Source organism: Vicugna pacos, chromosome 21 (assembly GCF_048564905.1).
Source record: "Vicugna pacos chromosome 21, VicPac4, whole genome shotgun sequence".
NCBI classification, from domain to species: Eukaryota; Metazoa; Chordata; class Mammalia; order Artiodactyla; family Camelidae; genus Vicugna; species Vicugna pacos.
Window position 1 is genome coordinate 11,063,477 of NC_133007.1, and position 144,179 is coordinate 11,207,655.

At 46.0% G+C, this 144,179-nt stretch overlaps 1 protein-coding gene across 1 annotated transcript; it reads left to right on the forward strand.

Annotated features, from left to right (window-relative positions):
- Positions 1-33,015: 33,015 nt before the first annotated feature.
- On the forward strand, positions 33,016-111,573 carry TNR (tenascin R). Its single transcript, XM_006199610.4, has 21 exons — positions 33,016-33,514; positions 36,004-36,480; positions 42,398-42,661; positions 46,000-46,115; positions 48,393-48,543; positions 54,196-54,465; positions 59,897-60,082; positions 69,895-69,984; positions 71,062-71,325; positions 71,938-72,207; positions 73,345-73,464; positions 74,366-74,512; positions 76,999-77,118; positions 79,906-80,049; positions 80,709-80,839; positions 81,738-81,870; positions 100,281-100,432; positions 101,575-101,671; positions 105,567-105,728; positions 110,145-110,308; positions 111,240-111,573. Exons 1-21 carry the CDS (start codon positions 33,016-33,018, stop codon positions 111,357-111,359), a joined length of 4,077 nt encoding a protein of 1,358 aa, XP_006199672.1. The 3' UTR covers positions 111,360-111,573.
- Positions 111,574-144,179: the final 32,606 nt, after the last annotated feature.

Genomic DNA, 144,179 nt, shown 5'->3' on the forward strand with positions numbered 1-144,179 from the left:
ACGCCACCACGACTTCCGGAAGATGAGGGACACCTGGGTGAAGTGTTTCCTGGGTTAATGTCACAGGGAGCAGCAGAGGGAGGCTTTGAGCCTCTGAAACACATCCATGTGCGTGCACACACACACACACACACAGCAAATGTCGGGGGCACCCACACAGCCTGAGTACCTGGTGGGGGCGGGTGGCTGGTCCTGCAGGATGTCCTAGGGGCCATCATTTCTCTCCTATCCCTGGCTCACTGTGACTGCCAGATCTCTTGCACTGGGCAGCACGAATGAGCAAAATTTTTTTCTTCGTTTTTTTTTTTTTATTTTATAAATAAAACAATACATTTTTATGGCAAAAAGTTAGAAAATACAGATAAGCGAAAGGAAAAATAATTAGAATCCTGCCATCCCAGAGATGGCCACTACTAATAATTTGTGTGTATGTGCATGTCTACCTATAGTTCTATACAAATTATGTATTTTTATAGCAATACCATTTCCAATTGGTTTTACAATCAGATCGAGAGGGGCTACAGCCACGGGCTAGACTATGCCACCAATAATTACAAGGCTGCCCTTAATTCAGGAATTGCTATGTAGTCCCAGAAAGATAAAATAAAGGAAAAACCGCAGCTATCTTGTGTCTGGAAGAATGTGCCTCAGGTGAAAGAAGGGATGAAGCCCAGCTTCTGCCCCAAGGATTTGGTTCAGACCAGGCTGGACCCCAAGCTCCAGTCCTGATGCTGCGGTTCCCTGGGTGCCGGTGTCAGGCCCAGGGGGCCGAGATGTCATTTTTTCTCCCTGCTGCGTGCAGACGCAGGCCTTGGTTTTTTCCCCAAGTATGTGCAATGCCCTCTTGCAAAACGCCCCAAGTGAGGAACCCTTCTCTCAAGATCAGAGAGATCTGCCTTGAGGAGCAGGGGGCACCAATTGATCCCTAAGAGCGAGAGCCACAGCTCTTTAGACCCCCACAAGGTTGAGATCCACATCCAATCACAACCGTACTGATCAGTGTGAGAAGATTTAAAAAGCCAGACACACAGGAACTGGGTATTCACCATAATGATTCGGATGAAATTATATTGTTCAGAACATTTGAAAAGCAAGCAGCTTATTTCAAACAGGAACACACAGAGGCTACTGATGTGCGCTGCGAAAACTCAATAAAGGGGAACAGCTAATGAAAACAGATGTAACGGAGAGCAGCAATCACAGGTCGTGCATGAGTTATTAACCTCAGGGAGTTTTCCATCAGTTCTGGGAACTACGGATTAAGTCCCTGGCATACGATTTGGGAGATACTGGTCCTCCATTTCGTAAGAGAGAGCTTGAAGCAGGAAATGTAGTCATTTCTTCTTTAAATATATACTGTAATTACCAGTCCACAATGACTAAATGTGATTATCCATTTGTTGGTTGCTCAGGGGCCTGTACTGAGGAAACCTTAGCAGGTTCATGCCACTTTCTGTAGCTTGGTGGCTGGGGCATGCACAGCCCTATAAAGTGTTGAGAATTTGTTATTGAAAATTTTTGTAGAGACCAAGAAATGAAAAAAAAAAATCCTTGAACAGATTTAAAACCTTGGCTCAAAATCTTCAGATGAATTCTCACTGCAGTCAGAATAGAATGTAAACTCTGTGACATGCCTCTCACTTCCTATGAGTCAACCATTTTGCTCCTCAAGAGCCTTCAAAAGTGCCAAGTCCCCTTCCAACTCAGGGCCTTTGCACATGTTCTCCCTCTCCCTGAGCCGTTCATCTCCACTCCCACACTCTCTGCCTGACTTTTTCTTTCTCATTCTTCAAGTCCCAGTTTAAATATCACCTCCTCAGTGAGTTCTTCCCTAAACCCCTTAAGTAGTTTATGTCCACCTGGCAATATTCTCCATCACAGCATACTGTTGGTTGCTTCCAGGTCACTGATTGCAATTTAGAGTTGTTTAGTTGTGGGTGTACATGCCAAGCCTCTGTCTCCCAGGGGATAGGGTGGTAGAGGCTGTTTCTGTATTATTTACCACTGTAATTCTAGCAACAGTAATACTGCCTGCCATCAATTTATTGAGTGAATGAATTATGGATGGATGAACCATGCTATTTGTTATTTTGGGGATGTGATGTGTGAAGGACAGATCTGAGTCAGGACATTCACAGGGATCAGGGTTCCAGAAGCTCTGTCCATAGACCAACAGGTAGGGTACCCAGGGCTGAGCCAACTGCCTGTCATGCCCCCCCATTGTACATGTTTTTGTGGCCCTCTTGTTTGGCACACACTCAAATTCCCCTCAGCCCATCCAAATCTTTAGATCATCGAAGGTCCCCATGGAGTCTCACTCCCTCCTTTAAAAAGGTCCGAGGTTCCTCGGTCAGAAAATCAAGAGACTCCTTAAAACCATTCTCCATGTGACAGGGCTCCGTCCTCTCTCTCTGACGATCATGCCCCAGACTCCCAATTCACCACTTCATGGTGTTCTGCCTCTGTCAGACACTGTGGCTTTGTGTGCTGCTTGTGATTTTCCTATCAGATTGTAAGTGTTTTGATTAGAGTCCGCTTCTGGTGCCTCCCTAACCTGAGAGATCTAGATTTAGTGGACACAAACCCACCAAGTTCATGGCCAGATGAGCCCTAATGCCCTCCCATGGGCTTGTGTTTTCACGAATCCCTCCGCCTCCAGCTCCTGTTGACAAGAGACTCAGTCCTCTATTGGACTCCTTTGAAGAGGCCCTTTCCCCACAAAATCAACCCCCAAACAGAACATATGTAGGGGCAGTAAAATCTTCTAAAGGTTTTGGAAGCTGCAAGGAAGGAAGTCACATCTCAATTCATGGGGCAATCAATCTCAGAATCCATCTTTTTGCATTCCTTTCTACTCACGTCCTTCCCAACTACTCCATCCAGACACCACCATCCTTTCTTAGGGTCCTTCCTTCTTTCAGTTCCCATCTCTCCTTTTCCTCCTCTTTCTCAGGGCCAAAACAGTTCTCCTTGACTCTAGTAGAAAAATGTAGTGATGATCTGTGGAAGCTGAAACACCCATTAGGGGTGTCTCACCCTCTACTCCAGGCTCAACATAGCAAAGCTCTTTAAAAACGTCTTACCGCAGTTTATAATCTTGCTTCAGTATCTTCCACAGCCTCTACCACAGCGCCAAGTATATAGCAGGTGATCAGTAAACACTTTCTGAGCATTGACTGAAGGACCTAGTTGACCTGGGGGTATATGTAAATATCATGAGAACGTGGTAGTGACAGGATATTCTAGGCCAGCATTCATGTCCCCAGTCCTCCTAGTGTGCGGAATAAGAGTTCCCTTCTCTAAAACTGTAAGGGCAGAGCCATCCAGAGACAGGAAGTCCATAGTTCAAATTAAAATAAGATGGCAATAAAGTGACACACAAATATCACGTTGTAAACGCGGAAGGGACTTAATCAAGCAAAAGGGCACCGCTTTTCTATTGCAGCATAATGTAAAGGCATTTTATTACTCCGGCAATTGGCAAAAAAAGTCAAATGACTTTATGAGGCTTTTTCTAAATTACCTTTATTAATGCATGCAATATTTTTGAAAAATTATGCTACAGAGTAAATGTTTCACTGAGCTACAAGTTGCCTGCAGGAATGTGTTGTAAATATACATGGATGAATATGTTACTATCTTCACAACTCATTTCACACGTAACTCCAGCCTTCAGAAGCCAAACTAGCACTGCGTACCTGGACAGGTCTGGGCGTTTTACAACAAAGGACACAGCACGGGGAAATTAGCAGATCCTGGAAATACACCAGTTGTCAGAGTGGGGGAACCTACTTGGGAGTCGTTTCAGGACTTCTTTTTCCCAGATCCCTTGCATCTTTCTGATATGTTGACATTTACTTTTAGAGACCTGTTATGGCTGACTTGAATAAATAAGGTTCGGCGCAGCTGACAGGGCTTTTCATATTTATTGGACTTTAGTGCTTGGAAACAGAAGAGCTAATGGCTGAGCGGTGCCACGAAGGATGCGGGTGGGAGCTTTCGCCTCTTCCCTCGGGTCGTTCTGTGTGCATCTATCTTGGTAGACAATACAGCTAGTTACGGTCCAGGGATTCTAAACCCAATCTCTCATCACCTCTCAGGTCGGCTCCAAGACCACCCTCTCACTTTGAATGTGCTAATAATCCAGCCAATATAATTTCAGAGCCTAGGATTCAACATCAATGTTTCAACCTCTCTGTCTCCCGTCTCACAGCCGCCCGTCAGGTGGGACCCCAGAGCTACTGTATCTTCATTCACTTTCATCCCGTTTCTGCTTAAGTCTCCTATCATTTTCGCGGCTCTCAGTCAGACTGATGGGAGTCATCTTGTCCTAATTTATGATGCTAGTTTACATGTCCTGCTGCTTGCTAGTCACAGTGAATTCTATAAAGTGGGTTGGAGAAGAGAAGGGGGGGGGGACTAAGAGAAAAATAAGATGTAAAAAAAAAAGGTAGGTCAGTGAGGCAAACCCAGATTTCCTGCACTGCTTTACCTCATGGATGTCTCCAGGGCTCCCACTTCGGGGAGCAAAAACACGCCGCGTCCCTGCAGACTGAAGCCACAGCGTCCCCGCGGAGAAGCCACCGGCAGCCAACAGACGTCAGGCTTTGCCCCTCTGCTCCCACTGCAGCTAGTTCCGGACCGGGAAGACCTCCAAATGCAAAATATGTCACACTTAGACATAACTTTTAAATTCTGTTTTTCAGTAATTCACACTCCGTTTCTTGCTTATCTAACCCCACCTTGGCTTTTCGGTTCTTTTTAAAAGCCCTTCTCCATCTTCTTCTTCAGTAGGATGATAGTGTCTTAAGAGTATTTGGACCACATCACTGAGGAGTAGCTGTTTGTAAAGCATCAGCTAGGCAGGGAGCACGGGTCCTCGCCGGCCAGCATTAGGGCAGGTACATGAGGCGTAGCGACTTCCCTAGTGTAGCTCAAGGAGTGACCTTGGGGGCCCCCCCTCTCCCACCACAGCTCCTCCACTGGTCTCCCACGGACCTGACTTCCCACAATCTTTTGAAAGTCAGTGTATTTCTACCCCTGGTAGAATGTTACCCATGTCTGTTACAGGGAAGAATGATCTGAGATGGTTTATCTAATACATAGTAATGATGTCTATTTAAATTTAATTTTTAAAGTATGTATTTGTAACATATATGTAATATATGTGTGTGTGTATGTAAGTATACAAATGCACATACAGTGTATGAATACGCACAGAAATTTTTGATCAAAAAGCATTTTATTTCTCCCATGGTATCTCATCTTCTCTTCTTGTACTAGTCCAGCAAGTGTTCTGACCACATAAACAGCACAAAACTAGAGTGACATTTCATTTCCCAGACAACCAGAAAGTGCCAAGTCATTGGATAGAGCTTAATTCATCCACCATGCTGTAATAGCAACCCTGGGCCAGGCACCACGGTAACTTCTGGGAACCCAGCGGTGCCTTTCCCTCCATCCCCAGCTGATAACCTGGCTTCTTACTACTTTGAGAAAGGGAAGTAATAAGACGAGGAATTCTATCCACTCACACTTTCCCATTTACCGACCCACTTGCTTTCACTCTCCCTGCCTTCCAGTGACTAGGCTGTTCTCTAAAGCCAACTCTCCCCATTTGAATGCTGGATCCCAGCCTCTCTTGCCCACTAGAGGACACAAGTCCACCAGATAGCCTCTCCATTCTGCATCATCTGTATTCCTCTGCTCTGAAGTCACTTATGACTTCCCCATTGCCAAATCCAATGGTCAATTCTCAGTCCTCATCTTACTGGGTTGATTCACAGCTCTTAGCACAACTGACTCCTCGCTCCCCCTTGATAGACCGTCCTCACTTGGCACTGATGAATCCACTCTCTCTTGGTTCTCCTTGTGCCCCAGGAGGTGCTCCTTCTCATTCATCCACGCTGGTTCCTCACCATCAATTAAGCCTCTAAATGTTGACGCACCATCAGCTTCAGTCCTCGGAATCCTTCTGTCTTTCTCCTACGCTCACTCCATCCATTTCTATAAATATTCACTGGTAACTTTCAGATATGTATCTCTAGCTCAACGTCTTCCTTGAAATACAGACTCATGTCCAACTTCCTCCTCAGGATGACCTCTCAGACGTCTAGTAGTTATCGCAAACTTTGTCCATCCCTAGTCACACCTCCATGCTCTAAACCTGATCCTCCCTGGTCTTGCCCATCCTAGTTAATGGCAATGCCATTCTTCTATTTGCACAGACCAAAGACCTCGGTGCCAGCATTCCCTCTTTCTTTCTCTTACCTACCATATTCAATCCATCAGCAAACCCCATTAGTTCTTCCTCCAAAAGGTCACCTTTAAGTGAAATCATGTCACTCCTCTGCTTATAACCCTCCAGTGGTTCCCCCTCATACTCAGAGAAAAACTGCAGTCCTTACCATGGCTTCCAAGGCCCCACATAGTGGACACTGTTTACAGACACCTCTGTCTTTATCCCGTGTCACTCTCCCTCTCACTCACTAGCCTTCATGCTATTCTTGGGCTATCTCAAATACAGTCCCACCTCAGGGCCTTTGCACTTGCTGGTCTCTCTGACTAGAATGCTTTTTCTCTAGATATCTACATGGCTAATTCCTACCCTTCCTTCAAGTCTCTGCTTAAATATTTCTCATCGGAGTGTCCTTGGACCTCCTGGCACTGCTTTACTATCCCTCTTAACTCTATTTGTACTTTCTTTCTACCATTTATCATACTTGATCTATTTCTATATCTCTTTTCTCTCTTCCATCACTAGAGTGGGAGCCATTTTGTTCATTGCAGTCTCCCAATCACATAAAACACACTAGGTACTCAATAAATATGTATTAGTGAACAAAATTAAAAGCTCAGTCCTTGCCCTTAAGGAGCCCATAGTCTGGCAGAGCAGACAGAAATGTAAAAAGATATTCACAAAGCAATGTAAAAACTGCAATGACAGAAAGCTGTGGAAGTGACAAAGAGACACAATTACTACCCCAAACTGGGGGACAGCACAGAAAACTCCCTGGAAGAGGTGGTCATCAGAGTCTTAAAACTGAGGAGTTAGCTCGGTAAGATGTATGGGTGGGGAGAGAGAGGGAAGCGAGGAATGGGAAAGAATTGTCAAGAGCATTTTAGCAGCGGGTCAGCAGGAGAAAATCCAGAGAACTCAGAAGCGCTATGCTGCACGCCGGGATATGATAGCAACCAAGAATAGGTAGGAACTTGTTTCTGAGCACAAACACCATGTTCCTAAGCACAAATCAAGAGGCGGGGAGTGGTAAGAGATGAAGTTGGAGACCTGAATAGAGTCATATCGTGGAACATCTTCTATGCCAAGTTAGTGAGCTGGGGACGTAGACAACAGGGAGACATTTCAATGTTACATGCAGAGGTATGATGGTGTTACTCACTCAGGAACTCAATAAACTTCTCCTGAATTAATACAGGCCGTGTGCCAACCGTTGGGCAAATGGCACTGTGGTCACAGTTATGGTCCAGCAGGGACGTCAGGGAGCAGCTCCAGTGCAGGGAGGGATGGAGCGCGGGCTGAGGCAGAGCCCCTCCCTGGCGGTGGGGAGGGAGACACACAGGAAGCACTGAAAGATCAGTTGGAGGACTCATATTCCAATTCAGGCAAGAGGTGACAAATCACCAAGCCTGGGGAAGGAACAGTGTTCCCAGAGACAGTCGACACCCCATATGTTGTCATCATAAAAGGCAGAGCTTACCGGGAGTCCTCACTCCCCTCCCAGCGCGTCATCTCACACTTGCTCTCTGGAAAAGGATGTGCGTTACCTTACCGGCTGCCAGAACCTTCCTGGGAAACCAGCATGTGGATGAATCTTGAAAATGCAATCTGGCTGCATCCCGAGAGTTTCACATGCTGGTTCTCCAGGACCACACACTGAGACACTTTGCAAGAAAATTTAACAGAAAACAGATGGCAAATGTCGTGGGGCCTCACACAACAGAGACGGCAGAGGAGTAAACCAAGAAACAAAGCGCGAGGACCGGAGTTCCTAGAGCAGGCAAAGAAGTGGTCACGTCCCCCTGCCCTTTGACTGTGAGGACTGGGAGGGGCACTAACTTCCTGCAGGAGCAACTGTGATCTCTCTGACCCAATGGATGGGCTGGTGCTTAGACTGACGGCTGAACTGTCCCGCATCTCTCCCTTCTGTTCCTTCACTCTGAATAATCTTTGAGCTCATTACAACGGCTCAGAATGAACACTCTAAATTTAGACCCAAACTATTTCATGTTTCCAAGGGAACTGTAAATTACTGTGTGAATGTATATACAACACAGCCAGCAAAATCCGCCCCATGAAGCCCAGTGTCTGAAGGCGCCTCATAACGTGTTGCCTCGTCCGGGCCCCTGGACAGCTGACAGCCTCAGACAGACTGCCTTCGCTTCCCCATATGACACTTCTGTAGGACCCTCTGCTGTGGGTACAAGAGACCCAAACCTTCAGCTGTGAGGGCTCCAAACTCCCCGAAGCCCCGCCCTATGCGTGCGAAGGGTTGGAGGGATGGAGAATGGAGTCAGGGTCGCTCCGTCGCTGATGGCAATCCCTCTAACTTGAGAACACCCAGACTGCCCCCCAGAGCCTCCGTTCCTACCTGAGCGTGAAGGCAGGTCAGTGACCGAGTGGGGAATAATAGAGAATGGGAAACAGTTTTTGGTGAGGTTAGTGGGTCATTTAAGACTGAATTTAGCTGTAGGGACAGAGACTGGAAATAACAATGGCTTAAATAACTTAAAAATGTATTTCACATATAAAAAAATGCAGACATATCCAGTCCAAGGCTGGTGTAGTAGATGTACCGTGTCATCATGAACCCAGACTCCTCCTGTCTTCTCTCTATTCTTCTTATTGGTGTGGTTTCTATTCTCAAATTCACTGCATGGTCCAAGATAGCTTCTAGAGCTCCAGCCATCACGTCCACGTTCCAGTTAACAGAAGGAGGAAGGTGGAAGGGCAAGCAAGCTGCAGTTCTCAGAGGGTCAGGTTCCCATGGGCAACTTTTCCAGAGTCCCACACAGTATTCTGCTTACATCTCACTGGCCCTACCTTCACTACCTGGCTACTTCTAGCAAAAAAGACTGGGAAATATGGTCTTTCAGATGGATGCAATATGGCCCCATATAACATTAGGTGTTGGCCATTAAGAGAGGAGAATGAAAATTGGGCAGAGTCTAGCTGTCCCAGCTGTAGTTAGGCTGTAAATCATATGAAGAGCTGAGGACCCTAACCCGTGAAATAATACCATGGAACCTAAAATAACAGCAAATGCTCTGCACGGGGAATGAGTCCTAGAAGAACGGAAAGATTGAGAGGACAGGAAGGAAGGACAGACCAAGGAGGGAAGGAAAAGGAAATGAAAAGAAGAAATGAAAGGAAGGAAGGAAGGGAGGGAGGGAGTTGGGGAGGGAGGGAGGAGAGACAGTAGACAAGGGAGCTGCAAATAAGAAAAAGAGAAACAAGAGAGGCTAAAAAAAGGAGGGGAAAAAAATGCATCCCAGGTGTTTCGTGGTGCCTCCACGTTCCATTTTTAGGGCGGACTTTGGTTACCAGGGGAAGTTTGGGTTTTCTGCGTCTCAGGCCTAGGGTCTCCTGTGCCCTCCTAGGAGCAGGGCTCCCTGCTTCTACTTGTACCCATGGACATTCCAGCCCCTTCTCCTTCAGTACCTAGCAAATGGAGCCAGCCAGGCCCCTCTAACTCCGGGCTGCCCTTGGCCACGAGTTGTCACCAGACCCAGCACTTCGGCACACGGTACACATCCCCGGGATTCTCCAGGGTAGGATCCGGCCCGTCTCAAGCGCGGGAGTTGCTGCTCACTTAGCCCCTTCCAGACTGGCCTCTGAATCACGGTGTTCTGTGTGATTGCCTCCTTGACCTGGGACAGGCGGCCCCTGCGTCAAGACTCCCAGTCAGCCACCCTTCCCCTCCCCAGCCCTCCACACAGGAAGAGGGCGCATCCACATTCCTCCCTGCGCTTTGCCAACTGGGGCAACAGTGTGCCAAGTTTTGGCAGAAGGTGTTGGTGTTCTCACTTCCATCAGTGGCCCGCAGAGAGAGAGAGAGAGAGAGAGAGAGAGAGAGGGAGGGAGATGATGGTCCATAAACAAGGGGACGTGGATGCCCAGCGAGGGCTGAAAATGGGCTGATGCCCTTACTGGGCTGCCTATGAAGTAATCATCTTTCACAGAGGAAAGCTTTGGATTCCCTCAGCTTTTGACCCTGCCTTTTAGGAGTCAGAAGACCACCGCCCCCGCGGCCTTCACCCCCTCTACAATGGTGCGGAAAGGCGTTGGTTCTTTCCCATTCTGCCCGAGGCCTGGCCCCGTGTAAGAGAAACGTCACAGCCCGCAGAAGCCCTCCTGGCCATCCGGGAGGGAAAGCGCCCGTGTTGACTGAATTATCCTTATTCTGGACCCTCCTGGGACCTAAGCACTGGGGGGTGCTAGGTCATCCCCCAGGGAAGGAAGGGAAGAGGAGAAGGGAGCATGCCGCCTACGGTATTATCTCAGCTAGAACTTAAGTTCTGTAGGATGGAGACTGTGAGCTCACACCTATTTTGCGTCGCCCTCAGTACTAAGCACAGCGCTCTCCACACATGGTAGATACTTGCTAATATTTGTTAAACAGGTATGTGAGAAAATGTCTATTTTTCTTAGCTCTACATAGCTGATATACAAACCTCATTTTTTTTAAATAAGGAATTTATATGAAAAACTTCCAAGAAAAAGGTTCACGTTCTGATTTTTCCCCCAGTTTCTTCATTCCTCCCTCAACGTCATTTGGTACAGTCCCCAAATGGAAAGGCAGCTTTGAGGATGTCCGATGCTGAATGTCATGCAGATGATTATGCAAAAAGCAGGCTGCTCCCCAGGCTCTGTGGGGAGCTGTGAATGAAGCAGTTCCTGGAATAGGTACTCTTATGAGAAAAAAGCAGATGAGGAGGTCAAATATCTCCCCTAGTTCATATCTATACCTGCAAAATAAGGATGCCCAAACCGGGCCCAAGAGGGACTTCAAAATATCTGGAAAACAAAATTTTCCTTCCCCTCATAGAAAATGATGTGTTTTTTTCACTCCAAAAACATGAAAGAATCTATTATTGCAGTAACAATTTCCCTTTAAATGACGATGTTTCACCGAGCCCTCTTCTCCATGCAGTAGATACAACTTTTATCTAATGACTACAAAAGTAGAGAAGAAATTGGAAGGACTCCAATGAAAAATGTGGTTCTCTGATGATATAAAGGCAAAGGACAAGGCAGCCTCGAGGAGGAAAGCTGTACATTGGGAAGTACATGAAGCCAGGAGTCAGGAGACCTGTTTCTAATCTCAGATCCCCCACTAAGAGTCGGGCTGCTTACCCTTCTGTCACTCAGAAAGGTCTAAGGTGAGCTCCAAATTCTCCTGATGCCATCACTTGGTGTCTGTACCCACTGGGAGTGCACGGAGATGGGAGTGAGGAGGATGGGGAACTGTTCTTGAACACGACATCATCTCAGCTACTAGTGTGACCCTTCAAGTCTGAGACAGGCGGGAACAAATGTTCTCACTAAGACTCGACTATTCTTGCTTCAGAAAGTCTGACTTAATCCCTTCTTCAGAAGTTACTTCCTAAAGGAGGTCCAAGTTGCCATTCGGCCACCTTGCCACTAATTTCTTTCTCCCTTTTACCCCTACTGTGATGGCTTTGGCTTCTGTTGTTAGTTACCTCCCCCAGGCTCTATACACAGCCAACGCTAAACAAAGCTGGCTAAAATTTTGGTGTCTGAGTAGAATTAGTTGTCCAACCCACGCACAGAGGTTTTGACAACCAGCTATGTTGAAATCCTGTTACTTCCCTCCCCACCAAATGATGACTGACCCAGGGCTCTACAGTAGGTTTTATTTCACACACAGATTCCACCCTTCTTGCAGAGTTGCATGAAGTGCTGTGTTAAGAAGGTTGACAGGAGAGAGTGTCATGAGCAGTTAGCAATGTCTGTCATGAGGGACGATGGCAGAAGCAATGACACACATGCCACTTATCTGCTGTCCCTGGGCCCCCAGGCTCTTGGACTAGCAACCTGTGCCTTCATGGAAGTGAAACTGCAATGGTGAGGACCCCACTCCTCCAGTGACAACATCCTTTCTCAGCCAGTGATCTCGCACAGCAGTCTCCTCCCATCTTCCAGAGCATAGCTCCCCAGTCCTACCCAGTTTCTCCACCAGTTCCAACCTGTGCTCCATCCAAGTCCTTGAGAAGCATTTTACAAAGAGTATTCCACATAATGTTCATCCCATCAGATGCTATTAAAAGAAGGGCTTTTGCTCTGACATTTGGGAAATGCTGAATGCTAAATATAGCTAACATTTTCATCTAAGAGTTATTGAACATTTATCACGCCACAAGTCCTGTTCTAAGTGCTTTGAATGTATTCACTAATCCTCACAACAACCTCATCATCATGTCCATTTTACAGATGAGGAAACTGAGGCAAGGGAGGACACAAAACTAGCAACAATTGGAGCCGAGTTTCAATCTGGCGACCCAAATCTAGAATCCATTCTTTGAACCATTGCATGATGCTGCCTCCCATTTCTAGATCTACCTACATTTATAATGTGTATCTTCATCTACTATACTCTAAATCTATATTAACATCTACATCTATATTTATCTTGATGATAACACAAATCACATTACTATATTAAAGACTTAAAGTTTCTTCTGTAAAGAAATCGATTTAACTCTGTTTAGTTAGGTGATTTCTAAATATATTTGACACAAGGACTCCCCTGCAGACACTTTTTCCCCTCTCTTCCTTTAGCTTCTACTAACAATTGTATGTCATAGACTGTCCCAGAGCATCATGAAAATAAGCTTTTGAGGATTTTCTGAAGGAAGGGTGAGAAGCTTGAATCCTAGACTCAGCTTTCTGCTTTATTTACCCAGTATCAGTAATATTATAGTAGCAGCACACAATATTAGACCAGTATCAGTACAACCAGATGACTCAAAATCCACACAAGAGGTATCTGATTTCTCAGGCCCTCAATGCATTTAAAGGGAGAACAGAATGGACCTATCTCTGAATACCCAATTAATCATTTAAGTAATTGGTGATCTATGACAGACAGATGAGTCGAGATAATCCATGAAAAAACAAATGTGGAGAAGAGTGTGGGAAGGCATGAATTTTGGACTAAAGAGATTTTCATTTGAACCCCAATACAAGCCATAGCTGGAACTTTATTCCTTGGTATAAGCTCAGCATATAATATTGTTCCTGATAGGTGCTCAAAAAAATTGCATGTTGACTTAAATGAATGTTTGCTCTTGAACGATTTATTTAACCTCCCTGAGCCTTAGTTTCCTCATATATAAAATGGAGATGATAATAATGATTTCAACTTCCAGGGCTGCTGTGGAAATTAAATCAGATGACGCATTCGTAAGCAAGGGTTCATTTCTAAGGCTGATGTCAACGTCAGCTACAAGTGCTGTCATCATTAACAGTGATGAACCTGGATCTGAAGCGCAAGCAGCCTGGTTTACATCAGATCTCTCAGCCAGGTCTCCGCCTGAGCTACACCCTGAGTAGGAGATGCAGGTCAGCAGCAGGCATAGAGGGAGAAGAAAGCCCCCTGGTACAGAAAGAGTTAAAAGAAAGACCCCCCCCCCAACCCACCCCGCCCCCAGACAAAGCAGGAGCAATCCCTAAGCAAATTAGCTTCTGGCTCAGAAGGAAAGAGCCCCCCACCCCCACCCCGCAAAAACACTTAAGATGCTGAATTGGTTTCCAACTGATACACAGCAAGTGCTCAATAACTGCTTGTCCAGTCCAGCTAAAATTTACATGCATCTTCAGGTTTACTTAGGAGGTAGAATGGTGTTCCCCTTGAATGTTCCCCAAAGCTATAGACAAGATAGGACATCTAATAATAAATCCATATACCAACACCAAGTCCACTCTGCTTCAGTGCATTCCTTGGTGCCGGAGCACAGGTGCCTGGGCAATGCAGCTTCAGAACCAAACACGTCACCGGTACGTCACACGCCTGTAAACACCTGGATAAACCCTTGATTCTTCTTCCCGGAAGTACCCTCTAAATCTGGCCGAAGAGGGAGTCACCAGCCCTGGGTGACTACTGGGCGCTACTGTGACTATTGAAATGTGCCTCGTCTAAACTGTGATGTGCGGTGAGCAGAAAACACACACTGGACTTCAAAAACTTCGTATAAAAATAAAAGGAAATTTGCTTTTTCAAGGGCAGCGAATGGGGCTGTGGCGTTGCTCCAGGAGCCGAAGCTGTCACATCCCCTCCACATTAACTTCCCGTTGCAAACAATAAAGGCCATTCGTACCATTAAAAAAAAAGGAAAAAAAAGGAAAATAGCTTATGTATCATTTTTAATACTGATTACAAGTTGAAATAATATTTTAACCATAAAAAACATATTACTAACATTAATTTCAACTGTTTATCTTTGCCTTTTCAATGTGGCTACTTAGAAAATTTTAAACTACATACGTGGTTCGCATTGGTGATTTGCCTTATAATTTTGTTGGCCAGTGCTGCTTTAAAGCAATGATTTCCAAATTGTGGGTTGCGATGCATTAGTGGAGCATAAAACCAGTTTAGTGGGTTACAACCTATGTTTTTCCTTAAGGAAGGAGAAGAGAATAGCCTGGACTGAAACCTAGTCAAAATAGTAAGTATTGTTTTGTGGAATTTTGTTTCAATTTTATACGTATATAGGATTTACACATTATGTATAGAGTTACAAGGTAAGATATATTTTTACTGCCAATCAAGTAAAAAAGTGTTTGAACACCCCTTTTCCAAATTATCCACGATGAGATAGTACTTTCTTGAGTCAGAATGTTCCGGCATAAACAATGAAGGCCATATGATTTGTATCTGACTAGGGAGATTCAGAGATAAGTCGGGTCCACGCTGTAACTCTTAAGTTCTGCCCATGGAAACCTAGCAGCCTCTCCTGATGTACTGAAGCGGGAGAGAAGGGCGCCTGCACTGCCCATTAATCCATCTCTGTGAGTCATGTAAGTACCGAGGCCCGAGGAGAAAGCAGCTAAGCACTGCCCTGAGACTCCCGGAGGGCTCCTGGGTCCCTGGCAGATGAAGGCAGGGGGCAAACAGCATCCAAGTTCCCCGAGGAGCAGGAAGCAATGCAGCAATGCCCCCTCAAAGGCAAATTAGACCCTGTTATTAATTCTATCCACAAAGGTCTGCTTCTTCCTTCAGTCCATCCCTGCATGGCCGGAGAAGTCTCTCCAGACAACTCAGGGTATCCACAGCTCCAAACACCTCCTCCCTCCAGGTAATTAAATTAGAAAATGCAACCCCCCCACCCCCACACTTTCCAGAAGCTCAGCCACAGTGATCTCAGCAGGCTCCCAAGGCGGCACTGTCTGGGGGTCATAGGCTGGCTCCGGGTTGACTTAGGGCCCAGTGATGCGCTGCAGTTTGAGCAGCCTTGAGGGTGGCATAGGCTGAGGCCCACCCGGGGGCCGGTCCTGACCCTTACCCCAGGGATGCAAGGCCACAGAAGCCACGGAAGCCTCAGGCCTCCACACTGTAACCACTGCTTAACCGCGACTCTGCCTGGGAGTCCCAGCCCGGGGAAGGAGGGCCAGAGGGGCCCTGTGTTCCCAGGCCCCAGCCCGTGGAGCTGCTGACGAAAGGCTCGTCTTTGCAAGTTCCAGTGCCGGGGCAGCAGGCAGTGTGTGAGGAGAAAGGATGCAAACACATCCCACTGCTGCCAGCTGCCCTTTTATCCTGCTCGGTGGTTGTCACCATAGGCCATTTTCATTGCCGATCAGGACCCTGCTTGAGAAACTGACATCCCAGGTTTCAACATAGTACCTGAAACTCTTTCTGAGCGCACCTACATCTTGGCCAGTGGCTTCTGTCTTCCACTCAGACTTGGCCACTGGTCCTTCCTAACTCCCTCTGAGGGCACTAGCGGTGCAGCCTGGCGCGTAGGAACCCAGGGACTTCCTCCCCACCCATCAGTCCACTCCTTCTCTTGCTCCAGGCATGCCCACCTCTGCTGAAACACCTATTCTCAAGACCTTCAGGTCCACCTGCCCCAGGGCCCTGCTGCTCAAGCTGGTCAGAAATCACAGAATTGGGATGGGGCAGACCCTGCTCTCTCTCAGGGCTTTCTCTAACAGATCTGGTTCATTATTCTGATCAGGACAGAAACAGAATGTTCCCCACAACAGCCATGCATTCAGACACAATTCCACACACACGTGCATGAGCAAAACTGTGCAGAGGAAGCCAGTCACCCTGTCTATGCTTGCCCAGGCCCCCAGCTGACAGAGAAATGTGCCTGGTGCCAGAGGGTGGGGTTGGGAGGGAAAAACACAGAAACTGCTTCCTTCATAAACTCTGCCCAGCTCCCCCCACTGCCGGACCAGGCCTGGCATCAGCCTTACCTGCACGACTTAGCAGCCTGGCACCAATGTGGACCTGGGTCAGCCCTTAGACCTGCCTTCTGGGCCTGCCTGAACTGTCCCTGGCTGGTGCTTCTCCGAAGACAGCAAGGAATTTGTTGGTTTAAAGTGTCTATTCAAATAGTGCACAATCCTAGTGACTTCCGCTGGGTCAAGTTATTAAAAATTCAGCCTTACTGCATGTTCTGAATCATTTATATTGAATATATACTTTTCTTCTGATCAGAAAAAAATTTTTTTAAATAGGGACTTGCTGGTTTAGCTGTAGGCCATTGGTGTGAGTGTTCTGAGTCCCGAGGCTTACGGTGGTTGGCTGGCACACGCCCCGCTGTCCTCGCGTGACACGTGGGATTTGCATCCTGGTTCCGCTGATGTGTCTCCTCTCCTTTAGTTTCTGACTCTGGTGGCTTTCATCCAGCTCTGTGACTTTCAGCTGACCCTGGCTGTGCCCTGGGTGCACTGTCCACCTCGGTCTTGGCCAGCTCAGTACAGCCCCACCTTGGCCTTAGATTCTGAAGCTGGCCACCTAGGCCTCGTGTCCAGCTACTGTAGCTGGGTGAATAGCTTTGACTTCTGGTCCCTGCCCCTCTGGTTTCTTAAAGTCCAGTTTCCGGGATCAAATTGAGCCCAGGAATAACCGTGGAATAATTCAGGACTCCTTGTGGTTCCCAGGGATTAAGTTCTCTTTTTACATTCTAATCACCCCCACTCTGGAAAGAAGACCATTCCCTGGGGGTTGCTGATCATCTACACGGAGTGATGGTCCCTCTTTATGCTTGTGGGTCAAGAAGACACACCACAAATGCCCCCATGGGATTTGTCACTCATCGCCACTGAGCATTCTCAGTTCCACTAGATGCAACAATTACTAACTGAGGGGGGAGGGTATAGCTCAGCGGTAGAGTGCACGCTTAGCATGCACAAAGTCCTGGCTTCAATCCCCAGTACCTCCGCTAAAATAGGGAAATAAGTAATTACCTCCCCCCACAAAAAAAACAAACAAAAAGAATACTGATTATCCGGGGATGACTCGCCTGCATGCTTGTGCCCGTCTAAATGCTGGGGCTGAGGGAAGACAGGAGGAAATACAGTCCCATGGCTGGATGCCAAATAATGAATCTCTGATCCAGGCAGAAACGGAGACCAGGTGTTCTTTACCCGTCATACGTTAGCAATGCTGAGACCTTCCCACTGGTTATAAGCCACTTCTTAGCTGATACAGTAGTTTCACGTAGGCTTGATTCGCACTAGAAATAATTCCCATTTCACAGAGAAGGAAACTGAGGCTCAGAGCGGTCACATGACTTGCCCAGGCTCATAAAGCCAGTAAGTGGCAGGAGGCCCAGAGAGATGTTGTCTTCAAGACAGGACCCTGTCCCCTTGGCAATGACCCCTCTCTAAAATCTAAAATCAGTGATCCCTGAGGTGGGCCTCTGGAGAGGACCATCTATGACCCGGCTCACAGCCAACAAACCTCCATCAAGTCCAAGGGCAACGCAGGCCACAAAGCACTCCTTCACTTGCGAGTAGAATCAAGTGAATCCACAGGAAACTGACAGGGCCTGAGTAATCTGAGAACAAGCCTTTCAGTGAAGAGGGACCTGTGGCAGGTAAAGACAATTGGGGGTGTGAGAGGTCTGACAGGCACCAAGGTCAATAATAAACAATGTGGCAGGCAGCAGTCATCAACATAAGCTTGTGTGTGGGGGAGACCGACAATCCTGAAGCTCGCAGCGAAAGAGGCTGGAAAGGGGGCAGGCAGGACACTTATTACCCTAACAATAAACTGTGCTGATGGCCAGCAGCATGGTGTGTCCTCGGTCCCCTCAGGGTCACCTCACACACTCCCAGCAGCAGCTCTCCCAGCTAACACTGCAGAGAAGAACATTTCAGAAACTTGGGCAGCGGAAAAAACCAATTTGTGGGAACCTGCAGATACCTGAGTGGATACGGAAGGCTGAACCACATCACATGTTTGTGTACGTATGTATTTAGAGAGAGAGAAACTGTTAGACGCCAGGGTCCGTGCTAGGTGCTGGGACAAAAGCTAACTAGATTATAGACCTGCGCTCTAGGCGCCCTCTGTTGGGGGGGCTGGGGGGGACAAGTCTGCAGATAACTATAATGATAAGTGTAATAGCAAACTGCGCTTGAGCCCAGAGACGGAGATTATTGTCACAAATTCCTTCTCATATGAAGGCTTTCCAACCCACTGGATACATCCCTTGACAAAAAAGTTTGAATCTTGGTGCCCTTGCTTAAATATTTTGTGATTTTCGACAAGTCACTTAACCTCTCTGCGACTCAATTTCCTCACCTGTAAAGTGGGAACAATCATAGTAGCTTGCATGGTTGCTGTGAAGATTAAACCAGTTAATATGTAATGTCCTTGGGTGAGTGCCTGGCATGTTGAGTGGAACATGTAGGTGTTAGTCGGAGAAAGCCCTTCCTTTCCTTCATAGTACAGTCTTGCACATGTGTTGCAATGCAGCCGAATGCACAAATCCTGGGCCGTGCAATTATATGTCACCAACTTAGTTGAAGGTGGTGGGGAGCTTCCCTTCCTAATCACACGCAGCTGGTTTGGACAAACTCGGCCACTAGTCCCACATTTTCAGTCTTTTAAGAAAAGCCCAGAGATCTTGCTGTTTTGGAGAAAGGCAATAAACATTCATTGTTGATTTAAATACTGTGGACTTCATCTTGTAGATCAAAAGCTTGGATCATTCTAGATGCATTCTAGATGCATCTTGTAGATCAAAAGCTTGGATCATTCTAGATGCATTCTAGACTAATGAAGGGATAATAGTCCAGAACAGTAGAAAGGCACGTCGCTGCCTGCTTCATAATGACTTCAAACACAGGATAAAGCATGGAAAATTCTCAAGAGCCGGCTTGGGAAACAGTTCACCTGGGCTGAGCTTCCCAATCCGGGAATCAGGCTGGGGTCTTGCTCAGCACAGAGAACTCGTTCATAATGATTTCCCTGCAGGAATCCTGTTTGATAATGCAGACTAGGATCAAAGGGATAGGTTTCCCCACTACAAAAGCCAAAGAAAGCTGTTATTAGGGGAACCTGAGAGCCTCTTGGGGTATAGTCTTCCAAACCTCAAGGAGGACAGTTGTTGAGTAAATCCAGGGAAACAGAAAGCTCCTCTCTGCCCTGACCTGCATGGGCTCCCCCCTCACTCTCCTCCCACCCTGGGCTGCCAGGCCTCACCCCACCCCCAGCCCTGCCGCAGAGAGTCAGTGGCTGCTCCCCACCCGCCACAGACCCCTACCCCAGCCAACTGCTCGTTAAAGCACCTGTAAAAGGCCAGTGAGTTGGAAAAGTATAAGGCTGAAACTGTTTTTTTAACTTAGAGAACACATTCTTGCTGAGAAATAAATAAACCTGTGCCTTTATTATTTTTTAAAAATGTCACTGTACTTTTCCAGTTTCCCCATGAGGAAAACCAACTCAAGAGTGTTGGGGGAGAATAGATTCTTGCCTCGTTCAGGAAAGAATTCAAGAGCAAGGCATGGTAAAGTGAAAGCAAATTAATTTAGGGAGATACACACTCCATGGGCAGAGGGCGGTCTGTCTCACTCAGCAAGGAAAACAGCCTAGGAGATACACACTCCGCAGGCAGAATGTGGGCCATCTCAGCAAAGGTGAGAGGGAGGGAAGCCAAGAGGTGTTGGGTGTGTAGTTTAAAGTAAAAGTAGATACACACTCCATAGACAGAGTGCGGGCCGTCTCAGAAGGTGAGCACGACAGAGCGAGAGCGGCCACGAGGTGCGAGGTGCGGAGTGGTTAGGTTTTATGTGCAGGGCAATTTCACATGCTAATGAGTAGGAGGATTATCCCCACTACTCTGGGGAAAGGGCAACGATTTCCAGGAAATGCCTCTCCGCCCCTTTTGGACCTTTTGCGGTCAGCCTAGGAACCATCATGGTGTTTGTGGATGCGCCATGAGGCTCAAGGTCTACTGGAGGTCGAATCTTCCGTCATCTTGGTTCTAACTAGTTGGTCCTGTCCTCAGCTGCTGTGACACTCCTTCAGCAGTTGTGTCCTGCCCTCTTTCCTCCCACTTTAAGAAGATGTGCGCCAGATTCCTTTTTATACTGTCAATGTCTCAGCAGTAGCATAGATCACCCTCAGAAAACTTGATTTCCTTAATACCAGACTTATGGCATGTTATTCATAGGAATGAGTCTCAGTTTACTCATCTGTAAAGTGGGGCAACATCCCCACATACTTCACAAAATTCATAGAAGGATTCACTGAGTACGTTTATAAAAGCATCTTGAAAACTGTAGTGAGCTCGCAGATGCCAGGCGTTCTGTTACTCTGACTCATGCTAGTGCTTTTCTGCAGGGGAAAGGGGGAAAGGTAGAAAGACCAGTGTGGGGGAGAATGTTGAAACCTTTTACAGGCAGTGAATATTAATCTCTGTGACAGCCTGAAACCACACTGAACCATGTCCACTGTTAGGTTAGTTGAAGGCTGTTGTTAAAATGAAAATGTCACTGTTATTTATGGCTTAAGGCCTACTCGTTTCCCAGTCGGTTTTCAGAAGGTGTAAATTTATTGCCAACACTGTATCTTATATTAGTTTGGCATGTGACTACTGAGGGAATGAGGCACCAAGGACAGCAGAGTTGGGGACAGGAGGAAACGCCTGGGGGAAACAGCCCTTCCCCAGAAGCCAGGTCCCGGTGGGCACCCACAGGGACGAGCACTGGATGGCACGGGTCAGTTAGGGAGGACACGAGCCCAGCCCATCCGGGGTTCGTAGGAGCTGACTGTGACCATCCTTAAGCCCCAGAGAAGGTGAGGGGAGTTCGCAGAGAGGTTACCAGAACCTGGGAAGAGAGTCAGTCATGTAGGGAAGGTCCCCCTGAGAGAAACGATGCCTCTGTGTTGAGGGACACAGCCAGCCGGGTGACCTTCCGGGAAGGAAGCCAGGACCCCACTCCCCTCTGGCTGGAGCTGCAGCTCCCCTGCTGGGATCTCCTTTAGCTGATTAGAGAGGTCTGGGAGGAGAAGGGGAGAGAACGGGTCTGGACGAGCAAGTGACAGAGCCCTAGAAGTGTGTGCGCAGGAGAGGGCTGCCGGCCGGGCAGCGCGTGCCAAGGCCGGGGAGGGAGGAAGGAGAACTCCCGTCGAAGAGACAGGACACCACGCACAAGTCATTTCAGGTGTCAACCCCAGCCCACCGGAGACATCCTGCATCCTCTTGTGGGCGTTTCTGTACCCTAAATGGATCATACACGGACTTTGGGAACCCTCAAAGTGTGCTTTGCTTACCAAAGCCTGGCTGCACTCAGCGCCACCTCAGGGCCATCTGCAGTCTTAGTTTGTCAAAAAGGCAGCTGCTTGTAGCTAAATGGTCAATCCTTGTCCTGATTCAGATTGAAAACATTTAAAAGGCCAATATTTTACAATACATATCCTGGATTTAGCAGTTAATAAAACAGCGTTTGAATTCCACTGGAGCCCCCTTTCAACAATAATGAACAAAGATGATGTAGTATAATTTAATGGAGAGCAAAATGCGTTTTGTCAAGAAGAGAGTGAGAGAAAAGGAATTTAAGAAATTATGTACCCTGAAAAACCACTCTCTAAAGTAATGAGCAAGGCTAATCTGGGCCTTACTGACTGAATAACTACAAAATAAGATAAATGACAAGCAAAAAATATCTTTTGAGTTTTTCAGATTAGAGTTCATCTTTGGGGCCAATTAGAACCGCCGATGTTAAAGGATTTCTTTAATCATATCATGCCCTGCTTAAAAAACACTGAGGCTCAGCCAGCCCACAGAATCCAGAGCCAGTTTCTAAAGATGCCAACCAAGGCTCTCTGACATCTTAGGACCCTCAACCCTGAACACACACAAACAGCCCTCTGCCAGCACCCCAGGAACTGTGCCCTTCCTCCGCTTCTCACTCACTTCACTGCCTTTCTCCCTGCCTCCACTTTTCAAAATCTTTTGATTTCAAGATCTAGCTCAAAGGCCACCTTTTCCATCAAACTTTTTCTAGTGAGTCTTGCAGTTGAAATGCTTCCGTCTGCCGGGCTCCCAGGAGAATTCCTCCAGACCTCGGATATGGTCCTTGTCATGGTTTGCTATTTATCCTTGTTATGTAAATATCTTCCTCCCAGTTACACAGGGAGTTACCTGGGATTTCTCTAGCTCAGCCCTGACGTCTCGAATGGAACCTAGCCCAGTTCCTGGCATGCAATCGGTGTGTAACTGAATTTAATTAAGCAAGTTGTGCTCCATATACCAGTACCCTCAGAGCTTCCTCAAATTTCAGCTCAAAAATGTTATTTCATGCACCAGAAAATATAATTTACCTGTGTGTAGCCTTTGGGTCAGGGTGGTGCCATTTGATGCTCTAAAACATATAATTTGCACAATAAAGTGAATAACTCTTTAGACCTCTGGAGGTGAACTTTCACAAGTTGCCAACTCAACATATATGTCATCTGAAAAAAGTACTGGATATCCAACATCAAAGCAATTATTCAGTTCCTTGAAGGATCAATTGATTGGAAACAGCATGAATTTGATATTTGACTCTGTCATTAGGTATTTTTAGAGCAGGTGAATTATCCAGTCTTCTGGATGTGGGTGAGTATAATTTCCACAGGTAACTACTCCTAAGGTTTGATTGTTTCTAAAGGGTTTCAATGGCCAAGTAATCAAGTAAACAATTCCTCCACCTATAGTTACAATTAATTAGAAGTTCTGAGCTCACATTTATGGCCCCGAGGTGGCCTCCTGGACGTCAAGTCCTGGAAACCCTTGTAAGACATGCCCAGCTGCCTTATTTCATAGGCACACACAAGGCATGCAGGGGTTATTTTTACACATTTTCATAACACAGTTTTAATAGATTTTAAGCCTTTGTGAAGGCTGAAGATGGTCCCTTCAGAGGCAGAACTTCCTTGCATTCGGCCTTGAGTCAGTCAACTCAGCTCATGCTGTGCCCTTTGCCCCTCTTCCCACCTGCTCTGCACGGCTCTTACCCACCTTCCCAACACCGCCCCTCCATCAGGACTGGGAGCCTGCCTCTTCAGGAAGCCTTCCCCAGTCATTCCTCCCACGCTGTTAGGAGCCTCTGTTAACCTTTACGTGACCTTCCGTTTAACACCACAAATGAACTGCCTTGCCTTGTCCTTCAGTTCTACATGTGAGTCTCATCTCCTCATCTAGACTATAAGCCCCAGGAGGGCAGAGGTCACTTTTAATATTCTAACCCAATTTCTCAGCCTGTCCTGAGAAGTATCTCGGGCGAGGAATAGAAATCATCGATTTGGGTTGCAGTCTGAGTGGCAAGCTTTCTTAAGAGAGACTTTGCTCTCCAGTTTTGTTAAACATAAAGAAGAGAAAGATGAAAAGCTGTGTGATGACTGTGCAGGTAGAACCACTGGACAGGAAAGCATGGTGTGCTCTTCTCCCAGCTCGAGAAACACGGATGGAAAGCAGATATTAATGACAGCAAAAGGTCAGACTCTTGGAAGAATTTTTGACCAAAATGGTGGAGACTAATTAGGAATTCATTATTTATACCCTACCTACCTCCAAAGGACAAAGGTGGCTGACGGAGGGAGGCTGTGGCCTCTACGACTGAACTGAGTCTGGAAATATGACTCAGGATTTAATTTGGCTCTAACTTACTGTGTGTAACTGGAAAACTCACTCCCACACTTTGAGCCTATCTATAAAATTGGAATAATCCCATTGCCTGTTATGAGGATTCAATAGGGCTGTATATTTTTAAAATTTATATATATATATGAGTATATATATATATATATATATATATATATATATATATACACACACACACAGATATGACTATATATATACATGCTGTATATATATATATATATATATATATATGAATATAGTCAAATGCTCTACAGATGTTAAGAATTCTCTGGGATCTATAAAAATTGGATAAATTCTCACCTAAATGAGATCCCTATTTACCAAAAATCATGGGGAAAACTTAGCTGCCCCAAAAGGAAATAGTCGCCTCTCAGCAGTAAAACTTGCCCAGTCTTGCCACGTGGTAAGCAGAAATTCAAACCAGGAATTCAAACCAGGAAGACTTCACCCTCACCTCCAGTCATGAGATTTTATTACTCCCTAGAGATTGTTCCCTTGATTGATATTCAGGACCCCATTTTTCAGACGAAGAAGGAATTGCTCTCAGAGGCCAGGTCAATTAGAATTCTCACAGCTAGTTCAAGACAGAGCCAGAGGACAGGACCAGAAGCCAGATTCCACGTCCCAGCCACTGTGGTTTCTCTAATCTGCACGGACATACACAAAAAATTAACTGGGCTGACCACTGGTGTTGAAAAATGAACGTGGCTCCGTCACGTCTGAACCAAAGACCCGTTCCTGCAGACCCCACGGTGGGGTTCAGGAGTGGTGGGCAGCCAGGCCGGGTGGGAGGCGATGCCCCAGCCCGGCCTCGCATCTCCCCCGACTCGAGCCCTTCCTGACAGCTCTGGGCCAGCCACGGAGTCTTGTCTGCGGGGAGTGTTCTGCCCTCAGGTTCTTTTCAGAAACCTGACAGGCCCAATAAAGGCCCAGTGCTGATGGGGCCTGGCGGCCCCGAGTCCTCGCGGCAGCCCTGACGCTGCCTCCGCTGACACAATGGGGCCGGCGGTAATCACATTACACCCTCGTCTTTCATAATTACCCTCTTTCTCCAAGTGACAGAGCATCCCAGCGGCAGGGAGGGAACTATTTTTAAACTAATTCTAACTAAAAAAAAAAAAAAAAAAAAAAAAGGCACAAAAAAAGAGTGTCATTTTTTTCACAGATACGGTTCTGGTTTATAATCACCCCCAGGGACAGTGTGGGGACTAAGGTTGGCAGAAGCTAGAAAATCCAAACAGAGCACTGGCCGCCCACCCCCATGGAGATCACCTCTCCTTACCTGCCCAACAACCTACACACATTTCTTTTTCTTTTTCTTTTTTTTTTTCTGAGGTTCCTCTGTGTCTCTTGCACCCCCTCTCTAACTTTAGGAGAAAAAAAAAAAGGAAAAACACAAAGACATAGGTTCAACAGGGGTGACTTCTGAGTCTTTCTCTCCTTCTCCATCACCTCTCTGACCTTCCTCCCACCCCACACCCCCACCTTCTTGAGATCAGTTCTCCTCTCCTCCTCTGAGTCTGTGTAAAGGTGATGGCTCTCAGAGTATCTTTCTGGAATAGCAGCAAAGCTCTTCAACATGAAGAAATAAAGCCAGGAGAAGGAATGTGGATGAGGGCAAGGGAAAGAAAAGCCACTTAAGAACAACTTTAGCCGGGGCGAGACTTGGCTGAGCTGGGGTGGCCCCCGCCCTCCCTGCAGGCCACTGGGAGAAGAGCGTGCATCTCAGTAACACGGCACCACCTGGGCCTAGAGGACTGTCCAGCTGTCTGCTCGCCTCTTACAAATGACCCGGAGACCCCTCTGGTGCTGCCCATGATGATTATATTGATAAGGAAGCTGGAGTGGAGGAAATGAATCAATGGCATGGCACGGATTTCTTGAGTATCAATCTATCAAATTACTGCAACTTGCTTGCAGCCTCGTCTGGAGGGTCACAAGCTATCTGTCTTGTTCATGACTGTTAGAGTATCCTCGAGCCCTGAGTGTATGACCTGTCCCTCGGGTTTACATTTTCTCCCTCTACCTGTAGAAGTTTTGTCTGTTCCTCTCACCAGCCTGACACGCTGCCATTTTTTCCTTCTCCATCTTCTCGACCCCCTCCCCCAACAATCCGCCCCCTCCCACCACCACTTCATTGCTCTGACTGGTCCGTTTGGGTTCTATCTGGAGTCCTATAGCTCTAGTCTGTCATCTGAGAGATAGGAGGAGAGTAGGGGAGGACTGAGGCTCTGCTGGTCCCCTCCAACCTCCTAAGTTGCTTTTGGTGACAGAGATTTTGCATCTAGCTAAGAGGTGCAGCCACTGCCTCACACCGAAGTCAGATGACGGTCTCAGGGCAGGCGAGGTCCCTCTCAGGGAGACAAACACATCGAATGAGGCACTCTTGAGTGTGCCACGGGATTAGACCAGACCTTCCTTGCAGGAAGTTGCAAAAATCTGCCCCCAGTATTGTCACAGAGCTGGCCTGCCTTACAGTCAGTGTTCTTTGTGGAACGGAGGTGGAGGTAGAGAATGAAGCCAGAAAGGGAAGCTTTCAGGGACAAAAGGAAGAAAAGCAACTTTGAAGTAATTCTTACGCGACATGAGCTTAGCAAAACTAAGGGCGCACTTATTAAGTAGACATGAAATAAACATTAGTTTCATTCCCCATCCCTCTCCAGCAGGCTTCAGATGAAATGAGAAAAACGAAGCCATGCCATCCATGCCATCCATCCTGCCCTCTCCCTCGGCCTGCCCTCTGAAAGCAACCTCAGCCAAACGCAAATGGAGACACAAGACAGAAGCAGAGTCCATGGTGTGGTCCACAATGGCTTGTCACTGAGCCGGCTGGGGACCCGCCAGAGGGAGCTCAGAGAAGTGAATGAAGCTGGAGGGGGCCACGGCAGGCCCTGGTTTTCTGTAACTGCTGGCTGGCGGGGAATTGTCCTGGGGAAGGGCGAGTGTAAAAAATGTTTTCTGACCCCTCTAGGATCAAGGTTTACTGGGTGAGCATCGCTCTTGATATTTGGGGGACACAGTGGAGGCTGGGTGCTTTTAAATAAAGAGCCATCTGACAAGCCTTCTCTCCAGAATGAGAGGCTAAAGCAATTTCTGGGGTAGTAACCTGGATTGGTGGAGAAAACATTAAGCTAAAAGTCATCGCTGTCAGGAAGTCTTAAATCTGATCCCGGGAGAGGAGAGTGTTGATTTGTAAGAACTCTTGAAGACTTTTCATGAGAGTCCTTGGTGGCCGCTAATTAAAGCTGGCTGGAAAAGAGCAGTTAAGAGTACAGACTATGGTCAGCAGGTTCTGGGTTCAGTCTTGGCTCCTGTGCTCATTAGCTGTGCAATCTTGGTCACATTCCTTGGCCTTTCCTGAGGTTCATTTCCTTCGTCTCCCACCATGGAAACTTCAAGAGGACCTACCATCGTGGTGAAATCACCCCCCTGGTTGCTTACAGCAGGTCTGATTGATGGATGCCCCTTTCTGGTTGGTTGCTGCCCGACCAGACCAGCTCCTAAGTATCTTGAGTCCTAAATACCACCCCTCCCTAGCTTATAGGATTGTTGTCAGAAATGAATAAAATAATATAAGGAAAATGCTTAGCTTAGTGCCTGGTAAATGCTCAGTTAGCTCTTGGTAAGTGTTAAGGATTGAATTGGGTCCCACAAAGAAGACACGTTGAAATTCTAACCTCCTGGTACCTCAGACTGTGACCTTATTTGGAAACAGGGTCACTGCATAGATAATCATTTAAGATGAGGTCATACTGCAGTGATACGCCCCTCACCCAAGAGGACTGATGTCCCTGGAAGAAGACGGCCACGTGAAGACACAGAGACACAGGAAGAGTGCAGTGTGAGGATGGAGGCAGAGATTGGAGGGATGAACCTACAAGCCGTGGGGCACCAAGGGTGGCCGCCAGCGCCAGGAGCAAGGAGAGAGGCACATAACAGATTTTCCCTGAGCGCCTCGGAGGGAACCAATCCTGGTGTCTTCCTGATTTTGACCGTCTAGCCTCCAGCACTGTGAGAGAATAAAATTCTATAGTTTTAAGCTACCCAGTTTGGTGATTTCTTCTGGCAGGCTCGGGCTACTACTACAATATTATAGTGGGTGGACTCCTCAATTGACATGGAAGAACATGAATTCCTAAAGCATCAGGAAGGGAAGACCTTAAGGTTCATTTTAGTCTAATCGCTCATGCAATGCTTAAAAGCTCATCTTCAGCATTCTCACTGAGTAGTCTTTTGGCTTGTGCCTGCAGTGACTCGACCTCCAGTGACCAGGAACTCACTATCTAGCAAGACAACCCAAGCTCTGACCATTGGAAAAGCTGTTCTTTACATGGAGCTAAAATCTGTTTCCCTGTAGATTCTCCCATTTGGTGGAAATTACCTCCCTTGGGCTTTTTGCCGTATGAAAGTCCAGTCCCATAGTATGTAACGGCCCTTCAAATACTTGCATTCATTGAACAAGCCATATTTGTGCACATATCAGAGCTTGAGCAAATGCAATTTCTTCCATCTATAATGAACTTCTGTTTTCTCTACCTAAAGAGTCATCTGTTAAAATCCAATTCGGTAGTATCTTCTGATAGACTGTGCGAAAAAGCAGTACCAAAATCTGTGCTTCAAAAACCGAAGGTTTATTTCTCTCTCATGCACTACGCACCCACTGTACACAGCCAGGGCACTTTTTGTTGTAGTCATTCAGGGACCCAGACTGAGAAAGCAGCCACCATCTTGAACATTGCCGGTCACCATGGGAGGGAGAAAGCTCTGCAGGGTCTCCCGTCAGCAATTAACACGCCGCCCAGAAATGACTCCCATCACTTTCTCTCACTACTCATTGGCCAGTACTAGTGATACGGCCTCACCTAACCAACGGGGGTGCCGGAAAATACAGTCCTGGAAACTGCAGTCCTACCATGTGTTTGGAAAGCCAGGCCAGAAATACTTGGCAAACAGCGCAGACAACTACCCCACTGCTTCCGTATAACTTTCCCTGCTGCCCCAGGCAAAGCTGCTTATATCACCTGCAGCCGTCCCAGGGCATTTTGTGTTTTTGGTCATGGTAATGATCACATTGCATTGTCATTATATTTACTCGTGTTTCCATCTCTTTCATGAGACTGGGAGTTTCTCAAGGACAGGGACTAAGTCATCATAAATATTTGGTATGTGCATATGATCCAGCAATTCCCCCTTCTGGGCATTTGTCTGGAAAAAACGCTAATTCGAAAAGATACATGCAGCCTAATGTTCATAGCAGCACTATTTACAATAGCCAAGACATGGAAGCAACTTAAATGTCTATTGACAGATGACTGGATAAAGAGGTTGTGGGGTGTGTGTGTGTGTGTGTGTATATATATATATATATATATATATATATATATATATGCACACAATGAAATAATACTCAGCCATAAAAAAGAATGAAATAATGCCATTTGCAGCAAAATGGATGGACCTAGAGATTATCGTATTAGATGAAATAAGTCAGAGAGAGAAAGACAAATATTATATGATGTCGCTTATATGTGGAATCTAAAATGTGACATTAATGAACTTATTTACTAAATAGAAACAGATTCACAGACATAGAAGACAAACTTATGGTTACCAGCAGGGAGGGAGAAATTGGGAGTTTGGGATTAGCAGACACAAACTATTCTATATAAAATAGATAAACAGCAAAGTCCTCCTGAATAGCACAGGAAACTATATCCAATGTCTTGTAATAACCTGTAATGAGAAAGAATATGAAAAAGAATATATGTATATACATAGAAATAACAGAATCACTATGCTGTACACCAGAAACTAACACAACAATGTAAATCAATTATACTTCAATATAAATAGATAGAGAGATAGATACTTGGTATGTGGATGCACTTGAGAACAGTGATCATATACCGTGGGTATTTATCTATTGTCTGCCCTCCCCCTCCCGCCCACCTCCACACACTTAAATATAAGTTCCATGAATAAAGGAACCAGCATATATTAGATACTCAATAAATGTTTGTCAAAGGAATGAATGATAAAGGAACAACACCTCTGGAGTCTTCACATCTCTGGACCAAAACGCTAAATTCCCTCAACTATGACAAGATTTTGAGCAGCTTCAGCATCCTAGGCACCCGGAAGTAATCAATGATGGGTGCAGTACAGAGCAAACACCCCCTGCTCATCCTAGTCTGTATTTTAATTAATAAAGTCTGAGTCTAAATAAGATATTGGAGTTACAACTATCACACTGTTGACTAATCATAGGAAGTTTGGTTATTGACTAAAATCTTGTGTTTTTCACACTTAATGCTATACTTTTACCTCCATATGTAATTTTGCAATTCTTGCTTTGGATTTAAGTGTAGAACCTAATTTCTTTTCCTTTTAATTTTCCTATCACTTGTCTTCCTTTTCATTTATAATGCCGTGTATTCTTTCACTTATTTATTGACTGCCTGCTCTGTGACAAAAGCTATGTTAAACGTTATGGGTGTTACATGATAATTTTACAATCCCCAGGGGGAAAAAAAAATCTATTCAGCGATATTAACATGGATCAGACATACCAACTTTAGTTGGAAAGTGAGACAGTTAAGGCTCCTTGGCCTTAAATGTAAATTGAAGTATAAATAACTGATATCGGAGCCATTCCTAGGAAGTTTTCAATGATACAAAAATGCCACTCCAAGGACACAATGCCTAGAGCACCTGAAAACGGGAAGGCAAGTAATGCCTCAGATAGAGGGGCTTGGAAAAGGCTTACAGTCATGAGGGCAGTTGGGTTCAAACCTGTCACTCCCTCTATCCTCAAGGTTGATTTACCTTATCTGGATGTGACCAGTGGATCGCCACCTCCCGTGTCACTCCAAGAACCTCACCCTTCTTTGAACAAGGGTGTTCAAAATGTCACTCCTATCCACCAATGGATGAGATTTCTCACATGTTCCAGTGACTTCTGGGTAGTCCTTGGATAGGGGAAGAACCAGGCAGTCTGGCTCCAGATTCCAGGATCTTACCATCTCTACTCTGTTCTGCTTCCTCTTCATATTGGAAACAGGGATAGATTTTAGTCCAACATAAAAAAACTGAGTAATAAGACATGATTTTTATACTAGTCAGTAATACAGATTACTCCTAATAAAATCAACCCTCAGATATTGTTCAGTTGAACTGAAACTGAAGAGAACAGCAAATAACTTGAGGATAATGGAAAGAGATTAAATGAGTTGGAGAATGATTCAAACTTTGCTCACTGCACATTTACTCATTAATTCATCTGTTTATTCATCCTTCTGTATATCTACCCACCTACTCATTCAACAACCACGGTGCTGAGCAATTTTGCTGTCCTAGACACACATCAAACGCTGTGGATAAGATGTGGTCTGACCTAAACTGACTTAGCAGTCTGGGGTAGGTGTGGGAGGTGAGGGGGTTGGGGGGCAGAAGCGGACAAAGGAAACCTATGGTCTAGTGGGGCAAATGCTGTCAGAAGGGGGTAATAGAGGAGTAGGGGAATGAACTTAGCCTGAAACAGGAGGGAAAAGGTGAGAGCAGAAGGCTTCATGGCAGAAGGAACACTGGATCTGGCCCTAGCAAAACTTTCTAATCTCAATATTCCTGGGAAGATCCTAGAACTAATACAATTTCCAAAACAGACAACAGAAAATTGAACATACTTTTCAAGAAAAGCCCCGGAGCATAGTAGTTAAGGACACAGGTTTTAGAGTCAGACCCACATTCAAATCTTAAGCTTTCTAGGCAGAATTCACTCCACTGTAAGATGGAGATCATCATGACATCCCATCATAAGGTTGTTCTGAGGGTCCAGTAAGATCAAATGTGAGGTGCACGGTGCAGTCTGTACACAATGCACATTCGGTTAATGTTGTCATCCATCACCTTCTTCTCCAACTCATATTCACTCTCACTCCATTCCCTCGTCTTTAATCTTCTTAGTAGCTCTAACATTACCATTAGAACCAAAGTTTGTAAGCCTCTTTTCTCTTTCACAGAGGGAATACAAAAGAAATATAATTTCTGTAAAAACTGATTTGCATTACAGTAAATTTATCGTTCTTCATGTTTCTTGGTGACTAGGTAACCAGCAGAGGAGCTAATTCACTATTTTAGCAATTTAAACAGGACCTCAGAAGAAAGGCACCCCATGGTCACAAAGCACTGGGACAATACTAATGAGAAGATTAAAAGAAAGTTCAGCTCACATAGTCCCAGATAATCACAAATGTACCCAAGGATTATTGACAACAACAATTACCTCGAACTGTATTATCTGCCTGGTTGGTTATTCTAAAGTCAACTTGTGTTGAACAGATGAGCTTAGAGGCGTTAATAAGTTATTTTGAAGTAGCTGGCGGGGCTCCTTCATAATAAATATCTGGGGAAATGTGAGGATACGCCTAAGGCTCCGTGGTGCCCTTCATCCTAATTCTCACCTGCAAGTGAAGGATGCTCTGAGATCTCCCTGGAGGAATAGCCTATCCACAGAGCTCCTACCCCCAGTCCTCGCATGTCCTCTTTACTGGAACCACTTGCCCAGCAGGGAGGCCAGACTCATGCATTCTAAGCAAGCCTTTTGGGAAATCAAAATGCCCTTCTGCAGAGCAGTACCTATTTTCAGGGATCTGCTCCGCTAGGAGACAAAGCTCTAGGCTTGGATGACTCTCCCTTCCCTAACCTTCCCCTTGCAATCTGTAACTGCCCATCCTTTAGCTTTGTGGGAATGTGCACAGCATGGTGCCCAGGCACAGCTCTCAGAGGGCATCTCGCTCCTTGGTTTCTATTACAGATCCTCACAACTCCATGCTTTCTACTGCAGGCTGGTCCTGAACCTGGAGATCTGCTGAGAGGATGGGGGCAGATGGGGAAACCGTGGTCTTAAAGAACATGCTCATTGGTGTCAACCTGATCCTTCTGGGCTCCATGCTCAAGCCCTCGGAGTGTCAGCTCGAAGTCACCACGGAAAGGGTCCAGAGACAGGCCGTGGAGGAGGAAGGCGGCACTGCCAGCTATAACACATCCGGCAAAGAGCAGCCGGTGGTCTTCAACCACGTGTACAACATCAACGTGCCCCTGGACAGCCTCTGCTCCTCGGGGCTGGAGGCCTCGGCCGAGCAGGAGGTGAGTGCCGAAGATGATGTGCTGGCGGAGTACACGGGGCAGACCTCGGACCACGAGAGCCACGTCACCTTCACCCACAGGATCAACCTCCCTAAAAAGGCCTGCCCGTGTGCCAGCTCAGCCCAGGTGCTGCAGGAGCTGCTGAGCCGAATCGAGATGCTGGAGAGGGAGGTGTCAGTGCTGCGGGACCAGTGCAGCAGCAGCTGCTGCCAACAAAGCGCTGCTACAGGTAGAGGCTGGGAGCTTGCACCTCAGGGGGGAGGGCGGGTGCCACCGCGGGGAGAGGGAGAGTGCATGAGCGTGGGCAACCACTCCCCAGGAACCTCTTCACACAGAGGGGAAAAGCGTGCTCTAGTCTGCAGCTCTCTGTTAACACACCTCTAAGAGCTAAACGTGGTCCTTCCCGGGGGATTCGGCGCCGGGCTTCTCTCCAGCACTCAGGCAGTTTGCAATACATTAACCTGATTTTGGGGGGGGTGAGTCAGGTAATGGTACATCGGTTCAGCAGAGCAACTTCTGTGGCGAGCAGGGAATTTGATGTCTGTCTTCATTCATCTTTGGTTTTCACAGGCTGTTGAATTGATATCTATCCATGTTAACCTGAGGGACTAGAGAAAGCAGGCTCTCTGTTCACTCAGTCCCAGCCTGTCTCCCGTCTGAGTAAATGAAAGTCATTAAGGTCTCAGAGGGCCTTTGCCCATCTTCTCCGCAGGATGCCGGTTTCAGCCCCCGCCCCCTCCATGAACACACGTGGGTGTGCGTACACGCACGCACATGCCCGCTCACTGAGCTTATTACAACCCCCACCCCTTGACAAAAAAGCTGAGAATCCAGGAGACGTACCCTTAGCCTAGCCCGCCCCCTGACTATTAACACTCATGAACAACTATTTTGACGTCTCTGGAAGAAGTCCTTTCATCTTCAGAGCCAGACTTTCTGACTTCAAATCCTGCCTCTGCTATTTACTAGATCATGCCTTAAGCAAGTTACATAACCCATGCCTTCCTTTCCCCACTGACAAATGGTGACTGACTAGAATGACAAGGAGTTATTAAACAGAAGAGCCTCCATTCAGATGACAGCCTGGCTTCTAGGAAGCACCTACGCACCATAGCTGTTATCAGCTGACCCTCAATGAGCAGAAAGTGTGTCTGTCCCCTTTTGTGCCCAGCTTCTCTCACCCATGCAATTCATTTCTTTAATGAGAAGAGGAAGGTGTCTCACTATCTTGGGTTTAAACTTATACCTGCATAGGGTCCAATAGCTCAAGGCTTGTAGAAGGATAAAGGAGGTGGCAGGAGTGACATTTTAACAGGGCCTGGATGGCCCAAGTGTCCAGGGGGCTATGGACACATTCACCCTGAGACACTAAGACGGGCAGCAGTCTTTGAGTGGTGAAGTATTTCTTAGGTTTTCTCACGTCCTCCTCCCCCTTGTAACCAAAACTACAAATAAGCTATCTGAGGCTGAGAAGAGAAAGTCCACTTGTTCAATGTCTCCCTCCTCAGTGAGGACTGTCAGGGCAGTTCACGTTTTCAGTGGAGCTGGTGAGACTATGGGGAAGTCACAGGTGTCCGCAGACGTGGGCTCTCTGCTGCCCAGGATGCTGGTGGCTTCTGTAAGTGGGCTTTTTGCCAGCTTCCCCCCAGGCTCCCTGGCAGACGTGAAAAAATCTACAAGGAAGAGCTACGCTAACCCACGGCAGTGTAGCATCCCTTCTTCAGGCTGTGGGCACTGGCGGAGTGGCAGAATTAAACAAGGACAGAAGTTATTTGACTTCATATTCCCAGGGCCAAGTGCAGAGAAGGATGCCAAGCAGGTACTGGTTTTCTGTTTGTTTAATAAGATCGTTTGATTCATGCCAGACAGATAAATTAACCACCGTGGTTATAGCGTGGTAAGGGCTAGGACAGGAGATATGCATAGAATCCTAAAAAGATCACAGCAAATAGTCACTAAATGATACTGAAGTTCCGGGAAGCCTTCGAAGTGACCCTGGCGCTGAGCTGTGGTGAATGAGCAGAGTCAGAGTGTGGGACGGAGAGGGAGTGGGAAGGGTCTGCAGCACACGTGAACTTGCCCTGCATAACAGGATCCAGGCTGAGCCTCTCTCCCCTCGGATCGGCTTCAGTCCCCACAGCCAGCACCTGGGCATCTTGGTCAGGGGCTGTCCTTGGGCTGTGAGAAGCCCCTTGGCCTGCCCCAGGGGACAGCAGAAGAGTCCGAGCATTTACACCCCCCAGGGACAGCCCTTCATTCCCGGTGAGGTATGGCCTGCACTGTGGCCAGAACAGCCTGCAGGACTGAACCCAAGCGACCCTCCCTGGAACTCTGCCTGATGATGTGCTTGGCTTGGGCTCCTTCCTCCCCAGTCTTCCCTTCTCCTTGACCAGTTTTTCTTGGGAGCACTTCCCAGTAAGTCATCTTACCTGCATCCAAATCTCAGGTCTGCTTCTAGGGGACCCAAGGTAAGACACATGGAAGGCGAGCTCCTGAAGGACAAGGGACCCCAGCTCCCTCATCCCTGCCCCCAGCACGGGCCAGGCACGGACAACCCAGACTAGAGAAAAACATTTATGAAGTCGATGATGTACCAAACTAGTTCTCAGCAACACAGATCTGATCAGAGAGTGAGCAGAGGTCTCTGGCCGCCACCCCCATACACCATTTACCGGAAGTTCCACTGCCCCTCTCTGACCTTCTCCTTGGCCGTTTCAGGACAACTGGACTATATCCCTCACTGCAGTGGCCACGGCAACTTTAGCCTCGAGTCCTGTGGCTGCATCTGCCACGAAGGCTGGTTTGGCAAGAACTGCTCGGAGCCCTTCTGCCCGCTGGGCTGCTCCGGCCGGGGCGTGTGCGTGGACGGCCAGTGCATCTGCGACAGCGAGTACAGCGGGGACGACTGCTCGGAGCCCCGGTGCCCCACAGACTGCAGCTCCCGGGGGCTGTGTGTGGACGGGGAGTGCGTCTGCGAGGAGGCCTACGCGGGCGAGGACTGCAGCGAGCTGAGGTGCCCTGGGGACTGCTCGGGGAAGGGGATATGTGCCAACGGCACCTGCTTATGCCAGGAGGGCTACGCCGGTGAGGACTGCAGCCAGCGGCGGTGTCTGAACGCCTGCAGCGGGCGAGGACACTGCCAGGAGGGCCTGTGCTTCTGTGAAGAGGGCTACCAGGGCCCTGACTGCTCGGCAGGTAGGAAGGGGAGCTCCGCGGGGCCTGTGGCCGGGGTGGTCCAGCAAACTAACTGGAGGTGGGAAGAGAGATGGGAGGGGAGGGGAATTTCAGGCAAAAGAATTCCCAGTTCGGTCATGCACATTTGCTTTCCAAGAGAGCTGGTTTCTTGAGTCAATCACAATTGACGAGGCAGGTCTAAGACAGGAAGGGTGGAAACCAGAAAAGGTCAAGTTCAGGCTGAAAGTGGGATCTGACCCCAAGACTGGAACAAAGGCAATGATTATAATGGTGACAGCATCTCACTGTCCTTGGGATGGAGGAAAGCGGAGAGCCAGGCCATGGGACCCCCTAGGCAAGGCAACTAACTCAGCGGGCTTCCAAGAGGTCCGCCTGCTCCAAAGTACCCCCTTGCCTGTTGTCATGTTCCAGGGACGCGTCCTTTTACGATGCAGTGCGTGAGAAGGCCGTTAGTCTGGGATAACCAGACTAACCAGGCACTCCGATTATTCTGGAGCTTACACATCACAGAGTGTTATTAATTTATGAAATGATCTAGTGGCCACATGGATAAAAACATTTACGGGCAAGGAATTACATGCAAACAGGAACAAAGTACCAAAGGCGTGGAGCAACAGCTCACATTCTAACATTAGTACAAACATTAAAAGCACAGAACATTAAAAGGCTATGACTCACTTGCTCCAGATGGCATAGAGCAAATCGAAACCAATCCCATCCGTGTCTACACCATGGAAACCAACACAAAGGTGTTGTCCCGAAATGAAGACCTAAATCCATCAGTGGGAAAATATCAATATCTCATTGGAGATCGCTTTCTTTTCCCTAAAATCAGATTATGTCCATCATCTCACTATTATTGCTCGTCCTCTTCTGGCTGAATCAGTGACTCTTGCTGATACATTTGTGTTTCACACAGTACACAGGAGTCATTGATCCTGACACTTCCGTTTATAGTTCAATCTTGTAACAAGTGGGCTCAGAGTGCCCAGGGGGAAGATTTAAAGTAAACAACAACAACAAACAAACATTTTTAAAGTGGATGATTGATTCTAGGAATGTTCTCATCAGCCTTCTGACATCAGTTTAAGCGGGACATCCTGGGAGACCAGCTTCACCAGCCTTTTACTCTTAAGCATCATCAGTGACTCCCATCTAGATAGCAGACCAACAGACAAGACTCCTGCACCTGTGACTCCAAGTTCTTTTACAAGGTCCATGGCAATAACCGAAAGAAAAACAACTTTTAACTCACTGCTTAGCAAAAACAAATATTTCCGTGTTCCTCCATTTTTTCTGTATTCAATTATTTCATTTAGCCTTCTAATTTTGTTCTTAAAATTATAAAATAATTCCTAAAATTATAAATAGTTATACCAATTGTTCCGAGGGAAATTTCTGGCAGAAGTTGAGCTTTGTCATTTTCGAATCCAAAGTCACTAGGGAATTGCTGGGAAGGGGAGGCTGAAGCAGGATCCTAGTTCCCACCCATGGGATGAGGCTGCACGAGGCACCCTTGGAGGATGCTAAGGGTCAGCTGGGGCCCTCGCTATGTATGGCTACTCTACAGTTCATGTGCTTCTTAATAAAATTGACCCCTGGTGGGTGGTATGTACCTGCCATGTTCTTGACCCTGCTCTTCCATAGCGATGGGCTCATTTGCAAACAGAATCTTAATCTGATCCAGGGTCCAAACTGAACTGGAGCTAAACCCTCCTGGTCACTCAGGGAAGACCCAACAGCTGCCAGCGTAACTACCACTGGGTTGAGTCCAAACCACGAGCACATGTTACCTCCAACAAGTTACCTCTGTGCCGTCTGAGGAAGACTCCTGGATGCCCCGATGAAGCACAGGTTCCCAAAGCATGTGAGGAGGGACAGTTGCATAATCGCCATCCGTTTCTATAGCAACCATGGAGCCACAATGAGTATTGCAGGAGGTGCTGCTCTTAGTGCTTGTCTTTTAAACCAAATGCCGTGGGTCTTTTCCAGGGAAATATCTAGGTCATTATCTAAAGTGCTGCTTTGCTGGCTCTTTGTGAAATGGCTCTAGGAGAGGGGCTGTTTATCCACTGTTTGACATTTCTGGCCAGGTGCACACACTCCAGCGTTACCATTCCCCGTGCCAACAGGAGTGAGGGGAGAGAATGAGGAAGGTGAAAACATGGAGAGCCACAGAGCACACTTCCTCGGAGGTCATTCTTTTCTCTTCAGCAAGGGCGTGGGTGAGGGCTGCCCACCGTGTGGTCTTCCTTCCCAAACCCCTCAAGCCACCAGGGTTTGAATGCAATTGAATGGCACAAGGCTGCTCTGCTTGACTCTGAGCCTTGATCTTTCTCATGGTGGTCCCCGGGGCCAGATCTCAACCCTTCCGCCTCTGTTCTCTGGCCACTCTAAGACAACAGAACAAAAAAATTCATGAATATGGGCACTTAAAACAGGCCTTAGAAAGAAGCGACTCTGGGCTTCTCATTTTACAAATTGAAAAAGCGGCAGCCCAGGGAGATGGAAAGATTTTTTCCAGAGCCAGACGGCTAATTAATGGCAGAGCAAGAATGAGCACCCTGGTCTCCTACCAACTTCTAGCGCTCTTTAATCCTCCCCGGGACGCTAAGTAGAGTGGAATCGGAAAATAAAATTTTTGGAAGCCACATACACAAAGGAATAGTCTCTTAATATGAAAGCTGAGCTCTGTCAAATGATAAAAAATGAGGTGTTGGAGACAGGGTTAGGGAAGCACGTTAAACCATTTGTCCACATCGGCCCCCAGTGAAGGAGGTTAGTGCCGGAGCTGGCCAGTAGGCTGGCCACAACTCCCCATGAATCAGCAGGATAAAAGAACCACCAGAGCCGGGCCTCGAAAGACTCCAGAGAGCCATTCCCTGGACTTCAGTCAGACCTGCAGAGATCCATCAGCTCCAGCCTGTGTCTCTGCCAGCGCCGCAGCCAGCCCGACCTTTGGCACCTGAAATCACTGGCTCCTCCGCGCGAGACACTTCCTGGAACTAATTCAACCGTTCTCACCACATATGTGCAAAACTGATGCAAGAGCCCAAAGTAAACAGCATGGCGTCTCTGCAGATAAGCAAACTGCAATTCCTCAAGCCACAGTTTATTCCTTTTTAACTGCCTGCTCTTCCCCAAGTTTCCACGTTGGAACCCCGAAGAAAGTAAGACTAAGAATATTTTGCACCCATCCTAAATTCCTTGCATCGAGGCATACGGCTCTTGTAGAGTCCACTTTATGGCTCGATATCATTTCATTTTGTAAGAATTACTGGCACCCGATGTACACAGCTGCTGCTCAGTCATACAGCCAGGGGGGCTGGCCTCCTCCACCGAGCCACAGCTCTCAGGAGTGCTTCCTCCACGAGCGACACCATCGCTCCTTTCTCATCAGAAGCGAAGGCAGCGTTTGCCATCACCAGGCTCAGGTCTCAAGACAAAAAAAAACTGCCAAGTTGTCCAGATGAAAAAAAACCCTTCTGCACCTCTTTTTCACTTTAAAATCCCCAAATGCTCTGCTTGGATCATTTGGATCTCCATTGTCATTATTAGTTTTATTTTCCAGAGGAAGGAACTAAAAAGGAACACACTGACTTGGCCCAAAGGCCCTGAGAGTTGTTGGTGACTTGAAATTTGGAATGGCCGTTTCTGTCACCACGACAGAAGGAGTCCCACAGGAAATTTGGAATCAGTGCACTGAATCACAAAAGGCAGGCACTAGAGAATCTCTTTCAAAAGGAGCTTCTTACCTCTAGGATAAGCACCAGTCTGGAATTCCCATCCTAAAACATAGTCTGAATTATTCGCTGGTGCCGCTTTTCTTTGAGGGCTCTGTATAAATGAGAGAAGGCATCTGGCACAATCCATAACCTGTCCTACAAGCTGTAGGGGGACGAACATACTAAGTGTAGAAGATCTGGGTTTGAGAATCAGTTCTGCTATGACCGAACTCCCTGACTCATGGCAAGTTCCTTACCCTGGGCCTCAGTTTTTCATTTGTCAGGTTGGGATAATTATAGCTGCCCAATCTACTTCATAGGGCTCCTATTAAAGGATTTTTTTAAATGCTAGTTAGACGGTGTATCTAAACAAGTTTTATAGACTGAAATGCTATGCGAAGTCGTCTTGTGTACTGGCTAAAAGACTCTAGAGTCATTGTGCCTGGGTTCAAACCCCAGCTTCTGCGTTTGCTGGCTGTGTGATCCAGTTTTCCTTCCTGTAAACAGGGGTTAAAATAGTACCTATCCCATACTGTTGGTGAGAGAATGAAATGAGAATATCCATGTAAGAATGTTTAGTGTTGTGCTCAGTACATAATAAATGCTCGATAGAAACATGCAAGATACTAACTCTTCTTTCTTTGGTCCAAGGGTCATTCTGTATGCATTATACAGGCTATGCCAAAGATCTGAGTGCAATTCAAAGCTTTAATCATGTCAGACTTGGATATGATCTAAGTTCATAAATTCTCATCCGAAAGTTGATTTCAATTGCATTTATATTTGTTTAGTTTTATAAACTTAAAAAATAAATTTTTAATTTTCTGTTTCGGTTAACATTTGCCATCTTCAGTCGCAGGAAGCTCTGCTATCTAGACTGTGTTATATCATGAATAGTTTGGGGCAAAAGCAATCAAAGCAAATGCCCAACACTGCAAATACATGTTCCCAATTTCCATCTTGAGTCCTCATTTCTGCCTCTGCTAAGGATCTGAGGGCTCACCTGTGAGCACAAGACAGCAGGCATGCACCTTCCACACACATGGCCCCAAGAAGAGCAGCTGGATCAGTCCTACGCTCTTGTAAAGGTGAAAGAATGAGAATTCTCAGGGGAGATATTCAACACCAATGACAACTCTTGAACTAATCGAAGCCTCCACTACATATAAACTTATGAGTTAATTATGACCATTTAAATGTTGGCCTGATCTCTGATTTAATCTATGGACAGTTCCAATTACGGGCACACTGGAGTTAGCTTCCTAATTGGTCTTAAAGGTTCAATTATTTAATACCCCCCACTACTGGTGAATCTTCACTTCCCAAGGGAACCATACATGAAAGGCTATTTCAGTGAGGTTTAATCTTTGGGGGTTCTTTGAATAGCATTTGAGAAGTAGGACAAGAGAGAGAAGCAAAGCCCCCAAGAATAAATTTAATATTTACTTAAAATTATTTAAACTGAAATAAAATAATATTTGTTTTAAAATTTAAAATTTTAATTTTATTTATATTAAAAATTTAGTAAATTATTGTCACCAGATAACCCTGATGACAACTGGCTACTAAAAATATAAGCCAATGGTATGCTGTTAAATATCTAACTAGCTCTCTGAGGGAAAAAATAAAAAGCCCTGCTTTGTAGCATTTGCTGACTTTCATGGCGTAAATACTCCCTCCACGGCCAATTTCAAACAACCTACATGACGTCACTAAAAGCTGTGTCATAGAACACAATTACGCAGTATTTCCACCAGAGAGATACAGCACACATAAACTGAATTAAGGGTATAGATAATAGTAAAATGTAGTGAGGTAATTTGCCAGTGATAAGTTTGGACTATTCATTACTTTTGTTTTTAATATAATTTACTGAATTGTAAGCTTATAAATTTTCATCTTTAGTCATGACTATTTAAAACTGTCTTGCAAAATTTGCCAATCAACTTTCACGAGCCAGTAGGAGCCGGCTCCAGCACACCACTAACTCATGACCCTGGAGAGATGGGAGTGCTAAGCACGGAAAAGACAAGAACCTGCCCGCTAAGGGAATTACCAATCGCTCAAAGCCGATGAGCTGAGCAGAACATACAGACAGGGCATGTGGGGTGAGATGTGAGGAAGAAAGTTGAGTCCAGGATGGGGAAGGCAATCCTCTGAGCTCATGCTATCTGTGTATTGCCTCCTGGTAGTTGCCCCTCCAGAGGACTTGCGAGTGGCTGGTATCAGCGACAGGTCCATTGAGCTGGAATGGGACGGGCCGATGGCAGTGACGGAATATGTGATCTCTTACCAGCCGACGGCCCTGGGGGGCCTCCAGCTCCAGCAGCGGGTGCCTGGAGATTGGAGTGGTGTCACCATCTCGGAGCTGGAGCCAGGTCTCACCTACAACATCAGCGTCTACGCTGTCATTAGCAACATCCTCAGCCTTCCCATCACTGCCAAGGTGGCCACCCGTACGTACCATTTCCCCGTCCTGCTTCATTTTTCTTTTCTCCTACATAAGATCATGGGCATTCATGATAGTAGTGTCTTTTCTTAATTCTTCAGGGATGCCTGCAATAATCATCACTCTTGAGGGGAAGGGCTTCCAACATGATCCACTTAGGAAATGGTACATCATTAAAAAGTCACTTCCAAATAAGAGAGTTTCCAAATTCAGGCAGCCCCTATCAATTATAGAACCAAAAGAACAAAAAGCACTTTAATGATGGAGCTCTGACTTGTAAGCTAGAGTCCGATTAGGAGTCAAAGAAAGTATGACTTACACAGACTTGGAATCTAGTTAGAGATTCAAAACCAGGAGAAATGAAATAGGACGTATAATAAGCAAGTGTTAAATGGTATGTCACAGATGGTAAGTGTATGGTAGAGTGAGAAAAAAAAAATCTTATTTAAAACCACAACTGAAAACACCCACTTCTCCTCATAAAGAGGTGGCATTATTTCTTCATGATCTTCTGTTTCACAAAATACCCTGATGGTCCATTTTGATTATAAACGTTGAGGCTCCAGAGCATGGTTTAGAAAGATTTCATGGGGAGAAAGGAGAGACAGAGAGCAAGCTAACCTGTTCTCCATGAGCAACGGAAGATTTTCTTGTTTATTTAAAACAGGGAGAAACACTGATAGGTATGTATCTATATTTTGTATGTTCATTTAAGCCCAGAACAATTTCAAATGATTGCATACCGACCATTGACATGGACTACACCAGAGAGCAGAGTAAGAAACACAGGGGAAGGCGCTGTTACTTCGTTTTCTTTATACACCTCTGAATTTTTGGACTGTCTTTTCCAACCCCATTTCTCCAACTCTCAGACGCCAGCTGGGTGTCCTACAATTCAGTTCTGACACTGCCTGTCCACCTGCGGTGAGCGAGCGTCACATCCCGCAAGCTAAGGCCTCAGTCTCACAGGACTGCCTCCACGTCAGTGCCGGGCACAAGTCCCAGATTGTTCCCCAGACTTTTGACCGACCAGATATGAATTTAACGGGCTCCCACAATCGCTTCTTACTTTTGATAATTCATTAGAACAACTCAGAACTCCAGAAAGCTCTTTACTTTCCATTACCAGTTTATTATAAGAGATACAACGCAGGGGCAGCCGCATGGAAGACGCGCATAAGGTGCAGTGCGGGGGGCGGAGCTTCCGCGTTTTCTCTGGGCACGCCCCCTCTGGGCACGCCCCCTCTGGGCACGCCCCCTCTCAGGACCTCCCTGCTTTCACCAGCCTGGAAGCTCTCTGAACCCTGTTGTTTACGGGTTTTTTAAAATGGAGATTTCATTATGCAGGCACGACTGATTAAATCACTAGCCATTGGTAACTAATTCATATCAGCCCCTTTCCCCTCCTCACAGGTTGGGAGGTGGTGCTGAAAGTCCCAATCCTCTCTCTAAATCATGCCTGCGTTTTTCTGCAGACCAGCTATCCTCGAGGCCCCGGCTACCAGTTAACGCGTAGTCATACAAAAGATAACTCATATCACTCTGGGGAGTCCTAGGTCTTTAGGAGCTCTGTGCTAAGACAAAGTCCAAATAGTTATTTTTTATCTTCTCACACAGAGATTTTAGCAGTGGCAGGAAACTGGAACAAGAGGTGACCATGAAACACCAGCTCCTGGGCTGGAAAATGAGACTCCTCACCAAATACGGGATGAGAGATTTGAGCCCATTTTAGGGAGGTCTCAAATGACAAGCTGGTATTTGGGTAACAAATGCCATGAAAGTTCAAAATAATGAGAGGTTGGAGAGGTCGGAGTAGGAAAAGTTGGCCTTGAAGGCTTCACGGAGGCCCAAGGACTTGAAGTGCACTTTGATGCAGGCCCAGGGACGGGCAGAGGGGACAGGATGTAGGAAGTCATCTTGTCCCCTTGCTTGGCAGGTAACAAAGATCCGGTTAAAATACTGCACTCCCCCTATGAATGCTGACTCCTAATACGCCTATAATTATCTCTGTTTGTATTTGACCTTTTTTTTTCAATTCCTCTGGTGCCTGAGAACCAGTTTTAAATATCTGCGAGGATTGTGCAGAGAGGCAGGTCACCATCTGCCGCTTTTCCCACCTTGCTCCGGGATGAGTCACCACAGCAAGAGCCTGGCCCGACTCCCAAGCGTCTCCTCTCTGATCCACGTGCACATGCCATGATGAGGTTTCCATCTCCTGTGGCGCTGACTGTGCCAATTCAGGGCATCCCCTCAGGCCAGCTCCCTGGTGGCAAGGACAAAATCACGTAAACCCACTGGACATGCCTTCCATTGGGTTTCAGAGCCAGCCCTGCCTCTCACCAAGAAGCATAAGGAAGCTTCCAAATGGGAAGGATGAGGCTGTGTCAGTTTTCCAGTGGGAACATCCCACGAGAGGCACAGCTGAAATGGGAGCAGGCTCCCTGGAGAAGTGAGAAAAGTCGTGCTGTCCTATTTCAGGGCTGGTGATTGGAACTCCACTAGGACAAGCATACTTCCACCTATGTGTGCATGTGTGTGCGTGTCTGGGGGGATAGGGGGGCGTGGGGGATAGAAAAAGAGGGAGATGAGAAGGAACTGAAAACAAGATAAGGGAGGCAAAGGTGAGTGAGGGAGAGAAAGGGGAGATAATGAAGGAATTACTGGAGAATAGGAGCTGGTGGAGTGAGAGCAAGAATCACTGCATCTGCTGTTGTCCCTTGTGTATGCCCTTGCTCTGCTCCTGTGCATGAGATGGGAATTTCAGACCATCCTTGACATGGTGATTTGAGCCAAACAAAATACTCTTAATGCACATCAGGTGATCAAGAAAAGCATTCCAGCCTTTATTCTGAATTTGGCTTGACCCATATCTTTCGCTAACTCTCCGAGCCTCCCTTTTCCTGGTTGTGAGAGGGGGACAGTGATGTCAGCTGCTATATTGCCTCTCGGGAACCCCTAAAGCCTCTGAAGACAGTGTTCAATTTCTCTGAAAAAGACATTATGTAAATGCCAAGATTCACCACCTTAGGAAAGGCAAGTGTGAATTCTGTATTTTAATATTAATATATTATGTATTTTAATATTAATATATTATGAAACAGAAAGCATTTTTAAAAGTATCTATTAGGTTTTGGTTGTTAAGTTTACTCATACATTCACCCACACTGAGCACCAGGCCCACAAGGGCGTGGGCCGATCCCTCACGGAGAAGCCACTGCGTGTGTAATAAGACGGGGCTGACCCAGCACATGCCGCCACAGCCACACCCAGACAAAGCCCCAGGTAATGCTCCGTGCCCCCGCTGGGGGTCGCTGTGACACGGGTTCCCACATTGCTGTGTTCCAGATCTCTCCACGCCTCAAGGGCTACGATTCAAGACGATCACAGAGACCACGGTGGAGGTGCAGTGGGAGCCCTTCTCCTTCTCCTTCGATGGGTGGGAGATCAGCTTCATTCCAAAGGTAACGCCCACCTGTCGGGCTGCTGCAGCCTTATTTTGAGTGTTTATACCTTCACCTTGGAATCAGGGCAGCAAAAAAGGCACTACCCAGTCTCTCTGTGTCATTAAGGACACAAAGTGGCATTTTGCGGGTGTCTGGGCTACAGAACATTTCTTTCACAAAGGCATGGTAAGGACTGACTCACAAAAATGCCTCCAGCCTAGGGCCCTGGCCTTGGATGACAAGAGGAGCCACAAGCAGCCTCCAGCCCCAACTTTCTGCTCAGAAAGCTCTAGAGTTTGGCAAGCTGTGAATTTAGTGAGTCAGAAAACTTAGACCTTCAAAACATTGGGGCTTCGTTTTAGGACATAAGAAAACCCAAACTGAATCAGCCTCATCGTCACCCTGCAGCTTCATTCTGTGTAGACAGAGGTACCAAACCTCAGCTTGCAGGACCCCAGTCTCCAGAGGTCAGAGACTAACACAGAAACACCTTTCACAGCCTATTAATTGAGAAAATTTTTCCTAAAACAAATTATCTTATTAGTCTTTGAGTTAAAAAGTATCCTCAGATTCCTTTCCATTCATCAAAGTAGCATTTAATTTTATGAATCCTAGAACTAACTTTTCTAAGTCGGCAGAGGTGGCTGACGAGCTCTCGTCTTCTCAGATTTATTAACGCCACTGATGTTCCCCCTAAGATACCACTCATGAGGGTGTAATGTTTAATCATACTCCTTCCCTCTGTCTCCATCCTTCAATATCAAAGAGCGTTTTTTCAGTCATTCATCAGACTTAATGACAGATGACACCTTTCTGGCTAACAAGACTGTGATCTCACCATTCTCTTACTTCAGAATTCTTAGAGGCATGGACGGTCTGAGCTACATGAGACCTTCACACTCACAGAGGACGACCCTTCATTCTACGTCTAGTTTGTTTAGTTTATAGAGACGAAGACTCAGTGAACAGAAATGATATCAGACAGCTAGTTGGGGGCAGGCTCAAAACAAGAATGGGGTCTCCACTTCCTAATCCAGGGCTCTGTCCACTGGAATGAACGGGCCACCCCTTTCTCTTGTGTGGCTACAGTCATGTCTTGGCAAGCCGAATACATCTAAGCAGACATTCTATACGCGGAGTTTCCTTTATGTCTTATCGGCATTAAAATGGCCAGTAAAGTATGGTGGGCAATTGGATTTATAACAGAGCAGAGAGAATCATGTCACTCTGCTGCTCAGGCAGAGGGGAAAAAAACAATGCCAGGTCTGCCTGCTTTGCATCCAATATGCAAAACTCTAAATAAGCGTGGAGCTAGCCAGGGCCAAGGTCAAATATATGGCTACATAGAGTAACTGTGTGATCTGGGGGTGGAGGCCAGTGGGAGGCATTTTTCACATTGATTTATAAGACTATGGCTATAAATTACATATAGGGCACTCCAGGTGACATGAGCAGAGACCAAAGAATAGGGCAGAATGGTAGTGCCACAGAGAGAGTTCTCTTGTCACCTCTATTTCCAGAGACACACACAGAAAAGTTTTAACAAGAGGAAGACAGACAGACACGTGGGTGGATAGATGATAAATCCTGGACCCAATATCAGCAAGTTGATCTTTTCCATCTCCTCCTCCACCTGTTTCTCTTTCTTCTCTCCTTTGGATTGTTCTTTGTTCCATCCTTCTCTGAAATTTCTCTTCTTTGTACTTTGTACTTGTTTGTGTCACTGATTCCTAACTCAGTTGGGCGAAGGGGAAATGAGACAATGACAGATCTGCAGCCGGTGTAACACCATGAGAAACTCCAGACACAGCAAAATAATAGCTCTGGCTCACTGAAAACCGGGCAATATCTTAGTGTGGAATCTGTTGTGGTGTACATAAAGATGTTTACACACACAACTGTAATCTTCTAAATAGCCAAAGGCAGGCTCATCACAATAAATGCCAAAAACAAAAAATCTGATGGATGTTAACCATAACCATCAAACATTTCATCTTTGGCAAGAGCTAATCTACATCACCTCATGACTAATTTTTATTGGCAAACAGTAGACTCAGGAGAGGCCAAAGAAATGTTCTTGATAATTGGTTTTCCGTTTGCCAAATCCTCATAGACTGGTGGCGTTTTTGAGCCTGCTGGGAGTCCTGCCTGGTCCCAGACACTCAGCAGTCAGCATGGAGGGAAGAGAAGCTGTCCCCATCTTTAATTCACAGTTCACAATCAGCATCCCACACCTTTCCTTCCCCTGATTTTCTCTTTTGCTTTCTCTGCTTCGCCCTTTCTCCTACCCTCCAGAACAATGAAGGAGGGGTGATTGCCCAGCTCCCCAGTGACGTTACATCCTTCAACCAGACGGGACTAAAGCCTGGGGAGGAATATATTGTCAATGTGGTGGCTCTGAAGGAGCAAGCCCGGAGCCGCCCTACCTCGGCCAGCGTCTCTACTGGTGAGTGCCTCCAGCCCTTCTCCCTATGGCGACACATTGGGTCACTCGGGAAATAAACCGCAGACTCACCCAAGAAGTAGAGAGACCAAGGGATGCTAGGCTGACCCCCCACAACTGAAATTACTTTTGGTACCTGGAGATGGAGCTACTCTACCAGAGGCTTCGTTGAATGTCTTCCTTATCCTTGCAAGCACAGAAATCTGGGAGAGGATTCTATGGGGAAAATTCTTTAAGATAGCCAGTATGTTTCTTCTGCTCTTGCTCATTAAAAGGCCTCTTTGTCAGCCCCTGACAAAGCTTGAGCTTTGGAACCAGCAGCAGCTAACTCACTCTTACTTATCATGAGATCTGCAGAAAGTCATCTAACCCTTCCCAAACCTTGATTCATTTGACAATGTTGAACAATAATACGGCCTTCATTGAGACAACATGAGGCTTAAATCAGATAAAGCACACACAGTGATTAGCACTGTGCTGATGACAGTGAGTGTTCAATGCCTTGTTTTTGCACATGCACTCAGAAAACACAGTGAGAAGTGACAGCAGGAGGAAACCAGTCATTCAAAACCAGGAAGTGTAGGTTGGGTCACTGTTCAAGGTGACAACTTAGGTTGATTATTATTCCGTCCCCACAGTTCATCTCATGCAAGATCATTATTCCCAGGTTTGATTCATTAACTCTACCCCATTTGGCTTCATTGTCTCCTTAGCTAACAAAGGATGTTCAACCTCAATGCTGTAAATTAACAACTACGTATGATGCGTGTGTGAGTGTGCCCTCACCAAGAATTTCTCAAACATTATAAATAGCTTCTGGTAGCATTTTTAGTTCTCATTTTATTGATGGGAGAGTTCAGACTCAAAGGTTAAGCGATTTTCCCTGCTCGTAACAGAAACAGAGGTAGGCGAATATCAGGACATCTTTATTTTTCACAAACAGAAACTGACACCTAAGAACACCAGCCATGAGTCTAGAACAAAGGCCAATTTGGCCAGAAAAGGGAACCAACAGCACTATATAATGAGCACATGTTTATGGATGACTCGTGATTCATTCTTTGCTAATTGGATCCAAACTAAACAGCACTGGTGCTGACGCTTATGCTCAGTCTAGAAAACATTGGTCTAAAGCTACAGTGGTATTACATGATGTCCCGTTAGAGCACGAGGGTGTCAGGGCAGCGCCTCAAGGCAAGGACAAAGTGGAAATCTGGGCCTTTAATTATTCCCATTCCCATGGCCCTCATACCCTCCAACCGAGGCAGCTCCACTTCTGTTTTATATTTTGTACCATCATTTAAGTTTTTGTTCTTTATTTTTAAAAAAGAGTATTTTTAAAATCTATAGTTACTATAAAAAGCCCACCTCCCCAGAAAAAGGGCTTTAAAACCACTGTACTCATCCAGGTATGTTTTACAAGAAACCCTATAACCATAAAGCCAAGAAGTCAGAATCTCTCCAGACACCTGGGGCCGGGGTGTTTCCACAGCTCTGCTTCCCAAGGTTACGCTGGACCCTGAAGAGTTGATTTGGTAACATGTGAAGATTCTCCTTGTCTGGTACGGAATGCTTCGGGGTCCCCAGATCATTTCTGTGACTCGATATATAGAAAATACTGGTAGAAAAAAGCACAAGACTGGAAGGAGATGGTTCGTAAGAGGGCAGAGAACACTCCAGGGGGACGGCGCTCTGCTTCCAACGTCCTGAGAGCACTTGGAGAAGACTGTCCAACTCTGCTTTAGTCTTCTCCTCAAACCGCCTTTTTACAAAATTGGCAGTATTTTTTGGTTTGGAATTTCCTTAAAATTAAAATGAAAAGTTCCAGATCTAGTCATTTGTGGTAAAGCCAGGCAGAATTTTTTTTTTTCCAATTAAGAAAAAAGTCCTAGTTCATCGTTTGGGATTGTGTACAGAATCATGAAGAAATGGAAAGAAAAATATTTATTCCACTTGACTTTTTGAGCAGGATCTGTGTTTGTTTAAAAATTAGGGCCGAGGTTCAAGTAAGCGGATACGTCCTTGACTGGAATTGGGCATGGCTACCCAATGGCCAACTGAAGGGCCAAATCCAAGGGTGGCTGCAGAAAAGATGGCTGGCTCCCATCCCTGCCTGCTGCTTTTAGGAAACGATTGTTTAATTATTTCCTTCTGCTGAGGTCTGACCTCCTCCCTCCTGCGAAGCTCTGAGTCCTCATCAGGCACACAGACTGGTTCTTTCTGGGCAGGCCATTCTGGGAATTCAAATGACAGGACCTCCTGCAGCCAGAGCCCTAGGTGCTACACAGTCACATTCTAACAGGAGCAATCATTATGATTAGGGTGTGGGGGCGTTAAAGAGCCGAAGGACTAAAGCCTTCCATGGTCATTTGAGCCTCTGTGGCATCATTTTTTTTCCCCCTAAGAAGCTCCAGTTCACTGAAATGCCTCCCTTTCTTTCTCATGGATAGAGAGAATCATCCATCTATTTCATTTACTCCACATCCATTTACTTAGCGTCTACTATGTTTCAGGCATTATGCTTATACAGCAGCTAGGAGACCTTTCCCCCAGTTCATTATTAAAATAAGTGAAATTTAAAAGGCCCAAGTTATCTAAAGCCACTAAATACAGCAGGATGAACAGAACATCTGGGATGTGTTCTGTTAAATCGCATTACCCCAAATACGAAAAACAGAACTTCATTTTAACTCCAAACCAGGTGGCACCAAAATCAAAATGGTCTGGTGACTTTCATTTTGGCTGGTGCCAGACCAAAACTCCTAAGCTAGACCCAGAAAGGGGGGGGTGTTCCCCAGAAAGGCCCGACTCTGAAAGACCGAGCAGCTTAATCTCAGCCTGAGACAGTACTGAGGGAGGCACTCCGTTCTGGACAGACGAGGAGGTGGTCCAGTGCACACTGGTTTGAAAACAACAACAAAAAAACAGTCTTAGTGAAGACTTTCTGATAACAAGGAAGAAAAACTTTCTTAAACTAGTTGAGGCATAAGAAAGAGCATTGGCTGGAAGGACACAGAGAGTGTCTCATGGAACCCCAGGGCCAGAAATTCATCTGAGTCTCACAAAAGACTTGAACCAGAAAATGGAAAGTCAAGAATTGAGTTAGTCTCTGTATCTTCCTAGAAGCTCCACATGGTCACTCATTTCTGCTTATCTCTAAATTTGCTCCTAAAATTCTGCACCCAATTTCAGTATGTGTGTGTTCAGGGGATGGGGTCCCCACACCAAGCAATTCTCTGCAACACCAGCTGCGAGTCTTACTGTCCAATTCAATTCTGACACTGTTTACCCAGAGATATCGTCAGATTCCACAGGTTGAGGGCTCAGTCCCATTACCCTTCACTTCACATGCCAGTCCCAAGTCCAGGTGGTCACCTGCGCTTCTGTCCAACCGGCTAGACATTGGAGGTCCCTTCAACTCTCTCCTAGGGTTTGATTAATTTGCTAGAGTAGCTCACAGAACTCTGGAAACCCATTTACTCACTGGATTACTGGTGTATTACAAGGGATATTAAAGGATGTGAATGACGAGCCAGATGAGGTCCCAAACAAAGGCGCTCCCACCCCTGTGGAGTTTGGAACCTGGCACGGTGACACATGGAAGTGTCAACTGAAATAAATGCACGGCCTAAAAGTTTAGAGTTATGTTTTTATTTGGTGGGAGGACTTGAGCCGGGATGACAGCCTCTCAGATCACTGTGAAGGACTGCTCCAAAGAGGTAGGGGAGGAGCTATGATATATAGGCCTTTATACCAAAGACCAGGTAGCTGGAACAATAAAAGATTACTCGTTATCTAGAGAAAACAAAGCATCTCAGGAATTTAGTGCTTTTCTATGCATGGGAGGAAGCAAACATTTGGGCTCATTGAATTCATTCCTTTGACAAGCACCTGGCTCTCTAGGGCCAGTATCCTGTCCTTTCTCATTCTGAGTCCCCTCAGGGTGCGCTACTGTGAGTGGCTGCAGAGGCTGGGCTGCAGGCTGGTCTTCACTGGGGGGTGGCAGCAGCCACTGATGACCTGATGGTTTCAGCATTCTTTGTTTACTGATATGGTTTGCAGTATTTTTCATTCACAGAAGCATTCCAGTCCCCCAATCTGGGAGCTCTCCAAACCCAGTTTTTTGGGGGTTTTTTATGGAGGCTTCATTACATATGCACGATTGATGGACAGACCAGATGTCAGGGGCGGGACTGAAAGTTCCCGCCCTCTAATCACAGGGTTGGGTCCCTTGGCAACCGGCTTCCTCCTTTGCCTCATTAACATAATTAAAGACATCTTTATCACTCTCTTCACTTAGAAAATTCCTAGGGTTGTAGGAGGACTGTGCTAAGAAGGGGAGGAAGACCAAATATGTCTTTATTATAAATCACCCTCTCCCCTTCCCTCCAGTCCCTCTTGCCTCCATCTCAGACCTTTTCTATTTATATGTTAATATGCTAGAGAATGGTCACACCAACCACAGCTCTATTCATGGTCCCAAACCAGCTAACCAGACAGCCAGAGTCTCTAGTTCCAGTTCCAGATCCTCGAAGAATATTATTAATCAGCCCCGCTAGAGGGATATAATCACATAATAAATGCAAACATGAAATTTCGGTCAATTTTTGGAAGGTGATGAGAAATTCAAAGGCAGCCATGTTGGCCATGTAGACATACCGTGAGGAGCTGAGAACACCATTTTCTATTCCCCTCACTAAGCCCTTTCTTTTTCTATTTCCCTTCCACATTCTCATATCTTCCCCCTACCCCTACCCCCATCTAATTCAATATGAACAGGACCCCACGTGGGTACTGGAGCCATGGGTGGTAGGTTTCCTAGGAAACCAGCCAGCTTTTCTAGGTAACGTCATCCCACAGTGGTGTTCCCCTCAGCTGCTCAGTGCCAGGGGCCAGGACTCATGAGGGGCATATGCTGAACAGCTTTGAGGCACCGCGTGTGACTGCAGTGCCCTTTCTGGCTCAGGAATACGCAAGAACCAGTGGGGGGTAAAAAATAGCCCACAAGACGCTGTTTCAAAACTGAGATCCTTTTTTTCAGAAAAGCAAGTTTCCCCAGAAGGCATGTTTCATATCCACAAGGACAAACGTCTGTTGGGTTTTTGATCTGTCTTAGCAGTTGACTGACTGAGTTGCTGGTACGGTTGAGCAGGGACGTCTTTCGGATACTCACGATGTCCTCCTTGGCAAACAAGTTGGAAGTCTTGGATGTTTAGACAGAGCTGATAATCTGCAGCTCTTTTCCTCAGGGCTCAAAGAAGGTGAGCCCTGGGCAGCCAGGCACACGCCAGGAGCACAGTTCTCTGTCCTCTGTCCCATAAACTCCAGACAGAAGCAGTGCTGGCCCACTTGAGCCAGTAAGTGCTCTTCCCCTGCCCAAACTGGGAAGTGTCAGCCCTGAAAAACCACAGCCCCGTGAGAGCAAGATTCAGGCGACCCACATTCTAGTGTCCATTCCCTCTCTGACCAACCATGTGTCCTCAGGAAAGAGATTTTATCTCACTGTGTCTCATTTTCTCCATCTGTAAAATGGGATGATAATAAGTGTCCTCTCCCCGACCAACGAGGCCAATGTCAGGAGGAAAGAAGAGGGCTGATGTCAAGTGTCATTTCTCAGACTTGTTTTTTTTTTCCTATTGGATTCTTCTCATTCAGTCATTGATGGGCCTACACAGATCCTGGTTCGAGATGTCTCCGACACGGTGGCCTTTGTGGAGTGGACGCCACCTCGAGCCAAAGTTGATTTCATTCTCCTGAAGTACGGCTTGGTGGGCGGGGAAGGCGGGAAGACCGCCTTCCGGCTGCAGCCTCCTCTGAGCCAGTACTCGGTGCAGGCCCTGCGGCCCGGCTCCCTGTACCAGGTGTGGGTCAGCGCCGTCCGCGGAGCCAACGAGAGCGAGTCCAGCACCACCCAGTTCACAACAGGTGAGGCTGCGGTGGGGAAGGGAGCCTGAGGAGGGGGAGGGGGAGGGCGCCGGGCCAGCTGTGGTACCCCCCACGGCAAGAGGGTGTACCAGGGAGAGAGGTGACGTGTGCTTGGGCATCCCTGTGCCACAGACACTGCGGGAGGGAAGCAAGAGGTTTGGGGACCTCCCAGTGAGGTCACATCGGGGCACAGAGGAGCGAGCGCGGTGCACAGTAGATGTGAGAGCTTGGGTCCTGTCTTCCCTCTGCTCCCAGCCAGACCCGGGACCTATGTCTCTTCCCCATGAGTGTGAGGTTTCCCCTTTATCAAATGAAAAGTTTGTCTTGAAGTCACTTAAACATCCACGTGGCTAGCCCAAATGGCAATTTTGAGACAGTTCAGTGCCCCTTCCTGGAGACACCTTAATGCTATTTGCTGGAAATCACTGTAGTGATTCCATAAATGCACAGTGACAATACTGGCATGGTGGTGCCCCTTGGAGTTGTGCAAAGCACAGAAGCAGGCCTTCCGCCTGAGAGTCTGTGACTCATCCTGCCCTTTGTAAGCACCGGCAAGAAGCTAATGTGGGGTCTGGCTCCCACAGATTGCAGGCTGAACGAAGCCCATGTCAGTGCCGCCTGCCTGACTGGGATGGCCACCCACCCGCCTTCCCAAGGCTGTCAGGATTCTTAAAGAGCTTCACTGATAGTTGAGAAAGGCCAGACCTCACCGTGACCTGCTCCCTGACCCTCTCGGAGCCTATCAGGCCAGCCAGCAAGCAGACACGGAGGACAGGCACCATCCAAAGACAGGCACCCCCGTGCTCTCACTGGGTCAAAGGGGGTCTCTGTCTAAGCCAGATTCCCAATCTCAGACTCTCTGCACTGGGGAGGTCATAAATCAAGGAATGTCACTGCCAACAAGTTGTTACAGGGATGAAAGGAAACTGCAGGCATCTGCGAGACCTAAGAACCGGCATCTTCTGATGGGATAAAGGAGAATCACTCATTCAAGCATCCTACATTGAGCTGTGGCCTAAGAGCCGGTTAAGGGATGGGGTAAGCCAGCCAAGGGGCTGCAGGGAGGTCTGGTAAATAGCACCATTATCCTCCACCTGTGTTTAAAATCAGCTGATAAATAAGGCAAAGAGTAAGACAGATGCAGGCCAACACAGCTCCTAGCCTCGAGCACGTAGCTTTTTGAGTCAGATGCCAACTGATGGCCCTGTGGACCTGGGCAAGACCTCCACGTGGGAGAAGTTGTGGGGCTCCTCAGGTTAGGACTTACCGCACAGCACGGAGGAACAGGCAGAGGCTGTCCCTAGGGGCAGAGGGCTCCCGTGAGAGAGGGGAGCAGAGGGGCCGTGCCCACATCCTGCTACAAAACTCACCACTGAATTAAGTCCATTTTCCCCAGCGTAAGAAAGAGAGAGGCCGGGAATCTCAGAATGGGTTTCCCTCTGCACAGAAGGAAACATCAGGAGGAGGAGAAGTCCCTGTTAGAAGGAAGTGCGGACACTGACGAAACAGAGGAGGCAGTTTGATTCTGAAGGAGACCCTCTCAGGTTTTCCCTCCAGCCGCTGTGCTTGACTCCACCCCACTCAGGGGGTCACTTGACTCCACCCCACTCAGGGGGTTGCTGGTCACACTTTCTGTACTGAACACATCTTGGGATCCCCAGTGACTGAGCATGCACCTTTAAAGAAAGGAGCTGCATTTTGCCCACTTCTCTTCCCCTCTTCCCTCACTGAACCAAAACTGCTCTCAGGGCTGACCCTTCCTGGTGAATTCAAGGTCAGCCCTTCCTCCGCCAGCCCTTCCTCCCCCAGCCCTTGCACTGCTCAGGCCATGAGATCTCCTGAGGGCCTCGAGTCCTGCATTTTTCTTTTTTTAATTTCTAGAGAGTTTTTGTTTAAAAAGTGGTTTCTTTGTGCTTTGCTCAGATAAGGAGTTTGAAGAGGCAAGAAAGGAGGAGAGGGCTCTCTTGAGCGGCAGGATGAAAAGCGAATTCTTGATGTGTAGGTCGACGAGATGGAAGCAGGATTGGCTGGTGGCCCAGGAAAATTCCAATCAAGACAATTACCCTCTGCCTCCCAGAAGCTCCCCCTGAGTTTCTGCGCATCGCGTGACTCTCTGTTTCCGGTTGCCTGGCGGGCGGATTGGCAGCTGTTAGGTGGCTGCCTCCCCGGGCAGCCGCAGCCTGTGCCTCCAACCTGTCCCCCTCTGCTCTGAGGGGGTGAGGGGGCTGGGGAGCTTCGGACAGCTTTGCAGATCAGTTCTCAAGGCCCTGGGGTTGGCTGGTGCTGGTTGAGTGATGAGAGGGTGTCTGGCCCCCCACAGTCGGGCCGTCAGTCATTTCAGAATTCTGCTTAAATTCAAATTAGCCAAAGTGCTTTTCCAGGTGATGGCTTCAACTCTAGGAGCGCGCTAATCGCACAGGCAATTAAAACAGAGATTTGCTTCCCGCGTGGAGAGGGGGATATTTGCCTGGGTCTTAGAGCCGCTCAGAAAAAGGAGAGAACTGATGGAAGCCCACCAGGGCCAGTGGTTAGAGAGAAGCCAGCCCAGGGCAACCCACAGCCAGCCCCCCAGCCTCCCCGCCCTCCAGAGCTCTGGTTGCAGATGCCCTCGTCGGGGAGTTGCTGAGGCTCCTCCGGTAGATTCTTCTGCAAACTACTGAAGAGAAGCCTGGAACAGATTCTCCCTTGCAGCCCTCAGAAGGGAGCCAACACCTTAATCTTAGACTCTGAGTTCGAGAGATAGCATGTGTCTGTCATTTAAGCCTCCCAGTCTGTGGCACTTGGCCACAGGAAACTCACACAAAGGCTCAAGTCACAACAGAGCTCCAACCGGCGCAGCAGGGACTGGACTCCAGGATTCCCCGACAAAAGCCTTCCCAGGTTCAACCTGGATGGCCCTTGTCAGCCAGCCAAGACCAGCTGCCCTCTCGCCTGCACTGCGGCACTCCCCAGCTGGAACAGTCAACTAGACTCTTCCAAAGGCTTTGAGGGAGCAGATGAGACAGAGAACTGACAGTGTTCACTCAGTCACTTCGCATGTGCTTCACGAACACCGAGTAGGTGCCAAGCACCGCCCTAGGCAGTGAGGCTGCAGAATAAGTAAGACAGACAAGATCCCAGTTCACGTGAGTTACAGCCGTACATCCAAAACACGGGGCACCATTTCAATCACCAGGGCTAGGCTGAGAAGTGGGATGGACACTGCAGAGGGAGTCAGACAGGCCTCTCGGAGGAGGTGAACTTTTAAGCGAGACCTAAGTGACCTCAGCCGTGTGAGGAAGAGCATTCCAGGCTAAAACAGCACCAGTGCAAAAGCCCCGAGGTGGGAATAAGCTTGATGCGATTTAAGAATAGAAAAAAGCAGTGTGGCTGGAGCACAGGGAGTGGGACAGAATGTTCCAGGGTGCCTCCTGAGAAGCGGGCAGGGCCAGATCATGCAGAGCCCTGTGGGCCACGGTTAGGAGGTTGTAATAGGAAGCAGCAGAAAGTATTCAGCGGGGAAACTGCTTGATCTAATTTCTGTTTTAGAGACGAGAGCCCACAGCCCCAGCCCCTCCACGGGGCTCCCCGCTGGACGTCTGTCTTTGCCTTGTGCCCGGCTTGCTGGTGTGTTGCAGGGACCAGCCCAGCTCCCACTTGCCAAGGTGCCTTTCGGCTGCCCCTCCCAGGGGTCAGGCTTTAAGATCCAGGGGGAGCAAACCATTTCACGCCACCCCAGTCCTAAGACCCACGCCCCCTTCCCAAGCCCTCATTCCCAGGATTGATCTCTTTTGGGATCATTGACATTGGAAGCGTCTAGTCCCTTCAGAGAAAACACTGCCCCCTACCGACAGGGCGCAGACCCTGAGGCCAAAAAAGCAGAAAACAAAACCACAGTCTGACATTTCCGAGGGCTGTGATTTTTAGGTGTGAAGAGCAGTAGGTAAGTCCAAGATTCAACCTGAGCCCCAAACGAACTTCTTTTTGCTCCAGTTCCATTCAGGCCACTCCCGCAACTCCCGCCCAGTCCAGGCCTCGCCCAGGCTTTCCCCTGGGTGAGATTTAGGGGCCTACAGTTCCGAGCATTTCTCCCTCGAGCCCCTCTACCCAAGCTCCTCTCTCCAGCCGCCTGCTCCAGAAATCACACGCACAGCACGTGGAGAATGCACGGTTTCCAGCATGCTAAACCCACACTGAGTAAGGAGACATTTCTCAGAAAAATAAGCTGCAGAGGCATAAATCTGCTAAGAGATTCACCCAATTTACATCACTAAACAGAACACTTCTCACTCTGCAGCAGCTGCACCAGATTGATTCACAGCATTCCCCGCTTCCCAAAGAACCATCGGTGGAGACTTGCCTGGCGTTTGCAAATTAAACCAGTCCACTCGAGGGTTTCCCAGAACAAATGGCTGGTCCACTCCAAAGTTAAATTCAAGTCTCAAAGTCAAGACCTATTTAGAACTTTTGAAGTAGAAGTTTGTCAAGATGGCACCTTCTTCCCCTACAAGTGGTTTATGGTGCTTCTGCCTAAGTAAGCCTGAGATGACCAGTCCTGGGAGAGAGAGCACCCCCCCAAACACACACACACACAACTGCGGGAGAGATCCCAATGCCAGGGGTCTTTTCAGTGCTGTGGAATCCTTGGAACCCCAGAGAGCAAGCACTGGGGGTGCCATATTGTTGGAACTCAGGAAGAGCTTTGGAGGCATCAGGAAGCCAGCCCAGTGCTTAGGCACCTAATTTTGTACCAGGCACCATGCCATGCACTTTGACATGCATTGCCTGATCTGTACAACTCCCTGAAATGGCAGTATCATTAGCCCATTTTACAGATGTGGCCATCAAGGCCCAGTGAGATGAAGATTTGCCTAGGGTTCTGTTACAATAAGAGTCAGTGGTGGGGAATCAAACAGACTGGATCCGAAGATGACTGATTTCTACTACATCATGTCCCCTCTCTTTATACAAACCTTTCAGCAGTGTCTATGCAAGTAAATCTGGGGGAGGCATCTTATACTCCAAAGTCTTGCAGTCAGTCCTCTTCTTTTGCTTGGTGATCAAAACTGTCACTACTCTGATTCATCTTAATCACTTGGATGCCATCTCCGATTTTCTCCATCCAGGGCTTCCCTTGCTTAGTCTCAAGCTTTTGATACTACCTGGTTGACTCTTCGATTTCTAGAACACCACTAGAACTCCTAAACGGAAACAGGGAAAGTGTAAAGCATGGGATATCTAACTCCCAGGTAAAACTCTCCAACCTGCCCACAGAATCCGTCTTGGCCAACCTGGCAGACCAAAAGCTGACGGGCAGTACTGGGGTTCACTTAAACGTGAGGCAGAGGGTCAGGAGATGTGGGGTCTCTTCCCGAAGCCGAAGCCTGTTAAAGTTCAAGATGCAGGACAAATGCACATCCTGTGTTATGTTGGTGATGTCTGGCTTTTTTAGAGATTGACGCCCCCAAGAACCTGCGGGTTGGCTCCCGCACAGCAAGCAGCCTTGACCTGGAGTGGGACAACAGTGAAGCGGAGGTTCAGGAGTACAAGGTTGTGTACAGCACCCTGGCGGGTGAGCAGTACCATGAGCTGCTGGTCCCCAAGAGCATCGGTCCAACTACCAGGACCACACTCACAAGTGAGTAAGCCCTGGCTCCTGGGGGCATGGGGGTTTCTGAGTCCATCCCCTCACAACTCTCTCCCCAACCCTCCCACCCCACATCCAGCCATCGCAGGAGTCCCACTGATTTAATCCCTTGGGTGCTTGCCACATATGTGTACTGTCCTCCACTGCACTGCCATCACCTGGTCCAAGCTACCATCACATCTCATCTTCAGCACTGCCGTAACCTCCCCTTGTTCTCTCCTGACCCCTCTAATCTCCTCTTCAGACCGTCAGTGATCCTTTCAAAGTACATTTCTGATTACTCCATCCCATTGTGCATCCATCTCAGGGACTTCGGTTGCTCTTGGGATAAACTCCAAACCCTTAGCTTGGCCCACGTGCCCTGCCTTGGTTTCCCTACCATCTTCTCCAGGTCTACTTTTTTTAGTTCCTCAAACGCTTTCTCCCACCTGCCACAGGGCTTGGCCCGTGCGGTTCCCTCTGCCAGCAAGGCTCTCCCACCACCCTCTTCACCTCGCTGTGTCTGCTTCCCTTCTAGCTCTCCGCCCACGTGTCACTTCTCTGGGACCCTTCCTGGTTCCCAGGCGAGGTCAGGTCATCCTGCCTGGCAGCCTCATCCTGTTGCTTACCGCTCACCTCACAGCATCCTCAGGCTACCACTGTGCACTTTAGAGCGTGATTATTGGATCGTTGGTCTCCATCTTAGACCTAGAGTGCTGTGAAAGGGGGACCGTATTTGTTTTTGCTCATTGTGACACCCCAGCATCCAGCACAGTGTCTAGCTCTTACTAGGTCCTGGATAAGTGATGAACGAGTGAATGAGTGAGGAACTGCAAATGTTCACTATGACGGGGGCATAGGCTTCAAGAGGCCACTGATAAGGTGAGTCCTGGTCATGCCCTAGAAAGAATGTAAGTGGGGCATTATCGAGAGGTCTTGAATCAGGTGATGTAATGACTAGACTGGTCCAGCGACAGCGTGGAGAGTGGACAGGAGGAGGGCAAGGCCGGAAGCAGACAGTGGTCCAGAGAGTGTGCCGGAGGCAGAGGGAGAGATAGCGGCAGTATGAACTAAGACGACACCCCGGGTCACTGGGATGCTTAGCTAGGGAGCCTTCCCTGTCCCTGTGGGGGTGTGGGGCCCAACCAGGACTCCTCCTGGGGCCCCAGACACACCCATCCGGGAAGGACTACCTGCTGGGCTTCACTGAGAGCTAGGTGCCTGGAGACGTGATTTTCAGATGGAGACTTGCAAAGCAGCCATGGACCAGAGGCCCCAGTGTGCTCACATTCAGAAACTTTGTTTACCCTGTGTCTTGGCTTCTTGCAAAAGCATTTGTCATCTTAGTAGACGAGAGATACACCACAAAGAGTGCGTACAGTAAACAAGGGCAGTATAATCAAAGCTGTTTCTCTCCTGAACCGAAATCCCAGACTGCCTTGCCAAATTAGGCCAGTTAAAGCAAATATAATAAATGCTTCTTCCAGACAGACGCACTCCTGAAAACACAGCAAGGAGATGGAAAGATATGCTGACCAAGCAGGTTAATGGGGGTGAATTAAACACTGCAGGAACAGACCAGCTGGCATAGGGTCTTTACGGAGAGCTAGAGACATTCACAAAAATTAAGCTAAACAAAAAAAACCTGAAATGATACAGGAGGGAACCGGTTCTAGGCGCAGCCCATCCCTGCCTAGCGCCTCAGGCTGATTTGGCAATTAGCAGTTTTACAAAGACGATGGCATACTGTTCAGATGGAGGAAATACCACAAAATCCTGAGAGATACAGGGAAGAACCCAGTCACATCTGAGTTATTAGTTCCCATCACCAGGGGGAAAAATAAAGAAGATTCTAGATTCATCGATCATCACTGTTATTCCAGGCACCTTCATGTTAATATATTTTTAGCTTATTTAATCTTCACAGCAACAACTCGCAAGGGACGTTAGCACCCCCATTTTATGGATAAGGAAACTGAGGCTCAGGGAGTTTGGAAATTTGCCCAAGTTCACAAAGGTAGCAGGGGGGCCATGACTCAAACGCAGTTCTGAATCCTCTTCAAAAGCCCACTCTGCCCCATTTCATGGCTGTTCCTACTAAAGAAATAACATGGAAGGAGAGGTCACACTTAAACACTGCAGACTTCCAAGGATGGAAAGAGCATTACTGAAGAGCAAGCTCAGATAGGTTGATTTTTTTTTATTTGAGTTGGGCTTATGAAATAAAACTATAAATATATATTACACATAATTATCCCAGGGAGCTCACTGCTGGGAAGATTTATAAAGGCAAATAGCCTTATGTGATTTAAAAAGGGATTATAGGCGTGTAAGGAGATCGGGTATATTGGTACTCGCCGAGATGCAGATTACAAGGATGCTGGCGCTCTTGCTGTGGCATCTGGGGAAAGAGAAGGAAGGACCCAGAAGGAGGCAAAGCAAAGAGAGGGAGAAGTTTGATCTTGGCTCTAAACAGTTGTGTTTCCTCCTTCGCTCCCCAACATGGGTACTAAAAAGGAGAGTTTTTCAGCCTCCAAGACCTGTTTTTGTTTTTTGGCTTTTGTGTGTGTGTGTGTTGGTTTTGGTTTTGGTTTTGGTTTTGGTTTTGGTTTTGGTTTTGGTTTTGGGTTCCAAACAAATTGTTTGCTTGCATATGTAAAACAAGACCCTGGTCACAGTGGGAGGGCGCTCCAGCCTCACCTGAAGCGATTCCTCCCTGGCCAGAAAAAGCGTGGAAGACTCGAAACTTCACCTCTGCCCGTCGCCACCATCCCCATCCCCTGGTCAGAAGTAACTGGGACCTGTAGGAGGTCCTCTTCTCTCTTGCCCTAGTATTATCTTGGTTCTGTGGAACATGTTAAGAGCTGGGACTCTGAACTCTGTATCTAGGCTCAGCTACTTCCAGTGTGGTTTTGGGTCATTGACTCAACCTTTCTAAGCCTCTGTATCATCATCTGTAAAAAGGGAACAGTCCCACTTACCTCGTAGTGCTGTGACGGGGCTTTAACAAGATCTCATACTTGAGGAGTTTAAGGCAGTGCTTCTAACACAGCAAACTACTCAATGCTTGGAGATGATGCTGATGAATAAGGAGGGGAGGAGGAGGTCTGAGAGCTAGCAGATGGGTTAGGACGACCTCCTCGAATAGGGGTGGCACAGAGCAGAGACCCTCCTTCTCAAAGTGGGACATGGGGACCACGGGTAAGGGCATCACCTCAGCTGTCAGAGCCCTTCCCCTCTCCCCACCCCCAGATCTACAGAATCAGAGCCCGCATTTTAGAAGCCTCTCCGGAGATTTGTGTGTATGTTAATGGGCGAGAAGCCCTCACTCAGAGCATGGCCTCTGAAGTCACCCACTCAGGCTGGAGACCAACTTATCCATGTGCATCCTCGGGCAAATGTCTTCAATTTCTATGCTTCCGTTTTGTGGTCTGAAGGACATCATGTCTACCTCCTAGGCTGTTGTGAGGATTAAATGAAATCATATATCTCTCTCTCTATAAGCACTGAGGGTAGGGACTAGTGCAGAGCAAACATTCAGTAGCCATTTGACCTTCTATTGTTTTTAATTCCCTCAAAGCTCAGCCTGGATCCCAGGCAACCTGGCCTCCCCCTGGTACAAATTCAAACCCCCTTTATTCTCACAGCCAACTCCAAGTCCTAAAAGCCTATGGCATCTGTACTTGACACCCCCTGCAGAAGCCCTTGTCTCCGCAGCCTACACTGCAGAAGGCAAGCCCTTCCTGACTCCACGTCTCTGAGTTACACAGAGGGCACCCCCCACCCCCAGGCTCCCCCTTCACATAGCTCACCCTTTGTAACACGGAGACCAGGCTGGAACACAGAATACCAAACATTTCTTTTCCATTATTCTCCCTAGGCAAAGCCCAGCAAATTCCCTCCGGAGTATGAATCTGTTTCTGAACAACAGACTCAGTGTCTACAATGATATTTTTTTTTCCTCTGCTCTGGTGGTTTCTGTGTCCTTAATGATAAGTCCTTTTTTGGGTTCAGCCTCTCAGCCTGCATGAAGTCTGCTTGGCCAGTGTACCACACCTGGATTCCCAAAGGGGCCCCGCCCGGAGTGTTACATACTTTCCAGGCTCACCAAGGTCCCCCTGGGTTAGAACTGGCAGCATGTAGCAGGGACTGGCACCACCACTGTTTTCTGAGTAGCAATGAAAAGCCACAAACCATGCAGAAAATTCTTAGTGGAGGGAGAGAGAGAGGAAGGGAAGGGAGGCAGTAAGAAAAGGAAGCAGATTTTCATTCTTTGACTGGAATTTGGTTAAGAAAAAAAAAAAGCAACCCTCCATGGGACCGGTGCTCTGGCCTCTGTGTCTGAGGTGACTGTACCCACCTGTCACCAGAAAGGCCTCTGTGGCTGCAGTGTTTTACGAACAGGGAAAGGGGCTCGTCTTCAGCCATCTGCAGTCTCTTGCCTGGCCCGTCTCAGGAATAGGAGCCCACACTTGAGGACCCCTGTGGTCAGGAGGCCAAAAGGAGCTGGCCCGCCTGGCCACGCGAGCACCGGGCTCTAAGCCAGCTCCGGCGCCGGGTCCTTAATCCCGTGGCCCCCTCCGTGGGGCGCCCACCTGCGCACCTGCTGCTGCTGCCGCTTCCCAGCTGGCCACCTCTCTCCGCATCTCTGCTACCTGGCTCTCCAGGCAGCAAGCCACTAACGGGAAAAGTCATCAACAGGGCTGAGGAAGCCCAGGGACTTGAAGGTTCCTACAGACCTCATGGTGCAGCGTTGGATGGGAAGAAAACAAAGACCTGCAGCCAGCCAGACACGACACACACACACATGCGTGCACGCGCACACACGCACATGCTCACCCAAGGCTGATGTGTGCAAACATGCCCCGCTCAGGCCCCGCGAGTTGCTGCCTTTCAGGCCTCTGGTTGCTGGGAAACCGAGGTCTCTACCAAATCCCGCACTGTCTCCTCGGGGCTCAGAGGGAGGTCTAGTGGTCAGAGGTGGGCTCCTCGAGGAGCTTGCCCACAAGAGGCTTTTCCATGAAGAAATCCAAGACCCCCCAGAGGTGTCCAGCTGGCAAAGCAGCGCTGGCCGAGGCCCCCAGTGTTCACTTCACCCTGTCTGCACTCCCTGACGTGCCAGGGCACAAGCCCCAGACCCAGTGCCAGACCTTCCACGCCCTGCAGGCTCTTCTGAGGAGGAGGAGCCCAGCCCTGGGTCTGGGCCCGGGCCAGACTGCGCTGCGCCTGCTTTGGGCGAAGTCACAGTGACCCCAAGTGGTCGCTTTGGTGAGGAACCCTCTGAACACAGCGCCACCTTCCAGGGGCTGCAGAGAACCCGAGCAGAAGAGAAGACAAGACAGAGGCTTCCACCCGCCACCTCCACACAGAGCTGGCACATAAGGGCATCTGTCCTCTTATTTGCATTAAAAGGCTGGTGTAAGGGAAACAGCTGGGAATTTTTCCATCCTTGCCATGGCTTCTTCAGCAGGGAATGTTTGTTCAAAGACCCACAGATGGGACGTTCCTGTAGGACAAGGGGTGATAACACGTATTCCTCATAAGCCCACTGGCAGCAAGAAAGCTGCATTTGACCACATTCCTTGGTATTATGGTTTTCTTTTTAAATATAAGTTTGTAGGGCCAGTCCCTTCCTTAAAGTCAACATGGAATCAGCTGCTTCTCTTGATGCTTGAATATCACCTGCACTCAAACAGCAGGGAGATGTCTTCCACAGCCTGACTCACTCAGGGAACCCTGGAGAAGCATCTACCGTTACCCAGGAAGACGAGGATGGGGAGCCTGGGAGCTCAGGCCTCGTTATATTAAAAAGTAGATTGTTGCCTATCTGGCTTGGTTTCAGGGGTTCTGAAGATCCTCTCTCTTCAAATATGTCCACATCTATGAGACCTCTGGTACCCAAGTTCCCTGCTGGAAATTCACCTGTGACGGGCCTTGCATTACGTTCCTGGTTTTCATGAATTGTCTTACCAGAGCTTTGTATATGTGATTCCCTCAGCCTGCAATGACCCTTCCCCAGCCGAATGTTCCCTGATCCTTCAAAACCCAGCTCAGATACTCTCATATAGAAGTCCTCCCAACACCCTGATACCACCATTGCTCCCACCACGCTGCTTCTATGCAGCATGTATTTTTTCCACTATACTATATACTGAATTAAAATGTAAAAATCAAGTCTCTAGCCCCCAAAACCTAAGAGTCTAGCGAGGAACCTGACAAATAAATTAACAATGACAGCATAATAACATCATGCTCTAAAGTCTACGAGATTAACTACGAACTCCTTGGGGACAGGGTCCCTGGCTTTCCCCTCCCTTTGAAGGCAGAAGTCCTTCAAATGCACTAGAGCCAACCAAGTCCCTAATTCCAGTTTGGTAGACTGGAGCTTCACAGAAATTCTGGAGATGAGCCCAGAAATTTCGAGATGGAAATGGTCCACATTTCTGCATGTCCACCTGAACCCAACCGAGCCTGCAGACTCCAGGTGTCGTATTCGTGTTTTTGCTGGCGGGACGCAGCAGTCTCAGTCTCTCGGGCCTCCTCCTCCCACTGCCTGCCTGCTGCAGCAGGAAGCAGGGAGAATAGGTCGTCTGAATGGGGGAAGTGAGTCTTTCGGCCTTTATCACGCACCCACGGGCCTTGCCAGGCAGGTGAGGATTTGCTAGCTCCTCCTGCTCGCCAGCTCTAATTATTCCCTCCCTGTTCACCGTGCCCCATCCCGCCCACCGGAGAATTCCGTGTCTCTGTGCCTCAACCTTTCCTAATCTTGGCTAGCTTGCAAGGTTCAAGTCCCTTCTCTAGAAAGCCTCCTCTGGCTACTCCAGGCATGCTGATCGCATCCCCACTCTGAAATGGTTTTCTTAGTTAGCAGACCATGGTGTAGTGCCAAACCGCTCTCAGATTCCAATTTGCTTACTCCAGTCCCCTCTACCAGCCTGTAAGACTCTTAGGGACAGGGACCATGCTGTGACGTGTCAGGAAGAAGAATGGGCTTGGATTCCAAACCCAGTTTTCTTGACTATTAGCTTTGTGACTTTGGTCAAGAAATAGACTTCTCTGATCCTCTGTTTGCTCATGAGTAATGCCCTCCTGGCAGAGCTGCAGAGGTACATGAGATGAAACATTTGAGTTTCTAAGAAACTACAGTTAAGAATACCACTTTGGGCCATCAGACACTCAGAAATTTTCCTTTGATTTTCATCCCTCCTATTCCCCCACCTCTTCTTCAGTATTCTTCTAGACTGCCTATTGCCTGCAGCTCAGTGGTATATTACAGGTGCTCAGTAAGTAGTTCATTTTCTTCTTCAGTACAGATTTCTTTGTATTGCATGAAGGGCAAGGGTGATTCCATCCAGTTCACCCTGGTACCCCTGGTACACAGCCTCGTGCCTGGCACAGAGGAGGCCCCCGATCACGTTCATGGAGTGAATCAACTGTGTGCTTTGGGAGTTCAAAGAAGAATGGGTATGCAGTGAAAGAGTCGGGAAGAGCGTCACCTCCAAGCTGAACAAAGGAAGTCCTGTGAAGGATGCAGAGTGCTGGTTTCCTATGGGACAGATTTTCTGAGCTATTGTGCAGGAAGGGAACAGAGCCATTCATATACTACCACTGGCCGGAGTTGGATGGAAAGATAAAGGGAGCATTGGTAGAGAGCAATGGGGTCTTTAAAAGTGAGGAACCCCTCAGAGCCCTCTGAGTGTTGATACATAAGTGGACTGGGTCTGCCTCGGATATCGTTTCCTTTTCCAGCAGAAGTGTATTTTACCTGCTGGCAAAGAGCAACAATTCACTCGTAACACAGGAAGAAAGCTGCTGGAAATCAAAGCAAAGCGGCAGGCAGGAGCCTCTAAGCAAGTCCCACTTCCCCATCCCCTAGACAGAAAGCCTGGGAGGAGAGTACTTTAAATTCTGCTCTGCCATTTTCTGGGAGAAGATGATTCCGTCCGTTGTAAATTATTGAACATTTCATTTAAGCTTCATAAATAAGAAACTCGGATGAAAGCGTTACATGTTAGATCTGTTTGGCAACATATAATTTCTGTCTTCCTCCCTCGATCTGTCACCCTTCATCGACGTCGGAGAATTTCTACTTCATTATAGGCAATTGAAGGTCTCAATCAGTTGTCTGAGAAAAATAGTTTATGTCCCAAAGGTAATCTAATTTCTCCAACCAAGGATGTACCTGGGACTCGCTGTACATACTGACGGAGATAAATGTGTGCTTCCAACGGAACTGGGGACGTTGCAATCATCCGCTCGATCTAGTGACAGGTACTCCGCCCGGCCAGGGGCCAGCTCCTCACTGACACCTGCACTCCTGGAGTCACTGGTTTCACCAGAGCCAACAGGCACAGCCGCAGCAAACCGATCCCAGGTGTGCCGAGAACCAGCCTGCCTGGGGCTCACAAAAAAAGGACCCAAAATCCTGGAATAGTTCTCTGAGCAAGGTAACGGCACTGGCTGCCATTCCAATGGTCATAATAACACTGGATGCTATCACGATGGGCCAGGCGCTGTACTTCCTACACACTGGTTCATTTAATCCTCACAATGACCCTCTGAGACAGATAATGGTTATTTTTCTCATTCTATGGACACTGAAGTTCAAAGATGTTAACACTAATGTAAGCATGGCAGATCTCAAAGCCAAAATTTGCCTCCACCCGTGTTGACATGGTTAGAGAAAGAAAGAACTGAGGTTTAGGGAAGGAATGGAGCTGGTCTGAGAAGGGAAAAAGACGGCTGATTCTAACACATTCCTTCAGGAGAGCCTGCTCAGGAAGGCCCGGGAGGTTCTGCCGGCCTCGGTCCCGGGGGCTTCATCGCACCAGCTGCCCTAAAGCCATACGAGGAGAGGGTGCAGAACCCTCTGGCCACCACGCAGCGTTCCCCTTTGTTAAACCAAGCCGTTCATTAAAGAAAGGTTGCTCGGTGCATCTTCTATCAACATCATTTCCATTCCCCCAGGGATCCTGGGGAAGTCACAGCTGCTCTGGGCAGGGGATAAAATGAAGAGAGAGTTCGGCATTCAGTCCTAAAAGCCCTGAACCCTGAGGCCAGAAGCCCAAGTGTCATCTTCAGCAGGTCACAGACTTACACGTTGCCTCCGTTTCTTTTTATAAAAAGATAATGCTCTGGTTTGAATAGTGTCCTCTTCAAAATGCAGATCCACCTGGAACTTGTGAATGTGACCTTCTTTGGAAATAGTCTTTACAGATGAAATCAAGATAAGATGAGGTTACAATGGATTAGGGTGGGCCCTCAATGCAATGTGACCAGTGTGTCTTTATAAGAAGAGGAAGAGACATGGACACACAGGGAAATGGCATGTGTTATGGACTAAATGTTTGTGTCCCTCCAAAATTCATATGTTGGAATTCTCATTCCCAATTTGACGATACTAGGAGATGGGGCCTTTAGAGGATGATTAGGTCATGAGGGTGGAGCCCTCCCAAATGAGATTCATGCCTCTATAAAAGAGTCCTCGCAGGGTTTTCTCACTGCTTCTGCTGTGTGTTCCTCGGGGAGACCTTCCACAGGAGAACACACTTGCTCAGGGTCACTGACAAGGGCAGCCTCACTGTCCTCCCGAGGAGACAAGCAGCAAGAAGGAAGCTCTGCACTGACCAGTTCGTCCAGCTGACTTGGTGTGGATTTCCTGAGTTGTGAAACTGAGATTTCCTCATAAGTGAAATTAGGAGGGGATTCAGGATGGATTAGACGTAAGATCTGAACAGGAGCCTAAGGTCCCTTGCTTCCCTCTGTTCAGCCTTCCCCGCCCCTGACACACATGGAATAATGTTTGTTTCTACATCTGTCAACAGATCTGGTGCCTGGCACTGAGTATGGAGTTGGAATATCCGCTGTCATGAACTCACAGCAAAGTGTGCCGGCCACCATGAACGCCAGGACCGGTGAGTAGCAGGACTGGTGTTGAAGGAGACCAGGATACTCTGTAAGCCTGAGGGGCCGCGGAGGCTTGTCCTGGCAAGGATTGGTCAGAAGGCAATGTCCCCTAGTGACAGGTCCCTGGGTGACAACTATCTGCATAGAAACTACATCTCCCTGCAGCTCTTCGATCCCCTGTGCCTAGCCTCTGACTCTGACACGCAGGATGGGGTCCCACCTTCCTCCCCATAGATCTGCACGTGGTCCCCTGTGGTCTGATGCTGCCCACAGCTGTGCAGAGCAGAGGTGGAAAGTCCCAAATAGGTTGGTGTTGTAGCAAGTCATATGTCTTTCTAGGCCACCCCAAAGCAGGCAGAATGTGGCACTCCTCACTGCATATGACAGAAGCCCTCAGAAAGGCCACAGGGTGAAGATCTAGACTTGGAAACAGCCCATTCAATCTAGGGCCATGGGGAACTCCACTGAGATCCTTGCTACTCTGAATCTAGCAGTTTTGCTTCCAAATCCTAAGCAAATTGCAAAGCCACTTTAGTACCTTAGGTATAAGCAGTCTGGGCTGGGCTGGGGATTTTGAACCAAATTCTGTCCCAAGGCTGCCCAGCATAGACACCCTCTCTAGAGAACCACATGGACATGGGTCTCCAGGAGTCCTCAGATCTTGTTGCCTGCACACCCATGGCCAGGTCAGCTCAAATGGCATTAGGAACAGAGGTAGCTACGGTTTCCAGGAATGGCATATCCCTACTGGATGGTGGACCCTGTTTCCCCCTGGTTGGCTTGCTGAGAAAGGCTGAGAGAAAATGAATACGGAGAGCTTGGAAATCAGCAGCCAGCTTTGTCCTAGAGGTGAGTAGATTCCAGTGGTGTTGGAGTTACTGATGGCTTTCTGCAGATTGTTTGTCTATAAGCCAAGCTCTGGTCATCTTTCGAAGGGAAGGTGAGATAAGTGTCAGCGATGACAAGTTAATTCGCATGGTCACAGGCCCTCTGGTAGCTTAGAAACCCACAGAGGGTCCAATTCCAATACATGCTGGCCCTGCTGTGGAACTTATGTAAAGTCGGCCATTTACGTTGATCCATAGAACTAGACAGTCCGCGAGACCTCATGGTCACAGCCTCCTCGGAGACCTCCATCTCCCTCATCTGGACCAAGGCCAGCGGCCCCATTGACCACTACCGAATTACCTTTACCCCATCTTCTGGGATCGCCTCGGAAGTCACTGTGCCCAAGGACAGGACCTCGTACACACTGACAGACCTAGAGCCTGGGGCAGAATACATCATTTCAATCACTGCTGAGAGGGGTCGGCAGCAGAGCCTGGAGTCCACTGTGGATGCCTTCACAGGTACCAGAAATCTCAGCTGGGTTCAGGGATCAACAGATCTGAGTGTGAGAAAGTCATCTAGGCAACCTATTCTTCCAATGCCCCATTTCCTTTAGAGAAAAGAAGAATGTGGGTAGAGAAAGAAGAGACAGAGAGGAAACTAATAAATACCTCAAGAAGGAATGGTTGGAGGTAACGGGGAGGGATGAACAAGGCTACCTGCCTGCCTGAAATTTCATGTCTGGCTTCCTATAGGCTGGACATAGTAGTTGATTCTGTCCATCTTTCCCTGCCTTTGCTAAATCAGTGGGCATTCAGAGGATCCACAGGATCATGTTAAGTTCCTTCTAGGACTGAGGTTTTAAATCCTAGCTAAGTATTATGAATAGCTCACAGAGGTACTGCTGGTTTTATCCTGCTACTGGCATCCATTTTTCAGTGAATGGCTTGGGGAAAAGGAGGGTGGACAGAAGAGGAGAGTGAGGATGTGGAGGCTCTGGGCCAACAGGTGAAGTGAAGGTGTAGCCCTCACCAGCAAGGAAAGCAGATCTCTTCAGTCAGACATCTGTTCTATCCCAGTGGCCCCACTACCCCACATGTATGTCAGAACCATCCATCTCCTCTGCTTTGCAGGCTTCCGCCCCATCTCCCATTTGCACTTTTCCCACGTGACCTCCTCCAGTGTGAACATCACTTGGAGTGACCCATCCCCTCCAGCAGACAGACTCATTCTGAACTACAGCCCCCGGGATGAAGAGGAAGAGATGATGGAGGTCTCCCTGGATGCCACCAAGAGGCATGCTGTACTAATGGGCCTGCAGCCAGCCACCGAGTACATCGTGAACCTGGTGGCAGTCCATGGCACAGTGACCTCTGAGCCCATCGTGGGCTCCATCACCACAGGTGAGGCTGGGGGACTTTGACAGCAGGTGGTGAAGGGGGTTCCCACGGTAGCCTTTGACAAGTCAATGAAACTTACAAAGAGAAACACCCAAGGAATAGGAGACTGCTTCATTAGACTAGAGAGGGTCTATGAGTTGTTCTGAAACAGCCACCTCTTCCAGGGCTGCACAGAAAGTATAAGACGGGAAACTTCCATTTAGAAGGTAGGATGGACTCAATGTCTGGAGGAGGCCAGGGCTTGAATGCATTTGTTGAGAGGCCCTCCCACTACCAACTGAGGGAAAGCCTTGGAGAAAGCTAGCCTCCAAGAGGAAACCCTTCTACAGTGAGGAGACATCTGTTCCTGTTCTGGAGAGCCATGGCTTGGCTACCCAGAAATGCTGCTTCCTCAGACTCGTATGGGACTAGCATGTAACCATATAGGGACCTTGTACTCAGAGAATGGAGTTGATCTACCTGTGGTCTGGAAAGCACAGTTACTCTGAAATCAACTGGATCGCTCTGATCTCATCCTTCTCAAATACAATCACCAATATGAATGTGCACGTGGGTGAGGACATGTGTGTTTGGGTGGTTTCCTACATAAAGAACTCACAAACTGAATAAGTGGATTAAACACCCAGCTAGTTTCAACCTGCAATCTTCCTGGAGTCAAAAAAAACAAAAAGGCATACAGGATAAATGAAATACAATTTAGGAAAGTGGATTTGTTCTGGACTTGTGCTCTGAAATCTCTCTACAGTCAATAGCAATTTTTCCAAATTGAACCAAAGGTGATTGCTAAAAAAAAAAGAGATAGAGACAGAGTTCGTTTGTACAAGAGAAGCTGCCCCAGAGAAAATGACTGTTACTCCCAGTTCAAAACAAAACACACGCACTTAAAGGAAAGTTCCCATCTGGCCTTCAGATAGGTAATTGTTGCTGCACAATCTTCCAATAGCATGGCTCTGGCCATAACTACAAGGTTTCAGCTGAGACTCCAGCCTGAACGTAGGTTTAAGGATGCCCTTGCACAAAGTAAAGTCTTGTCTGTCTCCAGGGTACCATTAGCTCTTGGTTCACATAACACTAAAAATAGGAATGCCTTTTTCACACTGTGCTTTCTGTCTTTTTCCCACAACCCCCGGGTCCTTGTAGGAATTGATCCCCCCAAAGACATCACAATTAGCAATGTGACCAAGGACTCAGTTGTGGTCTCCTGGAGCCCTCCTGTTGCTTCTTTCGATTACTACCGAGTATCGTATCGGCCAACACAAGGTAATAAAGTTACTTGATTTCTCAAAGATGAATGGGATTTGGAGCTAGATGAAGATTGTTATGGGAGGATTAGCAGATCCCAGAGGATATCGCCCCCAGCCCCGCCTGCATTTTCCCTCCTCTCTGTAGTGTACTCCATCAGAATGACAGTGGGTTGATGGGGAGTGGCCAAGGAACCCTGAACTCACCAACTCCTCTCACAAAAGGCTTGATTACTTTCACTCAGAAAGCAGGGCCTTCAACAGTAGAGTGAACCATGATAATCAGTCACCATTATCCAGACAGTGTAGTCAGAAACAAAGGACCCTAAAAGAATCTGCCAAGAATCTCACATGTGCTTTTCTGAGAGAATTAAAGTCCAAGGCTAAACCCCTCGGGGGATGCCTAAAGACACCACAGAGCCAGTTGGAGCCTTGGAGGGGATCCCAGTGATGGTGGTCCTACTACTGCCACTCCAGCCAAGCTATGAGTCAGAAGAAGTTGGCCCAGACCTCACCTGCATCCTGCCAGTTCTTGCAGGTGCATGTAGAATTGTTAATGAAGTGGAGGGTACATTCCCTTCCAGTGAAGTGGTGGGATCATTTTTCAGACTATCTTGTCTCTGGGCTGCGTGGACCACTCTTTGCAGTCATGCCCTCCATACTGCTTTAAGAAGACCAGCTTGTTAGAAAACCATCTAATAAATAGTGCTTTTTTTCTTTGTTCCTGGGAGCCTATAAAATGAGGGGATGGAACCAGCAGACAGGGTCTCTTCAAGCTCCAACATCCCTAGTCCCCCCCCTGCCCCCAACTTGCACCCATGACCAAGTACCACTGGGAGCGGCTACAAAGACTGTGCCATGAGCTGCGTTCATGATGCAGGATCCACTGAACTTTAACTCTGGCTTCTGCTCTCCCTTAGTGGGACGACTAGACAGCTCGGTGGTGCCCAACACGGTGACAGAATTCACCATCGCCAAGCTGTCCCCAGCTACCGAGTACGAAATCAGCCTCAACAGCGTGCGGGGCAGGGAGGAGAGTGAGCGGATCTGCACTCTCGTGCACACAGGTAGGCTTGTGTCCCTGTCGCGGGTCAGGTCGAGCCCCTGGCTGGGAACCTGTGACACACAGAAAAGTTTACCTGGCTAACGGTGGGGACACTGGTTCTGGGGTCCCAGGCTCCACTCCTCGTCCTCCTCTGACTCACACTGTTATGCAAAACAGTTTCCAATTTTCTCCCCTTTGACGTTCCTCTGCAATCCTAGGACTTTGGAATCACCCTCTAAGAGTCTTAAGGGTTTAGGTCAGAAAATTTCGTGGAATTTCCAAAATGAAAAGTGACCTTCCGAAAACTCATGACAGAAGTGAATTTCAGAACAGACACCTGATTCATCCCATCTAATTTTTTAAAGAACTCAAACAAGGAAATTTTACCTTAGGGGGGTTAAAAAAAAAAGGTTATTATTCCAGTAACGACCCTTGGGGTCATGAAACTCCCCATCCTATACAGCCCGAAACCACCAAGTAGCTGCATTTGCTCTTCATGCTCCAGGGGAGGAAGAACGGGGTGGCTTCCTCTGAAAAATGAGCCCGAGGACAGGGCTTCTGCAGCAGCTCCACTGCCCCTCCCCCCCGACCCCTCAGCCAGCCCGTCCTGCAGAACTGAGAAAGATCTGCTGTAGATGTCACGAGAGGGGACAGCCAAAGTTTTCTGTCTCCAACCCCTAGACCCAACCTCTCAGTGAAGCTAGTGTTCCTACAGCACATAGGAAAACACCCAGCTTGCCTCATCAGGGGAACGCCTGGACTTCCTGAGGCTGCCTACTTTCCTCAGAGAATGGTATTTCCTGAATAAGGAAAATGTAACAGGGAATTCCTCATTGCTGTTGTAGGTGATCCCACAAGCCCAGAAAGAGCATTTCTAAGGCCAAGGCCAAAGAAACATTCCTTCAGAAACTCAAAAAATTACTCATCTAAAAGACAGCCCAGGATGTTCTCATCTTCCCTAATCTCCTTCCACGCCTCCATGTACAGATAGCCCAGCCATGTGTTTTGGTTCAGTCTTACCCTTTCTATCAAGTTATCTATGACCCTTAAAGTTTCAACAGATATTGACCTGAAGTGATGAACCCCCTCATACTTTCCTCAAAATGTTAGATATTCATGTTACAGAAAATAGGCTTTCTCTCAGTGAGGACAATAAAATGGATTTCAAGAAATTCCTAAAAGAACAGCAGCCCAGGTTACAAACGCATTCCTTGGGTTCTCGGTCATAAGCAGCAAGGATCTCTAAAGGAGATATTCAAGAGTGCACCGACCCAAACTGCACCTCCTCAAGTTCAGACAGAGCTACTTCGGCAACTCCCAATAACCAGACTGCTCTCAGAAATGTCTTATTTTGTTGTTGGTTTTTTCTGGCTGCTTTAATGTGGGGTCTATGATTTTATAACATTTGGAAATGAATACTACTCAGGGTCTCATGGTGAACTGCAAAGAGGTCAAGCTAATCGTAGTCTCGTAAGACTTTTCGTCTTTGTTCCTTTTCATAAGGTTGCATTTGAAGAACTCGTTCAAGGCATAGGTTATGGATACATTAAAACTGTAAACACATTTTATGGTGGTTGTTTCTTTGACATGAAGGACACAGGCAAATGATAAAATCTTTCAGTTAGAGAAGAGGGCCAGATTAACAGCACATCTTGGTCCCCAAAGCAAAGTACATGACACGCAGGTTGAGCAGATGTCTAAACTATTATAATAACATCCATTTCTAAAATAAACTCCCAACTTTACAGAAGGGAGGTGTGGTAAGGAAACAGAGGCAGGGAGCATTGGCAAGTGAGCATGGGAACATGGTGCAAACTCCTTTCCTCAACAGGCATTCTTGGCTTTAAGCCTGAAAGAATTCCCTTGACTCTCTGTGAAACTAAAAGGACCCCCGGGACTCAATACAGAGTCAGTATTAGCAAAGCAAGAATTCAATAATCAGATATGACTTGAAAGGCAACCTGACTCCCGTTTGTCATTCCACAAATATTTACTGAGTAACTTGTAAGTTCCAGATGCTGGGGTGACTCCCTGACTTCACGGAACACACACCATAATTCCTGAAGTTCAACAGAGATGGTTCCACAAGGCATGTCCCTTATATTCATGGAAGTACAAATAGCCTGGGAAGCACATGATCTCATTACCTAAAGAACAATAACAATTTCTATATGTTCTTAGCTTCTCCATCTAGGTTTAAATGTCTAAAACACAACAGCCATACTTGGACTCCCCCATGACACCTGACAGTGCCCTGTACATATGAAGTTAATGATTGAATTAAAAGGAAGATCTGGGGGCAACCAGGGGAGAACTGGGTACTTGAGATGGAGGAGGAATGGGAGACGAGGAAGGGGCCGATGGAATCAGAAAGGGGAGAAAGGAACGAGGTCTTCACTCGCTTCATTATTTCGGCACAGCAGCAGACACGCATCATGGGTGGAACCAGAGGACCCAGTTCACCGCACTTCCTCTTACTTCACCTGCCTTTTTCCTATACCGTTTCAGCCATGGACAATCCTGTGGATCTGACTGCTGCCAACATCACTCCCACAGAAGCCCTGCTGCAGTGGAAGGCGCCCGTGGGCAACGTGGAGAACTACGTCCTCGTTCTCACACACTTTGCAGGTGGGTGTCGGCAGGTCTGTGCATCGGGCAGGTGGGGGTGGTGGGGACTGGGACTGAAGATGGGTACGAAAGTTAAAAAACAAAACATTTTATCAATCTGAGAGAAAATTAGACACTTTCCTGCTTTAATTTCACCATAAAGCCCTCACCATATCCCCCAAACTCAGAATTGTACCAACTGTGGGAATTGAGAAGGCTGAATCTAAAAGGTATAAGAAGGGCATGTGACCAAGGGCAGATACAAAAACAGAGATAGCATTTGAAAGACAAAACTCATAACTGAGCTAAGCCTTGCCCCAAAGTGCCACAGGCAAGAAAGCTGACTTTTCTAGACATGTTTACAGAGCAAGGAAAACACTAAAGGACCATGTGTGAAATAGATAATATGTGATAACAGGAGACAAAGGTGTCAGGACTGCTCAGCTCCTCTGTCGCTTTGGTCTTCTCTACCCATATCCGACCCGAAAGGTTCAGCCAATGTGAAATCTTGAGTTTCAGTGTCATTCCCACCATACTTGTTCCCCTTAACACTACTTGAAGCTGAAGAGAGAAGCCCAAAGCAAAATACTGTTGAGTAGCTAAGTGTCTAGGTCTAGGAAAATTATTTCCCTTCCTAAACTATACATGTGCTCACAGAATATTGTGGGTTATATTCAGGAATCCAGAGAACAAAAGATACCAGAAGACGGAAGGCAGGCAGATGTCTCAGTTTCCAAAAATGACAGATTAAGCCAGTTCTGTAAGCTGCAAAGTAAACTGATTGTCAAAGCCTGGAGACGTGAAAACCAAAATAGATTGTTAAATAAGTTGGAAAGGAATTAGTGATTACTATACACCAGCATCGGTTCACTAGGAATGGGTTTTACCAAAGCCACTTGACATCCTTTTCTTTAATTAGCAAATCTGCTAGCACCTTAGTATATCAGCAAAGCATTAGAAAAACCCACTTATCACTGAGATGGAAAAATACACGGCGGATCACATTTGGAGTCACACAGCTGATTGACTGACCCTCCTCAAAGAATGAGTATCATTACCATGGAGATATCCTAACCCCGCTGTGTGCACACACAAGCCACCTCAACCCCTCCCACCCTTCCCTGCACATTGTGATCTGCATTTCTTAACTTTCATCTGCCTTCACAAACCACTGGGCATTTGCACAGGCTCTTTCCTTTATCAGGAAACACTCTCCCTACTTGTCTGCCTAGAAACTCCATCCTTCAGGTCTTCGTTGCAACCCGATCTCCTCTGTCAAAGCTTCCGTTATTCTCTTAAGGCAGTCAGATGCAACTGCTCAAGCCCCGACATAGCGATTAACCTCCATTTATTCAACAGAGACTTTCACTGCTCTCCCACGTGCCATGTACTCTCTAAGGCTATAATGATTCAGAGCCAAAACATGAGTTCTTGTCTTCACAGAACTCATTTCTGGTGATGATGCAGACAACTGAATAGTCACCACCCCATGTGACCAGTGTCATGATATGGGCATGCACAAGACATCTCAGGTCACATCTGATGGGCCATTATGATTCAGGGTGAGGTGTTTAGAGGAAGAAAGAAGGCAGATCTTACACAAAGTTAAAGAAAAAGAGAATAGAAGAAGAAAGGGAATTCCAAGAAAAAGAGTAGCCTGTTTGCCTGTGGAGAGAGAGCATGGGGAGTTTAAGGAACCTGCATAGTTGATGTGGTGGAGCACGGACAGTTGGCAGCGTGTTGCAAAGGACAATATTAAAAAGATAGAGCCATTAGGTGAGCTGGTTGAGGTTTTAACTTGCTTGCATGCCTCTCTATGCCTATAGATCACAAAAAACTTGAAACCTCACCCCCTCCATTGTTTGGAGAATTGCCTAGTGAACTCTGTTAAATGCTGAATGACTCTGGAGTATTCTCAAGGCACAATAAGAGGCTTGGCCTTGATCTAATGAACAGTTTTACCAACAGCTTGAATGAATACAGAGAAGACACGCATACCAAATTTGTGTATAAAACAAAACTGTGATCAATAGAATGCAAACTCAGATACATTTTAATAAACTGAAACAGTGGCCCCAAACTCAGTCAACATGGCAAAATGCAGTAGAAATGAATGCGGAACTCTTCCCATGGATGCAAAAAATCAACTAAAATTAACTATACAAGGTAAGGTTGAGTAGGGGGGTTATAAACAAGATCTCTGATTAGTGATAATCTCAGCATGTGACAATACCCCATGATTGTCTCAAAACCTAATGGATTAATATACATAATTGGCACAAATAGAAGCAGAGATCAACCCTGTTTCTTTCATTGTCAGTAAGCCTCAATTATTGTTCTCTATTTTCTTCTGAGTTTTGCATTTTAGCAGGGACATTGATAAACTCTTAATTGTTTTGAGAGAGGCAGTCAGCATTGTGACAGCTTTAGAATCATCATAGACGTGTAATGGGGGCTGGGGGCTGAATTTTCTCAGCCTGGAGGAGAGAAGATTTGATTAGGAGGCATGAGGGGCAGGAAGGGGTCATGTAGACAAAGGATTCGGTTTCTTCTTTGTAACCCCAGACATCTAAGTAAAAGTCTTGCATAAGACAATTTGGCCTCCAAATAAGGAATATTTTTCTCAAGTTGCAAAACGAGACGAGAGGGGATCTCTGTATGGAATGAAATGCTAAGCTAAATAATCTCTAAAAGATTTTTTCCAAAATTCTCTAATACTGAATATTTATGAAATGCCTTTGGAATTGATGAGTCTTTCCTAAGTGGAATAGCCTTATTCAGTCCTTAGCCATATCCATCTGATTTCAGTTGCTGGAGAGACCATCCTGGTTGACGGAGACAGTGAGGAATTCCATCTGGTTGACCTGCTTCCCAGGACCCACTATACTGTCACTATGTATGCCACCAGCGGGCCTCTCACCAGTGCCACCATCAGCACCAACTTCTCTACCCGTGAGTACATGGCCAGCTACATACCCAGTATCCTGTGATGCTTTTGTGGATACCGAAAATGATCAGTTTCCACATGCTGGACTACATTATATGCTACAGGCTTTGGACCGGGCAGCCATGAGCTAGTCTCGTTTTAGTTAACTGCGGCCCAAATGCCAATGAAAGTGAGTTGACGCTCTCTTCCTGGGTCAGGCTGACGGCCATAGAATCAGGCCAAGAGAGGCCAGTCCTGGGCGTGCATCTGGCCCAGAAAAGTCTGATGGATAATAAAGGGCTTGATATCAGGGAGAGAGCTACTGGCTGCCGTCACGGCTGGGAGAACAGTACACAAAGATGTAGTTAGGGGAATGGTATGAGTTCAAGACTCACAGACATGCAGGTTTACCAAGGTCAGGATTTCAGACCTAGAGGATCAGATTGGACCATGTCACATGCAGGCCCAGGGGGCCAGGTGAGGGAAGAGGGGAATGGCTGTAAGAATGATCATGATCCTGAACAATTCTCTTCTGGCTCAGGAGTGCCTTTTATGCTTGTGTCCAAGCTAGACCTGGGGTCAGCCTGTGCACCGCCCGGAGACCACATAGGTGGGCAAATTAGTCGATGTACCTCGAATGAAACAGGGAGAGGTGAGCATTCCCAGCATTTTCTCCTCTTTGCAGTCCTGGACGCTCCTGCAAATCTGACAGCCAGTGAAGTCACCAGACAAAGTGCCCTGATCTCCTGGCAGCCTCCCAGGGCAGAGATTGAAAACTACGTCTTGACCTACAAATCCACTGATGGAAGCCGCAAGGTGAGATCTTTCTGGAAAGGGGAAAGACCATTTCTATCAAGCAGTCCGCAGGAAACAAGTGAGGTTTGCCATCGAGGATACAAGAAAATGCTATGGAGGACAGAGCCCTTGTCTGCAAGCCAGGGATTTGGGTGCGAGTCCAGCCTCCACTCCTACTCTCCATATAAGCTGAGGCAAAACACTAAACCTCGCTGAGCCTCAGTAGCTTCTCCAGGTAACAGGGGGCATCCACCCCTGCAGCTTCACCTGGTGGTGCTGGTGCTTCCAACATGAAGAGGCAAAGCACATTGGAAACTTCCAAGCCAATATATGTACATGGTATTGGAACGATTTTTTTGTAACAGGGCCAAGCAAACATGAGCTGGATTACCAAATGTGACAGTCTTGTATGCCTCTTAATAAGCATTACAAAGGCTACACTCATCTAGCCCACCATAAAGAGATGACAAATTTCAGTTTTAGGTGATCAGAATTGTTCAGTCAACCTAGAGCACTGGTTATCAAACTTCTGTTAGCAGTGGAATCCTTTTTCTTTTTTTTTTAAGTACATTCTGAAGCCGCATACACAGAACAGATTTTGGTAGAGCTAGTCTGTTGGATTTAGAAGAGGGAGGCCTAGGATCCAGGCCTAGTTTCCTCAGGCCTCCAGGAGGCCTCCTGCAATCCTAAAACCACCGGGTTCGATAATCCAGAGCCTAAATTTAATCCAGTGTGCCTCCTGGCCTCAACCTCACATAGGATCTGTTCCCCCTGCTTATTGGAAAGGTTGTCTCCTTACATAGTGTGGGATGGAGTGGATGAAAATGGCCACAGCAGTACTGATCGTGGGGGTCTGGACTTCCCTTCCCCACTCCCCTCCACGGCGAGCTAGTCACTCCCTTCCATCTCTCTCCCGCAGGAGCTGATTGTGGATGCGGAGGACACATGGATCCGACTGGAGGGCCTGTCCGAGAGCACAGACTACACAGTGCTCCTGCAGGCGGCCCAGGACACCGAGCGGAGCAGCATCACCTCCACCACCTTCATCACAGGTGAGAGAGTTACTGCCACTTTGATGCCTTCTTCCCTGCAGGGCGTTTGGAAGGAGCCCATCAGAGAAACTCAGTTGCCTTCTCTTGCAAAGGAAAATAACATTTCCTCCACTCCTGCCTTCCCCCCATTGCCAACGCCCTGCCAGGAAGCCTCTCAGTACCAAGGCAACCATAGGAACCAGCCGCGCAAATTCCTGGTCCGCCCGGACCAACTAAATGCGCCAAGTAAGACAGCAGGCTCCTGTTCAGATTTTCTGCAAGTATTTTTTCCAGCACAGTTTGTCCTTCCCTCCCTCCTTCCTCTGCTGCCTGTAATCAGATCCACCTAGTCAGAGCTGCAGAAGTAAAGCCCCGATATTGAATCTACGGCTCTTCTCCACGCACAGAGCACTTCTGCGTTCCTGTGTTCTCAACCCATCCTTGTAACAACTGATGAGAAGGGCCTCACTGTGCCCATTTCATCTCAGAAGGTGAAACTCAGGTGCATGGAAATCAAATCATTAGATGGTAGTAAGTGGCTGGGTCAAAACCTGAACCAAAATCTACTTTGAAATCTAGTGCTCCTGCTGCCTTCCTTCATTTCAGCGTCAGTGGTAGATGCTGGAAAGGCCCTTACGGGATAAGGGTGTCCTAACGTCTATAACAGAGATAAACTAATGTCTGGCCCTTCAGGACTGTTTGACAGGCACTGTTCTCACTGCACTACGCGCACTTCCTTATTTAAGCCTCATGGCGGCCTACGAGGGCTGTTCTAGCATTCCTATTTACAGGTGAGGAAATGGGGCCACAGAGAGTTGCCGTAACTCATCCAAGATCCCATAGCTCGTAAGTAGGTCAGCTAAGATCTGACCCCCGTTGTTCTGGCCCTGGGGTCTGAGCTGTGAACAGTCCTTTCTGCCCCTTTGCATGGTGCCTCTGTACAGTCTGTAAGGTGGGACAGCTCAGCTCAGACTTTGAATTCTCCCTCTGCCCTACAGTCTGGGGCTGTGACCGTGCACAATGTGGGGCAAGTATAGGCGTGTTCCTTATCCCCAGACGCACATCTGCCTGCATCTCGGAGCACCAGGATGACTGCATTCCTGTCCACACCCCAGCGTCCATCCTCCCATCACCAGAGAGAGGTGGCAGAAAGTCCCCCGTTCCTACCCAGGTGCCTCCCCCATTAGACTTGTTCTAAATGACAAACAGGACACCGGATTAAATGCACCAAAATGTCACCAGTAGTTCTTTAGGGCAGTGAGATTATGAACTGGTCTTCTTTTTTTACACTTTTCTATATCTTGCAAAGTATCTACGATGAGCACATTAATCAGAAAAACAATTTTTAATTAAAAATTAAAAATTAACCTTGGTCACACAACCAAGGTGTTAATCCATGGTGGGTCCTTACCAAGTGGAATTCGGAGGATGCTTGATGAGTTTTATAGGGTTGAAGTCAATTACGCTCACCCGCCATGACCTTTCATAGGGTGTCATCTCAAAACCAAGGTGTCACTCTCTTCTTGTTCAAGCCCTTCTCTACATACTCACAGGTTAATTAAAAGGTCCTCTAGTGTTTCCTTTTCCAAGCTACCACCCCAAGACCCAAGGATTGGAGCTTTTCACTGAGTTAACATTTTCCTTCCCTTAAAAAGGACACAGATGACAGAAACATAAACAGAGCTCCCAATCTGCATATTTATTGGATCTAAACTGATCATTTCATTCCCCAAATGCATGGGTTCCAATGCTTGCTCAGTACAGTATGAGATTTCAGCTCCCATCCCGGCAGTGCCACAGCCAGTGGTTGTGAGCAGTATGAGGACACGCCTGAGGCTTCCACAGCATCTGGCAGCTGTGCCTTGCTCCAGATCCACCTGGGTTGTAAAAGCATGCCAGCTTCTGGGCCCACCACTGGCCCCGCTGAGATGAAGCTGCCCCCAGCAGGTGTGCAACAGTTCTGCGTCTAGAATCCTAAATCCAGCTGGAGGCTCAGCAAGACCCAATGAACCGAGGGTTGACAATTCGTGCCCATCTGGAGAGGAGCCCAGGGTAGGGGCTTTGTTCAGCGGATAGTACAGAGGGACATCAGGATGTATTTGGGTACTTGTTTATTTTTATGAGGCTTCAATTGACACTGGGCACCTGCAGCATGACCAATACCACTTCAGAAAAGAGAACGCAGAACTCAGGAGCCCACTTGACCGTTTAATCAGTGTAGTTACTGCCCCACCTGCTCGATGCAACTTGAGGAACCAGAGAAAGACTTGCCACAACAACTACAGTGGTCCATGGCAAAGATGGGTCCATGTCCAAAAGCTTTACAGAGTTTTACTGGAATGCTCAGATTCCTACCAAACCCTGCTGGCTTTGTCTTGGAGATTTATCAGAACCTGCTGAAGTGACCCGTTGCAGAATGAAAAGTTCGTGGACTGAAGTAATGCATGTGAAATTACCTTGCACAAAGCCTGGCACACAGCAGACATGGTAAACGGCGGCTGAATGGAATGGTTAAATCCCAGCTGCAGCGTATCTCCAGAGGTCCCCTGAGCGTGGGCTTCCTCTGGGAAGAGTCGTTGGGGCAACAGGGCCTCCAGTCTGATTCTGCCATTCTCTGAGCCTCCCCTGACTCTCATTACATCACAGCCCCTCCTCTCCCCATTCCTCCGTCAGGACCGGCATTTACTCCCCTCACACACCCAGAGCCACATGGTGCACCCTGCAAACTCCATCTTTGGGCTCCTGTTATTTGCCTAAAAAAAAAAAAAGAAGAAGGAAAGAAAAAGAAAGATAAGAAGGAAAAGAAACAAAAAACAAAGAGAAGAGTCTCTTCACTCATTCAAAAGATTGGAGCCTGAACCCCATGAATCACTCCTGCTGAGCAAGAGGTCTGAGGAACACCAGAGCATCCTATGTGATGGCAAACTAGGGTTAATGGACTTAGAGGCTAATTTCATTCATTCATTTCATTTCATTTCAGTAACTGGCATCCTTTCCAACTTCACTGACAATGCCAGAACTTTCCATTTACCAGCATCCTATTCTTAGGCTGGGCTGATCTCAGCTGATCATTATAAGCATTTTTTATGCCATATCTGTTGGAGCAAAAGAGCTTAAAGCTGGGCCCCAAAGTGGCCTCCATCCACTGACAACCCCTCATCTTGTCCAAGCAGAAAGACTCATTTCAAGCAGATGGCTATTTGATGGTCTGGGAAAAAAGTTGAGATGTTAAAAATAAAATAAAATAAAAATAAAAGAGAGAGAGAGAAAAGAAAAGAACTGGCTCCTACAAAAACCTCAAAAATAAAAACAAACCTCCTTTATCAAGATGTCTTCCCTCCTTGCATCCCTGCCATATAACAGAAGCCCATTTCATTCTTTCCATCATGTTAATAGCTTCCTGTCCTCTTGTCTCTGGTGTTTGCACAAGACTCTGGGGGGAATTAAATACAAGTAGTATGGAAGAGAAAAAATATGGATACATTATTTATAATTTACTGTCGCCTGAAATTTCATCCAAGGTCTACTTGTCTTTTAGAGACATGAATATAAATGAGGAAACAAATATTCCCCACAGAGCAACAGGGACTTGGTGAAATGATCTTCTGAGAAGCAGATTTCATTGTCTATTTTAATACTATAGGAAGCAAACAAGGCGCTCGCTAAAGCTTGTCTTCAGAGACAGTGAACACTATAAAGTAGGTTCTCTTGACCTTGAGGTTAAGCGAAGACAGTCATTTTCAGAGGTACCCAGAGATGGATAATGAGAAGTCTTCTTTATTGCCTTTGCTCCTGTCCCTGCTCTCCCACGGCCAGGCTGAGCTGCTCTCTGAGGCTTTTCAGTTTTTGAGGTTGTGAAAGTTAATGAGGATTGGCAAACCCTGGGTGGGACAAGAGATGCAAGTCCACAGTTACCGGTGGGAAAGGAAGGCCTAAGGACCGCTATCCATTGCTGTCCACTCCTACACATGCCACACTTCCCCACACCAGAGTAGGGAACTGCAGGGGCTTCTGTCTGCTCCACTACTTAGAAACAGCTTGAGTTCTTGCTTCACTGAGACAAGCAAACCACTAAAAGGAAAGGCCCCCTTCTTTCTTTGGGACCTGGCGGTGGGGAAGGAGGCAAGGAACTAAGCATCCCATTTGAACAAACCATTCCCATCCATGTCCAACATGGATAGATGGATGGGTGTCAGATGAAAGGTTTGAATTAATCATACCACTCAGTTCATTACGTATCACCAGTGTCAGTCTCCAGCCAGGTCCCTCTGTGTCTTCCGGCTCACTGATCTGTTCCTCTGTATCATCTAATCTACTGTGGATTCCTTCTAGCATATTTTTTATTTCAGTGATTCTATTCTTCAGCTCTGTTTGGTTCTTCTTTATATTTTCTGCTGTGTTCATCCATTCTTCTCCCAAATTCATTAAGCATCTTTATGATCATTACCTTGAACTCAATCAGGTAGATGGTGTATCTCTTCTTTGTTTAGTTTTTCTGAGGTTTTGTTGTGATCTTTCATTTGGAACATATCCCTCTGTCTTCTCTGTGTTTATTTCTATGTATTAGCAGGTCAGTTACATTCCCCAGTCTCAGAGAAGTGGCCCTTATGTAGGAGATGTCCTATGGGGCCCGGCGGCACGCTCCCCTCTTGCCACCAGAGCTATATGCTCTAGGAATACCCCCCCTGCGGGCTGTGCGGGCCCTTCTGTTGTGGCTGGCTGACTACTGCAGGCGTGCTGGTAGGTGGGGCTGGCCTCTGGCCTGGCTGGCTACCAGGCACTGACCCATGTGGTGGCCACGGGGTCCACTGGTGAGCAGGGCCAGGTCCTGGCAAGGCTAGCTGTGTGGCCCAGGGGGTCCAGGGCTGTAAGCCCCTGGTGCTATCCGGCTGGAGGGAGGATTCCAAAGTGGTGCGTTCCAGCACCAACGACCTTGTGGTAGGACAAGCTCCCCAAAATAGCTGCTGCTAGCGCCCATATCCCCAGGGGACATTCCAGTTGCTGCCTTCCTCTCTGGGAGGCTCTCCAAGATCAGAAAGTGGGTCTGACCCAAGCTCCTTTCAAATTACTGCTTCTGCCCTGGGTCTTGGAGCAGGTGAGATTTAGTGTATACCCTTTAAGAGTGAAGTCTTTGTTTCTTACAGTGCTCTGGCTCTCCCAAAAGTAAGCCCTGCTGGTTTTTAAAGCCAGACATTCTGGAGGCAAGAACCCTAGGCTGGGGAGCCCAGTGTGGGACTCAGACCCCTCCGTCCTCGGGTCTCCTGTTTGTTCTCCTATTTTCTCCTACACATTCTCCTACTTTCTCCTGTTTGTGGGTAGCCCAGCCGGCGGGGTGGATCTGGACTACACTGCATCTCCACTCCTCCCACTCGTCTCCTGGTTCCCTCTTTACAGCTTTAGTTGCAGAAAATCTTTTCGATAATCCTCAGTTTGTTCTCATAGGGAGTTGTAATAGTTGTAACTTTGTAATCGTTGTACTTCTGGTGTGCCCATGGGAGGAAGTAAGCTCAGGGTCTTCCTACTCCACCATCTTGGCCACATCTCACTACATTGTGTTTTCATATCTACAGTTTAATACCTCAATATTAACACCTTAATAGCTGGTAGCACAAGTTTTCTTATTTTTCTTTGTCAAAGTTGACTTAGCTATTTTGTGACCTTTATTTTTCCATAGGCATCTCAGAACAAGTTTATCCAGTTCTCTCAAAGGATATTTCAACCTGAATTTAGATTGGAATTGCAATAAATTTATAAATTAATTTGGGGAGAACTGACATCTTTATAATACTAAGTCATCTTTATCAAAAGCATATGTTGTGTCTTCATTTGTTCAAATCACCATTATGTTTTTAAATAGAATTTTACATTTTTCTCTATAACTCTTTTTATTCTTGGCTAATTTCTGAACACTTTATAAATTTTATTGCTTGATGACTTTTATCTAATTTTTGAAATGTTTTGCAGTTGGTTATTGCTGATGTGGAAAAAATGCTGTGAATTTTTGTGTATTGATCCCGTATCTAGCAATCCTGCAGAACTCTGTTATTAATTCTAATTATCTATTGTTTCTGTTAAAATTTTTAGGTAAATGTTTTATATCATTTACAAATAATGACAGTTTTATGCCTTATATCTCTTATTTATTTTTCTTCTTTTATCACATTAGCCAGTACTTTCAGACTATGTTAAATAGTAATAGTGATATTAGGTAACTTTGACTTGCTTCCATTCTTAAAGGGAATGCCCTTAAAACTTCATGTGGCACAATGTTTGCTAAGTCTTCATTTTTAAGCTCTTTTAGATGGAAAAAAAAAGCTATTTAACTTTTTCAAAAATAAAATAAATATATAATTGGCTAACCTTAAATAAACAAGAATATTATTTACTTAAATTAAGTTTTTATTAAGTTATGGAATTTTCTTCTGTTCCAAATTAAGAATTTTCATCATAAACTTTGCTGTTAAACTTTATCAGTTTTTTTCCTGCACCAACTTATAATTAATTATCCGCTTCTTATCCTTTAGCTTACTAATGAGATAAATTACATTGATAGATTTTTAAAATGCATCTATTTATATTCCTAGGAGAAACTAATGCACTGTTGGAATTGGTTAGCTAATATTTTGTTTAGGTTTTTCACATCTTCAATCACAAATGAAATTGACTTACACACTTTTTTTTTATATAGACCTCCTTATTGGGTTTTGAAATCCATGTTCTACTAACATCATTTAAAAGGAAAAAAAAGCTGAACAGTTTTCATTCTTTTTTCTACTTTTCTTGGAATAATTCATGTAAGATAGAACTCATCACTGAAACCACCTGGGCACATTTTATTGTTGCTGTTTTGTTTGTTTCTTTTTTGGTTTGGGAATGTGAGATGTTTGACTAGAGCCTCTAAGTTTTTTAAATTAATTATCGATCCAAGTTCTTGCTTTCTTCTTGTATCCATTTTGACCCTTTATAACTTTCTAGGAATTTATTCATTTCATCTGAGTTTTACATTTTAGTAGCATAAAATTCTTCAAAAGACTTTATTCATCTCTGCTATATCTGCAGCTCTTTCCCCTTTTCCATTTTATTTTTCTCAACTTTATTTTTTAATCATTCTTGCCAGTGGCTTATTTCTCCTATTAATATTTCAAAAGAACCAGCTTTTAGATTTAAGAAGTATATTCATATTTATTGATCCCTTTTGATTCCTTAACGTATCAATATAGTATCTTCTCTCTAAAAATCCAAGGACTTGAGCATGTTTTCAAATCCCTCTGCACTCCTCCTCGCTCCTCATTCCTTTCACCTCCACCCCAGAAAATCCTGTTTAGATTTTTAGCTCTGGGTTGTTATAAACAGGCTTTCTTTTTTTTCTCTTCTTTTATTTAAGACAAAAATAAGAAATTTTACTCAAGTAATCACCCTTACTTCTCATATCTCTAGGATTTGTCATTCTTCTCAATTGTGTGCTTACTCTAAATTTTCAATAGATTTTGTAAAGGCAAACCTCCTGAAATCTCATATACTTGAGGAAGTTATTTTTTTATCCTATCCTCACATTTGAGTTACAATTTAATCAGAGACATAAAATAAATCCTCAAATATTTATTTCCTTCCTATTTTAAAATATTATTCCATTGTCTTCTCATATGCAGTGTTGCCGTTAACAAGTCTGATGTCAATCTGATCCTTGCTCCTCTGTAGGTAGTCTACTTTTTCTTTCTAGAAGCTTTTAGAATGTTTTCCTTTTTGACAGTCTTACTATATGTCTTGGAGTTCATTTGTCTTTTTATCTCCAGTGTAACACTCTTTGATCACTTTAAATCTGAAATGTTTTATCTTTAATTCTGAGACATCTATCTTCATTATTTCTTTAAACATTTCCTCCTGTTTTTATTTTCCCTTTTTAGGATTTATATTAGCTAGATGTTTAAATATAGATTCTACCCTGTAAATCTTTTAGCTTTTTCTTATGTTTTCTTTCTCTTCATCTTTACCTTTAATTTTTTCAGAGAGTTCCTTAATCTGATCATCTAATTCATTTATTTTCAGCTGGATGTAAATCCCTTATTCATCCCATCTATTGTATTCTTACTTTCAACTATATTGTTCATTCCTAGTGTCCCTATTAATCCTCTACAATTTCCTCTTCTTTTTCATATTAATATCTTTCCTTACATCCTTATATAAAGTTATCATGCTTAATTTAAACTTGGTCCATCTGTACTGATAATTCTGCTTCAGATGATTGATGTCATACTGCCTGCGGTCTTTCTTTCAAGGTAGTCTTACTCTTTAATGAATGGATAATCTGGCCTGTGGGCTCATGTTCCTTTGAGGTTCTCAGCTGCTCTGTCTCATAATCCAAGTACATGTGAAGGAGGTAGGTACTGATTACTCCATGACAATATGGGGAGGGGGGAAGCAAGAACAGAACTTCAGAACTTTCTTGGAACCTATCCTCTCTCTTTTTTGCACTGTTCATCTGGTTTTTGTATCAGATAATGCTGGCCTCATTGAATGAGTTGGAAAATGTTCCCTCTTATTCTATTTTCTGGAAGAGACTGCATAAAATTGGTGATATTTCTTCTTTAAATGTTTGGTATAATTACCAGTGAAGCCACCTGGGCCTGGTGATTCTTTTTCTAAAAGTTTTACCCATAGAGCCAGTTTCTTTAATAGTTATAGTACTATTCAAGTTACTCATTTCATCTTGGATGACTTTTGGTAGATGGTGAGTTTCAAGAAATTAGTCCATTTCATCTAAGCCGTTGAATTTATTTACCTAGAGTTATTCATGCTATTCAGTAGTACAGGGATGTGTAATCCCTCTAAAGGAAGGGCAGTAACTTTTGTCAGACAGTATTACAGCCTGCCATAGGTTGTAAGACAGCATTGTGAGCTTTATAGAAGGACCTTATGTTACTTTATACAGGATTTGAACTGACCTATTTTTAATCAAGTTGTCCCAAGTGTTTTCAGAAAATCTAATTTTAATTTCCCTTTGCATAATCATAGGGGGATATAGTGCTCACATGACATCATATATTTAACAAATATTGATTGAGTACCTACTTGGGTCAGACAGTGTTCTAAGTGCTGAGGATGGAGTGATGAACAAGATAAGCCAGCGACTCCCCTCATGAAGCTTACAATCAAGAGGATGAGGCTGTGGGGAATAGACAAAAAGAAGGAAATACGGTAATTTCAAGTAGTGATAATACTATTAAAGAATACAGAGTAATGGAATAGGGACAGATATGACATCCCTATCATAGGAAGCCTTTCCTAATTGTCACTTACCACTTTTTCTCCTCATTCCAGACCCTGGCCTCCACGAGGGTGGTCAGGAAAGGCCTCTGTCTGAGCTGAGATGTTTGAGCCAGCACTTGAATGATAAGAGTGAGTCACACAAGACGAGCATTCCAAGCCTAGGGAAGAGAAATTCCTACACCCTGAGGGAGGGAGGGATAAGTGTAGCATGGTCAACAAATAAAAAAAAAAAGCCAGTGAGGAAGAGGGAGGAGTACAAGGCAGAGTCAGAGCATGCAGGGATTTGTAGGATGTGATAAAGATTTTAGATTTTATATTAATTGCAAGAAGCCATTACAGTTGGAGCCACTGCATTGAAGAAGCTATTGAAGGGCTTACAGCAAGTGAGAAAAAGGATGAGACAGTATCATATTTATACCATAAAAAATTACTCTGGTTAAAATATGGAGAATGGATGCAAGTCGGGCCAGAATGGCTGGAACAGACCAGGTAGGAGGCATTACCACGACCCGACCCTCTCCTTGCCATATTAAATCAAGAGCCACAGAGAGGGCCAAGCTGTCATGGAATCTGGTCTCCTGTTACAAGTGAATCCAAGGAGTGTAAGGCAAATTCTGTCATAACATTTCTCTACTATTAGGGTGCCTTTAGCTATCATTGAAGGGAAGATCTGGAAGCCTGCTGCATTTGCCTTTGTGGGGTGGAAGGCACAGGTGGTCTGCAGAGGTTAAGGACATTCCTTAGCAGCTCTGCTTGAGATAAAGACACCCAGGCTGTCTATTGCTTGGTTAATTCTGTGTTCCCATTGGCTCCTTAAAGGCTACTGTCACCTCTCCACCTACATTCCCACTACTACCTCCTGAATGGGGTCTTACTTCTACTCTCACCCCCATCTAATTCATTCTCTGTGCTACAGTAAGAATAACCTTCTTAAAAACTTGAGCTTAAAGTCTATCAGTGGACTTTTTGTCCTATTTTCTTCAGGAGAAGGTCCAGCTCCTTAAAAGGTATGATCCAGTCCCTCTTATCTCCCCAAAGCTCTCCCTCATCCATCCAACCCAGCTCTTCCTCTTGTTGGCTGGTTAAAACCTGCAGTTTCCCATATAGGCCATGTTTTACACAGACCTAGACCCTCTTCCACCAATTTGTGGCTAACTGCTACATCAGTTCCTAAAATAAGAAGCACTTTCTGATTAGCACTTGCTAATGCCTGCCCCATACCAGGCTCCACCGCCCCCCATGCCCTTACCAGCCCCAGGGTCACTGCATGCCCACTTCCCTGTTTTGATAGCTCCCTATGTTTAATCCCTTTTCCAGAGCTCTTAGAACTTGGGGTTGTATCTGTCCGTTTCTCCCACCAAAGTGTGAGCAACTTGAAAGACGGGACTGTGTTTCTTTCTTCCTTATAGTCCAATCTCTTAGCCCAGCATTTAGAACCCAACAGACCCTTCCTATATGTTTGTTGAATGAATACACAAAAGAATAAACAGGTAAATGAATTGGAAGATGCTGTGGAGGAGGATACGGTGGTAGGTTTGACAGCCCATGTGTGCTAAACAGTTAACTTCTCCCTGTCCACAGCCTCAGAGTGACTCCCCAAACCCTGCTAACCACGAACCCACTTCTGGGGAAAAAAATCTAAGTGCACATGGCCAGAGATGGTTCCACCTGTGCTTCTATGGAGCTACACATTTTTCTCTGCAACCTGCTGAGGTTGTTTTCAGAGAGAAACACTGATATGATGGCTTCAGCCTGGATGCTAAGGCCATTAAGAATGGGCAGTAGGGAGACACTCTCCAAAGCCATTAAGTCTGACCATTTGAAAGACCGCATCCAAGAACACAAAGCAAGTAAGGGACAGGGCAGGAACTGAAAGTCTCTTCCTTCACTCCCAGCTGGCTGGGGACTGTCTGTTAGCGCTATGTGTCACGTGGCTCACTTCCCTCTACTCAGCATTCAGCCTCCAATGTACAACACAGACCAGTCTCTGAGAAATTCTTCTGGTGAGTGCCCTGGTCCTGTTGATCTCCTAATCTCATCTAGAGACACTTAACCATGAGATATTTCAGTGTGCCGATCGCTTAGCATTGCTGTCCTCTTAACTTGGTAAACACCATAGCCTGCGCCAAAAAAAAAAAAAAGAAAGAAAGAAAGAAAGAAAAGCCTCTTTGTCATGCCAGGCCAGTAATTGTATCAAAGGGAAAGGGAAGAAAAACCTTCCAGTTTTGCTCTTCATCCTAAAATTTCTGCCTTGGGAAAAATTACTGGGATGATCCATGTTAGGGTTAAAGGTGCATTTCTGATGATATTGGACAATTTCACATCCAGGGAGCTAGGGACCCCTGAAATCGGCCCTGACCACCTCCCAAAAGTGTATGAAGCCACAGTATACATGCAGTGAACAAAGAAGATTGGGAATCAGTGTGCTCTTTATTGTTAGCTAAGCCAGAGTCCAGTAACCCCAGAGCAGAACTTAATGGTAAAAACTGGAATCCAAGGCTTAAACTCAAGGATAATTAGAGTCTTTTATCCCCTCTTGCTCAATCTAAATGTTGAGACCACCCACTCAAGACATACCTACTGGGAAAGAGAGAGGAAAGGGAGACAGAAGGAAAGGGAGAAAGGGGCAGAAGAGAAGGAAACAGAGGAAGGAGAGGGAGAGAGAGAAACTGAGACACTCGCTCTATTTATCCAACCAGTCACGTGGATCTTGGCAGGGAAAGCAGACATCAGGTTCCTTGGGGCACAGTCAAGCTAACCAATTCCACCTCCAGACCTCTCTGAGAAGAGGGAAATACACCAGAGAAAGAGCAGAGTCCAAATCCAACTCATCTGAGGAGCTTTGGTAAAACACTGAGTCCTGACACCCACCCACGACCCCCACCCCCACGTATTCTGACTCAGCAGACCTGCTGCAGAACCCAGGAAGCTGAATTTTAATAGTCCCCGGTTTGAGAACAATTAGTGGGCCTCCACTTCCTTTCATCTGGTGAACAGGAACGATAATTTGATCAGGGACTGGTGGTGTGGGGCAAAACTTTGGCAGTCTCGAGGGCTGGAGGCTGGTGGAGAGGAGTGGTTTCATGGTAAATGTTTTCTCCAAGTTCCCAGGATGTGAAAATGGCAGGTTTCCCTCTCGGATATTCTGCACAATCAGAATGCTTTCGAGTGTCTTTCCCTTCATGCCATAGACTAAATTACGAAAAATGGAATCTCTCACCCACCAGGTGGCCTTGCCCTTCACCGGAGGTAAGGCAAGTGCAGCCAGCAGCTGAGCATCAGCCCCACACACCTTTGGTGAGCGCCTCCACCAACCTGTCCGATGTGGGGGCCCAGAAGGAAGAAAACCGGACCCTTCCTCTCTGGGAGGCAGTCTGGGACCGTCCCCCCATCCGAACTTTTGACTCTTCTTCAGTCACAAGTTTCTTAAATTGACTTTAGTCCCAATTTCTGAGTTTATAAAAATGAATCCCTCTTTTATATGACAGCCCTTCAGATGTTTAAAAACTTCTCCCCTCCAGAACAAGTCATCCCGGTTTACCCTATTTGTTTTGGTAGTTCTACCTTTAAAGCAACTAATAGGTGTGAGCCTTTTGAAAATATCTGTAATAGAAATATTGAGTAATCTACATTATCAGTGTGAAGAAGCCCGTATAAGATCATTTATTGGTCTGGTCTGATTTTTTTTTAATTCCTTTTCCTTGATTTTGAGACGAAGTTGGAGGCCTGAATTAGGGTGCTTTGTGGTTTTCTTGGGAGATCTATGGCCGAGTCAGAGTCAGAGCTCAGTTGGTTACGGTTTCACCTGCCACGTCCTGCAAAAACTATGTGTGTCAGTTTGGCTGAATTTTCTTTGCAAGGCCATCATTTAAATCAAATGTTGGGATTTTCCTCTGGGCGTGAACTTTCTGGGGTTGTCTTACCCTGTTTGCTGTTTACTATCAGGATGCTAAGAGGACGTTCTTAAAAAGATCCAAAAGGAAGTGGCAGAGTGCTCTTCTTCAGGTGTTTTGCTGATTTTTCAGAATGCCTACCAATAGGAAAATCTCCACAAAACTCTAATGTGTGAGTTTATCGTGTAAAATCCGAGGGAAAGCATGGTCATGTTTCCTTTACTCAAATGAGTGAGATCTCCTTTTGCTCTGAACTGTTGCTTCTCCAAATGGTTAGATTTATTTTATGCCAGAGTTATTCCTTCTTTCATTAGCTGCTGCCACCTCTGGTTAGCTCTCTATCAGTGGGTGATATTACGGTTATTTTGCTGGACACCTACATTGAGTACATGTTGTCTGCATACTTGACTATTAAAGCCTGTATTCTAAATACTCACTGCTCACAGATGAGTTTTTATTTGCTTTTTTTATATTTCATTTAAAAACAAGACAGATTTCCTGGTACTATACAGTATAATCTTGTCTCTATTCCACATGTTGAAATCCCAGTAATATACAAGATCCCATGGTAGCTCACAGAGAAAAAAATGTGACAATGAATACATGCATGCCCATGCACAACCGAAAAACTGTGCTCCACACTGGAATCCGACACAACATTGCAAAATGACCACAACTCAACAAAAAAAAAAAAAAAAGAGAAAAGAAAAATTGCATATAAACTTAAAAAAAAATAAGATAGAGAGGATGTGGCTTTCATGGGGTCTTGATACTAAGATACTGTGGGTCTTGCTGTATTATCTTACCCTTGTATTTCCTGCTGTCTATCTGGGAAGCCCAAAGTGTTTCCAGGGTGTTAGGTCAGTGATTCTCATGGCTTCCTATGAAGAAGGTGGGAAGGAGAGTTCAATTGAATGTACTTTGTCTTGAAGGCATGAAAGACATGTATTTAAAGGGGACCTAGGTCAAAACTGATGGATCTGGAGACAGATTGTGTGTCCAGCTTTCTAATTTTCTTCTCTTTCTTTTTTTTTTAACATTTTTTATTGATTTATAATCACTCTACAATGCTGTGTCAAACTCCAGTGCAGAGCACAATCCTCCAGCTACACATGAACATACATATATTCACTGCCACACCCTCCTCTCTGTGAGCCACCACAAGATCCCGTGTATATTTCACTGTGCTATACAGTATAATCTTGTTTATCTATTCTACAATTTTGAAATCCCATCTATCCCTTCCCACCCTCCACCCCTTTGGCAACCACAAGTTTGTATTCTATTGTCTATGAGTCTATTTCTGTTTTGTATTTATGCTTTGGGTTTTTTTGTTTTTGTTTTTGTTTTTTAGATTCCACATATGAGTGATCTCATATGGTATTTTTCTTTCTCTTTCTGGCTTACTTCACTTAGAATGACATTCTCCAGGAACATCCATGTTGCTGCAAATGGCATTATGTTGTCAGTTTTTATGGCTGAGTAGTATTCCATTGTATAAATATACCACATCTTCTTAATCCAGTCATCTGTTGATGGACATTTAGGCTCTTTCCATGTCTTGGCTATTGTAAATAATGCTGCTATGAACACTGGGGTGCAGGTGTCCTCCTGAAGTAGGGTTCCTTCTGGATATAAGCCCAGGAGCAGGATTCCTGGGTCATACGGTAAGTCTATTCCTAGTCTTTTGAGGAATCTCCATACTGTTTTCCATAGTGGCTGCACCAAACTGCATTCCCACCAGCAGTGAAGGAGGGTTCCTTTTCTCCACAGCCTCTCTAGCATTTGTCAGTTTGTCATTTGTGGACTTTTGAATGATGGCCATTCTGACTGGTGTGAGGTGATACCTCATTGTAGTTTTGATTTACATTTCTCTGATAATTAGTGATATGGAGCATTTTTTCATGTGCCTTTTGATCATTTGTATGTCTTCCTTGGAGAGTTGCTTGTTCAGGTCTTTTGCCCATTTTTGGATTGGGTTGTTTGGTTGTTTCTTATTAAGTCGTATGAGCTGCTTATATATTCTGGAGATCAAGCCTTTGTCGGTTTTATTTGCAAAAATGTTCTCCCATTCCGTAGGTTGTCTTTTTGTTTTCCTTATGGTTTCCTTTGCTGTGCAGAAGCTTGTAAGTTTCATTAGGTCCCATTTGTTTATTCTTGCTTTTATTTCTTCTAGGAGAACATTTTTGAGATGTATGTCAGATAATGTTTCGCCTATATTTTCCTCTAGGAGGTTTATTGTATCCTGTCTTATGTTTAAGTCTTTGATCCATCTTGAGTTGATTTTTGTGTATGGTGTAAGGAAGTGTTCTAGCTTCACTGTTTTACATGCTGCTGTCCAGTTTTCCCAACACCATTTGCTGAAGAGACTATCTTTATTCCATTGTATATTCTTGCCTCCTTTGTCAAAGATTAGTTGACCAAAAGTTTGTGGGTTCATTTCTGGACTCTCTATTCTACTCCATTGGTCTACATCTCTGTTTTTGTACCAATACCTACAAAGACAACCTACAGTTGTCTTGATGACTGTAGCTCTATTGTATTGCCTGAAGTCTGGGAGAGTTATTCCTCCAGCCTCTTTCTTTCTCTTCAGTAATGCTTTGGCAATTCTAGGTCTTTGATGGTTCCATATAAATTTTATTATGATTTGTTCTAGTTCTGTGAAATATGTCCTGGGTAATTTGATCGGGATTGCATTAAGTCTGTAGATTGCCTTGGGCAGTGTGACCATTTTAACAATATTGATTCTTCCAATCCAGGAGCATGGGATATCTTTCCATTTTTTTAAAGTCTTCTTTAATTTCCTTCATCAATGGCTTATAGTTTTCTGTGTATAATTCTTTCACCTCCGTGGTTAGATTTATTCCTAGGTATTTTATTACTTTGGGTGCTATTTTAAAGGGGATTGTTTCTTTACTTTCTTTTTCTGTTGATTCATCATTAGTGTAAAGAAATGCCACTGATTTTTGAACATTAATCTTGTAACCTGCTACCTTGCTGAATTCTTCAATCAGCTCTAGTAGTTTTTGTATGGACCTTTTAGGGTCTTCTATATATAGTAACATGTCATCAGCATATAGTGACACTTTTACCTCTTTTCCAATTTGGATCCCTTTTATTTCTCTCTCTTGCCTGATTGCTGTGGCTAGGGCTTCCAAGACTATGTTGAATAGGAGTGGTGATAGTGGGCATCCTTGTCTTGTCCCAGATTCATTTATTGGTCTGTTCTAAAGTTTGGTTTGGTTTTTTTAATGTGGATCTGAATGAGAGTGTTGTTTTGAGGTTAGGGGGAAGATGTTCTGCTGGAGACACGTTGGGTATCGGAAAGAATTGTGGGGTTCTGGCCACTTTGAGGAGCGGAGTTGATTCAGGAGAAAGGGCTATTAGTGCATAAGACAGGAGTGAGCTAAAGACCAAGCGTGTTCTGTGTTGATCTAAAATGAGAAACTCAGGCAGTGAGAGAAGAGGGGAGAAAGGGAGGTGGACAGGCTGGTTGCTCCAAAGACCAGCTAGAGCATGGCCTGGAAGCCTGGAAATCATCACTGCGCTCCCCAAGCAGCAGGGAGAGGGGAAGGCCCTCCCTGGCACCTGTCCCCAGAAACTTTAACCTTTGGGGCTTTATATGCTTCTAAGATAAATATAGACATTAATCATTTGCTGTCTGGATAGATGTAGACTGTATCACATGTTATGGTCCCTGTTTTAATGGAGTGCAAGGACCACTTGACTTGGGGTCTGAATACTGGAGCTCAGATGAACAGAGGAAGTCATGTGGCCTTTCTGAGCACCGTTTCCTCCTCTGTAAGATAAGACTTTGACCTATAACAGTCTGCTTTCCTCTCAAGTTTCTTGCAAGAATTAACTGGAAATACAAGCCTACTTTATGAAGGACAAGTTCTATAGAAATAGACTGTTACTCCCTGGTATAACCATGCCTGAAGTAGGCAATGCCTTGTTCTAAACTACCTTAAGTGGGAGAGACCTTTTACCAACTGTGGTGTGGCAGCAAGCTGGACAGTCCTCGTGCCAGAGGAGGAGTTAGCACATCTCCAAGAGGGGCCTTGCATAAAGTCTACAGAAGCCCAGCGACCTCTTCCTAATACAGGATGCTTCACTGATGATCTGTGACCAGGGCAGTGAGGTTGCAATGTTGCCTTCCTTGTGAGGCAGTATGCTGTCTGTCCCTTGCTCTGGCCCACTGGCTGACTCTCCACGTGGCCCTCTGTCACGCCTGCAGTGCACTGGTTCTGCCGCCAGGGGACACGGCAGTGACTGACCCCTGAGATCCCTACGCAGCCTCTCTTCATAATTCTGCTACAGTTCAAGGATGCAGAACCACATCAACCACACCACACTTTTCATTGACCCAGAAGATCATATATTTACACAGCACCCAAACCACTTCTCCTCATGTGGCAAGCTCTGCCTTTAATGTGCTCTATCAGCCCCTGCAGTCCAGAAAAAGCTTCTCCGTCCCATGGGACCTCTGCTTCTTGGCCTGCCTGTTAAGCATTCAAATTTGCCCTGAAGCTAAACTCTTCAAGACACATGATTTAAGCTTCTCTTTCAGCTAATTAGATATTGTTCTACAAATTGGGCTGTTCTCTCTGAAAGATGAGCAGCAATTTATTTCCTCTGCCCTCTCCTTAAACTTAAACTGAACTGTAAAACATGGCCATTTGATTGTTTAGTCCAATCAGGAGATGATTTTGCAGGAGGAATGGATATCCATCTTCCTGCTAACGCTAAGCTTGTTTGGGCATAATGGCTTAATGGCTGCCGTGAAGATGGTAGAGGCTTTGCTTAGCGCCTCTCATCCTTTTGAAAGGTGGGCTCTACAGTGTTTTATTGTGGTCCATGCATCGATAAGCATCACCTGAATAACCAGTCACTAGCTGCACTAACATACCTTCACCCTTGGGGGAAGACTATTTTTATTATCCCCCTCTTACTGATGAGAAAACTGAGGCCCAGGAAGTCAGGCTATTTTTCCTAAGCTAATCAAATAGGTAAGTGGAGGAGCCAGGCAGTGAACCCAGCTCTTTGGTCCTCAGATCCCACAGGACTGTATGTTGTCTGGTAAACCCAACATCAGTTGAAGAGAGGGAATACAGGATGATACAGGGTTCACACACCGAGATCCACTGAGGATTCTTTTTACAGCTCTTGATGAAGGAACAGAGGCCCTCTAAAATGTTCTCTGATGCAAAAGGCTCTTACTCAGAGTGGGAAGAAAGACCCTTCCTTGAAATCGTCTCTTTCCCTATACAGGGGGCCGCATCTTCCCTCATCCCCAAGACTGTGCCCAGCACTGGATGAACGGAGACACTCTGAGTGGGGTTTACACCATCTTCCTCAACGGAGAGCTAAGCCAGAAGCTACAGGTGTACTGCGACATGACCACCGACGGGGGTGGCTGGATCGTAAGTACCCACGCTGCTCTCCGTGATGCCAGCATCCTTGGTGCGTCAGTCCACCTGGCGCAGCACCTACTGATCCACACTTCACCATCCTCTGGCCGTCCTTTCATCCACCCCCAACGTGTCTAACCTGGGGCTCTCCCTTGTCCACAGTGCCCCTTTCTCCACAGCCTGATCATCGGTTTGACCAGGCAGAGGAGGGAATAAGCATATGGAGGCTGCAGTGGCCTGGCCCAGTGAGGGGGCCCCAGGAAAACTGCTCCTTCTGTAGGACAGTTCAGACAGGAGGGTGCCATTTCCTGTCACCACCCTCCTCCCACGTCGAATAGGGCAGTACAGAGAAGAAGAAGGACAGCCTTGTCGATAGCGCCACGTATCAGCGCGGGCCTCCATGCAGATGGCAGAGTTCTGGCAGCCTGGCTCTAAAGCATCAGCTGAGTCAGTGCAGATGGAAACCCAGCCCCTCCACCACCCTCCTGTGGATCCCCACCCACCCCGCCCCCAGCACTAACGTACAGCACTGGATTATTCACGGTACAAAATGGATAGCTGTTGAATGGAGTTAAATGGTGGCTGTGCTCATAACAGTCACTCTTGGGAGACGTTTTCTTTTATGTTTCTGACATATTTGTGCCTCTTTCTTAAAGCATAATTGGAAATTGAAGCCGAGGCTGACGTATTGGAGGTTAAATGAAATTAGCACTTAAGCAGTTCAGAGAGTGAATGCTACGTGCTTGCTTTGCCTGAGATAAGCTGATGACAGTTGCTAGCTGATCTGAAGTTGGTTCCTTTCTTTTGGTGAGAAATGCTCTCTGCTGCACTCCGTGGTGCGAAAAGATTAATTTGAGAGCCAAGCCTATTTCCCTGGACTATCTGGGGGCTTGATATGCATCCTGAATCCTTTCTACATTGCAGGGGTGCAAATTAGTGTCAACATCGCACCCCGGCCTATTCATCAAGAGCCCCCGCGCTTCGGAGAAGGGCTCTGAGCACCTCCTGCAGCTGCTGCGCAAGTGCTGAGCTCTGTGCTGCGGTGGTCCTGAGCACCTCTGTCATCGCAGATAGAAAACTCAGTCATAGCAATTTTACTTGTTAGAGTTTATTTTCCTCAGCATTTTTTATTTCTCCCCACTTCCTCTTCACAGGTATTCCAGAGGCGGCAGAATGGCCAAACGGATTTTTTCCGGAAATGGGCTGAGTACCGTGTTGGCTTCGGGAACCTGGAGGACGAGTTTTGGCTGGGTAATGCCTCCTTTTTGTTTCCTTTGGGATGCTGCTCCGGGTTTTTGTCCATCTCTCTCCTCTCTGGGTCCATCTGGGATTATCAGAAACCCTGTGTCTGTTGAGAAGTTGACAGCTCGTGAATTGCTTTCGGTACCTCTTGCTCTGTTTGGCTCCACTATTGATCTGTTTTTTTTTATCTTATTGTGGTGTTTTCCTCTTTGCTCTGTCTCTTCCCATCCTCATTAATAGTCTCTTATGCTGATGGGTCTTGACAGAGGCAACTTTTACAAAGGGAGTGAGCTGCCTGGTGGCGGGGGATGGGGCGTGGGGAGGAACAGGCTGGCTGGCCTCTCTCTGAAGCCAGGCAACAGCCAGCCAGCCAGCCTGCGGGTCAGGAGAGAAATGAGGCAGTCACCTGGCCCTAGCTCCTTGGAGAAATGTCATTACTTGACGTGGGAAGGGAAAGGGGAAAATGAAAACGGCATTGAGGTGACTGGCAATTTCCTAGAGGTCTGACGCAAGCGAGAGGTGTAGACTGAGAACCGAACTGGTGTGAGAAGGTACACACACACCTGACCCAGGCAGACAGCAGTGGAGCCAATCCCAGGAAGCAGTACGTTTATTAGTACCTGCATCTCCCTCTTGGCTAGATTTCCACAGTGATTATAAAGGGAGGCAGGGGAAAGGCGAATACTTGTGTTCTGTCTCTGGGGTCCCCCCTCTCTCTCTCCCCTGTCACTATCTCAGCCAGCCTCACCATCTTTCTCCTGGATGCTCAGCCCACTAACCAGCCTCCCTGCCTCCAGGACCACCCATTGTCCACATGGCCACTAGAATCACCTCCCCCACATCCAGAATCTGAGCAATGGCTAACCCCACTTGTAAAACTTTTCAATGATTCCTCATCACCAGCAGGTGAAGGCCAAACACCTTAGCTGTGGTACAAGGCCATCTCTAATACACCTGTTGAGCCTGCTCCCCGCTACCAGGTACCTCACTCCTCTTCCCTACATCCCCCAACCAACACCACACTCCAAACACTTAGAACCACTAATGTTCCTTCTGCCAGCCAGCTACCCCCACCCCCGTACACCCTGCTGTGTTTCTGTGCATATTCAAAGGCCCAGCTAAGTGCCTCTTGCCCAGAGAACTTCTCCTACCCTTTTTTCTCACCCTTTGTCTATGGGAGAATTGGCTACTCTCTCTTTTGCGGCCCAAATCAATGTCCCTTCTCCTTTCTGTCTCTCTTGACTATACAGTGTAAACTTCTTTCAGGGCTGGGACCAAACTCTATTCACTCTTAACCTCATGACCTATTACAGTGCTTGGAGATATCAATCAACTGATAAGAATTTACTGAGTACCTATTAGATGCCCAGACCTGTATTTGCTGATGTATATAATAAAAATATAAGATAAAAATCATGTAAAAACATCGAAAGAGAAGTCAGGTGGATTAGGAAATTGTCCTTACTTTCTAAGCATTTGCTGGGGAGACAAGTGGGATGCACAGGAATTCAATGCACCCAGACAATGCCCATGTCTTCTGGACCTCGGCCACTGCAGCCACGTTCCCAGTTTTTGTCCTGTCTGGGAAATAGCTGAACTGTTCTGGACTTGAATTTTCTATATATCACTTGTTTTTTTAATTACATCTATTGTTTTGTGAAACAAACTTTGTAGCATCGCCAAAAATGGAAAGCTAGTTATCATGTGCTGTAAATAAAACGGAGTCTCAAAAAATAAATCCAACAGAAAGAAAACAATACAAATATTTTTAAATGACAGCTGTGGTTACTGGTGGTGGTGGTGTTAAAAATGAAGATTAGAAGGCGTTGGGTGTCAAATCAAAAGTACTAGATCTAAACTGAGACTGAGAGTTAAAGTTAAGATCAGGGTTAAGGTTTCCCCTTAATCTATTGAGAAAGAGGGAGAATTTGGGAATACCTTTTCCTCCACGTGTTCAAAGTTATTTAGTCCTTATTCCCAAAATACTTCTCATGTCACCAGAGATGCCATTCCATACTGGGAAACACTGCAATGATCTGTGAGCTACTGACAAGAAAGCCACAGATATTCAGAGCAGAAAGAGTCAGCTTCCTGGAGAAGGCACCAAGGGATGAGCAAGAAGAACACAAGGGAAGGGGACAAGAAAGGAGGGAAGGCAGGGATCCTTTCGGCATGTGCAAATGGGACAATGAAGAAACAATCCAACCAGGGCAAAGATGCAGCTCAGGGAAAGAAGAACATGAGGTTAGGTGGGTTGAATGAAGGCATGCTATGGTATCTGAAGTGGGGAAGAGACATTTTGACTTAATGCTACAGGTTAAAGGAAGCCAGGGAGGGCTCTTAAATAGTGATGTGTAGTTTGGTGGCAATACTCAAGTGAGGAATAACACTCCGACCCATGGTTTATAGTCTAAGTTGGGGTCCCCAGAAGCAGAACCTGAGACAGGGATTCTTGTTCAAGTGATTTATCAGGGGGTGTGCTCTCAGAAGGGGAATCGGGGGACAGGATAGAGCAGGGGGAAAAGTACAACAATGTGATCTTGGTGAGAGATTAGCTTCGGTGTGATCCTCAGGGAAGGACTGCATGAATTGCTCCCCAGGGTTGGTCCCCAGTGGGTCTAGGGGGCCAGGCTTTTGTACCCCCCACGTCAGACATTGATGGAGGTCTGCCCCGAGCCATGGGGGAGGGGGAGGGTAGCTTCCAGAGTGAAGCAACTCCTGTTTGGTCAAGGGCAACGATCCAAGAAGGAGGCAGCTGTGAGTTCTTGGCTGCTGCAGAATAGTCCACTGGGGCATCCGGGCAAGGCAGCACCAGGACCCACCACATCCACACAAGCACAAGTCTAGGGTGCCATCCACTTGGCAAACAGCAAATAGCAAGCAGCTTTTGACTTCGTGAGGCTTTAACTCTCAAAAAGGATAGGGAAACAGATCCAGGAGACCCTCAGCCAATCATCTCGCCTCTCTGGACTTCAGCCTCCTTTTCTGCAGAACCAAGAGACTAGCCTGAGTAGTCTCTAAATCCCCTTCCATCTCTGCAGTTTTTAGAATTCTAAATCACGGCATACACCAATAGACAGCAGATGTCACAGCAAAGCAAGAAGACCCCAGTTCAGTAGGCAGGTAGAAATCAGGACTCAAAGATCACCAGCAATGATCTGGGCTCTGCCTACCTCTGGACTCACAGGGTTTGCACCTTACAAGAATACATCAGACCAAGAGCCTGGGAAGCTTAGAGGTCAAGGAGAGAGTGGGTGAGCGAGGGTAACTGCTGGGGAAGACCAGTGCAAGATACTGCAGGTAGATTAGAGAGAAAGGAACTGAAGTCAGGAGGCAGGTGACAGTATTCTCTGACCTGGCTATGGGAGCCTCAGGAGGGGAGGAGGGGCAGAGTCATGAAAGGTGGATGGAACCCCCTCCGCAGGCTGCGAGGAGATGGTAGGATGTCCACATAGCCCTGACCCCTAGGGCCCACTCTGCATTCGTCTGATCAATGTTCCTACCTCTTGCTTCCTATTGCTCACACCAAAGGATTCACACCCATGTGATATCTCTTATCATTTTCAACCAACACCTTGGTTTGGAGTGGGAAACTGTGGGGTCAGGGCCAGGAATCCAGAGGCTCAGGGCTGGTCAGGCACTGGGTCGAGGCTGGATGTCAGGACCCCTGAACTGACCTGTGGTGGGAACTCAGCAGCAGAACTGGGCTGGCTTTTCTGCAGGAGGAAATGCAGAGTCTGGTAGGGGCTGTCTGATAACAACCTGGGAAGAGCCAAAGGCAGCAGCAATCCCTGTACCCCTCCTCTTTCCCAGAACATCTGTTCTGAGGCCACAGTCCCATTTTGCTTCCCATTGCCAAAGCCACTAAGGCTGGGCTTGCTGCATTCTCTGCTCGTCTCCACAGGGCTGGACAACATACATAGGATCACGTCCCAGGGCCGCTACGAGCTGCGCGTGGACATGCGGGACGGCCAGGAGGCCGCCTTCGCCTACTACGACAAGTTCTCTGTCGAGGACGGAAGAAGCCTGTACAAACTCCGCATAGGAGGCTACAACGGCACGGCAGGTACCTTGGCCCCGCAGCAGCCCCCGCGGGCGACAGGCGTGCAGCAGGACCAGGACCCCACACTCTCCGCCTGAGCCGCCCCGGGCGGCCGCAGCGCCCACAGATGAGGCAAATTCCCTGCAAGCCCACGAGGAGGGCGGAGGGCTGGGAGCCACTGGCTCTGATCCAGACCGTCCTTAACCGCTCAGGTGACCCGAAATCAATTTCTCAGGACTTCAGTTTCCTCATCTGGAAAATCTTAATAATGATGCCTGCCCTACTTCACAGAGTAGTCAGGGAAAAACTGTGATTAATGGAGTGAAAGTGCATTTAAAGTTGAAAAAAAAAGGTACAATGTAAGGGCAAAGGATTGGTTTTCTTGTCTAGATTAATCAATATGGACTCTTATCCAGTGAGAGCATAATCATCCATTGTCTGGATAGAAATCTCCCTTGCAGTGACATCTAGGAAAGCCATCTTTGAACTAATGAGAATAAGACAGATTCCCTGCCCCCCACCATTGAAAATAAGAGATTCCCTGCCCCCCACCATTCTGAGATGTTCCCCCCCTCCATCAGCAGTCATCATAACATCACCAAGGAACAAACAATAGCTCTAAAGGTTCCCCACCAGCCACACTTCTTTTCATTCCTCCACAAGAACCCCGAATGTGGTCACGTTTTCTGTATAGATTTTTATGACATTTCCACTAAGTAGAACAACCACCTCCATGAGCTGTTGCACGGACAGTTTTATCAGGACATAACATCCACTCTGCTTCTTAGGCTCTGCCAATCTGTTTCCTGGGTTCTCTTATGGCACATTTCATAAAACCTGTTTTTGCCAAGTATTCTGCTCTTTGGAACATGGAGTTATTGGTCCTTTCATTAACTCCAATTATAGGGCTAAATGCTAGAGTATAAATTTAGCAACATTTGTATGACTCTTGGAATTAAGAAGATCATCAAAGTGTTGCCTTGGCAATGACTGCATCTGCTCAGTTACTTCTCTTCCCAGCCAGGTACTGTTACTCCAACGAGAAGACACTCTTTGCTTTGTTGTTGTTCATATGGGAAATCATTCCCAGTGGCAATTGGACCTGCCTGACGTGCCCCAACGAAACACTCTGGGCCTAAAGTAGCCATTGAAATGAAGGATAGAAAACAAAATGTCAGGCTGAGTCGTGTCAAAAATAACCTGGTGCCACCACTCCCTAAGATGAGGATCGTGCCAGTAGAAAAGCAGTTCTTATTTCTCCCACAGAAGGAGAAGCAAGCCCTCCCACTTCCTGACGTGTCCCACCCCTCCCCCCACCTGCCCCAGGCCCGTGCGCTCACCCGTCTGACCTGGGCCCAGCCGCTGCCCCTGCAGCAGCTCTGCCTCTCTATCCGGCCTCCTGGAGGTCAGAGCTGCTGGACTGCGTTCCATTCCATGTCTCAGAGGCAAGTTCCACCAACGGTTTGACTAATCATCATAAATTAATTGCAGTCTAACCTCTTATGTCAAATATCCAGTTCATTATCAAAAAGATGAAAAACTAGGCTCCTGTAGGCTACCCCTTTCTCTGGGCAACTTCACACAATGGTTGTTCTTTCCAGACCCGAAGGTCTCCAAGGAGGAAGAGCCCATCGTCTCTCTGGCGTCTACTATTGCCCAAGTCCCCGGGCCTTTTTCTTACTTGTCGCTCATTTTCAGTGGCCCTATTGACAACAGTCCACCCTCATGGCTTCCAATTCCAAGTTCAGCCCCTTCTCCGATCTCTGTTATGCTCAAGGCCTCAAAAATCTAAGTCTCTAACCAGGACTCTAATTGGATTAGAACCAAAAATTCCAAATCAAGTTACCAATAAAAGGCTGTTGAGCGAGCAACACCTAAAAGTTCACTGTATGAATTATGAGGACTCAGAATAAGTATAAGACTTGACTTCTGCAAGAACGAAACGCCTATTTAAAAAACAATCAATCAGGAAGCAACTTACCACCAAATAAATGGTCCTCACCTCTGGTTTAACAGGCATTCAGAGAAGAGGGAGGTGGATGGTTGAAGAGGTCTTCATGAAGGCAGTAGGGTTTGACTGGGATCCCCGTGATAAGGAAACATTCCAGGGAAGGAAACTCCTGGGGGAGAAGTCACAGAAGGAGCCGTTACGTGGAGGGAGGGAAAGTGCAAAGGACCTGGCTTCCCAGAACAAGGGGTGAAGTCAGAAGGAACAGAAAGAGGACGAGGGAGGAGAGCGGCGCCAGACCCTTAAGGGCCTTAAAACTGAGATGGCAGAGGAGTTCAGTCTTAATATGGTGGGCAGTGGGGAGCCATGGTGGGTCTTGAGTGGCATAATGGAAGTAGGGCTTTAGGAAAATCAAAGTGACAGCCATAAACAGGATAAAGTAAATCCGAGTGAAGAACAGGGACCGGCTGAAGCTGCTGTACCAATCCTGGTAGGAGATAACAGGGGCCGTGACTGATGTTAGGAATTAAGAGAAAAGTACAAATTTAAACAGCAGTTTGAGAGAGAAAAGCCAAGACTTAGACAGTGTACTGAATATATGAGGTGGATACATGAAGCAGAAATGGGAAGGGAAGCCAGATTTGGGGAGGAGATAAAGACCAACATCATGACCCTATCAAAGACAGCTGTAAGCAACATCAGAGTGGGAGCTGGAGAGAGTTGTTCCAAGGGAGTAAAGAGGGGAACATCCAGATTACAGAGAGATAAGCAGGAGAAAATGGGAATGTGAGTAGAGACAATATAGTCAAGGAACTGATGGTAAAGAAGGGGTCACTAGACAGTAGGATTAATTCAAGTTTTTTTTAGGACAAAGGATATGAGTATGGCTTAGGGTGAGAGGAGGTGAAAATGCTAAAAAATATATATATAAAAAAAGGAAAAAATAAGAAATCCTTTCTGCCTTTTCAGGGAACTGGCAGAAATGGGAAAATGACGTTTTTGGAGACTGGAAGGGGGAAGACGAAAAAGATGGGACAGAAATAATGACATGTTGACTTAGGGCCCAACTGGCCTGAGGGGATCAGCTTCCCCCTAAGATAAAGACCATCCTCCTAAGAGCTAAGTTGGTTTTTCTCATAGTGAAAATTTTTATATTTAGAATTAGCCAGCTGGACTGAGTTTAGATGATTCCAATTTTGTTGGCAACATTCAAAGCATCATAGTCAGGAGCCAGTCGTACATATGCCTTCTTCTCTCCATCAGGCCTGATCAGGGTGTTGACCTTAGCCACGTCAATGTCAGAGCTTCTTCACAGCCTGTTTGATCTGGTGCTTGTTGGCCTTGACATCCACAATGAACACAAGTGTGTTGTTGTCTTCTGTCTTATTCATAGCTGACTCGGTGGTCAAAGGGAACTGAGGCACTGTGTGGCCACTGTGAGTGTGGACTCAGAAGCCACAGGATCAGAAATATGACCTCTCCGAGCTTAAGGTGACCTCAGAAGCATCTAAGATGACGTTCATTCAACAGCATGCGTCCCTTCACACCATCTCTAACCACAAATCCTTCCTGAAGTTTGGCCAATAGTTATAAACTAATTAGTTTGATCCCTCACCTCAAATACTCAATTCTTTGAGTCCCCTGCACAACATCCCAACAAGACAATACCCAGCCTCTAAGAAGAGAGCTCTCACCATATCTCCAAGTAGTCGAGCCCATTTGTAAACAGCTCTAATATTACATCATTTCTCTTCATATATTTAGCCAAAATATGCCTCCTTAAAGTCTCTATCTACAGATCCTCACACTTCCCCAAAGAACTTTCAGTTTTTAGTTTGTTCTTGTTGTTGTTTTGCTCAATAGCCCATCAGATATTTGAAGTCAGTGATCATGGGCTTCACCTCCCCCTTCAAGCCTCTTCTTTCCCAAGACACAGCCCCGGTTTTCCCAACTACTTCTCCTCTGATGTGGTTAGGATTTTCTTATCATCCTGTTTCCCATGGATAGGAACTCTAGTTAGCTAATGCCCCCTTTCATCTGTGGCCCCAAGTCTCGAATGTGGGGTATTGGATATGAGTTGACCAGGCCTGATGAGCCATGGAGAAAACCAGTCTGCACGGTGGTGACCCGATTGGCCCAAGTCGCCATGGCCCATCCCTATCTTCTCTGAGACAAAAGGAACCATGACTGTCTGTGTCCTAGTGCTGGCCTGGAGGAAATAGAGGGGGATGGTGAGGTGGAGCTGAGTGGACAGAGCTCTGAGCGGAAGGTCAGGGGAATGAGGCAATGAGCTGGAGAGAGTACCACGGAAGTAGTGGACCCAGGAGGCAGGGGGAGTGAGAGTTCAGTATCTGAGGAGCCAGATGAAACAGAGGTGAGTGGAAAGTCTCTTAAGCAGAGGCCAGATTTGTTGGGAATGAGTCAAAAGTTCAGAAAGTCCTGAAAAAAGAATGACCAATTGGACAGCCTCACGATTGTGTCTTTTTTTCCAGGGGACTCCCTCAGCTATCATCAGGGCCGCCCTTTCTCCACCGAGGACAGAGACAATGATGTTGCAGTTACCAACTGTGCCATGTCATACAAGGGGGCCTGGTGGTACAAGAACTGCCACCGGACCAACCTCAACGGGAAATACGGGGAGTCCAGGCACAGTCAGGTGGGTGGGGCGCGGATGCCGTGTGGCTGACCCAGAGCCAGGCACCCCACCGTCCCTTAGCTTTATGTTTTACATGCACACGTGGGTCTCACACTTCCCTTTTAAAAAGATACACTCAGAGTATTGAGTAAGCGCTATCATAAAGACGACAGTAATGCAGACACTGGGATAAGGGCAGGACAGAGTTGAAGCCAGAGGGAGAGAAGGGGAGCATCTGGACTCAGGAGCTAGAACTCACCCAGAGAGGCCCTGGACCACCAGCCAAGACCCATCTCATTTCCTCATCTAGAGAATCCCATGAACAGCTTATCTGTTCTAGAGGCAGTCTTCACAGGCTCAGCTTCATCCAAAGAAGTGTTCCAGGAAGGGAGAAGTAGCGGTATAAACTGGACTGTCTTTCCCCATTAGAGACAAGCCCATAAGCTGGGCTGGTTGATAGCGTGACCAACTGGACCAAATGGGACCTCCTCAGTTTTAGCTCTGAATGGCCAGCAGCCAGGGACACCCCACAGTCCTGGGCAAACCAAGATGGCTGGTCACCTGAGAGGTGGAACCCACCTGCCTCTCCCTTCAGGAGCGAGCAAACAGTCATGCTCTTCGAAATGCTTCTATACTGTTGGGTATTTGAAATCCATCACTAGTTACTGATGCTTGCGAATCCCAAAAGCCAAAACCAGAAAGCCAGCAACAAGGAATGACCTGAAACACATTCCTATTAGAGACCCAGGCCACGGACGTGTCCAGAGAGAAAAGCTAGAAAGCCACTCTGCTCTTTTGCCCTTACTGAGAACTCAACCACAACGCTTCATGTTAATGGAAAATGGCTAAATCCGCAACTTGGATTCCCTGATTTCATCATTCCCCTTCTTTTCAAGCTGGTAGTTCCGTTGATGGGGGAAGGGTGATCTGACATCTCATCTTTCTCCTTCAGGGGATCAACTGGTACCATTGGAAAGGCCATGAGTTCTCCATCCCCTTCGTGGAAATGAAGACGCGCCCCTACAACCACCGTCTCACGGCGGGGAGGAAACGGCGGTCCTTGCAGCTCTAAGCAGTGGGCGGCGGCGAGCCAGCTGACCTTTTCTGTCATTTGTTTGTATTTTATAATATGAAACAAGGGGCGGGGGAAATAGTGATGTGCTTTGCAACATATTAAGAGTGTTTGAAGGAAGCAGGAAGTAGCAGGAACCGGTTGAGAATCAGCAGCTCATGGTTTCTGCTGCCCCCGGGACTGACCCTCCGCCTCCATGCTCCCTCCTACCCAGTCATCTTTAACCTTCCCCTCTTTTCCTACCAAGGAGGAAAAGTGAGACATTTTCTTAAAAGACCAACTCAAAAGCAAATCCTGGAGTCAGGTTGTCATGGTGACAGGCACGTGCCTTCTTTCCTGCCCTTCTTCCGAGATGCCCTTCACTTTCAGGTATTGTCCTCTGGTCACTGCCTTGGATGGCCGTGTTCTCACCCCGGCTCAGAGAAGAAGCCTCAGCAAGAGAGCTTTGCCAAGAAGCCCCCGCAAAAGGAAACAGATTAACCTCACCCCACCTCAACAACCCAAGTCCTTCGTAATGGGCCAAAGATTCTCATCTGACACTCTTACTAGTCAAGTATCCTCTGTCACCTGTCAAGAGTAGTGACCTCTTTTCCAGCCAGTCCACCTTTGCCCATTTCCATCCTACCCTTCGACCCCCGTGGCCCCACACGCCTAACCACCGTTTTGGATTCTAGTTCCCAAGGCGTTGCCTGGCCCTGGCCCTGGGCTGCACGGTAGCTGTGTGCCTGTGGGTTCTAAGTTACTGCCCCTCCCTCGGGTCACATAGACAGCAGCTTTCTTTGGCGATAGGAGGGGGAGATCGTTGTGGTCTGTACCACTTTAGGGCCAGGCACTGAGGAAGGCACAGAAGAAGTAGAAATCAGGGCACCTTCCACCAAGATTATACATTCCACCGGGGACACAGATCTTACCAAGCTCTGTTTTCTGTTTCTCGTCCCATTTGTCATGGATTCTTTTTTCCTTTAATTGCAAACTAAAGGCCTCATTTCTGTCTTCACTAAAGGCCCTCCTTAATGTGGGCAGCGTGATAAGAGTCAGAATAAGTCATATGACCGGCCCGCCATTCCCCTGACTGACAGCCCTGGGAAGAGGTGGAATTTTAGGGTTTTGGTTTTGAGTTTTCTCCTCTTTTTCGGTCCTGTGAGAAACAGGAGTGACCTCCTTAATGAGGTGAGATCATGAGAAGCCTTTTTCCATCTTCTTTTATTATTCTGCCTTTGAGAGGAAAAATGAAAAGTGCCAGAGGAAATTACATCTAGAAATCCAAAGGTGAACAGGGGAGGAGTGTGGGCCTACCTCCCGTTTTACGAGACGTGTTCTCTTTGCTAGCTTGATTTGATTTTTAAACCCAAGGAAGCTGGAGGCTCTAGGAGCCATGACCCATCCACTTCTCCAAATCAAATGTCAGCTGCAGCCATCCCTACAGCGTGCCCAAATTCCCTGTCCAGGCTCCCCAGCTGCCTCCTCCCTTTCCTCTCCCCTTCCTTAAGGCTCTGGTTCTGTTTTCCGTCATGCCCACATTTAGTCAAACTGGGGCATCTCGGGCCTTTCCCAACCAATCACTGGCTGAGACTGAGAGCTGGCCATTTTCTAATGGAAACCTCCATAGTCTAACCGAGCTCTGCTAACCAGGAAAGGACAATCCATGGGGCTGACGGTCACACCTCTGACGTTAGGGTGGAGTCAGCTGCCGCTGGCCTTGTTCACGGTCGTGGAGTGGGTGTGACTGGCAAACTGGGGCTGGAAATGGAGGTGGCATTTCCGTTTCTCAATTCACCATGGACTTCAAGAAAGCTAGGAGAAGGAAGAAGAGGCAGAAACAATCCTTTCAAGAAACCTGTTAACTAAGGCAGATTTAGCTAGAGAGCAGGGCACCAATGAAGCAAGTTGAATGAGGAACCTATGAGGCACCTGGGGATCAAGGCCTAGGCCCACCTCTGCCGTTTTGTTGGCTCTGTGACATCGGGAAGTTTGGTTCACCTCTCTGGGCCTCAGCTTCCTCACCTGTTGAATGTTGGCTTCTAACATCCCTTTTAGTTTTGGGAGTCAGTAATGCTAGTCTCTGATCTGAAAACCTCAGTAGAGATTGGCATTGGTGAGAGAGCACAATTAAGTAGGAAAAATTCACCAGAAGCCTTGCTTTATGAAAAAGAGAGAGAGAATGAGAGAAGGAAGGAAGGAAGGAAGGAAGGAAGGAAGGAAGGAAGGAAGGAAGGAAGGAAGGAGAAAGAAAGAAAGAAAGAAAGAAAGAAAGAAAGAAAGAAAGAAAGAAAGAAAGAAAGAAAGAAAGAAAGAAAGAAAGAAAGAAAGGAGAGAGGAAGGGAAGGAAGGAAGGAAGGAAGGAAGGAAGGAAAGACTGATTGAGATAGAAGCCATCAGTAAAACACTCTCTCTCTCACACACACACACACACACGAGAAAACATTGCCGAAAAGACTGTGCCAAGTAAGAAGATGAACTCATCTTGTCCATAAAAGCAGAACCCAGGGACCTGGGTGGTGCCAGGACAGCCCACCTCATCAAGGGAACTGAAATGGAAAAAGATTATGAGTCCTCATGTTGTCAATTCAAGTGAAAGCCACAAAACATCACTGGAAACCAAAACCTGCCTTTTATTGGAAAACCATTTTACCCTATGGAACATTTTTATAAATAGTAGCAGCAGCATTGCCTAGAGTCATTTTAAAGAATTTTTAAAGCAAGAAAGGAACTTCAAAGATTAGCTCACCCAACCTTCTATAAAAGGACCTCTAGATTCCTTTTATTAAATAGAGTGATTTTTCTCACAAGCTGTCACCATTTTTTGAGAGACCTGGTGCCCCATTATCTCCCCAAGGCCCATGGTCAGCTTGACTTAAAGCTTCGTAACTGGACTCACTGATTCCTGCTCATCCTGTTCCTCTGAGCACATGTGCTCTTCTCAACAGTGCAGCTAGGAAGCAATACTCGCAAAGCACTCACCCTCAGCACACCAAAGGTGGTGTGGACCCAACTCAGAGGCAGTTTGACTGCAGACATACTAGGATGTGTACTTACAAAAACAAAAAGACAAAAAACCCTACCAGTGTCAACAGAAGACTCACTGCCGAGACCCAAGATCCAGATAGTTTATTGTTATTGCATTTCCCCATCAGACGAAGATCATTTTGAACACAGTAAACTCACATTCTCTAGAGTTATCTTCTGGAAGGTGAAGGGAATAGACATAAAGGGGCAGGAGAAGGGATGATAGATCTGTGAAAAACTCCTGTGAGCCTTTAGGCAGATTTAACTGGAGGAGGGAGACTTGCTAAGTGTGACCACAAGGTGGCGTTTACAACCCCCAGTCACCTCCTGATGGTGGGGCTGAGGACAGTGAGTGGTGCCTCCAGGTTTTCAGAACTCGCACCAAACCAGGACCCAGGAAAACTGGCCAGCTGACTTGCACAGGAGGTTGATTTGCAAGAGAAACAACAACAACAAAAATGGCAGCAAGAAAATGCAAAGCAAACTTGTACAAATAGTTGAATCCACCCTACCCTTCACCTGCCAGCTCCCCTCACTCCACCATTCATAAAGTGCTCAGACACCCAACACCTGTTCCCTCCCATCTGGGAGCCAACCAGCTCTCTGCACAGGGAAACTGTTATTTCAAAGACAAACCTGAAGAACCACGGTTGCCAATGAGCTCAATGCCAAACCAAGCAATCCTTAACCACATTTTATACTTTAAAAATCCAGTCCCAGAACAGAGCTGTAGGTTAAGGGACAAAAGGTCATTATGAAATCGTTTCAAAGAGCTCTTTTAAAAGCCTCTGTTGAGAAAGGGTTTGTGAGTTTCTCTTTGTCCCCTCCCCTAGCAGATAAATGGAAGCTGTGAGAACAGTGGATGCACTGAGCTGAGAGGGTTGAAGTCGACTAGCTGGTGGCCTGGATTGGCAAATACTCCTGGGGCGTGAAAATATTTTTCCTTCTCTTTTTTAATCTCCACCCAGAATTTCAGGAAAGCTGGAGCCACTTACTCAGGATAAGTGTTTTTCTGCGGCTTGCTTTCTTAACACCAGACTCCTCTTCAATCTAATCCCTTATTTTCATTTTTTCCCTCCAAGGGGGGCCCTCTACTTGCTTCTCACTGTCCACTCTTAAAACTTGGATAAGGAATTTCAGGAAGATGCACACTTCGGTTCAGCTTTAATACTCCCCAGAGGGTGGGGTAATATGTTTTCACTTGCCTCCAACTTGCCAAGGCTGGAAGGAGGGCCTTGGGATCTCGGGGGCCTGGAGTGAATCTGTGACGTTTGGGAGGCTGCCTCCAGTACAAGGCTCCAGGTACCAGGAGCAGCTGACTCGGCCCTGCCCAGCCACCCCCCCCCCGGGGGGGAGGGGTCTGCTTTCCTCCTGGGAACAGCAGAGAGGTTCTCTGCTCAGAGGAAAGGTGAGTCACAGGGCTGGCTTCTAGATTGTGCCTGTGGCCTCTCTCTGGCTGTACCTCAGGGTCCCTTGGCCAAGACTGACTAAATGCTTCCCCAAACTTCTGTTTCTTCCATAACCCAACCCCACACAGATGGGACAAGGTTTCCCTCAACAATACTGGAACATTTTGACACCACCAGGCCAAATGAGCACTCGTAGACCAAATGAAAACCTCTAAAATCAAGGAAGGGAAAAACTCTAGGATGCTTAAGAGGCTGTGCTGGTGTAGATTTGGGTCCAATTTTGAGAGAATGGCTCTGGTTCCTCCTAATTGTAGCCACACTGGATTTACTTTTATCCGTTCTGGGTTCTTCAAGCCTTGAGAAACAGCTGGGAAGAAAAATAAAATATACAATACAAAATAATATTAAAAAGAAGCTAATAAATCACTGGAGACTAAAAGCAAGCCTTCTCCCGATGGCCTCATAGTTAGAAAAAAAAAAAAGGCAGAGACCAGGTGAGAGGGGCCATGGTAAAAGGACCAGCATCAGCTTCTTGAGTTCTGGCCCCTAGCCCCCACCTGAGCTCCTGTGAGCTCACCCGCTTCACCCGAGGAGAAATGAAGGCACCCGGGGCCTTCCCTGCACTGAAACTGAGAAGCAGCAGGGCTTGCTCTGCTCCTCCAATCTGCCTGGACTTCTCTTTTTCTTCACCTCGGCCACAAGCCTGGTTTGTCATCTCCAGCACTTCTGATTAATTTTTCAAGGTCACCCTTTGCCTGAAGCATGACTTCACCGCACCTGCAGCGCTTCATTGTCCAAATGTCCTCGGCAGACCTCGCCATCTTTGGACAGTGTTGCATTTTCTCCAAACCGGAAATCCTCCCTCCTTCCTCACACTTAATAAGGCTGTTGCAGAGCATCCAAATAGCACAGCTCTCGTTCCTTAGAAAAACCCGGCCCGCTGTTAACTTAATAAAACAGCTCCACATTGTCGGCTGTGAGGCTGGGCTGATGCTAAATTTCCAGTTCATTTAACCCTTTTGGTTTCAGGGGCTCAGCTCTCCCACGTACTGGCATTGGGCTCACTGGCACCAGGGGTTCATGGGAGGCAATGCAAATACCCCAGGAGGCCTGGGACACCAAAGCCACAAGAGAGGGTTTGGGTCCAGATGCGTGGCCAGGAGGCAAATGGGTAGATGAGAACTACTGTTTTCTTTTCATCACCAGTTTGGCAGCCCCTAGAGAGACCCTGTGTTGCTTTTCAGCATCCTGTCCTGAACACTAGTGTGCTCACCACTGCCTCCAAAATGCAAACGTTGGGAACCTTCAGAGCTGGAAGGGACTCAAGCTCATCGGACCCATCCCTCTCACTTCCTACTCCAGCAGACGGAGGCCCAGAGAGGTCAGGCAACTTGCCCACGTTCGCACAGCTAATTAGTAACAGAGCTGAGATCAGACCTGGCATAGGCTTTTTAATTTTCCTCTCCTCAAGTGAAGACTAAGAGAAGTGGTATTCACTGCACACCTACTTTCCAGATACTGTGCTAGGAGCTTGACATCTATTACTTTGCTAAATTCTCACCACACTCTGGCTCAAGTTTAACCATTTTACAGATGATAGGATGGAGGCACAGGAAGGTTAAGTAACATGCCCAACGTCACACAGCACTAAGCAGAGCTGTGATTGGAAGCTGTTTGTCTAATTCTAAGCTCTCGCTTTTGCTGCTTCATAAGCTGCCACCCTTTCTCTTTACTCAGCCGAGTGGCCACCAGCTTGGATTTAATCATGTTCTCACCAAGGGGCTTCTCATACCACTTCCTCTCTCCTCTCTGTCTTTTAAAGAAATGGAGTTCTTGCATTGTTTGGGCCACATACTCCAGGGGACCTTCAACCTCACCAACAGGAGTCAGAAACATCCTGGCAACCTTTCCCTTTTTTTTTTTTTCCCCTAATTTGGGAGGTGAAGGAGAGGGTCACAGAGGGTTGGGAGGGGAAGATAAAGACCAGAATGCAAACACCATATCCAGCACCCGACTCCTTGGAGAATATGCAGCCTTTTTCCTACCCAATGTTAGAAGCGTGGGCGATTCCAGAGTCATTCTCCTCCAACTGAGGCAGACGAGGTAGCCAGGATTGGGGAGGGAGCAGGGAGGTCACAGAGTATGCATGGTACATGTCCCTGGCATGTCAGTTTACTCCTGAATTTGGGAGGAAAAGGATTATATTATTTTCAGACCAATGCAGATGGCATCAAATGCAGAAAGCCCATGACTTTTTTAGGCTAAAATCTGCAGGTCATATAGACTGATTTGGGCTCCCACCTTCCAGACTTTCAGGGGTACAAAGACAGCCCTGGTCCCCTGCAGGGGCATATCAGTGGACATCTTTGAGGAATGCAGCTAGAAGAAGGCAGGAGACCAATTAATTTTGTTTATTCCCTGGTATCTTTTCCCCTCTCCTGACCTGCTCCCATCTCCCATGGGCACGGGGACTCAAAGGACAGTGGCTCTAATCTCAGCTCTGTTTGCTCCTTTGGGGGATTCAGAAGGACATCAGCACTTGGTCACTTGTATTTTTCCCTGCCAGGCCCAAACTCCAGAAATAAACCCCATTTCCATATTTGAACAACATTTATATGTAAAGGAATAGATCTCCCGGGAGAGAATTCTGCACTTTATGGCCCTCTTCCATGTGGGGGCTGCTTGGGCAGAAGTGACACCTCTGTGTTAGATGCAGCAGACACCAAAAATGTCAGCCCAGAAGGAGGTCCCCTACCAGCTCCCTGTCCCCACTCACACCCTTTCTGGTGCCTGGACTCCGCCACAGTCCCACAGACTCAACGTTCAGAATCTACACGAGTTACTGCTGACACACAGACCGCCTTCCTATTATTCACACATATCCGTCTGATCCTTCCAACCACAGATACACTCCAGGCCCACAGGCATTCCCAGGTACCCCACGCAAGTCACCGTGACTTTGAGGGAGCCGTTATCAGGGGCTCGGCAGCTGGGACCCACCCTGGTGGACTCTAGGCGGTTGTTCTGAGAAATCCTACACAACAAATCCTCCCGTCCCTCCGAATTTGAGTTTGTTGTTTTAACCTTTAACAGCCTTTTCAGGTAAAAATAACAAAGACCAATTTACTGACTTTGTAGCTACCATGTGCTTGGAAAAGCATTTACTTAAAAGAAAGACTGGAAGGAAGGGAAAAAATGAGAAGAAATGGAGTACACACTCCTCAGGCGATGTACACTTCAATGAACTAAATGAAAAATAGAAATAGACAGAGGAAGGGAGAGGACAGACCAGCTTTCCCCCTCCCTCTCCGGCACTGTAGCTCAAAGACTGGAATCTCCGCTTGTTAACCATTGTTAACTAGTATTTTTAGTCCCAGTTGCTTTTAGCCTCTGTATAGTTCCTTTTTTAAACACATTTTCTATACGTTAATAAAAGATCCTGATGGAATGATGTGCCTCTTCTAGTCCCTGGGGGATCCTGGGGGCACGCCTTTCTCCCTGACTGGACGGCTTTCTCCTCTGCTCCTCCCCTCAGCGTTTACCCATCACTCCTGCCAACATGTCTTCCCTGAATCACCTTTTTTGGGTAATCAAAGGGTTGCTGGACCCAATTCCACTGTGCGTGTGTGTTTGTGTGTGTGTGGTGTGTAGGCTTCCCCACATCAACAAACAATCCTCGGACACTATCAACCCCAAGACAGAGTCAGGTAAAGGGCTCAGTCCCACAAGAACCCCTCCACTGCAGACTCCAGTCACAAGCCCAGGTTGTCACTTCTGCCTCTGAACCACCGGCTACAAACTGGAGATTCCAGCAACCCCCTCCTTGGGTTTGATTCATTTGCTAGAACGTCTCACAGAACCCAAAGAAACATCTTACTTACTAGCCCGTTGGTTTGTTATATCGGGATGTAACTCAGGAACAGCCAGATGGCAGAGACGCGTAGGGCAAGGTGTGGGGAAAGGGGCACGGAGCTTTCATGCCCTCTCCAGGTGCGCCGCTCTCCCCAACTCTCCATCTGTTCACCAACCTGGAAGCTCTCCAAACTCTGTCCTTCTAGGTTTTTATCACCTAGTTATGACTGATTAAATCACTGGCCATTGGTGATTGTTCCAGCCTCCAGCCCCTCTCCCTTCCCTAGAGGTCAGGGGGTGGGACTGAAAGTTCCAACCCTCTAATCCCGGGGTTGGTTCTCTCGGCAGCCAGCCCCCATCCCTAAGTGCTTTCAAAAGTCACTTCATTCACATAACAAAGACACCTTTATCACTTCTCAACATTTAGGGAATTCCAAGGGTTTGGGGAGCTGTGAGCCAGGACCAGTAGATAAAGACAAAGACATATTTACTATAAATCAAAACAGCACAGGCAGGCTGTTTTCATTCTCAGTGTCAGAGACTCCATCTCTGTCCCTTGCCTCCCCATTGTCTCATTATATCCTTGCTATCTCTACCCACCCCCAACCCTTCTTCTCCCAATCTCCTCCTCTCCTTTTTTTTCTGGCTCTCTCTTCCTTCCCTAGCTCCCACTCACTTTGAATTCTCCATCTCACCCTTTCATCATCAGAAAAGGTCACTGATGGGTGGCAGCCCCTGCCGGATGCTTCAGTATCACCTGGACTGGTCCTGTCTGTGGTTTTGAGCCCTTGATTAGCCACAAAGACTGACCCATGCCCTGTGCGTCTCCGTCAACCCTGGAGTGCCCAGTGGTAGGCAGATCTCCAAGGCTCTAGTGCCATCTATGGGCACTACTGGAGATATTTAACAGGCCCCACTCGCTGAGCCTACCGACCACGGCTCAGTCAGTCTCCAGCTCCCAGGACCACCTGCCTCTCAGACTTGGTCACCTGGGATAACACTCTCCCTTTCTCTCCCTTGAAAATGGACCCAGTGTACATTGTAAGATCAACTCTAAACTCCAGGTGACATTAGGTGAGACCCAGCCAGGTAACAGCCCCAAGAGGAGGGTCATGAGGGAAACTTCCATCCAGCTCCGTTCCACAGGCACACAGAGCCAGGAAGTACAGAGATAACCGCGACAGGGCAGTAGGTACCACAGACCCAGACGGGCGCCTTCCCAGCTGGACTGGGCAGGGGGGTCAACCTGGCTGGGCCTTAGGACAACAGGAATTATCCAAGGGGGAAAGCAGAGTGGGGAACAGCATGAATAAGGGTCAGGCGGCACAAAACAACATCACCTGTAGGAGCAGGGCCAGGAGTGGCGGAGCATTCATGTTTGCCTGGCTGTCTGGGGCCCTGAGCGGGAATCTGATGACAGAGCTTCCCACAGGGACAGGCGGAGCACTGTGAAATCCCATGGCCAACAGGGAGAAACTTTCCCCCACATCCCCATATTAAAAGGGAGACAGAGTGAGTACTTTAAAAGAGGGACAGAATCCCAGCCTTGGAAATCTTTTTTTTTTTTTTTTTTTTTTAAGATTCCTTTCTCCTAGTCCTTCCTGGGCACCAGCAGGCCTCAACTCTGGGACCATGTGAGAAACAGGGACAAAATCCCAGCCTCTATTCACATGACAATCTTCCATGGAAGGTGCCCTACATGTACAGGGGGCAGAACACATTTCTTAGCCTTTCTTTGTGTCTTATTCCCTAAAAAAAAAAAAAAATTCCATAATATCAGACAGGAAAGGCCCTTAAAAAGAAAGCCACATTTCCTGGACCTATTTTTAATAAGCCACCCTGGAAACCCATACCTCAGAATTACGACACCAGAGGAGTGACCATCCCCCCCACCCCGTCCCCTGAATCTCATCCTGCATGGTGTCTAGGAAAAGCAAACGAAAAGGATATGATGGAACTTATAGAAACCTCAGTAATTTGTATTTATCCCTGAGGTGGCTGAATGCTAACATTATGTTCTAACTTAAATGAGTATAATTCACCCATTGCTTAAGACCTCTGGGTGCATTTACAACCATTTGAACACAGATTTAATCATCTCTGTGCTGTGGGAACGAAGAACTGCCACGGGTAAAATTAAAAGTGGATTATTAAGCAAGAGAAATGTTCGCAGCACTAGTAATCAGGGCCATTACCAAGGACCCGACCTAAACACAGCAGCGTCTTTTCTCCGTAACAACCCCAGTGGCCCAAGGTCACACGCCTCAGGAGGGACCTCTTTACCAGTCAGTCAGCAGTAAGACATCATCGTGGAATAAGGGCCCAAGGGGCCTGCATCTCTCCTCTCAGGTGAGATCTGTACAATCTTCTCCATTGCCCAGGCTTTCAAGGAACATGCGTTTGATGCGTAGATCCACACAGAACTGCATCTCTTATCCCTCTTTCTTCATCCCACCATCTGCGTTCGGGGAGCACCGCTCATGGACCAGACCCAACGCTGGCCCAGAGTGTGCCGAGATGAAAGGGCTGGCTCCCCCTCGAAGAGATTTAGTCTCCTTTTTGCCTCTTCCCATCCGCTTGTACCAAACTCCCTACTCCCCCAACCGATACTCCACACGTATGTGAGTGAAGCCCCTCACTTCAAAGGGTTTTAAAATGAAATAGAGTCAGTTTTCCAAATTTATGTTTTTGTGTTCATGAGGGACTGGAAGGTGGTATACAGTAAAAGAATTCAGCTAATTAGGATGAGGGCTGTCATTTCAATATTGACTATATATATACATATGTGTGTGTGTGTGTGTGTGTATGTGTGTGTGTGTGTGTGTGTGTATATATATATATATATACATATATATATATATATTAATTCAGACACATTTCAAATGCTTCAAACACTAAGAAAAATAGCAATTAAGGAACTTCTTAGATCCAAAAAGCTAACAGAAGCTTCTCAAAGGATTGATTACTACAGAGTCTTCCTTGGGAGGGTGGAGGGGGAAAAGGGCAGCAGACAAGGTTCTGGTACTTTCAGATGAGGATGGCCTTTGGTGCCTTCAGTAAGAATTGCCGAGATCAGAGATGACTCCTGAATACTCATTCATAGCTTGTGTAAAAGCTTTGGGTCTGCTCTTTATGACAAACCATAAGCCCGTTAGAGGTTTCTGGGAAATGAGTATAAATTACAAGAAATGCAGTGGCAATTATGAAAATTCAATACGCTAGCTGTACAGGAAATTTAAAGATCCAAGGAAAACAGAGAGAACTCTGAGGGAATGTGTACCTTATGTCTGGGTGCAGGCAATACCCAGCGTGATTTGTGACCCACACTCACTTTTTATGACTTTTTCCCCCACATAAATAAAACCCAGAGTAATAACCAAGACTTGTATTCACAATCAAAGCCCCACTGAAACAATGGGCAGCAGTGATGACCTGCACTGCTATTAAAGGCAGCTCGGCTGGCTTGCTGGCATGGAGGAGCGAGGGAACACTGGAGAGGTCCAGGTGGAACCTCCTGACCGCCCACACTTCCCCCAACCCCATCAGGTACCATTCAAAGACCCTGAGAGACATTTATGTAAATCTAGTTTTTGACACTCCCCCCGCCCCAAAGAAATGACCTGAATTTTATCTCAGTTTGAAATGTCTATGCTTGCTATCGGGCGTTTCAATACAGCCATGATATTGACATTTTGGGGAGATAATTCTTTGTTGCAGGGAGCCGTCTTATGCCTTGTAGAATATTTAGCAGGATTTCTGGCTTCTACCCACCAAATTCCAGTAGGACCACCACCCCCTCTAAGTTGTAACAGCCAAAAATATCTCCAGACATTGCCAAATACCCCCTGGGGGGCAAAATCACCCTCAATTGACAGCCCTGGATAGGGAGATTTATCAAAAACAGAGTATGGCTTCAATCCAGACTTCATTAAAGCAATATTTTCAGAAGCTTCAGCCAGTCCATTTCAGTCCGAAAGAAAAAGAGCCCCCCAGTTGAACACTGCTATAGGTTTTCTATTGAATTTCTTGTTATATAATTTATAAGTGTCTGAAAAGCATATATCTGTGTTTTATTTTAGTTTCATTTTGCTGGAATTACTCTGGGTATTTTTGCGGCATGAGATTAGATTCCAAGGTAGGAAGCAGAATTTGTAAGATGGTGCTTACAGAAAATGAGACCTACAATGGTTCAATTTGTCACGGCTCTCCAAGTATCAATTAAGTTTCAAATCTAGGGTCACTAGTAAATTAGACCTTTGGCTCTGTTGCTCCACCTGAGGGACAATAATAGGTGGTATTGATTGTCTAAGATCCCCAAATAACTCACAATCTCCTATGTCCTAAAGGTTTCTTAAGGAAAAAAGAAATCAAGGGAAAGTTAGGCAGCAAAGACAGGAGGAAGGGCAGGCTTTGTCCCCAAATTCTGCCCAGGTCTAGGATTCTGTCCAAGTAAACAAAGAAGGCCAGTGTCACTGCCCATGCTCCCCAGGAGGATGTGGATATCAAAGTCACCTGCCCAAGAGGGCGCTCTGTGGTGTTAGGGAAAGCAAAGGGCTAACCAGAACCCCAGCCAGGGAAAACCTTAACTGTGTCACAAGAATAGAAATGAAGCAAAAGGGAAGAATAGATAGTGGTCCATGGAAGAAATCTCCTGCAGCCTCAGCATGTGGCAGAGACACACACCTGCCCCTACCCTTTCCCCAGCTCACCCTCCCAAACAAGCTCTTCCAGACACAGGAAGGGGGGGTTCAAGGAAGGATGCCATTTTGACTTCCAGCTTTTTCAGAGAAGTCACCATGTTGATTTTTCTTTCCTAGTGTCTCAGCCATGCCTGTGGGGCCACTTGGCCTGGCTTTGTGCTTAGAAAAAGCGATCACCACAGCAGATCTTTGTAATGTTACATTGCTTGTAAAGGTCATCTAGGATCAAGAGAAGATCAACATGCAAGTGTGACTGGCAGCTCTCTTGGTCGGATGGGACAGGTCTGGTTCGTTCTCTCAAGAAAATCTGATGAGGTCCCCTTCCTGCAGGGGCATGTTCAGCCACAAAGCTCACAGAAAGAGAGGAAAACTGGGCGTTCACATCTTGATGCCGAAGGAGACATACTGCTCTCCATCATGACCTTTTTCACCACAATCTTCTTTCAGAAGCAGCTCAAAAAGTGCCTTTCCCAGTAGGGTCTGGCTTTATCAGATTTCCAGACCATATGCTCCTCTTCCAAGACCAGGCCACTCCGAAGAGTCAGCCCTCCAGTTTGGCAGAGTAGAGAGTGTAATTTCTTTCCAAAGGCTTGGAGGGGACTGGGAAGGGATTTGTGAAGTACCAGTGAGACAAGCATTCCCTTAATCTGCGGGTTCCTTGAGGGAAGAGCCTGGGTTTTCCATTTCTAATCCCCAAATTCAGCCCCAGCCCTCTGGATGAATTCAACATGGAATTGATGTAAATTGAATCAAATAAATCCCATCTTTTGTCTATAAAAGAGACTCAGTTAACAACTTCGGATATGTTAACATTCAGGACAGATCCCAAAATAGCATACTTGGAGACCATCTGAGGAACAGAGGGAAGAGTGCTGGACATTAGGACAAAGGCCTATGTGATCAAACCATTTCTGCCACTTACTGGTAACATGTCCCATGGTAAGTCCTCTTGCATCTCTGAAGCTCAGTGTCCTTATCTCTAAAATGGGAACAAGAACACAGTCCTTCCTACTTCACAGACTGCCGTGCGGGGCAAACTTGAAAATGTGCGGAAAGTGCTTTCAAGTAAGTGTCCTCACGACTGGCACTGTGCTACCCTGGGGAAGGTTTTAAAATGTTGAAAATCATCCTGAAATCTCAAACACCTTCCCAGCAGTGTTAGGATCTAAAATTTCACCAACCTAGTTCCCTAAAGCAACTTATTGCCTTTAAAAAATGCCCTGGGCAAAGTAAGAGCATAGCTGTTGGCTACCCAAGAGCGGGAGGGGACAAAAGATGAGAAGCCAGAGAACAAGGACCAGAGGACACAGGAGTGGAACAGAGCAGCCACAGCTGAGGTCCGCCCACCGGTGACTCTCCTGGTGGACAGGGATGAAAAGGACCCGGCTGTGCTGAAAGCCAATCCTGCATGTTCCAGAGCTACTGGCTAAGGACAGTCCGGTTCCAGTTCACTCCTTCACCCCACCCTACCCTGGGACAGAGAGTCAGGACCAGAGAGACCGTGGTGGGCCCTCAGCAGCTACCAGAGATGCTTAATTGCACTCTCTCAGATGTGTGGGTGAGGGCTCCTCACTGAGACCCTGTGTTTATCAGAACTCCTCCCTGGAGACCACACCTGGTTGTGGCTGAGGTTCCGGCTTTCTGGTTCCGGCTTTCCCTTGCAAAGGCATACATGATGGTTTTTAGGGAGAGGGGCTCCCATCTGGCTTCTGAGTCGCTGACTTCAGTTTTGCCAGGTGGGATGCCTGGGGGGGGGATGGTGCTGAGGGTTGAATCAATCACCAATGGCCAATGATTTGATCACTCCTGCCTATGTAATGAAGCTTCCATATAACCCCAAAAGGACAGGGTTTGGAGAGTTCCCAGGTAGGTGAACACGTGGAGATTTGGCGAGAGGCATGCACTTGGAGGGAGCATGACAGCCCTGCTCCTTCCCCACGCCTTGCTCTGTGCGCCTCTCCCATCGGACTGTTCTTGAGTTACATCCTTTTACAATAAACTAGTGATCTGGTTAGAAAAAAAAGAAAAGTGGGGTGTCTGGGGCTAAAGCTGAACTGCGCAGGGGACAGAGAGGCTGAGCACTGCCATCAGCCCCTCCTACATCCCCCTACACGGGGCTCAGGCTCATAGCCCCACTTCTTACTAAATGTGAAACAGATGTTTAAAGAATATTCATTTGAATAGGTCATTATTCTGGATGCCTACATGCCTCAAACTTTGCTTAGAAGCCACACATAGGAAAGAGTAGCTGTTTCTGCCCCTCAGAATGTACCCAAGACTTCCTGCCAACAGGAGCTTGGTCTTTCAGAGAAGGCCCTGCCCGACCCCTGTCCCCAACCCACCCCAGGAGCTGGACACTCACCTCTCCTGCAGACCCTCTCTGGGGGCCTCGGATTGGGAGAATAGCTTGTCAGAACCCAGCTCTGATAACATCTGGTGCTTTGGGGTCAAAGGGCTCATAGCCACCTTCAGAGCCGCTCATCTGTCCCAGGTCCTGACCTATAAAAAGAAGAGGAACAGAAATCGCGCCATTCACCCTGTCCTCAGCTCCTGCTTACACCAGGGGCGCAGACAAATTTGCGGTTCATCGAGCTGGTTGTCTTCCCTCTGGTGTTGTCACATGGACAGCAACAGATGTGCTGGGGCACTGGAGCCCCCCTGCTGCCGTCTTCCCCATCAAGGCGCCATACTGCATGCTGAGAGCAAGAGTGTGCCTCCCCACACATGGAACCCCCTGCCAGAGAGGTCCTGTAGGGCAGAGAGGAAGACGTGTCCTTCCATGCAGCGTCCCACCTGAGTCAGCCAAGCATTCCTGATCTGGAGCATTCATTCACTCACTCTTTGACTTATTTGTGCATTCATTCATTCATTCATTCAACAAACAGCCATTTCACACCCCCCGTCTGCCCCCACTGTACAAGGAACTGCTGGGAAATCAGGGTGGCTGGAGCTCAGCTGGGTGGTAAGTGAGTAACACAGACACAGCTGTGAAGGAGGGCAGGCCCTCATCAGACAGGGCCTTGCAAGACACACAGGAATTCGGATCTATCGTAAGAGTAGTAGGAAGCCACAGAGGGGGACTCTAGACAGAGAGTGAGATGATCATACATGCACTTATAAGTGCTGGCTGTGGCTGTCATAGAAATGATTAGGGAGTGCACAAGGTTTGGGGGGAAGTCAGGAGTGGTTCAGATGAGAAATCAGTGGCTTTAGCAGAGTTGGGGAGATGGGTGTATTCAAGAGATGTTTAGGGGGTAAACTGACAGAACTCAAACATGTGGATGAGAGGTACCGAGGTCACAAAGAAGGCATGTAGGATTCCGGATGGCATGACTGGATGGGCAGTGGCCACACAGGAAGGAAGGAATCACTAGGTGAGAGTCGAAGGCAGGAACCCTATTTTGAACATCAGATAACGGAGCTCTGAGATATCCAAGCAAGAGGCAGCTGCACATATAGGCCTGAAGTTCAAGGAGAGGCCTGAGCTAGAGATGTTTGGGGATCACATACAGCGCCAGCTCTATGGGCATGGGACCCATGAAGCCACACAAGGCCCCACACTTAGAAGAGCCCCACTCTTGCTTTAATGCTCTGCTGTCACCATCTTGAAATTTTCAAACAGCAGGCTCTACATTTTTATTTTGCATAAAGTCCAGCAAATTGTGTAGCTGGTCCTGAGCAAATGTCATGATATCAATAAGGATACTGAGAGTAACTGAAGCCGCAGACATGGATTCATTCATTCGTTGCACAAATACATACTGAGAAGTCAGTGTGTTCCAGGCATTGTTCTGTGCACTGGGGATATAACGGAGAATTGAAGAGACAAAAATATCTGCCCTCATGGACCTTATATCATAGTAGATGGAGAAAACCAGCAAACAAGATGAATTAGTGTAATACATAGTATGTGACATGGTAATAAGGCTTGATGATAAATAAATAAATAAGGGGGATGTATTAGTCTGCTCAAGCTGCTGTAACAAAATACCACAGACTGGGTGGCTTAAATAACTGAGGTGTATTTTCTCACAGTTCTGGAGGCTAGACATTGAAGATCAAGGTACAGAAAACCCAGTTTCCGGGGAGACCTCTCTTCCTGGCTTGCAGACTGCTGCCTTCCTGTTACGTCCTCACGTGGCCTTTTCTCTGTGTGCACAGGGCAGGAGCAGGGAGAAAAAGAGAGGCCCCTGGTGTTTCTTCTTATAAGAACACTAATCCTATTGGATTAGGGTCCCACCCTAGAGACCTCATTTAACCTCAATTATCTCTTAAAGGGCCCTTACTCTAAATGTAGTCACATTGTGGGTTAAGGATTTCACAAATGAATTTTGGGGGACAGTTCAGCCCATGACAGGAGGTAGGGAGTGTTGAGGGTAGAGCAGAGCCTGTCAGCTCTCCACCTATGTCTGATCAGCCCACCTCTGAGGTCACCTGCAGCTTCTGTGATGGTTCCCATTATGCAAACAATGCTTTACCTCAAACTCCAATTTCTTTTATAGAAATGATAAGGAATGAAGGCCCCCAGGAGCAGCCCTCAAACAATTAGGGAAAGATGTCCTCAAGGTGCTGATGGACATACCCCAGCTTCCCTGCTTCAGAGCAGAATCACTCTGAAATGTGTGTGTTCCACATAGTTTCTCAGAGGGTCTGCTGCCCACAGCAATTTGAATAATGTCCCATGAAGAAGGTGAGGGAGCAAGCCATGAGGGTATCTGGAGCTGCAGTGCTCCAGGCAGAAAGGTGGCAAGCACAGAGACCTCGAGGGCGCTAGCTCAAGTTCTAGGTGCATCAGTGAGGCTGGGGGAGAGCCGGAGGGAGAGTAGCAGGAAATGAGACCAGCTCAGTAGTGGGAGGCTGCTCAGAGAACAGCACTGGGCAAGAGAAACAGGATGAGAGCCATGTGTATAATTTTCAGCTTTCCAGTAACCATATTAAAACAGGTAAAATAGATTCAATAATATATCTTACTTAACCCAATTTATTCAAAATACTATTTATCAACATGTAATCACTATGAAAGACTGAATTAAGAGAGATTTGATTCCTTTTTTATACTCTATCTTCAAATTCTGGTATATATTTTACACTTACAGTACATCTCAATTTGGATACTCAATTTCCATCAGACATATTTAACCTGTATTACGGGCTGAATATTATTTCCCTCAAAATTCATATGTTGAAGCCCTAACCGCCAGGACTTGTCGGGGCTGGAGGGGAGGAGTAGGCTGTCCTGTGCACTGGGCATGGGAGGATTCTGAGCAACATCACTGTTCTCTACCTACTAGGTACCAGCTGCAGGCATGTGCATGCGCACGCACACACACACACACACACACACACACACATAGACACACACATACACAGACACACACACCAGTTTTGACAACCATAACTGTCCCCTGGGGACAATACCATCCCCTGCCCCTTGAAAATCACTGCTCTAAGGACAGAGCCCAGTGATTCAAACCTAAGCCAATTAGCACAGGCCTACCCTGGCCCACAGGTGTTGGTTCAGGGTGAACACAAGTCCCAGTTCAGTTCCAGAAGATTGCAGCAAATGTTTTTTGGCAGCTTCCAGGAATGCGGTATATGGATGAAACTCTTCGAACCAGAGCATTTTCTTTCTATGAGAAAAGTCAGGCCCAGAATGAACCTGACACGTGAGGCTGAACAGAGACACTGAAAGAAACTGGGTTCTGATTACATTGTTAAATTACTGAATCCAATCTGACCTGGATTTGTGAATACATCTTCTTTTTTGTTTCAGACAGTTTCAGGGTTTTCTGTTATTTGATACGCAAAGAATCTTAACCTATAAAACATAGTATGTAGGTTCATGACACTTTGGCCCCAGGAAACTTTTGACTCAGTCTAAAAAATACCTACCAATAACTTCTAGTTTTGAAAAAAAAATTGAGAAGTTGAAATTGCCTCCTTTCCATCTTTGACCTCAACTGCATCCATCCCTGAAGTCATCTCAGTTGTAAGTTCAAGTGAATAAAGTCAAAGAGTTCCATCAGATAGCTCCCATCAAAATGCCCTTGATTACCAGCTCATCAAGAATGGTCCTGAGAGACCCTATAGAGCAGAAAAGAAAGATAAACTGGACACTTGAATTCTAGATGTTTGTATTATAGCCTTGCTGTTGATACTGGGGAAATCACCCATCCAGGTCAGCTGGTGTCAAAAACTGTGGTCCACAGACCCTCAGGGGTCCATGAGACCTTTTCAGGGGACCCACAGAATCCAAACCCTTTTTATAAGAATACTAAGATAACATTTACCATTCCTACTTGCATTGATGGTGGTAAAACCGCAGACGCCTTAGCACAAATCAAGGCAATGACAACAAACTACACCCATAGCTGCATTTTCCACTCATAGTAAAAAGAAAGAAAGTCACTTTCACTTAAGAATGTCCTTGATGAAAAAATAAAAATTATTAACTTTGTTGCATCTTGGCCTTGAGTGCATGTCTCTTTAATTCTGTGTGACTAAATGGGAAGAATTCTTTAAGTACCTCTGCAGCAACCCAGATACCATCATCTCAGAGAATTCGTATGATGGTTTGAGTCGCCAGCTGAACTAGTTTTTTTGTTTTTCACAGAATGCCACTTTTACTTGAAAGAACAACAGACAGACCAACTATGGTTTTTCAGACTTGGGTATTTGGCAGAACATTTCTTAAAAATGAGCCAAGTGATCCTGTCATTTTGAGGAAAACAATTGACAGCACTTGTAGCTTGTGATAAAAATTGAGCTCTCAAGAGAAAATTAGAATTTTGAAAAACTTGTATCCACCATTCTGAGCTTGACAGCTTTCTGATATTTAAGAATGTTACTGATGAGATCAGTAGTGATGCTTAAAAATGTGATTGTTTGATTTTGTATAATAAAATATGTCAAATTTGGAAGATCTGCATGAATCTTTGAAGGGTTTTTCTATTATAGTTGTGTTTTCTATGATGTCATTTTCTTATTGATCTTAGAAGTAATTTCTACATATTCCAGACAGAAAGCATTTGTCAGTTATGTGCATATCAAATGTCTTCTAGCACACTGTTGCTTCTCTTTCTGCTCATTTATGGTGTCTTTGATAAAGAGAGTTTCTGATTTCAATGCAGTCAGATTTATCAATCTTTCTCTTAATGGTTAGTGTTTGCTGGTCTTGTTTTCTGAGGCATGAATACATTCTCCTGTGTTATCTGTAGTTTTATCTTTTACATTTAGGTTTTTAATCTACCTGGAATTTTTTATTAGGTAGAATTATATGAAATTGCCCATAGTGGACTGTTTTTGACCTATAAAATAATAGTTCTTTATGGTTCAACACAATATAAAAGGCAAGGATATATTTTCATTTTTTTCCTGTGAATAACAAATTTTCACTATTTATTTAAAAGTCTATCATTGCTCATCGATCTGTGATGCCATCTTTCTAACATAGGTCTTTTTGCTTATCCCAACCCCGATACCATATTGTCTCAATTATTGTGACTTTAAAATAACTTCATATCTGTAGGGCAAGACCTCTTACTTTTTTCCTTTTCTTCAAGAGAGTTTGGCTATTCTTGACTTTTTGCACTTTCAAATAAATTTTAGAATCAGCTTGTCAATTTCCACCAACAGTTGATATTTTTCTTGGAATTACATTGACTCTATACTTTGATTTGGAAGAATGGGTCTCTTCACGATGCTGAGTACTCCAGTCAATGGACACAGAATATCTCAACATGTATCTTTCTTAATGTCTCTCAGTAAAGGATCACAATTTTCTTCTAAGAGGTTTTACATATATTTTATTAGATTCACTGCCAGGTACTTTTTGGCTCTGAGATTTCACTTCACCCTACTTACAAGCTAATGTTACTCTATTACTGTTCCATGAATGCTGGTAGAAGACATGAGACTTCTATAGAGATGAAAACTCATTACTCCCAACAAGCAGCTGTGCATTGATCGGTTTTCCTCGATCCAAATCCCATGAAGGAGCCCAGATGGAGTCTATCCACGTAGTGGGTTTGCTTTGTGGTTAAGGATCACTGAGCTTGAGAGTTATTTTATTGCAAGCAGTAAGCAAGCTTGCTCTTTGTCCCAGAGGAAGACGTCATTTCATCCCTCAAGAACTCCTGATGCAAAAACCACCTTAAGATCTGACTCACGTAAAGAGTTGCCAAGACCTTGTATTCTTGACATGTTTGGTAAGACACGGAGGAGTGTGAAAGAAGCATCTCCCAACAGTATTTCACGTGACCTTTTAAAAATTTCATTTTCTGTCTGTTGCTAGTGTATAGAAATATCATTGACTTTTGTACATTAAGTCACTATTTAACAATCTTACTAAACTCATTAATTCTAATGACTTATCCTTGGATTTTACAGAATTATCTACATACAAAATCATATTATTTTTGAATGATGAAATGTTGTTTCTTTTGATCCAAACCTTGTATCTTTTACTCTTTTTTTTTTCCTGCTTTGTTTCACTGGCTAAGATGTTTCACTGGCTAAACTAGAGCAATGTTGAGAGAAGAGATGCTGCTAATGCTCTGATCTCATTCTTCATGCCAGAGAACGCGTGTAAGTTTTCACCATTATAAACGATGCTTTCTCTAGTCCTCTTTTCCCTCCCCTTTTTGCCAATACCCTTTATTAAATTAAATAATTACTTTTTATCCCCAGGTTGCTGAACATTTATAATAAATGGATAACATTTTTCTGCATCTATTGCAATTATTGTATGATTTCCCCCACTCATCTAGTACTGTTAAAACAAATTTAATTTTCTAATGTTGAAACACTGCTTTATTGAGATAAACTCAACTGTGTCATGATACATTATCATTTTTATAAACTGTTATATTTGATTAGCCTTTCTTTTTACTTATGTTAGTATCTGAAGTATATAAACTCCTCAATTACTGCTTTAGCTTCATCTCACACATTCTGATTGGCAGTATTTTTTTTATTATCATTCAGTTTAAAATATTCTCTAATTTCTGTGAGCAATTCTTTGAACCGAGGATTATTTAGCAGTGTGTTTTCCAATTCTAAACATACTCTTTTAATTACCATTTGATCACTGATTCCCTGCTTAACTGGATTGAGCTGAGAAGACCCAATCTACATTATTCACCCTTTTCAAATTTGTTATGGCTCAGCATATAGCCAATTTTTTGTAAATATTCTGTGTACTTTGAAAAAATGCATATCCCGGTCAAGTCAATGATATTTGTCCATTAAGTCAAGTTTTTTTCACCATGTTGTTCAAATATTCTATATTCTTACTGATGTTTTTATCTGCTTATTCAATCAACTACTGAGAAAGGGGTATTAAAATGACCCACTATGACTGAGGATTTGTCTATTTCCCCATGTAGTTATTATTTTTTGCTTGACTATTTAGAAGTCTTGTTATTAATGTACACATAATTTTAAATTATTATATATTTTTGGTGAACTGAGCTTTTTTTGAATGAAGTGATCCTCCTCAACAGTAGTAAGAATTTGAGCTTAAAGCCTATATTTTCTGATATTAAGATAATTGCACCAGCTTCCTTTTGGTTAAATTTTGACCAATATATCTTTTCCCCTTTCTACATCTTTATATTTTAGATGCTTCTTTTATTAATAGCATAAAGTTGGATTCTGTATCTCATTCAACCAGCCCATCTTTTTTCTCTTAACTGTAACACTTATTTCTTTTTTGTTATTAACAGACTTCATTTTTAAAAAGTAGGTTTAGATTTACAGAAAAATTGCAAAGATACTACAGAGAGTTTTAATAATATCCCACACCCAGTTGTCCCTATTATTAACATTTTACATGCATATGGTCCATTTGTTATAATTTGATGAGCCAAAATTGATACATTATTATTAACTAAGGTCAGATTTCCTTAGCTTTTACCTAACATCTTTCTTCTGTTCCAGGATCCCTACCACCACTCATTCTTTTCACATTTAATGAAATTACTGATACATTTCTATATGTATCCCTTTACTTTATTTTGTGCTTTCTATTTATTCCACTCTTTCTTTCTTCCTTTCTTTCTTTCCTTCTTTTTCTTTCTTCTTTCTTTCTCTTTCTCTCTCTCTCTCATTTTCTCTCTCTCTCCACCACTCCTTCAAAGTCTAAATTTCAATGACACCTTTATTCTTCATCTACACAATGCAAAGTCTTCATAACACTTTACAACTTACTATTTCAATTAAAGCAGTTTAATTTTATCTTATTTAAAAAAGTAAAACCACACACAGGATGTTACTGGTATTGTTTTATGAGTGTTTGAATTTGCCCATGTAGGTACCATCTCCTCGCCCTGTAGCCTGTCTCTGACTGTAAGCCTTCCATCTAGGAGTGCTCTTCTTTTGCTTGCAGTTCATCCTTTTCCATTGCCTTTTGAGAGGTTCCCCTGGCAACAAATCCTCTTCATTTTTGGTTTTCTGAAAATGTTTGTATTTTGTTCTTATTCTTAAAATATATTTTCTCTGGGTACAGAATTCCAGGTTAGTGCCTTTTTCCTCAGCACATTGAAAATCTGATTCCAGGTTTCTATGATTTCTTTTGAAAAAATCAGCTTTCTGTCTGACTGTTGCTCTTTTAAGGTGAGTATATTTTTCCCCTTCTAATTGATCTTAAGATTTCTCTATTGCTGATGTCCTGAAGTTTCATTACAATATGCCTAGATGTACATTTGTTTTAATTCATCCTTCTTAGGATTTGTGAGAATTCTTGAATCTGTGTCATCTTTAACAGTTACCAAAAATTCTCAGCTATTATCTCTCTGAACACTTTCCCTATCCCATTTTCATCTCTCCTTCTGAATGTCAATTAATTTTTCGTTAGATCTTCACATTCTATGCTCTGCGTCTCTGGAGATCTCTTTCGCATTTTCTATTTGTGTGTGTTTCTATGCTATGTTCTAAATAATTTATTTGACCTATCTTTTAGTTCACTCATTCTCTCTTCATCTCTACCCAATTTGATATTAAACTCCTCCATGGGGTTTTAAATTTTTATTATTATCATTTTCATTTCAATAAATTATATTTGGTTCTTCTTCAAATCTGTGGTCAATTAATTAAACAAGGAAGTCATTACACTGAGGTGGCTCTGTGTATGACAAGCCGGAATCTAAGCCTATAATGCCTCCAGGTTATGAAATCGAAACACTAAGAACAACCAATCACAAACAGCCAGCTAGGCTTCAAGCCGCAGCCCATTAAATAATTTCCTTTCTTTGCTTCCGTACTTACTCTCTATAAGTCTGTCTCCTGCTCCTCCTGGTGGAGCACTCCAAAGCACTTCCAGTTTGCTGCTGCCTGACTTGAATAGCTTTTTGCTCAAATAAATTCTTTTAAAATTGGTAATACGCCTCAATTTACCTTTTACTATCTGCTCAGGCTCTCACAGTTTTGTGTTTTCTACAGACATTTTAAGCTTGTCTTTTATTTCTTTAAAAGCAGTAATCATATTTATTTGGGATTATGAGATGGATATTCGCAATATCTGAAGTCTGGGCAGATCTGTTTCTTCTGTCTGCATATTTAGTGCTTATCCGCTGTTAGTTACTCCTTTTCCTTTTCCTTTTCCTTTCCCTTTTTCTTTTCCTTTTCCTTTTCCTTTTCCTTGGGGGAATTCTTTGAGGGCCTGGATGGAAGTGGATTCCTTCAGAGAGGATTTGCTCTTGCTTTTACCAGCTGGTTGGAGCATTGCCATTCTGGGAATACTTGAAAATCTGACTTGAAGTTTTCTGGGCGAGCTGGGTCACATGAATTTGGCTTACATGTTCACACAAAAGTGAGCTTAAGATTTTAATGATCAGGGAGAGTTTTTAAAAGTATTATTGTTAGCCCCTGTTTCGTCTGGTGCTTAGGCATCTTGCCTTGAAATTGTGTGTGTGTGGAAAGAGTACAGTTGGGATTCATTCGGGCTCACACTGATGCTTAGCATGTGTCCCATTGGGGTTCCAGGACTGGGAACAGGCACTGGACTTTGCACTCTCTCTCTCTCTCTCCCCCACTCACACACACACACACACACACACATGCAGGCTCTGGTCCTAAAAAAGCATGAAAACTGAAGCTCAAGTTCAAGTTCAGCAACAGCCCTCAGGGTAAAAACTTTGCTTACTTCTCTTGCTTCCTGCCTTCCCTTAGATGTTGGACTGATAAATCCTTGCTGCTATATTTTTCCGGTTCTTCAAAGCTTTTAAGAAGGTTTTTAAAATATACATTAACTAGCATTTTTCATAGTTATTAGCTGGAAGATTGCTCCAGATACCTAGCCATTAGATTACCAGAAACAGAGCTATGCATTTTCTAAATGTGCAAGTTTGTAGCAAGGAGATAATTCAGAGTGAATTCCTACTAAACAGGACAATGCAATTAACTGTGCCTTGACAGGTTTTCAAAGGGAATTTAGAGAAATATGATGGCAATTGCTTTTATACACCATATACACCGAGGTAGAGATGTCAGGCTGGTGGGGATTGGAGGGTCAACCTCTGTCCGTGAGGCCCAGCAAAACTAGCTCTTCTCTAAGGAGACAGATTTCATTAATTCTACAAATATGCAACTATTCTGCATCCTGAGGATACAGCAGTGAAAAACCCAGGTCTCTATCCTCATTGAATATAAATTCGAATAGAGATTCATGCCTGCGCCTTTCTCAGGACCATGTTCTAACCAGCAGAGTTATGTAGCACATAAAAAATAGAGCTATCAGTGAGTGTCAGATTTCCTGGGGCCAACTCAGCAGGTGCAAAAAAAATAATAAAGTGAGAAGAGTTTTTTTTACCCACTTTTTCCTTTAACAGACAGTGCCGCACAGATGATCCATTATTTTTCTTTCCTATGAGTTAAGTTTTCTTAAATCTCTGGTCTCTCTACCGTGGGCATAATTGGGAGCAACAGGGATACTGAGTCATTTGCATGACAAACTCTGCTGCAGTCAGTCCGCTGCACTTGAAGTTTCTCCCTTTGAGGAAAATCAAGTTTTCTTTTGTCCTTTATAGTCTGTGCCAGATCACTGTGCAAGGTCTCATCCTGACGTCTGGGGAGTGGATGGGAACATGGATATGCTCTTTAGTGAGTTGGAAATGCCCAAACAAATTAAGTTTATTTTAGGATTAGAAGGTCTTGACCCTAATTTCAAGTCCTAACAGCCTGCTTCTACCAGAATACACATGAGCAGAGACTAAGCACCAAGTCGTGGTCTGCTGGCTCAAAGCAGGGGTCCCTAACTTCTCGCCTGCTGGGTGATGTCAGGTTCACACTAAGAGACCCCAGAGACAAAAGGAGAGATGCTTCTTCCCTGCAAAGTCTTGCCCTCAAAGCCGCTATGAGACAATCAGAAGAAAGCAGGGCACGAAATGGCAAGTGCCCTCTCATTACCATTATGTAGATCCCTTGCATGTGAGGAAAGGGCAGAAGGCAGCATTTAGCAGCATGTGCTCCTCAAAAACCTTGAAATGTCCCAAGGTAGGGGCGGGGGATGTAATTGTTTTATCTCTTTCTTGAATCATCTCAAAGTGCACTTACATACTAAAGATTTTTCGAAGTTACATATTAAAGTAAAGAAAACTATATAATGGTGTTAAAACATTTTCCAAATTTCCAAAATCATTTGATGATGGAGACTTTTTCTGTCCACATGACATCTAGCGTTCCGTGGAAACACTGAGAAAGTGTCACAAGGGAAACATAAGTGTAATTATTTTTGTGTTAAAGTGACAGGATTATGGGTGCTTTTTTACCCTTTTCAAATCTTTTGTAATCTAAATTGCTTGATGATTTTGCTTACTTTTTTTGGTGTTAAGGTTCTTAGTTGTAAGCCCACTGATTCAGGCAGAGAAAGAATTATTAAAAGATACTGGGTTCCCCATGAAGGCTCCAGGAGGACCAGAATCAGGCTTAACTACCACCTGTCCAAGAGACACATCCAAAATTCTCTCGTAAAACTGCTGCTGTGAAGACATAGTTATTGCTTCTACTGGACACAGACCCAACTGCTTCTTCCACTGACAACACTGATACTGGACACCAGTCCCTGGTGCTAGAACCATTACCATCACGGACTCTGGAAACCGGATCCAGCTTCCACTGGCACCATTAGCCTCACCAAGATGGTGTCTACATAGCCCCAGGTCTTTTTGACTCATAGTTTCCAAGTTAAAGCCAACTCTGGGTGACTCCAATTCATGAATTATTAGCCATACGCCTATGGTCCAGCTGTAAGAAAAGCTCTAGCATCTACAGAAAGAGGAAGACCGCTCTCTGCCCAGGCAGAAAATGTTTCAAAGATAAAGCGGAGAAGGAGAATGGGTAGGCAGCCAAAAATAATGACAAATAGCCTCCTTCCCCTAGTATTTTCCATTCCCCCACCTTTCTTCCTTCACATTCTGTTATACCTTGTTCTCCCATCTTCCCACAATACACACATCCTACCTCCTCTATCTGTTACAAATTTTACAGCAACATGAAAAGTTTCAGAGGCTAATCCACAAACAGCTGCGAGTCTGCAACAAGCTACAACAGCATGTTATCTGATGAGCCAAGCTCATGTAAACCTATGCAGCTGCCATGGCGGGCAGTGACTCAGATTTGGAAGTTCCAAACAAAACCTCCCGTGTTTTTTCGTATGTCCACTGCACCACCCACTAACCCAATTAGCCCTTCAAGTTTTCATTATACGGTTTGCATTTTTAAAGAAATTTCTATTGGTTTCCACAGCACTGAAAGAAAACTGTAACCCTTCTCGAAACTCTCCCCCTAACTGGGGAACACATACAGCTGTGTCAGTGTTGTGAAGCTGGGTTACACCTTCCCTAAGAAGTTCTTGGGATTCCCTGAGCATGTCTGAGCAACTTCTTAACTGCCAGGAAATATTCAAGGACCTCACAAAAGCTGCCCAGGGATAGCAACTGGTATTCTTGGAGCCCAACAGTAACAACACAAAAGTTAAGACTGAGAGGTTGGTAGTAGAATGAACGTGGGCTCAGGAGAAGTAAACACTCCAGAGAGGTGTGATGTGGAACCCAACATCGGGCAGCCACACCCCTCCTAGATGAGGTGTCCACTCAGGGAAAACATGGGCTATGGGCAAAGAGAGACTATATTTCCAAGATCCAGTAGCTCTTCTGTCCAAAACCCTTCTGAAAGAGCTGGTCAGAAGAGAAAGGCATTTCCCACACGACCAGAGGGAGAAGTGTTCCAGAGGCCAACAGGCCATCCGGACATACACACAGCAGCCCTCGTTGGCCAACATCTGTGGCCAGCCAAACACAGGGATGTCAGAGCTGCTGGCAGAGCCCTAATTATAGCTGTGAGAAACTGTTGTCCCCCCATAACACCCTACACAGGGTACTCCCAGGAGACCAAAGGAAGAGTTGAGATGCATGACCAAAATCTGAGGGAGGGCCCAAAAATATCTGGAGAGTGAAACGCATGGAAGCAAGAGGACTTTCTGCCTGCCAAGAATGGATGATGGGCTCTGGGGATTGATATCTGAGGTATTACTATACATCCAATTTTATTTCATAGCCACATATCTGGTTATTCCACAATAAGATATAGATCTTCCAGTAATAAGGACTGGAACTCACTGTTTAAATTTTAATACACCCCTTTAAGTAGCCAGCAGGCCAGAATTATCATTTTATTCATAAACCCCCATTTATAATCCCTTTACAGGGAAAGAACATTGTAACAAACTCCAAACACAAGCTTCAGATGGAATCTGCTCTTCACCCTCACTTTGTATATGTGACCTGGCTACTCCATCTGGAGGTAGCCCTGTAGGTTGAGAGTTCACAATCCACACAGCTCTAGAAAGACTGGGGTCACACTCAGCTAGGGTGAGGGACAATGTCAAGGCAAGAACTACTGACACACTTCCCAGCAGATCCCACCTCCTTTTAGTTCCCCCATGTATGGCTGATTCAGATTGAAGACCCTCCATAAGAATAAAGCTCCTTAGCCCTCTTTACCTTGTACTGGTGCTGTTTGGGCACACAAACCATTCCTTTACCTCTACCATAAACTTCTGAAGAGCACAAGTCATATCTTCTCTTTGTTTTTATCTCTGTAACTCCTAGGGTATTGGTAACTACTGGAAGGAAGGAAAGAAGGAAGGAAAGGAGGGACGGAGGATGGATTTTTGCAGCAGCAATGCTGTACTGCCAGAGATTCCAGTGACATATCGAAAACCCATTCATATTATAAAGAAGGTTTACTTTTCCAGGTGAGGAGTTCTTGGCTCATGTTGAGAAATTACTTGAAGGACAAGGTAATTCAACAGACTCTCCCCCTGGTCAGTTTCAGCACTTCATCCCATTTAAGGTTTCACATTTAAAAAACATAAAAATAACCAATCTAAAGAATGCAGTAATAGGATTGGCCAGGGCCCATGAATCCCTAGCAATGTTCTCACAAAGTCATTGTAGAAACTCAATGTTGTGTGTCTAAGTGGTCCCCTGGGTGAAAACAAAGCTCCCTCCTAGGGGATATGACTTGGAGCACGAATGGAGTTTTAGCTTGGGTTAGAGAGGTAGGCATTAAGAAAGAACTAGTTTCAGCTGACTGATTCCTAGGTCCCATGTACACTGCAATCTAGCTTCTGAATATCACCTACTCCAATAAAACTGCTCCAACTAAGGTCACTGATAACTTCCTTACAGGTAAAATCAACAGACCCCTTAAGTCCTTATTTCATATAATCTTTCTGCAACTTTCGGCACCTCCTATGTACATGCTCCTGCAGATCTCCTCTTTTAGCTTCTGGATGCCACATTCTCTTGAGTTTTTAAGTTTCTATTCTAGTTGCTCTTTCTTAATCTCCTTGCAGTCATCTCTTGCCCTGTTCATCTCTAACTTGTTAGTGTCCTCTAACGGTTATCCTTGGCCCTTTTCCACTTTACTCCTCTGACGATGACTCCAGATCTCTACTTCCCACCCTACTGACCAGCCCTGAGGTCTCAGTTGGCTCCTATGACAGCATTAGGCCCTAGTGCATCAACTGTATATAATTAACTTCTCTGTGTCTAGAATGGAAGTATCTATTAACTATCCTGGGGGAGAATTGAGAATATAGTCACTCAGATCATTTCCTGTAGGGCTTAATTCTCTCCAAGAACCTTTACTGAGGCAGGTGGCATTGGACGCATAGAGCCAACTGCTTAGAAGGCAGCTCTACTTGGCTGTTTCACAGATACCTCAAAAGCCACACTTTAATACTAAATCTATTGCCTTCTCTCTCAATTCCTCTTCTCCTATGTTTCCGAGTTGGATGAAGACCATCACTACATTACTACTTTCTGATTTTTCTATTTTTTAGACATAATCTACTATGGAAGATAAGGATAGTGTGTTCTCTCTCACACACACACCCCTGCTCCCAGCATACTCTTTCCATCCCTTCATCTACTTGCAATTTAGAATTTTTGTAGGATAAGTATTCTGTGTTTGTATTATTATAATTATATAAACACATTTCATAACTGAGCCATGTAATACACTATAATGACTTTTCCCTTCTTGCACAACTTTCTGTTTTCCCTGGAGTTAATTACTATCTTTTGTTTGTTAATTTGCTTATATTTCTAGAAATATACCCTTACTTTTTTTCATGTACTCATCAGTAATGCAGCTCCAAATTCTCCTCCAATTGTGTGAACATCCTAGGTGTATTAGGCTTCCTGTCAATTTGAGTTTCTTAAAGAAATTGTCAATGGATGGATTTTATTGTTGATATCTCACTGGGCTCCTTATGGAAGCCCTGGTGTCAGTACTTTAGATAATTTTTCTTGGGTTGATCATATTTCCAAAGGTTCTTTTCGTCTCTGATAAAGATGTGAGAGTCTAGTAAGAGCTGAAGATTGGGGGTGTCTCAATCTCAGCATGTAAACTTCTACTAACTCACCATATTTTCAGTATGATATCCCCATACTCAACGCTATATGGTGTCTATTTTACCCCCTCAAGGGAATAACTCTCTAGTCTTCTGTCAGAGTGAAAGTGGGAAATCATTTTCTTGACAAATGGGGAAATAATCTGGGGATCCAACTCTTTCTTTAAAATAATTTGAACCAGTTCTCCTGGTTTTATATCTTCCTTTGCTTCTACTTCCAGAATATCCATGACCTTTGATTCCTGAGACTTTACAGGGCAATCTCTGGTTCAAATCAGGTTCCTATTTAGTTTTTCCCACTGCTTACTTAACATTAGAATTCCACTTTCTCCAGCACACTAATCAATTACCACTCTTCCATCTACTGCCCAGCGTTTAAGATTTTGTTACTGTTGTGTTTTTCCTGTTCTGTTTGTTTTTATGGTTTATGTATTTATAAAAATCCCATTATCATCTCTTTAACAGAGTTTTGGCAGAGAGAGACATAAAGCATGCGTTCAATTTACCTTCTTTAAATAAAAGCCCAAGAACCTTTCAATTTTACCTCTTGCTACTCTTCTAAACACACTCTACTTGTGGTTCTTCAAATGTACTATTCTCTCTCTCTCTCTCCCTCTCATATACACACACACAACACATACACACACATCTTTATGTTGCTCTCTCTCTGCCAGATTGACTTTCTTACTCCCCCTCCCCCCACCTCTGCCTGAGGAATTCCTGCTTATCCTTCATCAAGAGCTCTCCCCTCCACCAGGACACTTCCCAGACCCCCTCCTGTGACCCTATAGCTCCCTAGATACCTCCTCACCATAGCACTTATCTTCCTGGATAATAACTGCTTATTTGCTTTTCTGTCTGGACTTTAAAGACACACTTATGGGTCTCTCACAAGGCCTTCTTCCTCCAGGAATGCCTCTGGCAAAAAGAGAGTTCTTTTAACTAAGTGGGAAATGAGAAACTATATGAGATGCTCCCCTAACACAGTGTTCCAAACCAAGAGCTTCAGTGAAAACCATAAAAATATTATTATTGTTATCATCATTATTATTATAAAAGTCTTTCTCTTAGATTAGTTCTCAAAGTTAGACCAGAAACTAACTGTCTTCGAAATGATGCATAGTGTTTTTTGTCAAAGTAGTTTAGCACTCACCAATTAATTATGGTAATTTACCATCATTAGCTAGCTAATTAAATTTGGAACTGAACCTCCAAAGGAGAAAGACCAATTTGGAAATATCACTCCAGACAGATGTCCATAGGCCCAGCTCCTAATTTCTCGACCTTCCATTAAAAAATTGTAGGCTCTGGAACAGAATTAGGCCAAGCAATCATCCCATGGGTTCCTCCTCCTCATTATATTACCTGAGCCCAGATCCTCTCCAGAGTTTCAACAGCAAACATCTCTGAAAGTGTCCTCCCAGGTAACGTACTCATCAGAATCACAGCATTCTTATTTTCAGTCAGAAACAAAAGGTCATCTCTCACATAAATACACACAAAATGCAGAGCTTCTCTGGCTTTACTCTTGCAACAAAAAGTAATAAAATGGCTAAAGCTGTAAACCACACAAGTCCTGCAGTGTTTGAGGACTCCTTAAAAAGTGGTTTTGTCAGTATGTCGATAAAATGGACAACCAAGAAGAAACGGACAAATTCTTAGAAAGGTACAATGTCCCAAGACTGAACTAGGAAGAAATAGAAAATATGAACAGACCAATTACCAGTAGTGAGACTGAATCAGTAATTTAAAAACTCCCAACAAAGGTCCAGGACCAGACGGCTTCACAGGTGAATTCTACCATTTAGAGAAAAGTTAACATCTATCCTTCTCAAACTATTCCAAAAAATTGCAGAGGAAGGAACACTTCCAAACTCATTCTATGAGGCCAACATCACCCTGATACCAAAGTCAGACAAAGATATCATACAAAAGA

Bases quoted from the DNA above. Each gene is read 5' to 3' on its own strand.
- TNR (XM_006199610.4), top strand. From the start codon at position 33,016: ATGGGGGCAGATGGGGAAACCGTGGTCTTAAAGAACATGCTCATTGGT. The intron at 36,481-42,397 runs GTAGGAAGGGGA...GCCTCCTGGTAG, and splicing joins GGGCCCTGACTGCTCGGCAG to TTGCCCCTCCAGAGGACTTG. The intron at 80,840-81,737 runs GTGAGATCTTTC...TCTCTCCCGCAG, and splicing joins CCACTGATGGAAGCCGCAAG to GAGCTGATTGTGGATGCGGA.